Below are 135,664 nucleotides of genomic sequence, written 5' to 3' on the forward strand. Positions count from 1 at the left end.
AAACTGTATTCTAATATGCAACTACATCCTTCTAATTGAAAATTTTTTTTTAAATTGTGGATAACTAACATTATTTTCAGTTATTTTATTTCAGATACCTCTTTAATGACTAATTTTACGAAAAAACGTGATTCTTAATAAAAAGTTCTGCATGGTCTAAAATCTAAAATACAACCATCTTTTGTCAAATTTTATTAATTTTATACGAGGTATCTCAAAAAATATGAATTTCGCTCAAGAGTAAAATACGTTTATTTTTCACAATATCGAAAATTGTTATTATGAAAAGCTATTTAGAATTAAAAACTATGTTTCAGTATGTAATTACATCCTTCTAATTGAAATATTCTGAACTATAAAGGTACTTTACTTTTGATTTAAATTTATCTTTTTGACATACCTACCTTCGTATAAAATTGATAAAATTTGATATAAGATGGTTGTATTTTAAGTTTTAGACCATCCAGAACTTTTGATTAAGAATCACTTTTTTTCGTAAAATTAATAATAAAAGAGTTATCAGAATTGAAATAACTGAAAAAATAATGATAGTTATCCATAATTTCTCAAAAAAAAAAATTTTTTTTTTCAATTAGAAGGATGTAATTGCATACTAGAATATAGTTTTTAATTCCAAACAACTTTTCATAATAGCAATTTCCAATATTACGAAAAATAAAGCTACTCTACTCTTGAGTGAAATTCAAACTTTTTGACATACCTCGTATAATATTCAAAAAATTTGATATTTGATGGTTAATTCTTAGGTTTTGGACCATGCAGAGCTTTTTATAAAGAATAACTTTTTTTCATAAAATTAATAATAAAAAAGTTTTCCATATGGATACAACTTACAGGGACATACTGTATAATAGTTTATAATAGTTTACTACAGAAAAAGCATTTATAAAAATATATTATGTTTTATTGGCGACTTGTATGATAATTTTTAAAACAATTTGTGTCTTTTATAATATTTCTCTGATTCACCACAAAAATTAAAGACTTTTTATGCTCCAAGGATTTGGCTTGCCTCTAATATATCGTTTTAGAGAAAATTATTCCTTGAATGGCATTTATTGTCCCATCTATGCAGTTAGTTTCTTCACGCATTAATTTTTCGCAACGTTTTTAAAGCTGGTAATTATTTTCCTTACTTTCCAAAGCTAATCGTTGGTATTTTTGTTGATGTTGACATCTGAGATATGTAAACTTTCAAATCGATTTCGGGACATACCAGTATCGTTAATCAAACGGAATTGTGTAGGTAGAGCCCAATAAAGTCTTATTCTCGGAAAATAATAATTCGCATTACAATATGTAGGGAAACCGGCTCTTTTGAACTATGTACCACTTTCATCATAACTAAAATTTTTTTCACTTGATTGATCAAAAGTACCATTTGGAGGTACAACTGTGTCATTATTTGTTACTTTTTTAGTCTTTTGAGGAATTTCTTCTTTTTCTAATGCTACTTCATCCTCATCTAATGTTGATAGATTAGCCCCCTCATAATCTGGATATCCATCATCTTGTATATCAGAACAGACGTCATTCAGGGCAGCTAATGCTTCTTCTACTTGGGCAAACGTCGCATCAACTTCAGTTTTCCCTTTTTCGTAAAATACAATTGTAGGAATCTCATCTAAAAAGAATTCATTGTTAAAAATCTTGTCATAAATTATAATCTTTTTAATCGACTTTGTAACTGTTAACACCTACTGGTGGCATTTGCGTACGCCTTTTATAGGACCATACCAAAGATTAGCAAATGCAGTAACAATTACAATTTATGTTTAAATCAACTTTTCATAATGTTAGTTAGTAAATACCAACAGCTACATGAAGATTTTTTCAATGCAATAACAATATTAGAACAAAACAACAAATACTTACCAAGAAAAAAAGGATCTCGTTCGTCCGCAATTACTTCAAGTAGAACAACAAAACCTGTTTACATTCCAAATGCCTTAAATACGTATAAATCATCTTTATATTATATGAACTGTAGACGCCCTCTATTAGATTTACATTAAAATTAAATAAGTCGTATCACAGATATCTGTGCGGAATTATAGGCTTCGCAATTGCCACCATCAGGGCCGAAAGGGTTGGCTTGTTCCTTTCGTATTTTAATTTCTTTTTAGTTCGAAGATTTGGTATTGTCTCATCCATATTCCCACCAAAAAGTGGTCTGAGTCCATATCGCGTTCTCTATACCTATGTTCTCACATTTGTTATGCAGTTTTCTTCGTTTTTCTCAATTAAAACATGGGGTTGACTGTACGGCCGTCCGCAGGTCTCCACGTTCCCTTATAAATGTTTTTTCGTTGGTGGTACGTACTTTTTATTATTATTATTTTTATTAAAGTCCCCTTTCTTTAGCAAAATCTACCAAGAAATATTCATTTTCATTGGTCTCCGTATGTAGACCGTGTTCTCTACTACCTATTTTGGCCTTAGTGACAAGAGACATATTTTAAACAGTTAAAAGGCCGGTATGTGGTGTGTGAATCAGTACATTTGTCGAATCGACCCATCTCTACACCTCTACCTTACATACATATACACGTTCTCTAAATAGGTAGATGTACTTTCAGATAATTTTTTCGATGCCTTAATACACCCATACAACATCACGGTGATATCCATTCATCTACCTACCTGCACCTATAATTATATAGAAACCGTATGTACCCATATCATTTATATCAACATTACTCAGAGTCAGTCGCCTGAGCCCAAGGAAAGGAACTGAATAGACAAAGTATGTAAACGTTGGTCCACTAACCTACTGACAACAACAAATCGGATATTTTTAAGTTCCGATGGATTTTTTGGACGAAGAGGTTCGTTCACCTCGCCAAACAGACAGAGCAGGCTCTCGAGACATTTACATAAATATACACTAAGGAAAACATTAGGTAGCAAAATTCGTGTTTTTATTTATATTATCTAATAACATTCGGTTTCTGTAGATAATTAAAAAAATACACTAAACAAAAAAAAATTAAAAAAAAATGAATATTTATGTAATCTTAGATTCCCCCTATAAGATAAAACGACTATGTACCTGGAAATCTCCAGCTGATCAAGAGGGAAAGATAGTCAGAAATCAAATTGACTACATTATCATTAATAGAAGGTTTAGACACAGTATTACATCTGCAAAAACATACCCAAGTGCAGACGCAGCAACTAACCATAATCTGCTCTGTGCTGGATTCAAACTAAAACTAAAAAGAATAAAAGCCCCCACAAAGCAGAAGAAATCTAATACTCGACTCCTAAGAAATGCCGTAATAGCAAATGAGTTCGGAAATAAGATAAATCGTGAGATTAAAAAACAGTTAGAAAGATCTGAACAAGAAAATATCGGTCAAAATCTAGATATCATGAATTCCGCCATGGTCACCATAGCAAACGAAGTTTTGAAACCAGAAAAAGACCCAATAAAGAAAAAGGATTGGATGACCGATAAAATATTAGACCTTATTCAACAAAGAAGAAATTGGAAAAACAAAGACGAGATTCGGTATAGAGAGATATATCGACAAATAAGATACGAGGTTAAGCGAGCAAAAGAGGACTGGATGGAACAAAGATTTCGTGAAATGGAAGAACTAAAAAGAAAACATGACGAGTTTAATATACATAAAAAGCTTAAAGAAATTACCTACACTCAGAGAAAAAGAACTCCTCACTTTATGAGAAACTCCAAAGGTAACATAGTTCTCGACTTGGATGAAAAAAGGGAATAATGGACTAACTATATAAAAGAGCTCTTCCTGGATACGAGGCCACCACTTAACACCACAAAGTATACGAATACTGGTCCTAGTATTTTAAAAGCGGAAGTAGAGAAAGCCATCAAACAGAGCAAAAATGGGAAATCTCCAGGCCCTGATCAAATACCATCAGACTGGCTCAAACTTCTGGATGACGATAATGTCTCACAATTAACAAACATTTATAACCATATATACGAGACTGGAATGATGCCACATATATGGTTGGAGTCTACATTTATTCCACTCCCAAAAAAACCTAATACATCATCATGTAAAGACTTTAGACTAATTAGTCTCATGAGCCACTCTCTCAAGCTACTTCTTAAGATAATTCTTAATAGAATCAAGCAGAAATGTGAAGAGACAATGGGAAACAAACAATTCGGTTTCAGAGAAGGATTGGGAACAAGGGAAGCTTTGTTCTCAACGTTAACATTACTTCAACGATCATGGGAAGTACAGAAACCAATTTACGTCTGCTTCATAGATTTTGAGAAGGCGTTTGATAGAGTTCAACATGATAGGTTGTTTGAATATCTAGAAATGATTGGAATAGATGATAAAGATCTGAGACTTTTACAACATCTATATTGGAATCAAGAAGCTTCTATTCTGGTAGACGGCAAAGAAACAGACAAAATTTGCATTCAAAGAGGTGTCAGACAGGGTTGTGTGTTATCCCCAACTTTGTTTAACGTATACTCAGAAATAATTTTTAATGAAGCCTTGGAAGGACAATGTGGAGTTCGAATCGGGGGAGAAACTATTAACAACATCAGATATGCAGACGACACCGCGATCATGGCTGAAAATATTGAAGATCTTCAATTCCTTATTGATCGAGTCACTAGAGAATGCTCCAATAACGGACTTAACATAAATGCAACAAAGACAAAGTTACTTGTGGTTAGTAAACAAGACGTCGGCCCTATGCAACTAATTGTCAGTGATGAATCAATAACAAAAGTTAACCATTTTAAATACCTAAGAGGTTGGATAAACGAGAAACTAAATCCGGATGAAGAAATTAAAACTCGTATAGAAATTGCAAGAGGAGCATTTATGAAACTTAGATCTATTCTGAGCAACTCTCAGCTGAATTTACAACTAAGAATCAAGTTCCTAAAATGTTATGTGTATCCTGTATTACTATATGGATGTGAAACCTGGATCATGAAGGTTAACATGATGAACAAATTAGAAGCCTTTGAGATGTGGTCGTATCGTAGAATGTTCAGAATATCTTGGGCTCAACGCATTTCAAACAGAGAAGTCTTAAACAGAGTAGGTTAAGGCGAAGGTGACTTAATGAAGATGATAAAAAAGAGAAAACTTGAATATCTGGGGCATATAATGAGAGGTAGCAGATACAGGATGCTGCAGTTAATACTCAATGGAAAGATCGACGGAAAAAGAGGAATTGGTCGAAATAAATATTCATGGCTCCGAAACCTTCGTCAATGGACTGGCTTATCAGCAGATCAATTGTTACATGCCGCACAAGATCGAGAACGATATCGGCAAATTGTTATGGAAGCTACCCACGCCTAAAAATTTGGGAACGGTACTTAAAGAAGAAGAATATTCCCCCTAGTCTGCTTTACTTATCATTCGTTTGCCTTGAAAATTTTAGAAGGCACGAATTCAGCTGTTACCAGAATCTTGGTTCCAACGGAGTCGACCCCAAAATCTCAACTGTCATCAACACGCCCAACTTTACGCGCAACTTTGATACATCCAAAATGCATAGGCACCAAGTTGGATACGACCCTATCATACATGGTGATTGAGTAGTGGGGTAAAGTTCAATAGATCCACTATAGCAATAGATAGCAATAAAAGTTAATAACAAAAATTGTAGCCAACTTTGATCGTCACATTTTAAAATTAATTAGAATGTTACAGGGTGGTGTTCAATAACATCGTGGCAGACCAAACGTATGTTTTTTTGTTAAATGGAACACCCTATATTTTATCTTAGAGAATAGAATAGAAATATGCTTTATTGCCACTGAAAATTTTTACAATTTTATGTACAAAGCTTACATACAGTCAAAAGAAAAACATAATATAAATAACAAATAACAACTACAATTTACTAAAATTAGATAAATCGTCAATAATGTACAGTATAAAATATAAAAGCCAAGAAAAAACGATTTATTGCAAAATTTATATAAATTGCAAATTGAACATACAACAAATAAAATAAAATAGGTACAACATAAGGAACTGACAAATTTATGCTACTGCGTATGAAACCCAATTTTCTTAGTTATTCATTGAGAAATTCTTCTGTTGAATAATATGGTCTTTTGGATAGATAGGCTTTTGTCATTTTACGGAACTTAGGGAAAGATGTTGCAGATTTAAGTTGTAACGGAAGATGATTGTACAGTTTCTTTGCGGAATATAATATAGATTTCTTTACTAACTCAGTGGATGGAATCGGTAAATAAATATCAAAGATTGGGCCTTGATGGAAAGACATGAAGGTGTTTACGAATTAAACAAACCGTTTCTAGAATATATAAAGATGGAAGTGTTAAAATTTCGTGATCTATGAAGTAACTTCTGCAATATGTAGATCTTCTGAGGCCAAACAGATATCTTATTGCCCTTTTTTTGCAATCTAAAAATGACATCAAATTGAGCTGCTGTACTAGAACCCCAAAAAGGAAGACAATATCGAAGATGTGACTCGAACAACGAAAAATATGTTATTTTAGAAGATGCTAAATTGAGTTCCCTTGAGACAGATCTTATTGCATAGCAAGCTGAGGCGAGTTTCTTACTTAACGAATCGATATGAAGGGACCATTTGAGGTTGCTGTCTAAAAAATACCAAGAAATTTTACAGAATCAACGGTACTGATCTGGCTGTCATTAAGAGGCAAAGGTTGAAGAGCTCCTTTATAGGATAATGCTACTGTTTTATTTACGTTAAAAGAGAGTAAATTAGAGTCAGACCAGGTCTTTATCGTCAGTAGATCCGAAGTTATAGTTTCATGAAGAGATGCAATAGTTGAGTTGCTCCAAGTGATACTGGTATCATCAGCAAAAGGAAAAATTTTCCCATTGATTTTTAAATTAGTGATGTCATTTATAAAGATAAGGAACAGTAGAGGACCCAATACTGAACCTTGTGGTACCCCACATACAACATTTTTGAGACTAGAGTTAGTATCATTTGCTCTAACTAGTTGTTTCCTATTATTCAAGTAGGATTGGAACCAATTCAAAGAAATACCACGAATTCCATAGAAATTTAATTTTGTAATCAAGATGTCGTGATTTACACAATCAAAATCTTTGGCATAGTCGCAGAAAACAGTGGCAGTATAAAGATTATTGTTTAGTGCTTGGTAAACCTCATGTAGTACAGAAAACATGGCATCAGTGGTACATTTATTTGTTAAAAAGTCGAACTGATTTTGTGATAAAATGTTGTTATCAACGATAAAGGACATAAGTCGAGTTTTAATGAGTCTCTCAATAATTTTGGAGAGCACCGGTAGTAAGGCAATAGGTCTATAGTTGCAGGCATCAGATTTTCCGCCACCCTTATGAAGAGGAATAATAATGGCTGTCTTTAGGCACTCTGGAAATTTACCTTTTTCGAAGGAATCATTAATTAGTGAGAGGAGGATTTCCAACACATTTTCTGTGAGATTAGAGAAAATTTTTATAGATAGTCCATCAGTACTACAGGATGATTTGCTTTTGATACTATTGATTATTTGAATCAGTTCAGAGTTATCGACTGGTCGTAAAAAGAATGAATTCGAGACCTTTCTTGAATTAGGAAGATAGGAAATGGGATCTTGTTGCAGCAAAATTGTTGATGTTATATTTTTCCTCACATTAACGAAGTAGTCGTTTAGACTTTCAGGATTTGGAAGGGAAAATGACTCAGCTGTGTGAGTTTTATTTCGAAGATCGTTTATTATAGACCAAGTTTCTTTTGCAACACTTTTAGAGCTTCCCAGACGATTTTGATAATAGGATTTTTTAGCTGACCTGACAAGTTTTAGATATGTTGTCCTGTACTTCAAGATATATTCAGTGACAGCAACATTGGTAGTAAATTTCTTGATGTATAGTAGTGAACGCATATTCTTAGCTGATATGCGAATACCTTTCGTAACCCAAGGTTTCCGATGTTTTGTCTTAATAGGAATTAAAGGAAATGCCTTATTGAAGATGTGGAGAAGCTTATCTAAAAAAACACTGAAATTATAGTCCACGTCCATAGAAGGAAATTGCCACTCAGAAGTTAAGCATAAATTTTGGAATTTACGAAAATTCTGGGCGGAAAAAATCCTACCTAAACGTCGGGTTTTTCAGGAGGATTTGCTGAAGATGTTAAACTTCGTATACACTGCTTCATGATCAGACAGTCCCGCATTAATAACGGTAGAGCAGACATCAAGGGGTGAGAAATCTGAGACAATATAATCGATTATGGTAGATGTAGTTTTTGTAATCCTTGTAGGAGAATTAACGTGCATTGAGAGACCATACGATTCAAATATGTTTGCCAGGGACACTTGGGTAGCACTAGCAGCAGCATAATTAATGTTAAAATCACCGCATAGAATTTTTCTGCTTTTTTGAAGCAGGTCATCTAACAAATTTAGCAGGTTCTGAAAAAATAGTTCCACGATAGAATCAGGTGATCTATAAATGCAAATAATGTAAAGATTAAGATTTTTATTATAAACTAAGGAAAACTCAAAGAAGGATTCACTTAATAAAAAGTCATATTTTGTTACCAGAAAAAAATCATTATTTCTAGAGAGAATCAGGGTGCCATATTTTTCTACAAAAAAGGCTCGTTAACTTCAAGCCAGTGCTCTGTAACCGCAACTATCGGAGGAAATCCTAATTCCTCCAGAAACAAAAATAATTCATCAGTTCTATTTCTTATAGAACGAATATTAATCAGAACCATGACAAAGTTGTCATCACTAAAATAATTAGAGGTTTCTAGTCCCTCAGAACACGTCGTGTTGTTTAAAAATTTCGCTTTGGAGAGCCAGTGGAATAATAACTTCGGTGACATCTCCTTGACTTTTGTAGGTGTATAATTCTTTCCGAAGTGATATAGGACCTATAAGCGGCAAGATCATCTTCCACTTCATCTGGACCAATTCCATAGGCATGGTAAAATTCTAGAAGAACTTTTCGTAGTTCTTCAGTCTTAGTAGGTAGTCCTTCGAAAGCCAAAAAGAGTTTCACGCTGGTGTTGGTATATCCGTCGTAAAATACAGAAGCAGGCTGATCGTGAAGAAAAGCAAGATGTAGTTTAATTGCCTTTAAGATGTCCGGTTCCCTTAATCTTGCAAGAAGATATCGACTGTTCGAGTTATTAGTTAGTCTAACTCTTGGTGGTGTTAAAGGATCCAAATTTATGGATGGTTCCAAAGTATCTTTCTTAACAAAATTGATATGGGAACGGAAAGGCTCTTGAGATTTGCAAATTGTGATGGCCTGCTTGTCTGTAAATATATTGGTGTCTTCAACTTCATTTTTGTTGTTGCTTGGAATGGTAACTGGGTTTTCCAAGCTAACCTGGCTTTTGATGTACTTCGGATGTACTTATATTCCAAATTTTCTTAACTTCCCCGTTACAAAAATATAAAAGTCTTATGTTACACAGGGTATTTACAAAGTTATGACCAATTTTCTATGAAAATCGCAACAAGTTCAGCTCCCTGTATAAATAAAAATAAGCACAACAGCAATAGTTTATTGGTGCCATATTTTTTTGTTGATTGTGAAATTTTTTAAGAATGGTTGATATTGCTAATTTTCTTTATATCGAATACAGGGAGAGTCAAAACGCAAGTACATTATTTTCTCAGTAATTTTAAATAGAACACCCTGTGTTTTATGTATATAGATTCGGATTAGAACGTCCTGCGACGTTGTCCGATGCCCAATTGCCATCGCGTCCTATCATTACAATCGTCCTCTGTCAATCCTCGTTCGCTCATTGATCTTCGAACTCCTTCCATCCACGATTTCTTTGGTCTTCCTCGTTTCCTGTGTTCCGATGGTATCCATTTTGCTACTGTCTTTGGTAGTCTTTCTTCTGGCATTCTTTGAACATGCCCATACCATATAAGCTGTTTTCTATCTATGCAGTCGGTCACAGTTTCTTTTAGACCCATTTCTTCCTTAATTGTGTTGTTTCGAACCCTATCAAGTTTCGTTTTTCTAGCTGCTCTTCTTAGTGCATCCATTTCTGCGGCTTCTATTTTCCTTATTTGATGTTCTTTCAGACGCCAAGTTTCAGATCCGTACAGCAGTGAGCTTTTAATCATTGTGTCATATATTCTCAATTTTCTTTGTTTTCCTATTTCAGTACTCCATAATATTCCATTCAGAAATTTAATTAATTTTCTAGCTTTATTTATTCCACTGTTTATCTCTGCATCATCCGTTCCTTCTTTGTTAAAATGTATTCCCAGGTATTTACAGTTTTCACATCGTTTTACTGTTTTATTGTTTTCCAGTTGCAGGTCAGTAGTTTCCTTTCCTACGCAGAAGTACACCGTCTTTTCCATGTTCATTATCAAACCCCATTTTTCAAATTCCTCATTCAATTTTCGTGTCATGTACTCGAGATCCTCTTTGTCATTTGCACATATTACTTGATCATCAGCAAATTGGAGGGTATACAAACAAGTATCATCGTCCACCTGTATGCCCATTCCTTTCCATTTCGATTTTCACTGGTGGAGAGCTTTATTAGCGTTATTATATGCAGCACCCCTGTCGTAGTCCTTTATTGACTCTGAATGGTTCCGATATTCGGTTGCCTAATTTTCACTATCAAAGTTTATGTCACTATCGAAAAGTACCGTTACCGTACTTTAATTTTTGTATAATATTCCCTATGTCTAAATTTGTTAGTTTTCGAGATATTTTTATTTTCAGAGCAAATTATTAATTAGGGGTCTAAATCTTTCCAAATTTTAAGTGAACCATGACTCAATTTTTTAAAAATGATAATTTAAGATTACTTATTATTATCAATCCGGTAATCAATGTAACAATGTAGCAAATAAATGAAGAAAAATAATTTATTAGTAATAAATTTTACAAAAAAAAACACAACCACAACATGCAACATTTTTGAAACAATTAAAAACTGCTTTTGTATGTAAATGTAACAAATAAAGAAAAGAAAAATAATTTATTAGTTATAATTGTTACAAAAAAAAAAACACAAACATAAAATACAACATTTTGTGAAAACAATTAAAAACTACTTTTGTATGTAAATGTAACAATGTAACAAATAAAGAACGAAAAATAATTTATCAGTAAAAAATTTTGGCAAATAGAAAACATGAACACAAAATACAACATTTTTGAAAAATTGAAAAGCTACTTTTAGTTAAATATTTTATATATTTAATTCAGTCTCGTATCAACATTGTTTCGAGAAGGTAGTGTTTTGGTGCGATCAAGCGATTAGGCTAATTATTTTATAATTGATATCATTTTTAGTAGTTTCTTTGTTTATTTTGTAGAAATTCACAAATAAGGTAAGGTAACTTATTATTATTTAATATGATCAACGATTCGGGCGGTCCAGAAGGACCGCCCGCTTTGGAATCTAAACAAACAACGGATATGGAAACAACAGTTGAAAGGACGTATGATTTGAGTAATAAATTTTCTGCTAGAGATGTAGGGCCTTATTGTGTTTTTTTGGAGAGTACAAATAAAAACATAGGCAAACTTTTTCCGGTTAGAATAGGTTTTTATCTTCAGCAGGTAGATGAATTTAAAAGGGACATTCTTGATATAAAACCGGTCGGTTTAAAACGTGTCAAAGTTATTTTTAAAACCTTTAATATTGCAAATTCGCTAATTAATCATAAAATTATTACTTCTAATGAACTAATTGCATATATTCCTAAATTTTTCAACCATAAAAAAGGCATAATTAGAGAGGTTGATAGCTTTTTTACGGAAGATTTTATTTTAAAGGCCATAGAATCTAATAGTCCAGTGACAGAGGTTAAACGTTTAACACGGAAAGTACAGTAGGAAAAATGAAAGAATACCCATGAATGAACATATAAAACACGCTGTATTTTCCTGTCACCGTGTCACACAAAAAATTGGCCAGCGCAAGTACATGTAATAATTATTGTTACATGTACTTGCACTGGACAATTTTCTTTGTGACACGCTGACAGGAAAATGCAGCGTATTTTATATGTTCGTTCATGGGTATTCTTTCATTTTTCCGACTGTAGTTGATAATAATACAAATAAAATCAAATATGTAAAGAGACAGCTTGTTGTTTTAACTTTTGCAGGTAATAAAATCCCTGATTGTGTTAAAATTAACATGGTAAATTTTCCTGTCGAGCCGTATATACACCCAGTAGTTCAGTGTCTTCAGTGCTTGCGCTTTGGCCACGTTCAGTCGCAGTGCAGGGGTAAACCGCGTTGTAAACAATGTTCTAAAGATCATTCAAAAGATTTAAGTTGTGATACAGATGAGGTATTCTGTGTTCACTGTCAAAACAGTGGGCATCCTTCTATTTCTAGAGAGTGTCCTGTGTATAAAAAGCAGTTTGAGATTAAAAAAATAATAAAATAATAAAAAAATAATGGCCTTCGAAAATAATCCTTCGTACGCTAAAATACCCTAATAACACAAAACATTCCAGGAATGTTCCTAGAATGTACTCACAGGACATTGAAAACATTCCTGGAATGTCCCCAAATGCACACGAATGTCCCTGGAAAGTCCCAGGAAAGTGCTGTGTCAGCATTTTAAATATTCTTAGAATGTTCTGTTGGAACATTCCATGAATGTCTACGAATGTTCTTTGGACATTCACAGTATATGTTTTAGACTGAATGTCTTGTTGGAACATTCCATGAATGTATACGAATGTTCTTTGGACATTCACAGTATATTTTTTAGACTGAATGTCTTGTTGGGACATTCCATGAATGTTGGAACATTCCATGAATGTTCTTTGGACATTCACAGTATACTTTTTAGACTAAATGTCTTGTTGAAACATTCCATGAATGTCTACGAACGTTCTTTGAACATTCACAGTATATTTTTTAAACATTCTCTGAAATATATCGTCAGTGATGTGACAATACCTCCTATATCTTTTTTCATGAGGTTTGCAGGAGACGAAAAACATTTTTTAAGGTCACCTCCTGTTTTCATACGTAAGTTCTGGCTTGTTTTGTAGTAAATAGATAGTTAAATTTACTGCAAAACAAGTCAAAAAATATATGAAAACAGGAGGTGGTCCAAACAAGTTTTTAGTCTATCTTACAAATCTCATGAAAAACAGATAGGAGGTATTGTCACATCACTGACGATATGTGGCCATACCAAATAATACATCCTTGATAAATATAAACATTTTTATTGCAAAAAATCTTTTCATACATTTTTTTAATGTAATTTACTGATATTCCTATAAAAAAATGTGTCACATTTGCTTTGTAAACCTTTCTTTTGCCTTTCATAGCCACATATTCCATTTCCTTCCTGGTTTTTTGTAGACCACTTCTCTCAGCTGATTCTAAAAGAAAATAAAATAAATGGTAATTTTTCTATCCTTTACAATTAACAATCAGAAGAAATATTTACAGGTAATAATATGCATAAATAATAATAATAATAAAATAAATAATAAATTAAATAATATTCAAATAAATAATAAATAATATTTAATAAAGAAAATAATAAAACATTTTGTATTTTGACAACGACGTCCAATGTGGAAGTAGAAACCATAATAAAGTTATTTTTTCAAGTAAATTGTGGCTTATTTCCCCATTAAAATAGTTACAATAATTACAAAAATACCACAAAGAAATAGCTTTTTCACAAACTAATAAGTATTTTGTTTTATTATATTTATTGTTTTTATTATTTACTTTAACTAAAGATTATAACTTAATTCTTGTTTTCTATTTCTGATGTTTTTATTTATTTACATTCAATATTAATCTGTTTTCTTGTATAATATACTTCGCAATAATTGAATAATTGAATAGATAATGAAGAGCAACAGTATCTACAGTTGGAAAAATGAAAGAATAGGGCTTTTCATCGATTGTCATTTGTTTCGAGCTTCTGTCATGTGTCACATAATATTAATATATCTACGTCATATGTCTTTGGTATGTATTATTGTATATACCAATAACGTATGTCGTAGATATATTAATATTATGTGACATATGACAAAAGCTCGAAACAAATGACTGTGAATGAAAAGCCCTATACCCATGAACGATCACATCAATCACTTATTTTGTATTTGCTATCTTTTTCTATTTTAGAACAAATAGAAAATGATATAAAAACCTTAAAAATAAAAAACTGGAGAAAAAAAGCACGAAACAGATCAGAGTGGAGAAGAATCCTGGAACAGGCCAAGACCCAGAAAGGGCTGTCGAGCCAATGATGATGATGATCTTTTTCTATAACAAACGTTTGTGATTTATAGAAAAAGACAGCAAATAGGGCTTTTCATCGACTGTCATTTGTTTCGAGCTTCTGTCATGTGTCACATAATATTAATATATCTACGTCATACGTCTTTGGTTTGTACCATTGGTATATGCCAATAACTTATGACGTAGATGTAGTAATATTGTGTGACACATGACAGAAGCTCGAAACAAATGACTGTGAATGAAAAGCCCTATACAAAATAAGTGATTGATGTGATCGTTCATGGTTATAGGGCTTTTCATTCATAGTCATTTGTTTCGAGCTTCTGTCATGTGTCACATAATATTAATATATCTACGTCATACGTTATTGATATAACCAATGATACAAACCAAAGACGTATGACGTAGATATATTAATATATGTGACACATGACAGAAGCTTGAAACAAATGACAATGAACAAAGCCCTATAGGGCTTTTCATCGATTGTCATTTGTTTCGAGCTTCTGTCATATGTTATATAATCTGTGTATAATATTAATACAACACGGATTATACGACATATGACAGAAGCTCGAAACAAATGACTGTAAATGAAAAGCCCTATTCTTTAATTTTTCCAACTGTATATTGTAATTGTATTATTAATTGGGTTAAGCATATTACCTGTGTGATATAAGCTATTGGAACAGCACAGTCTCTCAAACGAACAGTTGAAAGTGAAGTTCTGTCAATATCTTTTTCTAAAAAATGTTTTGAACATACTGCTCTATTAACAAATCTGATCAATACTTCATGCCTTCTTCGCAGGATCTTCTGGAAAGCTAAAAATACAAAATATATGCATTACTGAGCATTATTAACAAATTTTAGTTTTAAATAAAAAATATGATTAATGAACTCACAAAATATTATAAAAAGCAGCTTAGAAATTGTTTATTAGTATAGTCGTTTCCCTAGCCACAACTGGCTAGTGATTTTAGTAGGTAATTTTTTTGTTTTTGGCCATTTTTGCCAAAATTACTAACTATTTAGTTATTATTTTTTTGCCAATTTTACGAAATTGTCAAAATTATTTACTAAAATCACTAGCCAGTTGTGTCTGAGACTAAGTTTAGCGAACCGACTATACTATTCATACTGTGTATTCATTAGTTGGTACTATTATAGTGTGTGGTCTACCATCCTGTTTATAAACGCATACATTAGCAAAAACGCAAAAAAAAATTTAATTTTACAAATAATCCGTTTGTTATTATCTCTATTTACTATTTTAGGTAGGAATAAGCAAGTTTGTGGCTTATTCGCAATTATTAAAATAATAACTGGATATTTTCTGAAGTAGGGGCATGCCTTTGTTTACATATTTGCATATACTAACCTTTGAAACATTATTCCTGCAGATTTTTTATCTACATTGCTTCTGCTACTCCCAACTAATTTTATGCACTATATTAATAATACTATTAAAGTTATTATAAAAGTATCCGAATTAAAAAAATATTCTTAAAAAGCACAAATAAAAACAAACAACGATCACGCACGGCGTCACGGCAAGGTGGCCAAGGCCAAGATGCATGCCAAGATGGCCGAAGCACCGAAGTCTGAAGTGAGGTCATTGGTCGTTTTTAGTCACGTGATGCCCTCTCTAAGCACCATGCACAAATACATGCGCCGTGAATTTGTAAATGAACATATAGGAACATTGGTAGTATGTTCACAGAATGTCTTATGGTAACATTCCAGGAATAATTTAGTCAGATGTTCACCGAATGTTCCCTAAATGTCCAGGACATTCAAATATTGATAGAACTTTGGTAGTACATTCCTGGAATGTTGTGTGTTGTTAGGGTAGCTACCAACAATAGATTCGCCATATTTAATAACTTAGAAAACTTCCCTGAACTTCCCACTTCTACAAACAATGAATCCAGTTATTTATTATCTAATCCTAAAACTAATCGAACCAGTTCATATGCACAAGATTCCACACAGAGTAAGAAACGACGAAAATACAGTTCTCCTCCAGTTTCTCCAACTTTGACTCCTACCATTTTGCCGGTGCCAAAGCAAAGAATAGATCGTCCTCACACTTCAATTCTACCAAACCCTTACCGTGACGAATTTATGACATTCAAAGAGAAAATAATTAGCCAAATATCTACTTTCGTCATAGACACAATAAAAAATCCAAAATCGGTAAATGATAATAATATTATTAGTTTTATTAATTCAATATTTGATAAAGTGAGCAATAGTGAAGATGTAATATTAGAAAATAGCAATTATAATATAACCCAAAATGACAGAACAAATCAATAAAAACATAGTTCGAATCCTACAATGGAATTGTAGATCTCTTTTGTCGAATCAAGCGAGTTTATTACATTTTTTAAATACGACGTACTGTAATATCTTAGTCTTATCAGAAATATGGCTAAAACCGGGTTACGATTTCCGTCTAAAAGGCTATAACTCTATACAAAAATTGAGGAATGATGGTTATGGAGGTGTTGGCATTTACATCACTAAACAATTTAACTTTACAAAAATACCTATTAATTACAACTTTAATTCTCGTATAGAAGTATGCGCAGTTCATATTCCTAAATTAGAAGTAAATATTGTATCAATTTATAAACCGCCAGACATAAAAGTAAGCAAAGAGGATTGGTCTAATCTGTTTGAACAATTTGCTGTCTCTACCATTTTCTGTGGTGATTTTAATGCTCACCACAGCTCATGGGATCCAATTCTAGATGATAAGAATGGGAAAATTTTAGTAGAAGCCATGGACAATTTTGATTTAGTAACTCTAAATGATGGTACGCCTACCCGAATGTCTCCTAGTGGACTTAACAATCATATATCCTCATCTAGCTGATAAAATATCATGGGAAGTAACATTGGATACTCTGGGTTCAGATCATTTCCCAATTACTATTGAAATTCAGACAAATTATTCGTCAACTCTAATTAATCCCACGACTAAGTGGAATGATTTACGGGCAAATTGGCAACTCTTTCAGAATAATATAGAAGCAAATTTTGCTAAAGCCTCACTAAATAATTTTAAAAACAATACGGAAAAAATAGCATTCCTTTTTAATTCAATTGCATCGGCAGCTTCCGGTTCCATGCCAGAAAAAAAAAACTTTTACACCACGTACCAATCTGCCTTATTGGTGGGATGAGGAATGTAAAGATATGATATCGAAGCGCAAGGAATATTTACAAAAATACAAAAAACTGTCCAATTTTGAAAATTACATAGCTTATCAAAATATAGCTGCTAAAACTAAACAACTCTTTATACAAAAACGCAAGAATAGTTTCATTTCATACGTAAATCAACTGAATAAAAGTACACCAATTAAAAAAATATGGGATGTGGTTAGATCTATTAGCAATAAATCCTTTTCCAAAAAAAACGCTTCCTCTGTCTGAAGACTTAATAAGTAAAATATTAGATAATTTAGCTCCGGCATCTGTTTCTAATTTTCTTTCGGAAAATAAAGATAAAAAACCTTTATATTATGAAAAGTCTGATTACATGTCAAAATCTTTTAATATTTCTGCGCTTGATTTAGCACTTAAAACTTCTCGCAGTACGGCTCCCGGATTAGATGGTTTCACTTACAAAATTTTATGTAGTCTTCCACAGGTAGCAAAGCTATACTTACTAAATATATTTAATGATTGGTGGATGAAGCAAGACTATTCAGATCAAATTAAAGATATTATCATATGTCTCATTCCTAAACCACAAAAAGACTCAAGTTTACCCTCATCTTACCGTCCAATTTCTTTAATGTCATGCTTTACAAAAACGTTTGAACGATTGATCAAACTTAGGTTAGAACATTTTGTTGAAAGTAACACTTTATTACCGAGTGCGCAATATGGATTTCGGAGGGGTCATGGAACTATAGACGCTGTAACAAATTTAGTGACGGATATTCAAATTTGTTTTTCAAAAAATGAATACTTGCTCTGCTTATTTATTGATTTAAAAGGAGCATATGATGTGGTAGATTTGAATATTTTGTTGAAGAAAATGATTCAAATGGGTATTAATGCCAAAGTATCAACCAATATCTTGTATATGTTCAAGGATAGAAAAATATATGTTCGAGACCACAATAACATATTACATGGACCACGCGTTATATACAATGGTCTGCCTCAAGGATCTATTCTAAGTCCTTTACTTTTTAATGTATATACAGCTGATTTGCATGATCTGTTGGATGACAATATTAAAATAATACAGTACGTGGACGATATTTGTCTACATGCTGTGAGTTGTTTAAAGAGGTGGCTTTCCTATTCTGGTTTTAGTATATCGTCTGATAAATCGGTCCAACTGTGCTTTACTAGGCACAGATTACGGACACAAGATTTTATTACTATCGATGATTATACTATACCTTCAGTTACTAGTTATAAGTATTTAGGCATTGTCCTGGATAGTAAATTGCTATGGACCAATCATATTAGCTATATTAAGCAAAGATGTGAGAAAGGTCTAAATTTACTCAAAGTTATATGCAGAAAAAGTTGGGGAGCTCACCCTAATACGTCTCCCATGTTCTATAGAGCTTACATAAGATCGATTGTGGATTATGGGTGTACACTATACGGATCAGCTTCTACCAGTAACTTAAACATTTTGGATCGCATTCAAGCTAAAGCACTTAAGTTATGCTTGGGCGCGATGTTGTCATCACCAAATCATGCAATTCTTGCTGAAGCACAAGAACCTCCTTTATATCTTCGTAAACAGTATTTAGCTGCAAAACATATGGTTAAATATAGGTCATGTAATATGTATTTGTCTAATAAACTTAACTTGGTTAATATTGAAAATCTCACCAATCGTTACTGGTCAAAAAAACGTTCTCCTCCTTTGGCTGATGCTTGTATTGATACCTACCCCTATGAAAAGTGGATTCATAACCACAGTAAATACCCACTTTACGAATGCAAATATGACACCTTAATTGTTAAACCGAGGGTCATATTCCCTGAGTATTCAAATCTATCATCCTTAAATAATGTGATCTTGAAATCCATTTTGGGAGCACAGGATAATGAAGTTGCAGTATACACAGACGGATCAAAGACTAGGGACAGCTCGGGTTTTGCCTTTTATGTACCATCCACTGGTCATACACAGCTGCATCGTGTGGCGGACTTTACTTCTATTATTACAGCCGAGGCATTAGCAATTAAAAGAGCGCTGCAATGGTGCTTAGAAAATCAGGTTCAGAAAATTGCTATTTTGACAGATTCTCAGTCAGTACTATTGGCATTACTTTCTCACCCAAAAAAAAAAACATTATAAGAACATTATAATATATGACATAAGGAAAATTATTCAATATCTAGGAAAGCTTGACAGAAAAGTTCGTTTCATTTGGGTGAAAGGACACGCTGGTATTATTGGCAATGAGCATGTAGATATAGCAGCTAAGGACGCGTGCCATTTAGAAAATATTATCTATGAAACAGACGCAAACGATCTTTTAGCGATTTTCAGAAATAAAATCAGAAGCGATTGGGAATCATTATATACAAGTATTAGTGAAAAATCGCAAAGTCACTATTATAGGATACATAGAGATTTGCCAAAGAACATTCCTCATCTCACCTTCCCTGTATCCAGACGATATTCTTCAATCATTATATATATATATATATATATATATATATATATATATATATATATAGACCGGTCACTCTAGTATAGAGTATAGGTCGCTCAGGTTCATGAGCTCTTTTAATCCATTTCATGCGGTGGATTGGTCCGCATAATTCCTCTTCATTATCCTTTATAGATTTTCGTGTTTTTTTGCTTTTTCTGTAATCTGTTTCCATTCTTTCCTATTCTGTATTTTTTCTCTCCAGCCTGTAATTTCCATATTGGATATATCCTCTCGCAGTTGGTCTTCCCATCTTATTTTCGGTCTTCCTCTAGGTCTGTTTATTACTGGCGTCCAATTTGTTATCTGCCTAATTAGTGCATCTGCTTCTCTTCGTTGGATGTGGCCAAACCATTTTAACCTTTGTGCTTTAATGAATCTCACTATATCTTCTCCTTCCATTAGATTTCTTATTTCGTGATTCATCAGAATTCGTATTTCTCCTTGATCTGTTTTGATTGGGCCATGTATTCTTCTAATAATTTTTCTTTCTATTATTCTCAATTTTTCTTCATCTTTTTTTGTAAGGCACATTGCTTCTGCTCCATAAGTGATGACTGGTCTAATTGCCGCTCTATATATCTTTGTCTTTGTTTTCTTGCTTAGGTTTTTATCTTTAAGTAACTTGTGGTATTTCCAGAATGCCCTATTCCCTGCTTTAACTCTTTCATTTATCTCTATGCTTCTTCTGTTTTGACCATCTACTATCACTCCTAAGTATTTAAAGCAGTCAACCCTTTGGAATACATTATCACTTATTCTTATCTCTTTTATTCTATTTACTTGGTCTTGATTTCTCGTACTTATTAAGTATTTTGTTTTTTTCTGAATAATTATTAACCCCCTGATTTTTGCCTCTCTTGTCAATGTTAGCAGTGCATCTTCTAGACTTCTCTTGTCACGGGCTATCAACCCTAGGTCGTCTGCATACCCTATTATTTGTGTAGAACTTTGGATTATTGTCTTTTTTGTTAGTCCTGTGTTTCTAATTACTCCCTCCAAGGCTATATTAAAGAGCGTTGTCGATAGGCTGTCACCTTGTCTTACCCCGTGTTCTATGTTGATATTCTTCGTTTCACCATCCACTGTTTTGACCTTTGCTGTTGTGTCCATCATTGTCATTCTGGTCAATCTTATTAATTTTGCAGGTATATTCATATTTTTCATTTCTTTTAATAGCTGTTTTCTGTAGATGCTGTCGAAAGCCTGCTGGAAGTCAATAAACAATATCGTGGATTGCATCAATTGTTGATCTCCCTTTTCTAAACCCCTGTTGATATGGTCCTAAGTTTTTTTCTGTGTATCTGGTTAGCCGATTTCTTATAATTGTTGTCATGATCTTATATGTTGTATTTAATAGCGTAATTGCTCTATAATTGCTGCAAAGCGTTGGGTCTCCTTTTTTAAAAACTGGTATAATGAGTCCTTTCTTCCATTCTTCAGGCATGTATTCCTTTTCCCATATACTGACCATTAATTTATATATACGGTTTAGAAGGTCATCTCCTCCATTTGCAATAAGTTCATTGTTAATCTCATCTGGTCCTGGAGTTTTGTCAGATTTTAGTTGTTTTACTACTTCTATAAATTCTTGGTAGGTAGGTGCATCTTCTTCTTCATCTCGGTTATCTGTTATATCTTCTTCTTCTGTGTCGATTGCTTGGTTGCTTGTATTTATATCTTTTTGCTTGGTTGCTTGTATTTATATCTTTAAAGTGATTTTCCCAATCTTTTTTGCTTATTTTGCTGGTCACTTTGTTACCATTGTATTGTTGTTTTATATATTCAAACAATTTTTTGTTGTCTCTATTATTTGTTTCAATCTCTTGCATCTGATCTGAGATCCATGTCTCTTTCTTTCTTTTATAAAGTTTGGCCGCTTCTCTCTTTTCTTTCTGGTATTGTTCTCTTTCCTCTTGTCCGCTATTTTCAAGCCATTTGTTTCGTGCCAGCGTTTTCAGTTGACTTTGGTATCGACATTCTTCGTCAAACCATTCTTTAGTTTTTTTATTTTCTTGAGGTCCTATGGTTTGCTCCGCAGCCTCTATGATGCTCATTTTTATATTTTTCCATTCCTCTTCTACGTTCGTGCCATTGTACCTCTTTAGTTTTTGTACTAATTCCTCTGAATACTCTTGTTTTGTTTGTTGCACTTTTAATTTGGTTAAGTTCCACTTCCTTCTTTTTCCTACTTTATTATTAGCTTTGATAATTTTCATCTTCATTTTGGCTATTAAGAGTATGTGGTCAGTGTCAGCGTTTGCTCCTCTAAAGGATCTCACATCTTGTATTATCTTTGTCCATTTTTTCGAAATCAAAACATGATCTATTTGGTTGCCATCTGATCTCCCTGGTAACATCCAGGTTATCTTGTGTTTCCTTTTATGAATAAATTTCGTACTGACGATGTAGGTATTTGTTGCTGCTGCCAGATTGCAAACTTTTGCCCCGTTATCGTTTGTGACATTGTGGATCGTTTCTTTACCTGCTACATTTTGGTTGTAGCTCTCTTTTCCCACTTGCGCGTTAAAATCTCCCAGTATTATTAAGATATCGTTCCTAGGAATATTTTCGCAGGTTTCTTCTAAAAGTTCATAGAATTCCATTTTATCTTGTTGGTCTGCTTCCTCGGTAGGTGCGTAGCAGTTAACTAAAGATATATTGGCTTGTTTATTTTCGATTCTGATGTAGGAGATTCTTCCATTAATAGCTTTGAAATGTATAACTTTTTCTCTCATTCTTTTGCTCACCATAAAAGCTGTTCCATTTTTCCCCTGTTTGTCTTCTCCTGAGTAATACATAGTAAAGTTTTTCTTCTTAACTGTTCCTTCATTTTTCCATCGTATCTCCTGTAGTGCTAGTATTTCTAGTTCGTATTTTTCCATTTCTAAAGCAATTTCCTGCATTTTCCCTACTTTTAGCATTGTCTGGATATTCCATGATCCAATTTTAATGGGTTTAGCTCTTTTATTCATGTTAATTTTATTCCTCTTTTTCTTGTACATTGTTTTATTATTATCATTATCCATTTCCTTAGCCGGGTCTGTTTCCACTATCCTTCGGTTTGATTCTTTCAGTTTTTTGGATTTTCTCTGTTGTTTCCAGTACACTTCAGCTTTAAGTCTTTTATAATGTTATTCCATTCCCAAAGTTGATCGTCTATCCATAATTTTTTGAAGCCCATCTTCACTTTCTTCCCTGCTTCCTTTTCCACCTCTGCTCTCTTCTTTACTTGCCTGTGTATTCTTCGTTCTTCATAGGTTCTTTGTTCGTCGATAAATATTTTTGTACCTTTGAGGATTTTCTTTTGTTCCATTATTTTCTTTTTATCTTGTATATTTTCCAATTTTGCTATTATGAACGGCTGTGAATTTCTTGGTCTAATTATCTCTGTTTGTTCTATTTTAGCTTCAACGTTGAGTTTTATTTTTAGTAAATTTTCTAGATCTTCTTTTACATTTTCTTCTCCTATTTTAATTCCCCTGACTATTACGTTTTTCTCAATTTTCTTTTTCTCCTCTCTTTCTGTTCTATCCTCTAGGTCGCTTAGTCTTTTTGGCACTGCCTCATTAAATTTTAGTTTGCTTAGCGTTTCCATTTCTTCTCGCACTTCTTTAATTTCAGCTTTCATTTGTTTATTTTCTGCTCTTATTTCACTCATTTCTTGATTTAGTAGCATATTTTCTCTTTTCAGCTCCTGGTTTTGATTTCTTAATTCTTTAAGCTCTTCTTGGATTCCATCCAATTTTTGCTCTATCCTCGTATCTCTTGTTTCCATTCTGTCCAATTTTTCTCGCAAATCTTTTATGAATTCTTCCATGTTGTTACTATTCGATTGTTACTATTTGATATACTAAATATATTTTTTTACACACGTATAATTTGGCTGTCTGCGGTAAGTGCAAAAATCCGATTCAACCTCGCGGAGATTTTTGCCCTTCTTAGACTGGCCTATTTAAAAGGGTATTTATTTCTTTCTTCCCTATTTCTCAGTGCTTTTTTCAGATTTGGCAACACCGCCAAAAATTGTTTAGCAGTTACCTTCTTATGGAATGCAATAATTGATTGTTTTGTTTATTTATAGCTAACCTTGTTTTTTTGACCAGCACTGGCTCTGCAGGTTTTATTTACTTAAAAATGTTTGTTTCACTCCGAATTTTGATCGTACACTTCGCTGTTGTCCTTAGATACGAATTGTTGTGTTGTTTAAATTTTATTTTCACCTCAGTTTTAAGAATTTTCGCGATTTATTCACAGTAAATTTCCGAACTTGTTTATCTAGCCAAGCAACGTTGCCAACTCTCTTCAATCATTACTAGGTTGAAATTACATAATGGTCGTTTCCCGGCACACTTACACAAAATAAATATAATAGATTCGCCTTTATGTTCTTGCAATAATATGTCGATAGGTGACTTAATCCATATATTTTTCGACTGCACTAAATATACACTTGAAACATTGGAACTAATGACGGAATTAATTAATATAAAATTTCCTCTTCCGGTAAATATTTCAGCACTCCTTGCTTCATTTGATAAAAGAGTCTATGACATATTAGTTCATTTTGTGATTAGGACGAAAGTAGACATTTGATCTTTCTTACATTACTTATAGTCTGTGGCAAATAGACTTTGTCTGATGCCAAACACACACACACACACACACACACACACACACACACACACACACACACACACACACACACACACACACACACACACACACACACACACACACACACACACACACACACACACACACACACACACACACACACACACACACACACACACACACACACACACACACACACACACACACACACACACACACACACACACACACACACACACACACACACACACACACACACACACACACACACACACACACACACACACACACACACACACACACACACACACACACACACACACACACACACACACACACACACACACACACACACACACACACACACACACACACACACACACACACACACACACACACACACACACACACACACACACACACACACACACACACACACACACACACACACACACACACACACACACACACACACACACACACACACACACACACACACACACACACACACACACACACACACACACACACACACACACACACACACACACACACACACACACACACACACACACACACACACACACACACACACACACACACACACACACACACACACACACACACACACACACACACACACACACACACACACACACACACACACACACACACACACACACACACACACACACACACACACACACACACACACACACACACACACACACACACACACACACACACACACACACACACACACACACACACACACACACACACACACACACACACACACACACACACACACACACACACACACACACACACACACACACACACACACACACACACACACACACACACACACACACACACACACACACACACACACACACACACACACACACACACCCGCACACACACACACACACACACCCGCACACACACACACACACACACCCGCACACACACACACACACACACCCGCACACACACACACACACACACACACACACACACACACACACACACACACACACACACACACACACACACACACACACACACACACACACACACACACACACACACACACACACACACACACACACACACACACACACACACACACACACACACACACACACACACACACACACACACACACACACACACACACACACACACACACACACACACACACACACACACACACACACACACACACACACACACACACACACACACACACACACACACACACACACACACACACACACACACACACACACACACACACACACACACACACACACACACACACACACACACACACACACACACACACACACACACACACACACACACACACACACACACACACACACACACACACACACACACACACACACACACACACACACACACACACACACACACACACACACACACACACACACACACACACACACACACACACACACACACACACACACACACACACACACACACACACACACACACACACACACACACACACACACACACACACACACACACACACACACACACACACACACACACACACACACACACACACACACACACACACACACACACACACACACACACACACACACACACACACACACACACACACACACACACACACACACACACACACACACACACACACACACACACACACACACACACACACACACACACACACACACACACACACACACACACACACACACACACACACACACACACACACACACACACACACACACACACACACACACACACACACACACACACACACACACACACACACACACACACACACACACACACACACACACACACACACACACACACACACACACACACACACACACACACACACACACACACACACACACACACACACACACACACACACACACACACACACACACACACACACACACACACACACACACACACACACACACACACACACACACACACACACACACACACACACACACACACACACACACACACACACACACACACACACACACACACACACACACACACACACACACACACACACACACACACACACACACACACACACACACACACACACACACACACACACACACACACACACACACACACACACACACACACACACACACACACACACACACACACACACACACACACACACACACACACACACACACACACACACACACACACACACACACACACACACACACACACACACACACACACACACACACACACACACACACACACACACACACACACACACACACACACACACACACACACACACACACACACACACACACACACACACACACACACACACACACACACACACACACACACACACACACACACACACACACACACACACACACACACACACACACACACACACACACACACACACACACACACACACACACACACACACACACACACACACACACACACACACACACACACACACACACACACACACACACACACACACACACACACACACACACACACACACACACACACACACACACACACACACACACACACACACACACACACACACACACACACACACACACACACACACACACACACACACACACACACACACACACACACACACACACACACACACACACACACACACACACACACACACACACACACACACACACACACACACACACACACACACACACACACACACACACACACACACACACACACACACACACACACACACACACACACACACACACACACACACACACACACACACACACACACACACACACACACACACACACACACACACACACACACACACACACACACACACACACACACACACACACACACACACACACACACACACACACACACACACACACACACACACACACACACACACACACACACACACACACACACACACCACACACACACACACACACACACACACACCACACACACACACACACACACACACACACACACACACACACACACACACACTTTGTTGTAAATTAACACTTTGAAATACACTTTGTATTCTATTTTTCATCTCATCCTTGGTTGTTGAAGGCATTTTATAACCTTTCATTTCCCGTAACCCCAAAAAAATCAGTCAAGTTTATTAAATTTTGGTGGTCTGTGTGGCCACGCTATTGGTCCATTGAAATATGAAAATATCTCGAAAACTAATAAATTTAGACATAGGGAATGTTATATCAAAATTAAAGTACGATAATGGTACTTTTCAATAGTGATATAAAATACAGGGTGTTCCATTTAAAATTACTGATAAAATAATGTACTTGCGTTTGGACTCACCCTGTATTCGATATAAAGAAAATTAGCAATGTCAATCATGTTTAAAAATTTTGACAATAAATAAAAAAAATATGGCATCAATAAACAATTGCCTTTGTGCTTATTTTTATTTATACAGGGAACTTGTTACGATCTTCATAGAAAATTGGCTATAACTTTGTAAATACCCTGTATAACATAACAGACCTTTATATTTTTGTAATGCGGAAGTTAAGAACATTTCAAATATAAGATAAAATATAGGGTGCTCCATTAAAAAAAAACATAAGTTTGGTCTGCCACGATGTTATCGAACACCCTGTAACATTCTAATTAATTTTAAAATGTGAAGCTCAAAGTTGGCTACAATTTTTGTTATTAACTTTTATTGGTATCTATTACTATAGCGGATCTATTGAGCTTTACCCCACTAATCAATCACCCTGTATACACAGCAACTCGCATACATAATACGAAAAATGAATATGTATATAGAATATTATATTTAGAAACTGAATTAATGATGCCATGCTATTATATTTTTATTATACGTGACGTTTGACAGTTCAAAGTTGTTGATATTTTGCGCCGCACCCGTTCCAACGGGGTCGCCCCCAAAATCGATACTGTCATTAAAACGCCTAACTTCACGCGCAACTTTGATACGAGAATTGTAAAAAAATATACATTGAAATCCAGATCCCGTAATTTTTTGAGAATTATAAAGTGAGTACAAAGACATACATATTTTTTTTGCAATTCCATCTTCAATTTACCCTGCACTTCTCGTAGACTATTATCGATAAGGTAGAGTTGTCACTATTTTGGGTCGGGCCCTTCCAACGATAGAAGTTTTAGATTTTTGGATCTAAGACTTCTCATTGTTTTAAATAGATGTCGCTTTTGCTTCTAACAGCAAATTATTGCTTATAAAGTTATACTTTTTTAGGCGCGATTGGGAAAAATGTTGAGGGTGATTTTTTATAAAAAATGACAGTATGAAGTACACGCACACCGACAGTATGAAGTTAGTTGCTAAATATTTCAAGTTACGTATGTATCAGTACAAATAAAGTGCGAAAATAATATATTGGTATTTTTATTAAATATATTTATTATAATTTGTGTGTCTTTGGATTTCTCTTCGTCGGGAATAGGATAATAAAATATGACGAAAAGAAGATTAAAAAGCAATCTTAATATTATTTATATAATCTGTCAAAATAATTCATTTTGGTATCAATTTTACGGCCATAGCACACTGACTTACACGGTTGTCACCCGATAACCGTAGTCAAGCAATATTAGCGCGTTTATATTTTGGCTGGGTGGCCGCTTAGGAACACCGTATGTTGTTGCCTTGCCTTACTTTTTGTTAATTTTTTTTTGGAAATTAGTATGTATTAAAATTAGTTTAATATTTAAATAAAATACAAATAAACTGTTTAAAATATATTTATTTCGTTGAAATAATATAATAGAAGTATAACTTCTTACGTGCGTACAAACACATTCTTTTTTTCATATACCTACCTAATTTTGCTTAATAAGACGGTTGGTTTTCGTTACGATTCAGAGCAGTCCACAGGCCTCTCTAAAGATCCCAAAAGGGTGAAAAGTTCGTAAGAGGCTGGTGGTTGCCTCTAAAACGGAATGAATTATTAACTGAAATGAATGTCGACTCGATTCAAGTTCTCTGTTTAACCCAGATATGGCAATATCAAAAGGCACCGTTAGGAAAATATTCCAATATGCGGTTCAGAGAACCTGTATGAAACGAGTCTTTGTACTCTAATACAGAGTACGGCATTAGTAAAATTAGAAAATGTACTGTTTCGTTTTGATTTGATTTAAATCTATCTCCTGCCATCCCCCGATAGTACAGTAAAACCTCGATATAACGGACTAATTGGGGGGACGGGATGTCCGTTAAAGCCGAAAGTCCGTTATATAAAAATATGTTTAAAATCCATCAAATTTTTTGTAAAATGTACTGTATTTACACACAGGGTACAAATCTGTAAGTTAAAAAAGAAATCAAGTTTGGTTTGCTACTTTTTTACTTTTCTACTTCATCTAAAAACTTTCTGCAATATACTCGTTTGGTTATCTAAACTATTCAGTGATCCATGGGTTAAATAAGTGAATTTTTTTGGCATAAACATACAATTAAAGTTGCCGTCTTCTAAATGTCGAATATTTTCAAGAGGGTAAGCAGGAGCGTTGTCTAAAATCAATATACATTTCACCTCTTTCGGCGGTATTTCCAGTTTCTTCTCTTAAAATTTTCTCACTGCAGGTACAAATTCTTTAAAAAACCAATTTTTGAAAATATCTGTGGTGAACCACGCCTTATTTATCGAAACGGGCAGATGATGCATTATATCTTTGACAACTCTAGGTTTACGAGATTTGCCAACAATTATAGCAGACAATCCATGCGATCCATCGGCATTAGCATAAATCAGTGCCGAGATCCTGTACTTACCGACTTTTCTTCCAGAATTCTACTTTTCATTTTTTTATTCAATTTTTTTACATTTTTTATCGGATTTTTTGTCCGTTATATCCAAAGTCCGTTAAATAGAGGTCCGTTCTATCGAGGTTTTACTGTACTATTTCTAATTTCTATTTCTAGATCTACCTGTTGTCAAGAAGCCTCTGCAGAAGACAAATTTACCCCAAAACGTCCGTAGTTCTCGGTACAAAAATAAAACTATTTATACCGTAGTATGATTAGAACGCCCTCTAACGGGGAATAAGTGAAACATTCATTTCAATATATTTCAGTCGATATTCATTTCACTTATTCCCCGTTAGAGGGCGTTCTAAAGTTTTATGTTTGTACCGAGAACTACGGACGTTTTGGTGTAAATTTGTCTTCTGCAGAGCCTACTTGACAACAGGTAGACCTAGAAATAGTACTATCGGGGGATGGCAGGAGACAGATTTAAATCAAAACGAAACCGTAGATTTTCTAATTTTACTAATGCCATACTCTGTATTAGAGTACAAAGACTCGTTTCATACAGGTTCTCTGAACTGCATATTGGAATATTTTCCTAGCGGTGCCTTTTGATATTGTCATATATGGGTTAAACAGAGAACTTGAATCGAGTCGACATTCATTTCACTTATTCCCCGTTAGAGGGCGTTCTAACCATTCTACGGTATAAACAGTTTTATTTTTGTACCGAGAACTAAGGACGTTTTGGTGTAAATTTGTCTTCTGCAGAGCCTCCTTGACAAAAGGTAGACCTAGAAATTGTACTATCGGGGGATGGCACGAGATAGATTTAAATCAAAACGAAACCGTAGATTTTCGAGCTATTAACTGTATTTCATTTTCTCTTAGTTTTACTCCTATCTGAGTACAAGGAATCATGATTCGATGGAAATTTACTTAGATGAATTGACGGTACGTGGAATTGAATCTTAGATTGCCCATAGTCTGCTGTATTCATCATTCGTTTGCCTTGCAAATTTTAGAGAGCACGAATTCAACTGTCACCAGAATCTTAGTTCCAACGATAGAAGTTTTAGATTTTCGGAAATACTAACTCACTATTCACTACCATGATTATAATAATTAAGCTCCCAGTATCATGTATGCAATATACATACTTTACATACCCATCTACGGGAATCCTACACCTACAGCCTCTGCAGAATCCTGTATTTCGATCCTCACCTTTTTCGGTCGGTCCATTCCTTCTCATTTATGGCTTTGCCGGATTTATGTTAGGACGGGGACGTGGCCGACACGGCTGTCTTTCGGGGCACGTTGAAGATCGTCTCATATGAAAAGCATTGGCTAGTTTATGTTACAACGGGACGGAGTGACAACGGAGCTGGGAGGTGCGCTTTCTATTGTTCTACTGCACGTATAGTGCACGCCCCGTTCTAACATAAATCAGCCTTTTGCCTCTCATTGTAGCGTTTTATATTTCTTGAATTCAAAATTTTGGTGAGAACTGTACATATAACATTTCGTAGATTATTTTTATTAATTCTAAGTATGTCGTACTTCAGTTCTCATGTCATTAAATTCATCTGGGTGTGATTATGCTGAAATAACGCATAACTTCCCACGAAAATAAGCTCTGTTTCCCTCAAGTACGTAATAAAAATATCTATACTGCCACTCATATTATTAATTAGTCTGGTTAGGTAAAATAACCAAACATCCCCATTTTATTCCATTCTAAGTTTGACAAACGAAGATGGCACACGACGAGTTTTAGTTAATTAGTGAAAAAACCTGCAGTTCGTGATAAGTTTGAATTGTTCCTATTAATTCAGTTAAATAAAATATGATGTAAAGGAAAGACATTTCCTTCTTTATAGGGTTTCTTTCTATACCCGTTCCGATCCCTGGATATGTCATACCTTCTCTGCATTTTTGTTGATAAGGCCAATGGCTCAATGCCGTTTTCTTATGACATCCCTAACAACACAAAACATTCCAGGAATGTACTATCAAAGTTCTATTAATGTTTAAATGTCCTGGACATTCAAGGAACATTCGGTGAACATCTGATTAAATTATTGGTGGAATGTTACCACAAGACATTCTATGAACATACTATCAATGTCCTATATTTTAGGTGAGGCCATTTACTATTCAATTTGCGTTCTATGTAAGTAGGGTCGCGTGCCGCGTTGTCATCACATTTTCACCTTTCATGATAACTTAAAAATTTATGATTAAATGGAAACTGGAAATTAGAATTATATAGTGGCTATTGGTGGCTTTTTTTGCTGTTCTGTATGTTAGTTTTGCTCTGGCTGGATCTCTTTTGTTTAAACAATTATGTAAGTATTATAAAATACGTTTTCAATTTTCTTTATTCTTTATGAAACGAATTATTTATGCATATTAATACCTGTAAATAGTACCTATTTCTTTTGATGTTTAATTGTAAAGAATAGAAAAATTACCATCCATTTTAATTTTTTTTAGAATCAGCTGAAAGTGGTCTACAAAAAAAAAACAGGAAGGAAACGTATAGCCTTGTGGCTATGAAAGGCAAAAGAAACATATATGTAAAAAGTGTATTGGCTAGTTGGAAGAAACTCCACATTGTCGATGCATAATATAAGTTATTACTTTATAAACAAATATTAAGACCTGTATGGACCTATGGATGCCCACTATGGGGGTGTACTTACTAGACCAAAAGTAATATAAAAATTATACAAAGATTTCAGAACAAAATACTGAGAAATATTTTAGATGCTACTTGGTATGTGACAAAGAGTGATCTCCATAAGGACCTAGAAATGGAACCTGGATATAATCATCAAGAAGATGGCAGGAAGTCGCGAGCAATAACTTCATAAGTACGAAAATATTGAGGAAATCCAGCTCCTCGATACTACTGGGCAAACTAGAAGATTGAAGAGGACAAAGCCTTTGAACTAGTTTGAGTGATAGGTGATAGTGAAAAGCAGAGCATAGTGCTTGTGTGCCTGTGTATGTTAAAATAGTGAACGATCTTGTTAGATTAGATAAGAGATGCTATAGCTCTTCATTTTAAGGAACAGTAGTAATTTAGGTTAAATTAAAATTGATCATTGGTCAGTTATGACTAGACTTAGGCAAATATGCAAATAAAAACGTATGAAATATGCGCATAAATATGCAGTATTTTACCCAAAAATATGCACGTTTATCTAGAAAATATGCATGTAATCAAAAAAAAAAATTACAGTATTTTTTTATTTCAAAATATTTTTATTTACAATATCTCCACATGGTGTATTAATTAACATGTATATATTTTACTAACTAAGCTAATTAATTAAATATTTAATTATTTAAGTATTTTAACAAATAAATAATTGATATTATTTCGAATTGTGGTAAAAATAAATAATTATCAAATGCTATTCAAAATTTTCTAACAAATCCTTATGGCTTCTATCTGATTACATAGAAAAACTTCTTTTGAGATTAACTGATGTAATTGGGGCATTGTTCAAATTTACGATAATATAGTTGGTTCTAAATTAAGTGCTTCGAAAAATGTCCCAGCTAGTACTTGAACCACTTGAGAAAGAATCTGGTATTAACCACTGTTTTTTTCCCATGGTTGCTTTAAATTTTTGAAAAATTTCCTATCCAATATGTATTACTTTTAACGTTTTGAAACAATGATTCAAATTCTTTTATTTAAAATGTACCTACTGTCTAAAAATGATAATTATTTGGAGGATTCTAATTGAGTAATAGTTTTCTGAACAAAACTATAGTTTGATTTTATGAATGACACCACGACACTGAACTGTTTATTTGCGGCATTTTCAAAGCACAATAATTATTCACAATTACGAAGACACGTGTTCACGGCTTATTTTACAACAAAAGCGAAATGGGCCGACAAAATAAAAATTTTTACCTAGAGATTAAACTCTCTAAAGAGAAATATTAAGGTATTTTATTGAAATATTAGTATTTAATTGCACTAATTCCAATCATTAGAAAGTTACGTTTTTTTATTTGAATTAAAGAACATGATTCATTTGATATTTACTAAAAATTGCAGCCTCACAGCACGGACTATAATAAGCATATTTTTCTCAACAACTTAATTAGAATTTTTTATATGAAGAAATTAAAAATTAATCTGTTCAGTTCATACAATTGACTACACCACTGTAATTAGTATGTAAGAAATATTTCCTCAGGGCATATATCGATAGTTGATTTATTTATGGCATATCTTTAGCTATGCATGTTTTTAAGGATAATTTTTTGTTCTTATTGAGTAAGCTGGCGTCAAAAAAAGTCCAAAACCAATTTTATCTGTTTGAATTTTGCAACAATTTTTTATTTATATGCCTACCTAAGTACACTAAATTATTTCGGCGTCCTTAAGGCAGGACTTGTTTTTTATTTTGTGGGTCAATGAAGTCTTGTTTAACAATTTAATGTTTTGAAACCAGACTATCAACTAAAATATGCTTTAGTCCAGTAAAATGAGGACATTTTAAACTTTGGTGAATAGGACTTTTCATTCACAGTCATTTGTTTCGAGCTTCTGTCGTGTGTCACATAATATTAATATATCTACGTCATACGTTATTGGTATTGGCTGTGTGTTTCGACGGTAGCGCTCTCTCGCGGTTTGAAACTTGTACTTTTCTGATAAAATTTATCTAGAAAAACACAAATTATGAACTGAAATATTATTGTAACCTGATTACTGAACGAATACACAGAATTAATAGTAAAAGTAATTATGTTTTTTTTTATTTTATTCATTATAATTTTAATATTTAACATATAAATTAGTGCGACTGGATGACTGCTTACGCAAGAGGCCATTGAGAAAAAGAAGAAGTTTATGTGAAATTTAGAGGTTACCTCTGTTTTTATTAGCCGTGGGTTTCGTTGGTACCGCTCTCTCGCGGTTTGAAACTTGTACTTTTCTGATAAAATTGTTTAAATTCAATACACAAAACTGCCACTAACAGCGCTGGCGAAAACTGTCAAATCCCCTCTACTCATCGGCTCACAGCGAATACATTAAATAACAGTGGTGACACAATTCATCCCTGTCGCAGAATGTCAACAGAATGGCAAAAAACAGTAAATTGTTATTTTGATTTAACAATTTTTACATTAATAATTTGACTTATTTTTGACAGTTGACAGTTATACTGTACCTACTTGTTACTTTTAGTTCTCTAATAAATTTTGTTAGTTACATATTTATATAAATAATTTTAAAATGAAAAAATGACTTGTTATTTGAGGGAGGTGGAAAAACCATATGTATAACGTGGGAGTAAAGTGCCTTTTCCTCCCTTGGATGATTACTGCCCTCCGCTACGCGTCGGGCAGTAAACTTCGTTCTCGGGAAGAAAAATATCACTTTGCTCCCTTGTTATACAAACAGCTATTTCTTACTACTAATTCTCTAACAGGTTTCTCTATAAATATTATTTATCAATATGACTTAAGGGGGTAGGCGCAAAATCTTAGTCCAATGCTATTTAAATGCATTCATTTTTTTTCGAATCCTGAGAAAACTAATAAATATTTTTGAAAAATTTAAACGCAGAATGACAGATTACATTATTACCGGGGGGGCCGAAAGTTCCTTAGAATAAACAAAAAGTTTCTTTTAAATGAACTATTTAACATTAAAAATCACACTAAATTTTGTATTTTTTTTCACCCCTGAACTTATTAAAATAAACATTATACTTAGAAGTTTTCAGGGCTTTTGGACCTCGGTAATATTATAATCTTTCAGTCTGCGTTTAAACCTTTCAAAAATACTTTTAGTTTTCTCAGGATTCGAAAAAAAGTTAATGCATTTAAATAGCATTGCAACCAAGATTTTGCGCCTACCCCCTTTATACTTTTATGGAACATAACATCAGTACAAAAATATTTCATTTTAAACCTTAACCAATATGTAAAATGCTTTTTTTCTACGGCCGTGCTAAAAGAGCCACTTTCACGCACGCATTTTGTTTCCGAAAGTTGCACTTTCCCGCACGGCGTGCGTGAAAGTAAATTTTCCCGCACGGCGTGCAGGAAAGTAAAATACCTTGTAATATGGCATTATAATATATTATAATACATACAATAAACTAATATTTAGATATTATTTACTAATTTATTTCAAATTTATCTTTTTGTGTTCATGTTTTAATGAAATTAGCGCGATAATTCAATGAAATAAAATTATTTTGACATAGTATTTAAAAGTCAGATCAGTAGACAATTACAATGGTTTTGAATCGTAGTCATGGAAACCAATATCGTCGTCGTGGTAATTAACCCATTATATTGAAAGTTTGGTTTTGACAACCTTGTCAAAGAATTAATTTGTGCTCTAAATAAAAATTGATATAACTCTATTTTTTGTGGCTTTTTCCAAACGTACGGCCCTAGAAAAAATATTGTTCCTAACTCATGCGGAAAGTGTCTTCCCCGCACTCGACTGCTCGACTGGACTCGACGCCGCTATCGCGTCGTTCGGGTCAACGGCAGTCTCGTGCGTGAAAGTATCACTTTCCGCACTAGTTAGGGAAATAACTATTCCACCTACCTCTACCGAAAGTATACTTTTCCTGACCTGGTTGTAGGGAGCAAAGTCATACTTTTCCTCCCTAGACAGTAAAAGTAAAAATGCCGTCATGGTATGTCATTGATGAAATAACTTATTGACGCCCTATACAACATTCTATGATCTATTACGTAAGTACCTATACATTTTAACGTGTATTTGTAGAACACCCTGTATTTTGCAGAATGGTAAAAAACAGCAAATTGTTATTTTTATTTAACAATGTTTACATTAATAATTTGACGTATATTTGACAGTTGACAGTTCTACTGTACCTACCTGTTAGTTTTAGTTCTCTAATAAATTTTGTTAGTTAGTTACATAAATAAATTATTCAAAAATGAAAAAATGACTTTTTATTTGAGGAAGGTGGAAAAATCATATGTATAACATGGGAGTAAAGTGTCTTTTCCTCCCTTGAATGATTACTGCCCTACGCTACGCGTCGGGCAGTAAACTTCATTCTCGAGAGGAAAAGTAGCACTTTCCTCCCTTGTTATACAAATAGCTATTTTCTTACTACTAATTCTATTAACAGGTTTCTCTATTGGAGGTCCGTCCATAATTTCCCTCACAGGCCACCTTATTAAATCAAAATGGTTTTTTACGTTCTATGTGATTAAAAATAAGACTTAAGGCCGGTATTTCCAACCTCACTTAAGCCAAAACTTACTTTAAGCCTTTGCTTAAGCTTAGATGCCTGTATTTCCACTTCAATTTGAGGCTTAAGCCTAGGCTTAAACCAAATAATTTTAAGCTCGCGCGGGAGTTGGTTTAAGCCTTTGCTTAAAATTTGTTTTCCGTTTTTTGAGGTTATTTCTATAGATTATTAATTATAGAGTTGTTTTGAAAACCAACTTTTAAGTAATAACGTTATTATTGGATTATTAAATAATAATCTATTAATTTATTAATCGTAATAACGATTATTAAAATTCTTACTACTTTTGGAAGGTGTAGGCACATGAAAATTGTTTATTTCTACAATGTTTGGTAGGTATATTTATTTTACAAAAATAAACTTACATTCCAATTTGACATTTTAAGGAATATATCCAATAAACAAAATTACAAAGACGGATCTATTGCTTATGCAAAATAACAATAAAAATATAACCAGAGAAAATATAGACAATAAACTAAAAACACATGTACCATGTTTACACAAAATTAAGTGAAGTAAAAATAACATTGATACAGACGACAAGATAAAATTAAATGTCAACAGTAGTGGTTTTTACCTCAGAACAGTTAGCTCTCGCACTTTGACGTATTCAGAGGTACCAAACCAATTAACTTTACAGCTGAGCATCAGTTTAGTTAAGAGAATGATGGAAATACGGCACTCAGCTTAAGCTTATCCTTAACTTTTGACACAGGCTTAGCTAAGCAAAAGCTTAAGTAGCTATTGAAATACCGGCCCTTAGCGAAATTCTAACCCTCCACCTCCTTCCCCTTACCGCACAACCAAAAACGTAATTTTTTCGTTTTTATTTTTTTTTGGGTGTGGTGCAATTAATTTAGAAATTTCAAAAAATTCACAGGCATAGTTGAAGCTTTTACAAAACATGTCTATTTTTTACATAATCTCAAAATGCACTTTTAATTTTTTTTTTTTTGGAAAAAAAGGTATAACTTTTTTTTGGAGATGACTGCAGCAGGTCTATTTTTTTTGTATCTTGTGTATTTTGTCAAAAACTATCTTGCTAATTTTGTTTACATTTTTCCGTAAGGTGCGCCACCTTGAAAAATTCGAAAAATTGTTTTTTAGGGCCGGTATTTCCAAACTCACTTAAGCCAAAGCTTACTTTAAGCCTTTGCTTAAGCTTAGATGCCTGTCTTTCCACTTCAATTTGAGGCTTAAGCCTAGGCTTAAACCAAATAATTTTAAGCTCGCGCGGGAGTTGGTTTAAGCCTTTGCTTAAAATTTGTTTTCTGTTTTTTGAGGTTATTTCTATAGATTATTAATTATAGAGTTGTTTTGAAAACCAACTTTTAAGTAATAACGTTATTATTGGATTATTAAATAATAATCTATTAATTTATTAATCGTAATAACGATTATTAAAATTCATACTACTTTTGGAAGGTGTAGGCACATGAAAATTGTTTATTTCTACAATGTGGTAGGTATATTTATTTTACAAAAATAAACTTACATTCCAATTTGACATTTTAAGGAATATATCCAATAAACAAAATTACAAAGACGGATCTATTGCTTATGCAAAATAACAATAAAAATATAACCAGAGAAAATATAGACAATAAACTAAAAACACATGTACCATGTTTACACAAAATTAAGTGAAGTAAAAATAACATTGATACAGATGACAAGATAAAATTAAATGTCAACAGTAGTGGTTTTTACCTCAGAACAGTTAGCTCTGGCACTTTGACGTATTCAGAGGTACCAAACCAATTAACTTTACAGCTGAGCATCAGTTTAGTTAAGAGAATGATGGAAATACGGCACTCAGCTTAAGCTTCTCCTTAACTTTTGACACAGGCTTAGCTAAGCAAAAGCTTAAGTAGCTATTGAAATACCGGCCCTAAGGGGTTTTTTGCGATTTCCGCCATTTTATAGACTTCAAAATAGATCGAATCGAGATTTTTTTATAGGTTATATATAATTTAAAGCGACTTAGTTCTTTGGCACATCCAAAAATGGGAGAAACACGTTAAAACCCCCCAAAAAGGAGGAATGTTTTTTGATGGTTTGAATGTGTTTCTACCATATTTGAATGTCTCAAAGGACAGAGTTACTTTAAATTACATACAGTCTATAGGAGGTGATTTCAATGCACATGTGGGCCAACCCAAGACAGGATATGAAACAATACATGGGGGATTACGCTTTGGAACTAGAAATTAAGCTGGAGATGACATGTTCGAATTAGCAACAGCATTGGATATGGCGATTGTTAACACATTCTTTAAAAAGAGAGAAACTCAATTTATTACCTACAAAAGTGGACAACATCAATCCCAAACAGACTACTTTATGATAAGGAAAGAAGACATACGTGAATGCAACGACTGCAAGGTAATAGTTAGTGAGACAGTAAGCCAACAACATAAGCTGCTTGTTCTAGACATCGAAGTAAAAAGTAAAACTAAACAAAAATATCGGAGAGGACCACAAAAAATCAAGTGGTGGATGCTAAAAGATGAGAAGGAAGGTCTATTCAGGGAAGTAGAAAAAATATGTTGGAACATGAAAGGAAGCCCTAACACAATTTGGAGAAAAATGGCCAATATTATTAGAGAGACGGCTATTGAAATACTTGGGAAAACGTCAGGAAAGAAGTTTGAGGATAAAGAGACTTGGTGGTGGTCAAATGAAGTACAAGGAAAAATAAAAGAGAAGGGAAAATTATATAAAAAGTGGCAAGAAACCAGATCGGACATAGATCTTCAAAACTATATGGTCGCCAAAAAGGAAGCGAAAGTAGCAGTAGCAAAACCTAAAGCAGAAGCGTATTCAAACCTATACGATCAACTTGATACCAGGGAAGGCGAAGCAAAGATATATAAAATAGCCAAACAGAGAGCAAAGAAAGCAAGAGATTTTAATGAGATTAGATGTATCCGAGATGAAAATAATAAAATACTAATTCACGAAAAGGATGTCAAAAAGAGATGGAGAAATTATTTTGATAGTATATTAAATGAAGAATTTGACAGACAGCCTGTGGAGTTAACGGAGACAGTAACAGCAATGGTTACCAGAATAACAAACGAGGAAGTGGCTCAAGCGCTTCAAAAAATAAAGAAAGGAAAAGCAGTCGGACCAGATGATATTCCTGGGGAAGTATGGAGAGCATTGGGAGAGACAGGAACAAGTTGGCTAGCAGGTCTATTTAATAGAATTATGGAAGTTGGACAAATGCCAGACGAATGGAGAAGCAGTATATTAGTACCTGTCTACAAAAACAAGGGAGACATACAACAATGCACAAACTACAGGGCATAAAACTACTTAGCCACTCCATGAAAATATGGGAGAGACTAATTGATAGACGGATACGTAAAGAAACCGAAATATCCGATAATCAATTTGGCTTTATGCAGGGCAGATCAACAACAGATGCAATTTTCATTGTAAGGCAACTGATGGAAAAATACAGGAATAAAGAGACCAACGCTCATATGGTATTCATTGATCTTGAGAAAGCATATGATAGAGTTCCTCGAGAGGTTCTGTGGTGGGCACTTAATAAGCAAGGAGTCCCTGGCGAATATGTAAAGATTGTGAGAGATATGTATGAGGGAGTAACAACTAGTGTTAGGACAGGTGTGGGAGAGACTGATAAATTTCAGGTGAAAGTAGGATTGCACCAAGGCTCGGTGCTTAGTCCTTATTTATTCTCATTAGTTTTAGACCAGATAACAGCGAAACTACAGGGTAGTATTCCATGGTGCCTAATGTATTCTGATGATGTAGTGTTAATTGGAAATAGTGAAAGAGATTTAGAACAAAAACTGGAACAGTGGAGACAAGCTCTGGAGGCAAAAGGTTTAAAACTTAATAGGGCAAAAACAGAGTATTTGGAATGTTTATTTAAAGATGGAGTTACTACAAATAAAATGGTATCTTTGGATGGTGAAATGATTGTGAAAAGTAATAGTTTTAAGTACCTAGGATCGGTATTACAGAATAATGGAGAAATAGATGGAGATGCATGCAGTAGAATTAGGGCTGGATGGATGAAGTGGAAAGAAGCGAGTGGTATGTTGTGTGACAGAAAAATTTCAATGAAGCTGAAGGGAAAATTCTATAAAACAGCCATAAGACCGGCTATGATGCACGGAACTGAATGTTGGGCAGTGAAAAAGAAAGAGGAACAACGAATGCATGTGGCGGAAATGAGAATGCTTAGATGGATGAGTGGAGTGACAAAGAAAGATAAAATTAGAAATTAGTATATTAGGGGAAGTCTAGGTGTGGCACCAATTGATGCCAAAATGAGAGAGCATAGGTTAAGATGGTTTGGTCATGTTCAACGTCGAGACGTTAATCACCCAATACGAAGAATAGCTGAAGTGCAGATTCCTGGAAGGAGTAGGAGAGGAAGACCAAAGAAGACCTGGGGGGAGACGATAAAGCAGGACATGTTGGTAAAGGGGATTAACATTGATATGCCCAAGATAGAATTGTGTGGAGAAATGCAATTAAGGAAGCCGACCCCGCCTAGGGACAAGGCAAAGAGAATGATGATGACAGTCTATAAAAAAACTTGATTTGGTTTATTTTAAAGTCTATAAAATGGAAGAAAATCACCAAAATAACCCCTTAAAATAACAGTTTTTCGGATTTTTGAAGACAGCGCACCTTAAGGCTGCATGCTTAATGCATGACACTATGCATTTTCTTGTATCATTTCTAATATCGTTTCTGATATTAGAAAGCTATATACATTTTCTTGTATCGTTTCTTGTACGTACATTTCGACACCCCCCATCGAACAAGGTTGTAACTCATTTTTAGCGACTTTACAGGAGTTTACTCATTTTTAGGATTTTACAAAACGAAAATATGAATTTTTAAAAATTGGTAGCGAAGTGATTAGACTCTTTTACACTAATGCGATACGATATTTATAACATAATAAGGGATTACTGTGAGATGTATGATTTGTAATTTTATTAACGTAATTATGAAAATCTTGAGTTTGATTGAGGTACAACCTTGAGATTAAACATGATTATTCGTAGAAAAAGGTTGTAACTCGCCTAACAACCATTTTACACTCTTCGTGTTAATTATTTTTCCTGTTTTACTATTAAAAGGTTGTATGTTTTGAGTTACTGGCAATATAGATAGGAAAAAATTAGTTTTTATGGCATATTTAAATAAAATATCAACTCACAGTTTTCACAATTTAAATTGGAAATTATAAATTTTACAATAATAATAATATTCTATCACTATGAAAAAACATGCTCTAAAATATCTCAAATTTTTCGCATTTTTATTGCGTATCTGTAAATTAATCTGGAGCATATACGACTTAATGTTTTCCCGTTTTTCTATAAGGGCATGCATTGAATCACCCTCGTTGTGTGAAGGTGCTATTTCAAAAAATACATGTGTAATTTTAATATTAAACTTTTTCACTACATAGAAGTACGTGGCAAAAATTATTCTATATTTATTTTGTCCACTGCAACTATCAAAAAAGATAAAAAAAGTCCGTAAATTCTTTTTTATTTTCATTTCGATAAATTAGCTTACGAGATGCACCATATGTTTGATTACTTTATAAATTAAACATATGTGCAACAAAGTTGTAATTCATTTAAAAACCTTGTTAATCATCAAGTATAAAGAAAGTAAATATCTAACATAGGGAGTATCCAGTGTTACTGCCTTTTTCACGCTCAAATGGCACACGTAAGTTAAAATACAACTTTTTTCAATGGAGTATTAGCCAAACTATTGAGAATTAAACTGTCGTTTATATTGACGTGTGCGCAATTTTTTGCTGAATTTGTATGTGTTGAAATCTGAAAATAGATCTATCTTGAGTTACAACCTTGTTCGATGAGGGTGTCGATTTGTGCCCTGTATGACGTATGACACTATGCAAGTTCTTATATCGAAAATTGTATGAAATTCGGCACGTGATTGGTCGAAATTTTGTTTGTCACCCTGTGTCACGTTACATTGGTATGGTCACGTATGGTAGTACTGCGTCTACAGCTGATTTTAAGTATTTTATAAAATTTATAAACTTTTAAAAACTTATAAATTTAACATTTTAATGTTAACCAGAATTTTTACGTTGTCTGTTTGAGGTTGATTATTTGTGTTTTTATTTTGTTTTGATATTTGCATTAGAATTATCTCCAGTTTTATCCAAATTAGGAACTATTGTATTTTCCTCTATTAAAAAATTATGCAACATGAAATCCAAAGTTATAGTTTGAACTTTACTAGGAGCTAAATATATGGTTATTAGTAGAACAGTAGTATACGCTGTGAGCTCGTACGTAGAGGGGATATTTACAAATTCGCGAACGCCAGTAGTGACAAGTCTGTAAAGGTTTACTGGAAATTTGACATAAATGTCAAAGTGATTAATTTAAAATTAAAATTAAAAACATTAATTATAAACAATATTAGTTGGTCAAAGCTGTGGTATATATTTTTACCTTAAATATACTTACGTTTTAAATACTGAATTTAAGCTTTTTTAATGTTCCGTAATATCTAATTATAAATAATCTATTATAATCTTAGCGCCATCTACACGATTATTGTCAAAGTATCCAAAGTAAGAAATTGATATTTTATCAATAGAACGTCAAAATGATTAGAAAAATCTTTAAAAAATCGATTACAATTTAATTACTTTTTTGCGTTGTAAATATTAAGCGATAACAATTAAATAATAAATTAAAAAATTACCGGTAAAAGTTGAATTAGTAACCGCTAGGAGCGACACCAGCGAAGCTCAGAGCCAATAGTAGTATCAATAACAGATTTATAAATAATACCTACAAAAACACAAATAAATTCATCAACACATATGATCCCATTTTAAGCCGCCATTATGACATTTAGATGTTTTACCAGCAGGTTTTACGTTTTTGCTCTTTGCGCAGTTCTTGTACAAGAATTTGTGTTTTGACACAAATTCTTGTATCGTTTCTGATATCGTTTTTTGTATCTGTGTAGGACACTATGCATTTTTTTGTCATATCAACGATATCAAAGAAAATGCATAGTGTCATACAGCCTTTACGGAAAAATTTGAAAAAAATTAGGAATATAGTTTTGAATAAATAAACAAAACAAAAAAAAATTAGATTTGCAGCCATCTCCAAAAAAAAAGTTAAGTATATAGGTCTGGATCCCGCGTATGAAAAAAAAGTTGATTAATAGCAAGCTGAAAATTTGTTAATAGCTTAGGGGTGTCTAGTCGGACAAACTTTGATATATGGGAACACTGGAACAGGGGAAGTTTTAATTGTGGTACAAGTTAAAAATTTGGAACGGTCAGACCACGAAAACGGCACATATATTTTGTCCGACAAAACAGACTTAAACTCTTCGAACAGAGATTAAACTCTCATGCAAAAATCGGACTGCTATTTATCACCAAATGGGCGTTTTAATGAGTGGAACATGTAGAATATGTCAAATGCCAGGAATTATGACAGGTGATAAATAGCAGTCTGATTTTTGCATGAGAGTTTAATCTCTGTTCGGAGAGATTAAGTCTGTTCTGTCGGACAAAATAAATGTGCCGTTTTCATGATGTGACCGTTCCAAATTTTTAACCTGTTCCACAATTGAAACTGCCCCTGTTCCAGTGTTCCCATATATCAAAGTTTATCCGACTAGACACCCTTAAGCTATTGACAAATTTTCAGCTTGCTATTAATCAACTTTTTTTTCATACGCGGGATCCAGACCTAATACCCACTTTCGAAAAAAATTAAAAAATGTATTTTGAGGTTATATACACTCAACCTAGGGCTATATAAAAAAATAGACGTGTTTTGTAAAAGCCTCAACTATGCCTGTGAATTTTTGAAATTTTTACATGAACTACATCCCACATAAAAAACTAAAAACGAAAAAATGTAAGCTTTAATGTGTGGGGGAGGGGGAAGGGGGTGTAAGGTTAAAATTCCGCTGAATCTCACTTTTTAATCACATAGAACATAAAAAAATGACAAAAAAATGAATTCAGAGAATGAGGGGATTTTGCCTATAATTATAGACTTAAGCTTAGTGGAAAAAGGACAAAAAACAGAACATTGGATTACTTGAAAAGGTGAATTGTTTGTATTAATTCCTAAATTATGTATATTTCTATGGAAATTTTGTTCTTAAAATATATTTACATCAATATGACTTAATACTTTCATAATAAACATAACATCAGTACAAAAATATCTCATTTTAAACCTTAACCAATATTTAAAATGCTTTTTTCTTACTACTAATTCTCTTAACAGGTTTCTCTATGGGAGGCCCGTCCATAAGTTTTTCTCTCACAGCCCACCTTAGATCCAGGTGGTTGTCCTCTCCTGGAAATTTGATATGTTTCCATTCCTCTTGATACTGGTGATAGAGAGCCACTGGGTCTGTCTTTCGCAGAGGTTTTATGTTGGATTTATTTTTAAGAACTGCAAAAGATATACAAAAACAAATGTTAGTGGTAATATTATCAATTTGGTTTATATATGATGCAAAGTTATATATAATAAAGTGCCATATATCTGTGGTTCAAAGGAAAAGGGGCATAAGTGACCTAGTTAGTCATTTTTAGGATTTGCCAATATTACCAAAAGAGTAAATAGAAGCTATGCGCGAACTAAATATTTCGAAATAACAATATATATAAAGCCTTTCTAACCAGAGTAAGGATGATTTATTAATTAATCTTCTTTTGTGATATTTGTGTAATATTGTACTTTTTGAATTATTATTATTTATTATTAGTTTTGTGACATATGTCTCTTCTCCAAATTATAAAACAGGTAACACATTATTGTTATCCATACTTAAGCCCCTTTGTATTGTCAGTGGGTAAATAAAAGAGAGGTTTTTTTAATTATTTATTTGGAAATTTTGTTTAGGATATTATTGAAACATATCGTCCGAATCACAAACATAATCATCACTGACATTGTTGCCGTCTGGTTAATTTTCATAAAATGCATGGCATTCTGAATCTATTAAATTCAAAATACTTAGTAAATCTTTCTTTTTCTCTCTGCTTATGCTGAAGAGCTCAAGGGTCCGGTGTTGCACCTTTCGGGTTGCAATGGACCCTTCGATTTTTCCCTTTGGCAAAATGAAATGCACTTAAATGGTTCTTCTTGTTTTAGGGATGTTTTGTACTTAACAATGCCTTCATCATTGCCATATGAAATCAATCTAATATCGTGCCACACAAATTTGCTTCCATTTATATCAAAATGTCTTAGTTGAAGTGGCCCTTTTAAAAGTTTGGAAAAGTTCAAAAAGTCACATGTGGTTGTGGTTTTTGAGAAGTGAATTTGGGATTCATTTTTATACTTAAATATTATACAAAGGTATATAAAATTTTGCTGACTTCTAAGGAACTATCAAAAATAATACCTAGTCTACTATTTAAAAAATGAACAATGTGTCCTTCCAAAATAAATTAATATGTAATAAAATACTTTTGGCACTAAAATACTGACAACCACAAAAGTCGCAAAGTAGACTATGAAAACCCTTTACGTAAGCTATCTGTTACATACAAAGAAATTTATTTTAAATTCATTTCTGTAATCAATCGCCGAAAAGATAAGGAACAAAAATATAATACTCAGGTTAAGCAATACAATACCAGTCGTCTGCTTAATCAGCCTGCTTAATCACAAAATAGATTAGGTATGTTACAGCTATCCATTACAAAGAAATTTAAACTCATTTCTTTAGTCAATCGCGGAACAGATAATTAAATCCACACAAATAATACACTATTATAATGTAGTGCTTGAAAGATAAAATTGATGAAAATGTCAAAATCTCAAAAAAGTGCACTTCGTGATAATTACCTCTAATAGGACGATATCAAGAAGATGATTACAGGGTTTTAGAAAAAATATTAACAATAGAGGAAATAAGAACACATACTTAAGCATCTATAAAAAGTGTAATGTAGATATGTGTAGATGAAGTGTGGCAAAGAAGGAACATTTAAAATAGTTAAAATATGTATGTACACCCAGTTACCATCTTCAATACTTTTAGATTTATTAACAGTTGGTATTTGTTCTCCTACAAGAAAGTTACTGCTTGAAGAAGTGCCTGAAAAGAAGTAAACCAAACACTTTAACAGTATAGCTAATAATTAGTTACGCTGGTCCACATTAGAGTCCTTAATTTCCTATACAAAGCATAATACAACTTTTATGATTTCATTTAAGGGGAATAAAGGCGCAAAAAGTCGCCTGAATGTGTTTTAAATATATTCATTTTTTGCATCCTGAGAAAACTAATAAGTATTTTTGAAACATTTAAACGCAGAACGAAAGACTACGTTATTGCCTAGGGCCAAATATGGCAAAAGTTATGATGTATTAACCTGCTTATTGTGATGCATTTTCCAACAACAAAACGTAATATATGTCTGCTTCTATTAGACTGAGACATTTTCAACGATATTATTTATTAAATTTTCACTTAAATAGCTGTATTATTTACACAAAGGTATAAAATAAACACATAAAAACACTTTAAACAACGTTAACCGTAAGAAGCGCCTGTGAGTTCTGAGCCGTTCCGTAGCGCATTACAGAACTAAGTCGACAAGATGCCTTATTCCAAAACTAAAACCCTGCGCTGCGTGCCATTTAATGGGCGTAATTTAAGTCGAGTCCCTGTTCTTTATTGGTGTAGATAAAATATTGACTCATGCCTAATTTTTGAATGGCCCTAATGAATAAATGCATTACATTTTTCAGACATGTGGCCTTTTACCAAATAGAACATTTAAAATAATTTTCGTTAAACCCTTTTGACGATTTCAAGAAAAAATGTGACTCATGCCCCTTTTCCTTGGAACCACAGATATAATAAAGTCGTCCCAGGAAGGCAATTCATAAATATTGGCAATATCATTTTAAAGTCTTCTACTTTAAAATGTATAATATATGTCTGAATTGCCGATATAAATGAGTCAGATTAAATTAAATTATTAGAAATTTTTTTTACTGAGCAACAACATTTTTGTTTAATTTAGTAATATTTTGTATTTTGATAACGACGTCTGAGGTATTTAGAAGTCAAAACGTAAATAAAATCATTTTTCAAGTTAAATTATGGCTTATTTTTAATTTAGAATAATAAATTATATATGATGCATATATCTACAAATTAGGACATATTCCTAATCTGGAAGAAAAGTGTCACAACTCAAAAAACAACTTTTTCAGAAGAGACAATCTATTTTTTAGATCTCAATTTAACTGTAACTTAAAAACGAAGAATATGGATAAGTGAGTGTTTATAATTATGTGGGAAGCAAAACAAAAACAAACAATAATATCTGATTTAACATGTTGACGGACAGAACGGAACGATTCAGAAATAGAACGATACCTCAGTTCAATAGCGTAACAAGTCCAAAAATTCAAATTTTAGTTATTGCAATCATGGCATTCGTAATACATATCTCTACCAATTTCAATACTGAAATAAGTCGAAATTCGTCTTTTAGTTCGTAGAGGGCGTAATCAATTTTTGTAAAAACTCCAAATTTATAAATGTTTTAGTTCAATAGTGTAACAACAACTTGTTACAGTATTGAACAAGAAGGATTATTCTTTCAATGTGACACGCGGTTTCTTAGTTGTTACATCTTTATATAAAAATGAGTAAAGTTAAATTAACTAATATGAACAAAAAGCTTTTTAACTCCCGTGGTGCATACATATTACATTTGGCAAGAACCAGCGTTCAAGAAATCAACGAAAATGCAGTGGTTAAAGTTTCTCACATTCCCAAAAAAGACCAATGCAACTTATGTACTGGTTACACAAATGGAAATGATGAACAGAAAAATGAACTGAGAAGCAAATATGAAGCGTATTTAAGTGAGAAAGATTTAAGCCGACAAAAAGAAGCCGAAAAAAAAAACGTTCAAGTGTTGTATTTCGATCTTCAAGCCGTTCTCTCTACTCCTTGTGGTGAAATTAGTAGTTTCTATTATAAACGGAGACTGTCTAGTTAGAACTTTACCGTGTTTGACATAAAATCAAAAATTGGATACTGCTTTTTCTGACATGAAGGAATTGCAAAGAGGGAGGCCAATGAAATTAGTAGCGGTATCTATAATTTACCCGTGTTGAGCTGGCCCCCCCACTTGCAAAAATTAAAAAACAAATAGCCCTGATTTATGAGCTATTTATGAGCTCTCATATTCCGCAAACTAAAAATTTTGAGCTCGTTCCACTGAGCAGGAATTTAATACCCTAGTCTGAGGGTAGTACCCTAGGGGCTGAGTCAGCCCCCCCACTACTTAAAAATAGGAATATTGAATCGGTTTTTGCGGCAGAATTACGAGCTATTTATGAGCTCTTGAAATTATATACTTTCGATTTTTGAGCTCATCCCCTTCACCTCCAAACAACCCTTTAATTGATTTAACTTAAGAGAAAGATGCTGAGAAAACTTAAAATATATCGTATTGCGGATATAATTCATATAGCTTATATACTCTAAGAATAAACTATTATATCAAGAGAATTTCGATTATTGAGCTACAACCCCTTCGCAAGAAAACCACCCTATCTTCCCGGCTTAAGAGAAAGTTGTACTTAAAATGCATTAAACTAATTATTTGGCGACTACATATCATTTAATAATTTATAACCTTCCAAATTACGCGCATTTAATCAGTAAATTGCAATTTATTTTGTATAGTGCAGTCACTGAAGGTAAAAATCAACGATTACCTTCAATTTCGGTGAACCTTCATCGATTTTCACGAAAATTGGTCAGTAGTTAGAGGATACGTCAAGAAACAAAGGTGACATGGTACCACCTTGCGCCTTTACCCTGAGGGTGGATACCGCCCCTTCTCGGGGGTGAAAATTATTTTATAAAAAATAAATGCACAAATAAATAAAAGAACAAATTAAAAGCAAAATTCATTATATAAAGTTAATAAAATAAGTCAATACTTTTTAAGTTATTAAAGATCAAAAATTTTAATTATTTGTGAAAAAAATTCATGTTTTGGAGAGGTTTTTTGTAAATCACTGAAAAACTTTAAGTTTTTACAAAAAAGTTAATAATAGTTTAGTTCGTATAGCTTATATTCTAAGAATAAACTCTTAAATCACGCGTCTTTCGATTATAGAGCTACAACCCCGTCGCAAGAAAACGACCCCATATTCCCGGCTTAAGAGAGAGTTGTTCTTAAAATAATTTAAATTAATTATTTTTCGACTACATATCGTTTAATAATTTATGAGCTTGCAAAATATACGCATCTCCTTTATTGAATTGCCATTTTCTTTCTATAGTGCAGTCACTGAAGGTAAAAATCAACTATTACCTTCGATTTCGGTAAATCGCCATTTATTTTCACGAACTGACAATAACAACTTGGGGTTTTAGCCTGGGGTATATGTCACCCCTTCTCGGGAGTGAAAATTACTTTATTAAAAATAACCCCACAAATCGAGAGAGGGACAAATTGTAAGCAAAATTTGTTATATAATGTGATTAAAATAAATCAATACTTTTTGAGTTATTAAAGATCAAATATTTTAATTTTTGGAAAGAAAATGCATGCTTTAGAGCGATTTTTCATAAATGACTCAAAAACTGTAAGTTTTTACAAAAAAGTTTTCATCACTAAAATTGAAGCTAATAAAAAATATAATAAATTGCTTACTTGAAAAACCCTTTAATGTTAATTTAAAGTAAGTTATTGGTAATTAAATGTATATTTTTTTCCGCGACTGTTCAAATCTAAGGGTTCAAGCTTAAATAACGGGAAAGAGATGCATTTTATAACACTTACGTACTAAATACTTGTCAAAGTACTTAGAAATACCTATGAAAAATAAGATCCAGAAAAAGTTGATAGTATCAAAATCCGCTCACCAATTTTCGTGAAAATGAATGGAGATTTACCGAAATCGAAGGTCATAGTTGATTTTTACCTTCAGTGACTGCACTATAGAAAGAAAATGGCAATTCAATAATTGAGATGCGTATATTTTGCGAGCTCATAAATTATTAAATAATATATAGTCGACAAATAATTAATTTAAATTATTTTAAGTACAACCCTCTCTTAAGCCGGGAATATGGGATGGTTTTCTTGCGAAGGGGTTGTAGTTCAATAATCGAAAGGCGCGTGATTTTAGAGTTTATTTTTAGAATATAAGCTATACGAATTAAACTACTATTAACTTTTTTGTAAAAACTTACAGTTTTTTAGTGATTTAAAAAAAACCTCTTCAAAACATGCATTTTTTTCACAAATAATTAAAATCTTTGATCTTTAATAACTTAAAAAGTATTTACTTATTTTATTAACTTTATATAATAAATTTTGCTTTTAATTTGTTCTTTTATTGATTTGTGCAGTTATTTTTTATAAAATAATTTTCACCTCCGGGAAGGGGCGGTATCCACCCTCAGGGTAAAGGCGCAATGTGGTACCATGTCACCTTTGTTTCTTGACGTATCCTCTAACCACTGACCAATTTTCGTGAAAATCGATGAAGGTTCACCGAAATTGAAGGTAATCGTTGATTTTTACCTTCAGTGACTGCACTATACAAAATAAATTGCAATTTACTGATCTAAATGCGCGTAATTTGGAAGGTTATAAATTATTAAATGATATGTAGTCGCCAAATAATTAGTTTAACGCATTTTAAGTACAACTTTCTCTTAAGCCGGGAAGATAGGGTGGTTTTCTGGCGAAGGGGTTGTAGCTCAATAATCGAAATGCTCTTGATTTAATAGTTTATTCTTAGAGTATATAAGCTATAGGAATTATATTCGCAATACGATATATTTTAAGTTTTCTCAGCATCTTTCTCTTAAGTTAAATCAATTAAAGGGTTGTTTGGGGGTGAAGGGGATGAGCTCAAAAATCGAAACTATATAATTTTAAGAGCTCATAAATAGCTCGTAATTCTGCCGCAAAAACCGATTCAATATTCCTATTTTTAAGTAGTGGGGGGGGGGCTGACTCAGCCCCCCCCACTAGGGTATTAAATTCCTGCTCAGTGGAACGAGCTCAAAATTTTTAGTTTGCGGAATATGAGAGCTCATAAATCAGGGCTATTTGTTTTTTAATTTTTGCAAGTGGGGGGGGGGCAGCTCAACACGGGTCTATAATTTTTTGAAAAGTGAAGCATGCAAAGGAGAACATGTCATTTTCTACTCTGATAACTACGCAGGGCAAAATAAAAATAAATTTTTGGTTTGAAAGTACATACCTGTTCTGTGTGATGCATGTCAACAAAATCAAGACAATTACACACAAATTTTTAGAGAAAGTTATCACACAAAATGAAGGTGATAACATGCATGCCACCATAGAAAAAACTGGGATTCTCTACAATGTGAATGAAATTTGCACTCAAGATATTTATCATTTATAGTCACTAAGTAGCGAAATGGGTAAAAATTTCAGTAAAAATACGGAAAAATAAAAAAAGTTATTTGGAATGACTTAAAAATTATCAAAATAGAAAAAATACACCGGAATATAATTTTTAATATAGTAGTTTCAAGACTATTGACATTAAACAAAATAATAAAGAACTTAGGAATCAAGGACAAAATAAGAACATCCAGATAAAACCAGTCTTCAAAACATCCCTTCAATCGATAAAAATAAAAAGAAAGATATACTGGACCTTTGTAAGGAAAATGCCATTAGACAGGTTTATTGGCCGTTGTAGGAGGGGCCTGAGTCCGACTCTGAATAATTTGTATTTATTTAATTTTGTTTCAAATTTAAAGTTTAATTTTCTAACAAGTTAATTTTATTTCAAATCCTATAGTCACCAGACAGACCTCTGTTTACAAAAAGTAGCTAATTTATGTCGTAATTCAAGAAAAAAGTTTTGTTCAATAGTGTAACAATGTCACTAAAGTTTAAATTTCAGTTAGTTTAAACAAATAGTATCTAAATATTTTCATGCACTAAAATGTTCTACAGTCCTATAAAACTAAATTACTTATTTTCGTTCATAAAAAATGAAAATTGAAAAAAATATATAGAAAATAAAATAAGAAATTTCTTTTTCTTCGTTTTCTCCAATATTCTAATTTTGGACTTGTTACACTATTGAAGTGAGGTATCGGTTATAGACGTCTAATTTCCATTGATGTAATCTGACACAACGTCTATAGACGTTGCATTATTCTCTATTCTACTTGGCAAGATACATAATGTCACAACACTTGCTTATACATTTGACGCACTGTCCATCAACGTGTTAACAAAGAAATACATCATTGTCAGGGATCCCAGGCCTATTTTCACCATTTACTACCAACAAGCTAATTTTTCGTGAGTAGCTTCATTTTGACGATACGCCCAACTTTTTTCCTTAGAACAATTTCTGTATGTGGTAGATAACAAAGATAGCAGGGATAGTCCAGTCGGGTTAGACGAATAACAGGCCTAACCTTGCATGCCGAACTGCCCCAAATTTTATTTTTCTAATCTCTAGAGAGGATCAATAGTAGTGTAAATTTAAAATCTCGACTGAATTCCGCCATTGCGTTAGCCGTCATTTTGATTTTAAACGGGAACCGTTTTTGCTCCATATCTCAGCTAACTTCAACTTCTCGACAAAAAGTATGAGTACTAAAATTTTTGAAAATGTGATTTTCTATAATTTCTTTCTTTAAAATAATAACTGTCATTATTGGAACTGTGCTAAAAAAGATAAACAAAGGGCCTAGCCGGGTAAGATGATGAAAACTGCCCCCAACTCGATTCGAATTAGATATAGGTCACCGTTTAGCATATATAGTGAAACTAACTTTCTGAAATTTTTAGCCCCCTAGGTGGTCATGTGACCCACCTAGAGCCTAATTAGGGTTTTTATGTTCTTATTTTTTATCTCAGCCGCATCGAGAACTAGCGAAAAACTTTAAATAAAAAAGTTGTAAGCTTTAAAAAGCTCTGTCCGAAATTTTCTTTTAATTTTTGGCGGGAAATTTAAATTTTAGAACGATTTTAAAATTTTAAATGAGTATAAAAAATAACCAAGACATTCGTTTTCACGAAAAAAATATATAACGTGTATTTTTGCATAACATTTCACCCTGAATTTTTCAAATTTTTAAAATTGGTGAAACGCACCTTTAAAAATAAAAAACCGCATTTTTTCGGTTTTTTTTTCGTTTTTTGATATAATTTTATACATGTTTTTCAAAAAAGGCAACACCGTCACTAGAATAGGTAAAAAGTGAAAAACAATTGGGGTTTGCCTAATAAAAAATTTTTGTAATGCCATCCATTTTCAAGATACAAGTTAAAGAAAACAAAATTTTACACATTTTTTACGATTTTGCCGAAACTACTGGTAACATTGTAATAAAATTTGGCGAGTTTTAAGAGATAGTGGTTGTGCATTTTTTGACATACAATTAAGAATTTTATATTTATCATTGGCGCGCATAGGGGTAATAGTCTGAACTTTTTAAAGAAAAAAGATAGCACGTCACTGATATATTTCAAATTAACAATCGTTTTTGAATTCCTCGTTCAATTTGTGACAAAAAATCTATCTTCCTATTTTTTCATACGACGCGCCATTTTTATTCAAAAAATAAAACATCTTAACTCTTACAAAGTATTCGAACTTCTAGTAGTTTCTACATTTATAATAAACTCGTACATCCATTATAAAAACTAATTCGAATAATTTGGAAGCGTTAAAATATTTTATTTTTTGCAGCAAAACGGCGCGTCGTATGAAAAAATGAGAAGATAGTTTTTTATCGCAAATTGAACGAGGAATTCAAAAATGATTGTTCATTTGAAATATGTCAGTGGCGTACTATCATTTTTTCTTTGAAAAGTTTAGACCATTATGCGCGCCAATGATGAATATCAAATCCTTAATTGTATGCCAAAACATGCACTACCTCTTAAAACCCGCCAAGTTTTATTACAATGTTGCCAGTAGTTTCGGCAAAATCGTAAAAATTTTTGTTTTTTCAACGCCCAGTATCTTGAAAATGGATTGGGTTATAAAAAATTTTTATTAAGCAAACCCCAATTATTTTTCAGTTTTTTAGCTATTCTAGTGACGGTGTTACCTTTTTGAAAAATATGTATAAAATTGTATCAAAAAACGAAAGAAAAATCCGAAAAAATGCGGTCTTTTATTTTTAAAGGTGCGTTTCACCAATTTGAAAATTTGAAAATATTCAGGGTGAAACATTATCCAAAAATACACGTTATATATTTTTTTTTTGTGAAAACGAATGTCTTAGTTATTTTTTTATACTCATTTAAAATTTTAAAATCGTTCTAAAACTTTCCCGCCAAAAATAAAAAAAAATTCGGACAGAACTTTTTAAAGCTTACAACTTTTTTATTTAAAGTTTTTCGCTAGTTCTCGATGCGGCTGAGATAAAAAATAAAAACACAAAAACCCTAATTAGGCTCCAGGTGGGTCAGATGACCACCTAGGGGGCTAAAAATTTCAGAAAGTTAGTTTCACTATATATGCTAAACGGTGACCTATATGGAATTCGAATCGAGTTGGGGGCAGTTTTCATCATCTTACCCGGCTAGGCCCTAAAGGAACTTATCTACTACAAATTTTACTGACTGAGGACACCTCACTTTACGAAGCATTGTTTGAGCACCTACTACAAAGTCTAATGACTGAGGACATTCCACTTTACAATACATTGTTTGATAACATGTACTCAAACGATACATTCTGAAGTGAGATATCCCAAATTATTAAAGTTTATAGATTCCTTAAATTTTTATATCTTGTCAATACATTGTTTAGCACACCTACATCAGTACCATACTCATGGTCAGATCATTGTTATGTTTAAACTCTAAACCACTCTAAAAGACCTCCGAGTGTATTACTTATGTGTCCCTATGTATCCATAAATAACAACTGAAAAAAAAAGAAATATAAAACAAAAAAAAAGGAATAGAAAAAGAAATAAAAAATAATGAAAACATGAAAGAAAACCTGCATATTTATGATTCATGGACTTTAAGAAGGCTTTTGACAGTGTCAAATTAATGGACATTACCCATTTATTGCACACAATAGTGATACCTTCAGGCCTAATCAAAAGATAGAAAATATCTACCAGAACAACACAATAAAAGTAAAAGTAGAGGAAGAACTGACTGACTAGAATGGAATGATCACCCAAGCCGAATGGCAACAAATAGAGTAGTACAGACAGCTAGAACCAGTTCGTCAATATGAAGACGATCAGTGGGAGGACCATGAAAATGATAGAACAACAACTTACAGGATTATACTACAGTACAGAAAGAAATTTACAGAAAAAAAGGAATTTTTTAAAACACTTGAAAAGTTTAAATAATAACCACACAAATAATAAAATAATGATAAATGGCAAGAAAGTACAAGAGATAGAAAAGTTCACATATTGGGATTCAGTGATGGAAAGGAACAGGGAGCAAAAAATACCTAGAGACAATAATAATAAAGGCTTAACATGCATTCAACACTTTGGCAAACAAACAAAATATCAGAAACAAGAAAAATTGAAATCTGTAATAGCTGAATGAAAGAGATAGCTGCTCTATGGAACAGAAACATAGAAACAGGACGAAACTATAACTAAAAATCAAACTTTTGTAAACAGAGCTTTATGAAAAATCCAGAAAATATACTGGCACAACAGAATGACTAATTCAAAACTGTGGGAAAGAACAAAGGAAACTAACATCTCTACCAAAGTCAAGAAAAAAGAATGGAAATGGATCAGCCATACTGATCGGAAAGATCAAAGCAACATAGCGAGATAAGCACTTGAATACCAACCAGAGTGAAAGGCCAGGCAACAGCTGGAAAACGAGAGAACATGAAAACATTGGCTTAAGATAAGGTGAAGTCAAAAACAGAGCAAGAAATAGAAGAGAATGGCAGGAACTAGTACACAGTTTATCCAACGAATAAACAAGAAAGAAGATGCACTGACCCGACCCTTCTGATATTGTAAAACTCTTTTCGAAGTAATAAATTATGGTATAGAAACAATTTTTCACAAAAGTATATTTAAAATACATATAAAGATGCATTATATATAAAATTCAACATCATCACTAAGCAAAGAATACTTGATTAAAATCGAATCTTGTTCAGTACCTGTCGTTTTACTTTTTTTCAATTTAGAACTGGGAGCTGACGAACTGTTAACACTTTGCTTTGACGTTGGCCTTAACTGTTTAGTTGTAGACGGTTCACTACTATTAGGTTGGGTATGTATAGTTTCCTTTGACTGTTTTTCAGTACTCTCAGCAACTTTATTGGAACCTACACCCAATGCATCACTGATTGGTGAATTATTTTCTAAGTGAATACAATGTTCGTGATTGATATTCTTATGTGTGATGTGAACAACTTCGATTTGGTGTGCCCGTTTAGTCACCATTTTTGCTTTTGATGCTTCTGTAGGAAGATTGTGCAGTGTTTCAAAAATGTCATTGCTCTGCGTTTTCCTTGGCGGTTGTTTTATTTCTGGGTATATAGGAGTACTATGACTGTAGCTTTCTGTTGGATCAAAATGTGCTTCTACTTTCCGTTTCCTTTGGTCATATTTCATTAGTTTCCTTAGATCTACAAGCATTTTGAGAATAAATAAGTAAATAGAAAAATATTTATTTTAACAATAAAACATTGAAAACTTTTGTTTTCGATACTTCCACAAAATTTATTATAAATTAATGTCACTACAGCTGTTTCAGCAGAATGCATTTCTCAAGTGATTTATTTTACTATGTGTCTGCATTTGAAAGTCTCTAACTGAATACGTTGAGGAGTGGGAAGCTGTTTGTCCTCAAGTCGCTCATTCTGAATTATACACTGTGCGTCATAGAAAACGGGCACCCTAAAAAATGGGGCATTTTTGATGTCGCGTATCTCGTAAACCTGTTTCTTAAACCCTTATTCATTGTCAATATCCCTGTAATAATATTTTTGCTAAACAGGTAAATTTTTATTGTGTACTGGACAGTGGCGTACTGAGCATGGCTCCGCGGGTTCCGCGGAACCAGGGCCCGGGCCCTGCAGGGGCCCGCTCAAACACGCTTTTTGTTTCTTTTTTTTTCTAATTTGATCGGGATATTTTGAACTACACAAGTAAAAACTAGGAAATATAACTGCTTAATAATTTTTTATTTTTGTGTAGTTACTTATAAGCCTGGATTTTTTGTGGGTTTCTTTATACATGCATATGCTATTCATATTTATTTGATTAAGGGTATATTGTGGCACGTTTTGATGTATTGGAAAATATTGCATAAATAAAATAGTTTCCTATATACAGCGTGTCTACTTGAGTTGGAAACATATGGGAAACTTTTTTATTATTAATTTTACGAAAAAAAGTTATTCTTTATAAAAAGTTCTGCATGCCCCAAAACCTAAGATTCAATTATCAGATATCAAATTTTCTCAATATTATACGAGGTATGTCAAAAAATATGAATTTCGGCTAAGGGTAAAGTACCTTTATTTCTCTCAATATCGAAAATTCTTATTATGAAAAGTTGTTTGGAAATAAAAACCAAGCTCAAATATGTAATTACATGCTTCTAATTGGAAAAAAATATTTTCCAAATTTTTCTCAAATTTATTGATACTAACTTCGTTTTTATTCATTACACATACGATAACTCTTTTATTATTACTTTTACGAAAATAAGACCGAAGATTCAACCAACAGATATGACATTTTATTAATTTTATACGAGTTATGTCAAAAAATATGAATTTCACTCAAGAGTAAAGTACCTTTATTTTTCACAATATTGAAAACGGTTATTAAAAAAGTTGTTTAGAATTAAAAACTATGTGTCAATATGCAATTACATCCTTCTAATTGAAATACTGTGAAATATAAAGGTGCTATAATATTGAGCGAATTTCATATTTTTTGACACACCTCGGATAAAATTAATAAAAGTTGATATATCATGGTTGTGTCTTAGATTTTAGACCATGCAAAGTTTTTTATGAAGAATAACTTTTTTTCGTAAAATGAATAATAAACGAGTTATGATATTTGTAATTATTAAAAACGATGTTGGGTATCCATAAATTTGAGAAAAATATTTTTTTTTTCAATAAGAAGCATGTAATTGCATATTTCATCTTAGTTTTTAATTCCAAACAACTTTTTATCATAAGAATTTTCGATATTGAGAGAAATAAAGGTACTTTACCCTTAGCCGAAATTCATATTTTTTGACATACCTCGTATAATATTGAGAAAATTTGATATCTGATAATTGAATCTTAGGTTTTGGGGCATGCAGAACTTTTTATAAAGAATAACTTTTTTTCGTAAAATTAATAATAAAAAAGTTTCCCATATGTTTCCAACTCAAGTAGACACGCTGTATATATATATTTAGATAATACTTTCTTGAAATTATTCATAGCAGTGTATCTACTAAATAACTTTATTACTTTATTCCAAGTATGTATCTACTAAATCGCTTTATTACAAGTTTTATTGTTTGAGAGAACCCATCTGGAACTGTTTATCAGTAGAATAGGGCCAACAGGTAGCTAGGTAAGTAAATTCGTTTTTAAATCCCGGCAAAATGGCCTTTAAATGTTGTTCTGAAGCTATTTCCTTGTGGCATTTTTATAATTAAGTATTTTTTATGGGAAATAAGCCACAATTTTACTGTTTTATAATTTTATAACCACAATTCGAAACGTTAATAAATTCATTTTGTAGTAAAATTGTGGCTTATTTCCCATAAAAAAGTCCTTTAAATGTCAACAAAATTTTAGTGAGAATTATGTTCAGAGTGAACTGTCCTATATAAAATCTAATTTTGGTATAATTGTAAATTCTATTACAAAACTTAAGAGTCAAAGATACAAAGATAGAAGGAGAACCTCAGAGAATAGCATTTGCAAATATGAATATCAAAGATATCAAAGAAAGAATAATAAATCTTGCAGGGACAATTGAAAAAAAAAATAAAGATAAATTTAGTGACGTTTTAAACAGAAATACAGGCTGTCATATGTCAACTTTATTCTTTAACAAGTAAATTTTCATTGTATATCGGGTATACCAATCATATTCCGTTTTCTTCTAAAAGTTCGGAACACCCTGCGGAATATTCTTTTTCTTCTTCTTGCAGTACCGTCTCCTATCGGAGTTTGGCTGCCATCACAGCAATCTTAACTTTGTTGGCTGCAGCTTTGAACAATTGTATTGAACTGCACCCGTACCACTCCCTTAAATTTGGGAACCAGGAAATCCTCCTACGTCTCACATTTTTTCCAGAGTTTTCCTTGGATTATGAGTCTTAACAGGGAATACTTTTCTCCTCTCATTATGTAGCCTAGATATTCCAGTTTTCTCGTTTTTGTTATTTTTGTTTTTCGATTCATTCGCATATGTTCTATAATAAAAGAGATATGTCCTTTTATATTACAAATGAGGTTTGCTAGTTGGTCTTTATTAACAATATCATTCCAAATCTCTAGAGCTACTGTTTCTACCTCTCGTAAGGTTCTAGGAGGTGGCAAACGCTGTCGTAGTCTTCTGCCAATTATGTCCCACAAATGTTTGGTTGGGTTAAGATCTGGACTATGCGGTAGCCAATTAAAAATCCGAAGATTTACCTGTTGTAAATTTTCGGTTACAGTTCGTGCAAAGTCAGGTCTTGCAGTATCGTGCATTAGCAAAAAAGTGTTACCAATATAAGAAGCCGATAGCATGGTAGCTATGTTCTTCGCTATGTAAGGTGACTCCTTGAACGCACTCATTGCGGGTCAAATTCCTTGTAGCGCGTTCCATTTCCACCAAAAACAAAAAAAATTACGGGCATAAATAATAAATCTACTAATTTTTATAACAAACCAGACACTTTGGACTATTGAACAATTTGACATTTATCAAATTGTTAATTTATCATAGCCTACTTTAGGCTCGTTTATTAAACTAAGCAAAAAATAAGGATTTATTGCCGAGAAACATGGCTAGTTGTTAAAATACCTAACTTTTTTATTTTTCAATAAAAGCCAATGAATTAAAAAACAAAATGTTAAGAAAACGTGATTCTATAGTTAGGTTTTAATTTTAGTATTTCATAAATGCTATAATTCTCCACAGGGTGTTGCGAACTTTGAGAAGAAACACCATTTTGATTTGTGCACCCTGTATACAATCACGATTCACCTGTCTAGCAACAATATTATTACAGCGATATTGTTAAAGAATAACGCTATAACATATCAGAAAAATCACTTAAATCGGACAACAAGTTTAAGAAATACGAGACATCAAAAAGTCCCATTTTTAAGGTGGGGCGTTAATTTGGCTACTTAGTGTAGGATGATTTTTTATATTTAATATTTATTAAAAACTTTTGATATACAACGTGTGTTTTCATTGGGCGGGGGGCCCGCATCCCAACTGGAACCAGGGCCCGCGGATCTATCAGTACGCTACTGATACCGGGTGTACGAATCAAAGTGTGTTTTTTTCTCAAAGTTCGCAAAACCCTGTGGAATATTCTAGCATTTATAAAATACTGAAATTAAAACAAAACTATAGCCTCAGGTTTTCTTAACATTCTGTTTTTTGATTCATTCACTTATGTTAGACAAAACAAAAGTTAGGATCAGTCAAGGTAATTAGAAACAGGGGTGATTGGAAACAGTACTCCCTAGCGATAGAAATGAAATATAGCAACAATCTCACGAACACAGAATTAAAATTCCATATTTGCTTATTGTGTGGTATGTTATTCATTTGTTTACATTCATTGTTTTTAAACACATAAATCGATTTAGAACAGTGCCAATATTTTACAAATTTTATCTCTCTGTATTAGGTACTTATAGTGATTATATAATTTATAGCTACTACAAGTATATTGCCTACAATGTTAATTTGAATGTTATTTGCTACAAGAAGTCAGTACAGTAAGTGTTCACAATTACCCCTTTAAATCTTGAGTATGGGGTAAATGAAAACACCTGTTAGGGGTAAATGTAAACAATGTGAGGTAAATGGAAATCAATTTTTTATGTTAAGGTTACAGGTCTTGCCATTTTTAAAATGTTGAGGAAGTACATAGGGAAGAGAGAACCAACGAAATACTCTTTGAATTATTTAAAAATGAGGTGTCAGATGTTAAAATAAAATAAATAACATATAGGGAGGCTGCTGCTTACTACAGTATTCCACATTGCTTTATTTACAACTGCATAAAGGGTAGAAATGTACCAACTGATAAGATGGAACTAGGGTGCCTACTGCATGGTCTGCCAAAATTGAAGACCAAATTGTTACATGTTTAAAAGCCTGAGATTGTTGTTTACTTTTACTCCATTTTTTAGTTTTTTCTTAAAATTTCTGGGATAAATGGAAACTGAATATCTTATTTTTTTGTGACTTTTCTTACTAGTTTTTAAGACATTCTACTGTAGACTTTTCGTATAATAGCCAAAAGCTTTTATTTTATTATGATATAAAACAGTATATTTTAAATAAATTTCAAATGCTTAGATGTCATGATATTTCTAATAGTGTTTCCAATTACCCTGACTGACCCTATGTACTTTAACAACTAGGCATGCTCTTTATCAGTACAGGATGTTTCTAAAGAAATACGACAAACTTTAAGGGTTGTTCTGAAGCTATTTTCTTGTGGCATTTTTGCAACTAGCTACAGTAGAACCCCGTAAATCCGAACCCCGCGAATCCGAACTTTCGGCAAATCCGAACCAACGGAAAGTGAAAAAAATTTAAAAATTCAAGACAAAAACTTAAAAACATGTTTATTATACAGAGTAAAGCGAGAAAATTGGACAATGTAGGATTACTAGGACTTTGACATTTAAAATGTCTTAAAAATAAATATTATACTTTAATATATAGGTTTATAAAGTGTTTATAAAGGTTAAACACAAACTTACTTTGGTTCTCTCCTAGTCAACTTGAGTCCAAAAATATTGTCCACACTCTTGCGAGAACGTTTGGCTACTCAAAATCACAACGAAAGCTTTGAACTACTAGTTAAGGCTAACTTTCGGATAATCCGAACTTTTCGGAATCCGAACAGGCTGTCCCCCAATTAGTTCGGATTTGCGGGGTTCTACTGTAGTTTTATTTATTTATTTATTTATTTATTTATTTATTCAATAAACGGCAGAGCCAATTTACAAAAAATGTATAAAAAAAAATGAAATATTATGGTAAACAGTAAAGATAACCAATTTTAACCTAAAATAACAAATAACAAAAGATAATAAAAATGACAACCATGAACAATAAAAAGCAACAAAATTAAATTAGTAACAATAATAAATAATTAATAAATTATAGGAACTTAGTGCTTTACTTCAGTTCTGAATTATGTATGCTTCTTTTAAATACACGAAGACTGTCCACAAATGGATCAAGACTGTTTTGATTATGATTAATTAGACGCAAGGTGCGTGACAATGGGGAGTAAAAGCAATAGTTCGTATTATGATAAGGTATGCGAAAAATTGGGGAAACCCGTCTTTGGACAGTATTGAGGCTTATAGCTTGTAAGATAGTTGGGCAATGATATAGACCATTTAATATTTTATAAATGATTGTTAAATCTGATTTAGCCCTTCTAACTTCCAAGCTATCCAATTTAAATGTTTGATTAACCAGATCATAATTAATGTTAAAACCCTAACGAATATTGATATGAGCTCGAAATGCCAAAGAACGAAGAAATGTTTTCTGGACGGACTCAATATTTCTAATGTGACAATCATAGTAAGGTGACCATATAATTGAGGCATATTCCAGCAATGAGCGCACAAAAGAAACATATAACCTTAAAAAACAATTCGGTGACAGTTGAGAACTATTACGTGTTATAAATCCAAGATTTCGCATACTCCTATTAATCATGTCTGTAATATGTGGTATAAAAGTTAATTTTTTGTCAAACAAAACACCTAAGTCTTTAATACAGTCCACAGATTCAATAACAGTATTGTTCAATATATACGTTTTTACAATGGTATTGTTAGAGCGACTGAAGGTAATACTAAAGCATTTTTTAACATTTAATTCTAGACCATTATCAGTACACCATACACATAAGTTATTTAGATCCTTTTGTAGCAGTACAGTGTCTAGTTCGGACTCAATAACCTTATAAAATTTGAAATCGTCCGCAAAGGCCAGAAGTGCAGAATGTAATATTATAGTACTCAGGTCTCTAATAAACAAGTTAAACAAGACAGGGCCTGAGTGAGACCCCTGTGGAACACCTGAAAGCACCTGAATCTCGCTAGATAAGTAATTGTTAATCCGAACGAACTGAGTACGCCCAGTTAACAAACTATAAGAAAATCTTACAAGGCTCTCACCCAAACCCATTGCACTTAGTTTGGCAACAATATGTTTATGACTAACTCTATCGAATGCCCTCGAGAAGTCCGTGTAAACACTGTCTACTTGTTTGGAGCTCTCAAAGGCATTCAACAGGTCAAACTGATACGTTAAAAGGTTGGTCACGGTTGATCTACCTTGAGAAAATCCATGCTGCTCGTCATTTAATATTTTGCGACAGTGCCAGGATAGATGGGTGGAAAATAATTTATCAAAGAGCTTAGGAATAGCTGATAGTATGCTAATCCCTCGATAGTTACGAACGTCACTCTTATTGCCACTTTTATGGATAGGTGTAAGAAAGCTGACTTTCCAAAAGTCGGGAAAAATACCAGTGGAAATGGACAAGTTAAACACATGCAGCAAGGGTTGGCTCAACGTACAAACACATTTCTTCAGCAGCACAGAGGGAATACCATCTGGGCCATGTGAATACCTACTCTGCAAACTATTTATACCATCAAAGACCTCTGTTAAAGAAAATTGCACTGTATTAAGATCCAAACTATAATTAAAGTTATAGTCAGGAATCTCCCCATCATTGTTTTTATATGATAAAGCAAAATGTTTTGAGAATAAATTTACAATTTCTTGACCACTGTCGGCAGTCTCATTATCAAGAAACATATTATTAGGATATGCACTTGATCTCCGTAAATTATTCACATGTTTATAGAACAGACTAGGGTTAACGGACAATTCTATATTTATTCTCATTATGTAGTTGTTGTGACATTCATTGCGTAAAATTTTACATCTATCTCTACTTTGTGAAAATAATTGATAGTCCTCATAATTCCCAGTCTGCTTAAATTTACAATGTGCTTTTTTCTTATCAATGATTAGCCTCTGTAATTCCCTGCTAAACCAAGATGGAAAATTAGATGACTTAAAATGTTTAATCGGGACAAAATGATCAATAGCAGAGTACAAAACATTATAAAAATATTCCACACATTTGTTAATGTCACCATGATCAAGTGCATGATCCCAGGATATGCTAGCTAAATAGTTGTTAATAGCATTAAAATCACAGTTCTTAAAATCGTAGTAAAAAACGTCATATTTTAAATCTAAATCACTTTTAAGAGGGATGATAAACTCATATGCTGGGTGATGCTCTGTTATGGTGGACAGGTTTTCAGAAGCATAATTAACTACAACACTACACATATTTGAAAAAATAAGATCTAGAAACACACCAAAACTATTTGATAAGGAATTCACCTGCTTAAGGTTAAGATAGTTGCAACAGGCACACAAAATATTAGCGGATGTTATAGATGCTGCTCCCTCAACCTGCAAACCATCCTCGGAATTAACCCAGATAGCTTGTGGTAAATTAAAATCACCGCAAATCACAAATTCACAATTTGTATAAACACCCACAAGATCTGAGGCTGCCGAGGAAAATTCTTCATATACAGTCACCGGTGACCCTGGAGGGATATAAACTGCACCCAGAACAATATTTTTCCTGCCAGTTGAAATGTGAACAAAAATATTTTCTAGATTTGAGTTACTGGTATGTACTAATTTTGATTTAATATTTCTCCTAACTGCAATTAATGTGCCACCACCTCTGCTCTTTCCCGTATTTAATTGGTTCCTATCCTGCCTAAATACATTAAAATCAACAAAGCCTAATTCTGCTAATAAGTAATTCTCGTTAAGCCAAGACTCCACAAAAACTATGACATCATACACACAGGCACTGACAGTTTTGATGGGAAATAAGCCACAATTTTACTAAAAAAATGATTTTATTAACGGTTCGACGCACAAATTGGGTGTCGTCAAAATACAAAAAATATTAAACTTAAAGGGGTAATTCTGTATGAAAAAATAATTACTGTTTGCTTTATAAACATATGTCCGCAAATGCTTCATTTTCCGACATACAGGATGTTAAATTTTTTCTTACAAACTGACGATTTATTTATTGCCCTAAAACCGGTTGAGATATGCAAATGAAATTTGGTAGGTTTTAAGAAATAGTTATTGCGCATTTTTTGACATGCAATTAAGAATTTTATATTCTCCATTGGCGCGCATACGGGTCATATGCGTGTCAGAGAAAACGGGACAACCACAAAATGGGTCATTTTTGATGTCTCAAATTTCCTAAACCTGTTGTCCGATTTCAGTGATTTTTTTTAATATGTTATAGCCTTGTTCTTTGTCAATATCTCTGTGAGAGCATTGTTGCTAAACAGGTAAACTTTCATTGTATACCATGTGTACGAATCAAACTGTGTTTTTTTCTCAAAGTTCGCAACACCCTGTGGAATATCCTAGCATTTATAAAATACTGAAATTAAAAGCCAACTACAGCCTCAGGTTTTCTTAACATTCTGTTTTTTGATTCATTCGCTATGTTGGATAATAAACTATGCGTCAGAGAAAACGGGCCACACGCAAAATTTAACATAAGTATTATGTATGAATATGATTAAAAACGTATTATCCAATATAAGTGAATGAATAAAAAAACACAATGTTACGAAAACCTGAGGCTATAGTTCGGTTTTAATTTCAGTATTTTAGAAAAGCTAGAATATTCCACAAAGTGTTTATTTTATTTATTTATTTATTCACGTGCAAGCCCTACTCAGATATAAATGTTACAGTCTAAATTATCGTAATATAACATAAATTATCATAATATAACATAACAAAGTGGTTTGAGAAAAAATAATTCTATGAGTAGTACAATTACAAAAAAAGAAAAAAGAATAAGATAACATATAGGTCAGTACAATTACAAACAAAAGATAACATATAAATCAATTCAGAAATGTTCCAAGGTATAACGGTTTTGAGTTATCTAATACATACAGGTCATGTAACACTAATCACAATACAAAAACTCTGGCCGAAAGTATTAAAAAGTTAAAAAGTTAGGGAAGAAATATGATTTTTAAAGCTGGAAACTGATATATTAAAAATTTCGAGGTTATTTAATGAGTTAGCTAATCGAAGAGTTCTAGGAATAAATGTGTTGTAAGAATAATTAAATCTGAGAAAAGAAACATAAAAGGTTTGCACCTGCCTAGTCGAATGGCTGGGGACAAATAGAGATATTTTGAAGAGAAGCTTGGGGCAATTACACAGTCCGTTAACAATTTTAAATAAAATTATTAAGTCTCTTTGTTTTCTGCGTACATCAAGAGGAGGTAAATTCAGTATGCGCTCTAATGCAGAATAGTCATAGTATACATGCATCTTAGTGGCAGTATATCTCAGAAAATTGTGTTGGACAGCCTCAAGTTTCAGTTTATGAGTAAAGTAATAGGGAGACCAAATTGTGGAACAGTAATCAAAATGAGATCTAACCAGGGAGAAATAAAGGGATTTAATAGCTGAAATGATAAGAACTTTGAAGAAAAAAACACAGTTTGATTCATACAAGCGGTATACAATGAAAGTTATACACTTACAGAGATATTGACAAAGAATAAGGCTATAACCATATTAAAATAATCACTTAAATCAGACAACATGTTTAGGAAATTTGAGACATCAAAAATGACCCATTTTGTGGTTGTCCCGTTTTCTCTGACATTTGCATATCTCAACCGGTTTAAGGGCAATAAATAAATCGTCAGTTTGTAAGAAAAAATTCAACATCCAGTATGTCAAAACGAAGCATTTGTGGACATATGTTTATCAACCAAACGGTCATTATTTTTTACGTTGTAGTAACTTCTTTAGACACACGTCATACTTCTTTAGAAACACCCTGTACTGATAAAGAGCATGCCTAGTTGTTAAAGTACATAACTTTTGTATTATCCAACATAAGCAAATGAATTAAAAAACAGAGTGTTAAGAAAACCTGAGGCTATAGTTGGATTTTAATTTCAGTATTTTATAAATGCTAGAATATTCCTCAGGGTGTTGCGAACTTTGACAAAAAAACACAGTTTGATTCATACACCCGGTATACAATGAAAATTTACCTGTTTAGCAAAAATATTATTACAGGGATATTGACAAAGAATCAGGCTATAACATATTCAAAAAATCACTTAAATCGGACAACAGGTTTAGGAGTTATACAACATCAAAAATGACCTATTTTTTAGTGTGCCCGTTTTCTATGACACGCAGTGTATTTGTATTTTTCAATTTATTAACTTCCATAGATTCTAATTAAGATAGCTTAAGGCCTTTATTTTGAATATGAAGAATTTGAAACTGTTCATTAAAAGAATGATTATGATCTAGAATCTAGGTGAAGTGCATATTTATGTAGAATCTGTTTTTATATTGTTGAAAGTCCTTTTGTACTCTGCTATCCGTTTGTCAAAGGTTCTGCCAGTTTTAGTTCTTAATATATTTGCTTAAGTTGTTGTTAGTTCTGAAAGCTGGTGTTATTTCTTTCTTTTTTATGTATTTGCCTATTTTTGTTGATATCTGGCCTGTCTATGTAATAGAGCAGAAGGTACTGAGATCTGTAGTGGCATTAATTAGTAATAAAGTTTGTGGAAGTATTGAAAATAAAAGTTTTCAGTGTTGTATTGATATATAAAATTAACTTCCATCAAGTACTAAGGGTCGAATCCATCAATTAAAAATATTTAACTCACCAATAATAAATTCCTTTAACATTTGGGCACTTATATTTGTATATCCTAATTCGTTAAGATATATTAGGATTTCTTTAGGGTCAATTGATTCGGACATTTTTATATAAAATTTTTTTAATTTCTATTTCTAATTTCTACTGATTTTAAATCTTTTAGCTTTTAACGTCTGTCAATCTGTCATCCACTCTGACATCCTGTCATTTGTCATTGAAGATTGAAGTGAGGAACCGCAAAGTGGGCGACGCCTGGTGGCGAATTTGAAAAGCATCAACTCAAGGAAAACATTGACTTTGCCATTAATTTGTGTACATATTTGCGGTCAGTTTATGTTGTAATTAACAATAATTTCGACTTAAGAAAACTATTGCAGTGTTCCTCAGTATTCATTCCTTTTATACTTTACGTAATGACCTCAATTAACCAATGCCGAATCACACATTTTGTTAATTTAACGTTTGTATTAAACGTAGTATTTTTTAATTTTTAATAAGCGACTGCAAAATTAAATAAATAAATAAAATGTAGTATATATTCTGTACATAGAATGTACATTGTTATGCAAAATATCCCGACCACTTCGTAATTTCCAGAACATTATTATAAAATAAATTCACCTACTTCATTTTAAGTTTTTATTTAATTAAAAATTGTTATCTGTTGGTGTAAAATAAACTGTAGTGCACCTATTAATTAAATTAAAAACAAATTATAAATCCTAAGATGGATTAATAATTTTTAGAACGCTGTGTGATTATCGGGGGGCTAGATTTTTTTATGAAAAAAAAGGTAAAAACAAATCAGTAGGTAGTTAGCATCAAATTTTAATGAATGCATACAGATTAAACATAATTTTGAGTCGTCTTTAACTTATAAGATGTTTTAGTTGCAAAACTTAGTGGTTACTTTGGCCAAACACTCCTGTAAATGATTTTAATTTAACGTTTTAGAACTGTGAATTTAAATGACGAAATGAATTGTTTTCCTAGAGTTGTCGTCCATCTTGGAAATTTTGAGCGCCCTCTGTTGGAATTTAATTTTGCGAGTAGTAAGTAATCTTCTTGTCCAAGATGTTTCTTCGGACAGATTTCATTAAATTTTGTTCAAATTGGTTCAAATGTTCAAAATATATTTTAATCCAGCTGACAACTGTGATATCCTGTTTGGAGATACTACAAAATAGTGTTCCGTAGACATATCCTTTTATACATAAATATTTTAATCCAAATTTGCTAATATGGTAGCTGCATAGCGACAATAACTGAAACCGATTACCGATTTATGATATTTGATATTTGACAATAAGGTTAATGTTGATTCTTTCGGTGGCAGTGAAAGGTGACGGATGTGATTCGCATCAGGAGGCAAATTTGAAACCTGTGGTGAGATCTACTAACCTTTCCTCTGTTAATAAACCTTTTCTTTTTTAATATTATTGGTATATTACATTTATATTCTTAAATTTCATTTGTATTTAACACGCTTAGATAAGAGTATAAAATATTTAAGGTAATTAATAATGACCGAGGATTCCGGGGGGAAAGTCCCTCCTGACCTTGAAGGTTTTGCTGGTTTTAATAGTCAAGATGTTGATATGAACTTAATGGATACGAATAAAAAAACCGAACAAAAAGATACAAATAATAAAACGGAGACTTTTTTAACTAATTTAAGTTATAATAATTCTGCTATAGGGCCATTTATTGTAATTATTGAAGGAATTGAAAAAGGGCATGCTGTAGGTCGCTATAATCATCTAAAAATTGCTAAAGATATTTTTCAATTAAAACTTAAAGATGTTTTAGAGGTTAAAGAAAAAGGTAAAAACAAATTAGGAATAATATTTCAATCTGCATCAGCAGCAAATAACTTTGTTAAAAATAATAAACTAAATGACAAATACAAAATATATATACCAAGAAACTCGGTAACTTGTAAAGCAATAGCTAGGAATATAAACCCAATATTTACAGAAGAAAACATCAAAAATATGGGCGAAAGCCCTTTTAAGATATTAGATGTAAAAAGATTTACCACGAAAAAAGCCAATGAAGACGGAACAATCGAGTACTCTCCAACGGGGACCATCTTAATAACATTTGAAGGGGTAATAATCCCTAGAAATATAAAATTATGTTACTTATCAATTCCGCTAATTCCCTACATACCACGAGTCACCCAATGTTTCAATTGCCTGGCTTTTGGACACACAAAAATGCAGTGTAAAAGCATAAAAAAATGTCACAACTGTGGCAACCCACATGAAACCGAAGAAAATGCACAACAGACATGTAGAATATCTTGTTACTTCTGCAAATCGACAGAACACCAGGCTACCAGCAGAAAATGTCCCGAGTATGAAAGGCAATGCAACATTAAAAAGACCATGGTATACGAAAATATAACACATTATGAGGCCAATTTTTTGCACCCTAAGTCATATGTACCTAATACATCCAATACAGCACAAACATTTAGATTCTTGCAAACAGAATTCCCCAGTCCACAAAACAAGGGGCAACAATCGGACAATCATATACAGATAAATCAAAGAAGATCTTATATCAATAGCAGTAATATTGTCAAGTCAAAAAGAACATACGCAAATGCATCAACGACAAACGCCTCTCCTCCAACAAAGAGAGTCAGTTTTGACAAAACAGCACATAACAGAGTATTATCATACCCCAATGGAAGACAGGAAAGGGCAGAACACAGGCCACAATTTCAAAATTTTCAATCTAGTCCATATAGAAACATAGATAGAGAAGAAGATCCTGCTGGGTCAGGTACACAGTCAATAGAGTCAAATAATCTGAACAGAGTTGAAGAATATTATAAAAAATTTTTAATTACACCAATAGAACATAAATGTCAAATTAGGGATCTAATTAATACATACTTTGAGTTGTCCAAATCTTCGGAAGATTCGGATAGGCCAGAAAAGTAATCAAAATAACAAGTTATATAATCAGATCAACAAAAAATGCAGTTCTCATCTGCAAGTAACTAACACATTAGTATAAAAATGGATAACACAAACCTTAACATTATTCAATGGAACATACGTAGTGTAAACTCTAATTTTAGTAATTTAATATCACTAATCAGAGATGAGGAACCAGATGTCATTTTACTCAATGAAACCTTTCTAAAACCGGTACATAAATTTAACATTAAAACCTATAATATAGTCAGAAATGATATGAATGAAGGTACTAGTATAGCAACACTAATTAAAAAAAATCTAAAGTACGAAATTTTAAAATGTGGAAATAACCTAGAAACCAACAAATTTAGAATAATAATAATTAAAATTCAAAATTATAATATAGTAAATATATACTCTCATCCCACCAATAAAATAACAAAAAACAAACTATCTAACCTAATTAAGGTGCTACAAGGACCGATCATCATTTTGGGAGATTTCAATGCCCATCATGTTGCTTGGGGATGTGAAATATCTGACACAAATGGTAACAATATAGAAGAATTTGTTGATGAATACAATTTTTTTATACATAACGATGGGACTCCAACAAGACTCACCAGACCAGGACAAAGGAGAAGTGCAGTAGACCTGACGATGACCTCCAGTAATCAAGCCCACAAATGTGATTGGACAGTAATAAACGACCTGGGCTTCAGTGACCACTACCCCACAAAACTAGTTATACAAAATTCCATAAACATTAATCCGGAAAACATCAATCGGGGAATGAAAAATTATAAAAGAGCCAACTGGGAAGAGTACCAGGACATATTAAACCGAACAGCAAATATAGAACAGCTGGAATATAGAGAGTTAATTCAAACAATGGAGAGAGCAGCCAATATGACTATTCCAATGAAAAATCGAACAAAGAGAAGAATAGGATGCATCTGGTGGGATCAGGAATGCTCACAAAAAATAAGAGACAGAAAAGAAGCAATTTTAAGGCTCAAGACACAATTCACAGTTGAAAACTATGTCCACGCCAAAAAAATGATAGCAGCAACAAAAAAGTTTCTAAGGGAGAAAAAAAGAGACAGTTTTAGAAAGTTCTGTGCAACGCTAAATAGAAACTCTGATATGAGCTACGTATGGAGTACAGTTAAAAAATTCTATAATTCACAACAGGGGTATAAAAAAAAACTACCCAACACACAAATCAGTGAAAGTATCTTAACAAATCTATCAGTATGCAACATAGATCCAGAATTTACGATAGTGGCAAACAACAGGATCCAGAATCCTTTCTCCATGAGTGAACTGAAACAAGGTATAAACAATAAAAAGGACACAGCAACGGGCATTGATGCAATCACTTATTCAATGATCAAATATTTACCAGAGGCAGCCTTAAAAAGCTTACTTCATATGTACAATAAGGCACTAGAGGGAAAAGAGATTCCTGAGAGCTGGAAAACACAAATAATACTCCCGTTTCTCAAACCTACCAGAAATCCGCAACTCGTAGATAGTTATAGAGCCATAGCCCTCTCATCATGTGTAGGCAAAATAATGGAACACTTTATTAAAAACAGACTGGAATGGATATTGGAAAATAACCATACATTCAACAGCTTCCAATCAGGGTTTAGAAAAGGTATGGGAATTCAGACTAATATTGCTTTTCTTACATCTTATATTCAGGCAGCATTTTCAGAGAATAAAAGTGTGTTGGGAATTTTCCTAGATATAAAAGCCGCCTATGATCATGTAAACATTTATATACTTTATAAAAAAATGTTAGATTTAAATCTCCCAATAGAACTAACTAACCTTACATTCAAGCTTCTTCATAACAGGAAAATATATGTCAAAAATGAGGAAGAAAATCTCATAGGTCCGACCTTTACAACACAAGGTTTAGCACAAGGATCACCACTCAGTCCGTTACTATTTAACATCTATATACATTCGATTTATGAAATAATACCAGAGGAATGCATTTTATTGTCATATGCAGATGATCTAGTACTGCTAAACAAACATCAAAACCCAATCCAAGCAGTAATAGGATCAAATTTAATTCTTGCAGACATAAGTGAATGGCTAGCGAAACACAGCTTCTCTATTTCAGTAAACAAGAGTGAAGTAGTATGGTTTGCAAAAACTAGTAATAGCTACATATATCCAGAAATCGTTATGGATCAGCAGATCATCCCTCGTAAAAAAGAAATTAAATATTTAGGAGTCACCCTCACAGAAAACCTTAACTGGAACCCCCACATAGAAAACATAAGAAGTAAGGCTATTAAAGGTATTAACGTAATGAGGGCAATAGGGAAAGTTTGGTGGGGTGGGGACCCTGCCACTTTACTACTGGTATATTATGGTCTGGTGAGATCCCATTTGGACTTCGGCAGCATATTCATAAAACCATCAAACAAAAACACCTTGCGTAAGCTAGATACAGTACAATTTCAAGCCCTAAGGGTTATCCTCGGATGCATGAAGTCAACTCCTACAACAGCATTGCTGGCAGAAACTGCAGAGATGGCACTAGAATTTCGAAGAAAATGGTTGGCAACGAAATTTATGACAAAAATGTACAGCATTCAAGATAATCCGATATTAAAGGTAATCAAAGATATTAAACAAGCGTGTACTTATAAGATAGGATATTGGAAACAAAGAGAGAGACCATACCTAGTGGAGGCACTTGACCAACTAGAACCATACAAAAGTATAATTCACACAGCAAATGTGATACCCTGCTTCTCGTTCAACATGGACATACAATACACACGACTTCCCACAGTGCAATTAAAAATCAGCAAGTCAGATCATCATCAAAATATGATATTCAAAGCAGCAACAGAGAAATTAAGTGAAAACTACCTATTTATCTATACTGATGCATCAAAAAGTGGGAATGCTAAGGAAGCAGAGACAGGCTACGGTGTATACATTCCCAATATCAACTATTCATACTCATCTAGATTACCATCAGCATTGAATATATGCACAGCAGAAATAGTGGCTATTGGCAAGGGGGTAAAGGAATGTCTGAATCGAGGTATTACTGATTGTATTGTCTTTACTGACTCCAGAAGTGCTATACAGAAACTAACAAAAGTTGGCATAAATGCAAATAATGATCATACCACATTAGAAACGAAACAGCTATTAGTAGAGGCAAACTCAGATAACAAAAAATATAAATTGTGCTGGATCCCCGGTCACTCAGGAATAGAGGGAAACGAATATGCTGATAAGTTGGCAAATATTGGGAGAGTACTTAATGTCCCACAAAGTATGAAAATAAACTACACAGATGTTTGGCCAATATTGAAAAGTAAAATAAGGAGGGAACATGACATATGCTGGAAATCACAGACACAGACTAAAGGGAGATGGTATTCTGGAATTCAACCCTCATTTCCAGATAAACCCTGGTTTAAAAAATTTCCCTATATAGACCGAAGACACCTGACTAATATAATAAGGATGAGGACAGGGCACTGTTGCACAGGATCACATCTATATCGACTAAAAATAAAAGATCATCCATTCTGTGAATGTGGAAGAGAGGAGAATATAGACCATATTCTTTTGCAATGTCCCATAAGAAAAGGTACACAGTTTGATCTTAGAGATGAACTAAAAAAACTAGGGGTCCCAGTTAGTTTTAATATACAAGATATTCTTTGCAATCTAACTTTTGATCAACTAAAATTAATTGTTACTCATTTAAATATTAACAAGGTCAATTTGTGAAATACAAACTCAATTGTCCCATATTTCTTTATCCTATCCTTTCCTGGGTTCTAGTCTAACCGAGGTAACATTTCGGGTTGTGAAAGCTCTGCCGTTACCCCGGAGCGAGAAGAGTTTTATCCCTATGTTGTTCTATTTGTCTAAACTAACATCTCTCATCACAGGGTATATTTCTATACGTATAAATTTGTTAGATATTATGAACGTCTAAAGAAATGATTTTAATATTTAAGAATAAAGAAACAGGAAATAAAATACTAAAATCCGTTAGCCGAAACATAACCTATCATATTAAGTAATTGTCAAAAAAAAGCGTAGAATCTTCTTGTTTGTCTTTAGAGTGCTGCAGTATTGCTAAGAGCAAGACAACTGCAACACGAAAGAAATGTGCTGGCAGATGCACTTGTATGCAAGCCAAAAAAAAGAAGTGGAAGTGGATAAGGTTAATGTTTACTTTTTTGACATAAAGAACAACAAAGGGAATCCAAATAAACAAAAAATGTGATTTGTATTTAGTGAATCTATTGGTATTATATTAGCTTATCCTTTAAATTATAGTAATATTGGAGATTTACTGTTTGAATTCGAGGATAAAATGGATAAATACGAAGTTATTGGAACACTTGGGGAAGGATCTTTTGGTAGAGTTTATAAAGCAAAAGAATTGTCTTCTGGATCTTTTGTTGCTTTAAAAGTAATAAGTAAGGTAAGTAAGTGTGGTGGTCTATCTATCTAACTAGCCTTCTTCGGTCCATCTTTGGACATAGGCCTCATCAATCCTTTTCCATTCTTCTCTGTCTGTCACTACAGTCATCCACCTAGAACCCACATGCTTCTTGATATCATCTGCCCATCTCATTTGCGGCCTTCCTCTGCTTCGTCTACACGGTCTCCAATTTATAAGAATTTTTTTCCATCAGTCTTCTTTTTGTCTTATTTTGTGTCCGGCAAATCTCCATTTCAATTTTGTAACTTCTTGTCTAATATCCCTAACTTTTGTTTTCTCTCTCATTCACTCTTTTCTCTTGTTATCCAATTTTCTATTGCTCTTTGCGTTTTTATGATTTTGTCTATGTGTATGCTTTTTTTAAACATCCACATTTGGGAACCATAAGTGAGAACAGGGAGTACACATTGATTGTATACCTTGGTCTTAAGGTGTTGTGGATATCTTTTGTTTTTAAGGATGTAGCTTAGTGTGCCAAATGCCACCCATGCCAGTCTAACTCGTTTTTTGATCTCTGCTGTCTGGTTTTCCTTGTTAAGTTTTATAATTTGACCCAGATATATATAATTATTAACTTGTTCTATTTCATTTTGTCTGATCCTCATTGTGATGTCCTCATCTGTATTTGTTATTTTTGGTCTTTACCTGTCTAGTTATGCCTTCAGGCCTTCCCAGGTTCATGCATAACAACTTTGATTAATATCATCATATGATCAAATGTATAGTTTATGATTCTATAAGTTACATACAGACAAACATTCATTTTTATTTATTAGAAGATGTTAATATTTAGATAATAATAATAATAATAATAGGATTTATTTAGCTTTTTAGCTATTACATTACAAATAAACATTTACATATATTTAAAGAAATATAACTTAAAAACGAAAAATAAACTAATTCTTAAAATACAATTTTTTTAACCTACTTTTGAAGACTTTAACATTTGGCAAATCTTTTATGCTAGATGGTAGATTGTTATATATTCTTAGTCCTTTAACAAAAAGAGTTTTTTCCATGGCACTTGTATTGAACCTTTCAATATGATAATTATCAAATCTTAAATTATACTGACCTAACAAAAACTGACCTAACAAAAGTGATCTTTTAATGACATAATTATTGAAGTATTGAGGAGCTTGCTTGTTAATAATTTTAAATATTAACACCAAACATGACTCAGTAATAAGCTGATTAACATCTAAAAAATTTAATGTTTCCAGCATAAAGTTTATAGAGGTATACTTGCTACATCCAAGGACAATTCTCATAGCTTTATTTTGAAGCAACTGCAAACGATATACCTGTTCATTTGAACATGAAATAAACAGTGACATACAATAATTAAAATGCAGAAATATTATTGTATTATACACAACCTTCCTAGACCATCGGGAAAGCCCTTTAGATATTCTAGAGAAGTAACCGATTTTTTTACCAATTTTTTTACACAGAAAATTTATATGTTTGGTAAAATTTAACTGTGGATCAAATAAAATTCCAAGATATTTAATTTCATCTACATAACTTATTATATCTTCACCTATTTTAATACTAAAATTTCCTTGATTAAATTTAGAACAATTTATCTTAGTACCCAAAATCATACACTTAGTTTTTTGAGCATTTAGTTTCAATTTATTTGCCATCAACCAATTATTAAGAATATCTAATTCATCATTTATTGTTTGAACTAAATTATTAAAATCTTGTCCAGACATCTGCCTGTCTATTGTTTCAAAAGCCCTTTTTAAATCTACAAAGACACTAATTACTATTTTACTGTCATCTATATCTTTCTTCCATGTGTTACATACTAACTGGTATGCAGTTTCAGTAGAGTGCCTACATCTAAAACCAGATTGATTTACAAACAGCAAATTATATTCATTTAAATAGTTAAATAAGTGATCATAAACTAATAATTCAATGATTTTTTCGATTATCGGAAGTAAATTAATCGGCCTAAAATCTTCAAACGCCTGTGGTTTACTTATTTTTGGTACAGGTATTATGGTACTACATTTTAATACTGACGGCAGAACTCCTGCTTGCAGGCAGGTATTAACTATGTTTAACAATGGGTAACCAACCACTGAAAATATCCCTTTCAACAGTGACATTGTCAGAATATCGTCACCAGTTGCTTTATTTTTTAAACTACTTACCACTTTATGCAATTTACCAAGTGAAATGATGGGAAAAGGATCAATCTTAGAAACAATATCAAGCTGTATTTCAGAAAAATTTGAGGATCTAGGAATATTTTGAGCAATCCCCTCAATACTATCAAAGTAAAACTTATTTAAGTCTTTAGTAACATTTAACCTACATTTAACCTATTACTACTATTTACAATTTCTTTTAAAGTACTCCACATTCTTTTACTGTCATAGCGACATTGATCAATTTTTTGCTCGTAAAATATTTTTTTCTTTCTTCTAATTAAAGTAACAACTTCATTCCTCTTCCGTTTGTACCGTTGAAAATCTAATGGATTATTTGTATACCGAAATGTTGAAAAACAGATGTCTCTTTCTCTTTGTAAATTTCATACTTCTTTATCAATCCAATAACTACTATCAGAACGGAATTTATGTTGGGTTGGTGCTATCTTATCCAAACTGCTTCTGATATTATTTAAAAAGTATTCATACAAAACGTCAACATTGGTAGATGAATAATTCCAATCTTTTCCAATTAAATCAATGTTAAAAATTGCTTCAATTTTCTCAGGCGTAATATATCTTGAAGATGCCATTTTTAAATTCTTTTTTTCACAAATATTAATGGACGTACCACTAATGTCGTGATCAGTAAATTTCGGAAAAGTTCGGTCAGTTTCCTGAAGTTTGCAATTTGTGATAATTAGATCTATTAGAGTTCTGGAGTTTGCAGTAATTCGTGTTGGTATTTTAACGATTTGTTTACATCCAGCTGCTTGAATAATATTTAAGAGTTTAGTCCCAACTACAGAAACATTTAACACATTTACATTAAAATCTCCCAATATTACAATGTCATTTGTACACATTTCTTCTAACTCAAATAATTCTTGAAGAAAATCAAAAAATACAGCACTAGATCCATTTGGTGATCTATATACACCACCAATAATTAAATGCTTTTGACTAATCATTACTTTAAGAAGTGTGCACCAATACTCCATTTGAATTGAAAATTGTTTCAATTCTCGGTAAATAATATGACTACATACATAACAGATTACCCCTCCAGTGTGTCTGCTAGTGGAATAATTTACAGAACAATTGTAACCTTTTATCTGGTATTCAGCTTCAACAATATCATTAGTTATGTGAGTTTCTGTTACAACTACAAGAACCGGTTGAAAATCTGTTAATAACTGTTTTAACTCACAAAAATGGGTTGTTAGACCTTCTATATTAACACATAAGTTTAAACTATTTGGATTTGAATTGTTCTGATGATTTACCGGTAGTTGCTAGATGTATTTTGTTCTGGCTTTTACTTGGTCACATGCTCGCTTGTAAGACACACATGTCTTATCGAAGACTGAATGATTAAATTTTATTCCAGGTATTTTTAAAACTTCGTGCGCATACTTACAGTTTGTACACTTTTTTTCATCTTCCTTACACTCACTGCTCTTGTGTGGACCAGCACGTTCTGCACACACAATATGGGGCACTGTACAGTGTTCGGCTTTATGGTTAAAGCGCCAACACTTAAAACACCGTAACATGTTAATATGTTCGTACACACGACAACTTTCCCAACCAATGAAGATCTTCTGTTTATTAATTAAGTGCTTAAACACATCTGCAGAGGTTTCAACAATAACACTATAATAATTTTTATTTTTAGGGATGTATTTTTTAATAATTTTTATCTCGTTGGTCGACATCGTTTCTAAGAAATTTTGTTTTTTAATATTATTTAAAAACACAGTTTCATCAACCAGTTCATTTTGTTTAACCCCCGTAATTAGAATTTTTGGGTTTATCATTTGCGGCGTTTCAATATCATATTTCTCCGATAATTCATTAACGGCGGCATGTTGAAGTTTTTGCAATGATTCTTTATCTTTACATTCAATTAGTAATCTACCTTGGCTGACTGGTTTAATTTTAGAGACTGCTACAGAAATATCTGCCGGTTTAATTTTTTGTGCCACTTCATTTTTAGTTTCTTTACTGGTTTGATTAATTTTAGGTTTTATTATCAACGATGACTGCCCTCTTGATACTACAGCTGAATAGGATGCTTTTTTCTTCTGGTCACTATCAACTTTTACAGCTTCCATCACTCTTTTGGTATCTTCTATTAATGATTTAGTTTTTGTCTCTACACTTTTTATATAACTTACTATTTTAATTCTTTCTTCCAACATAATGACACAAACATCACAAAACCAGAAAACATTAGGATAGTCATTAACAGCTTTAATTACTGTGTCCTTAACTGTGTTAATTCGTTTTGTATTAACGATAAAATTGTCATCACAATGAGTACATGTACTCGCCATGACGACTAACGACCGATGGCCATTAAAAAATAACAGTTAGTGATAGAAAAGTAAAAAATTTGGAGTTATATTTTTATTTTGGTTCTACATCATATAAAATTAAGAAAAAACAATTTTTTCAAAAAAATAAAAACAAAAATTCAGGGGGACAACTCCTCTTTTCACATAGGTTGATTGTACCAACTCAGAAACCTTTCCAGGTTCATGCACAACAAGTTTGATTAAGATCATCATACGATCAAATGCATAGTTTATGATTCTATAAGGTACAGCTGGTTCCAAAAAAAACTGATACGACTCTTAAAGCGTATTTTGTAGAAAATTGAGCAGTGTGTTTTGAAGGATAAATAATTATTATTTACAAGCTGTCACTGTCACTGCCAAATCTTAAAATTTGTCAGATTATTTCATTCATAGGAGATTCTGACCAATAGAAAGCTACAGACATGCAAATTAAGGTGATAATTTTTGATAATCTCCCGTCGTTAAGCATATTACGTCAGATGCCCTTCGTTGCTACGAAAAAATACATTCAGTGACATTAATGACAAATGTTTTAAAAATTATAAAAGTGATGACTTTCAACCGTCAAATACATATTTATAACAACTGTGTGTTTAATTTCACTAATTGGTACTTACATATATAAATTACAATAAAATTTTGGTTTTGAACAGTTTTATTCATGAAATAATCGCAACAAATTGCACTCGAACTCTAAAATTAATATAGAATTTTTGGCCTCGTGACACTTTGACATAATTTCACTCGCCTTCGGCTCGTGAAATTAAAACTGCCAAAGTGACACTCGGAAAAAATTCAATAATTTTAGAGCTCTTGTACAATTACTACTGATAACTTATTCTATTCAACGTCAAAAAATGGCTGTTTGTTTGTTTATTTTATTATTTGTCTGTCATAATAAATATAATAAATGTCAGATCAATCATACACTGCTCAAAATGATCAAATCTTACTAAGAGTCGTATCAGTTTTTTTAGGAACCAGCTGTACATTCAAACAAACATTCATTTTTTTATATAGAAGAGGTAAATATTAGGTTATAATATAGATAAGATCGCTATTAAAAAATAACGGTTAGTGATAGAAAAGTGAAAATTTATAGTTATATTTATTTTTTGATTCTACATCATATAAAATTACGTAAAAACAGTTTGTCCAAAAAAAATTCGGGGGACAACCCCCCTTTTCACTTACGTTGATCGTACCAACTCAGAAATCTTCCCGGGTTCAAGCACAACTTTGATTAAGGTCATCATACGATCAAATGCATAGCTTACGATTCTATAAGGTACATACAGACAAACATTCATTTTTATTTATAGATTATTTTTTTAAGTTCTCTTTGAATTTATCACATATTTCTCTACTTGTAGAGAGGAAGATCTGCCAGAGAATTGAAGGGCTTCAGAAGAGAATGTGAAATCCAAAGGGATTTGCACCATCCCAATATTATTCAAATGTTAGACTCCTTTGAAACGGAAAATGAGGTATTTGGTATTATCCAGTTTTTAAATAAAAACTATGTATATACTTTCTATTTTAGATTGTTGTCATTACAGAGTTTGCCCATAAAGAACTCACAGCCATCTTAGGAAGAGTAGGTTACCTTCCTGAAGATAAGGTGCAGAAAATTGTGTGGGATTTGGTTTCTGCCTTGTACTATCTTCATTCTAACAGAGTCCTTCATAGGTAGGTAAATATAGTTAAGTTTTGTTAACAAGTTCTAGCTAAAAGTACAAGAATTTAATTCATATAAATAGTACATTCTTTGATGGTTTTTGCTGTAAATTTTAAAGAATTGTTTGAATTGACATGAAATTTGGCATACACATAGCTAACAAGTCAAAGAAAAAAAGTGATATTGTGTTGATGTGTGATTTTGCTCTGGGGGTGTTTCACCCCTTCCTGGGGGGTGAAAAACATGCTTTCAAAATAATTCTGGAATTCGATAAACTGACTAATTCTAAGTAACTTTTATTCTATACAGTTTTTTCACTAAGTCAATACTTTTTCAGTTATTTTCAAGTAAATTTTTCGCAAATAATTCAAAAAGTAAGTATTCTATCGAAAACAATATTCTTAGCAAAAAAGTGAAAACAATGGTGTATGCATGAAGTCTCTAGACCTAGTAGAAGCAGAGTTATAGTTAAAGAAAAATAGGTTTATATTCGCCAAATTCCAAATAGAATATTTCAACGGGAAAAAACTAAAAAATAAAGCACTTTTTGGAAAAAACTAATTACAAATTTTTAAAGAGTTTAAAAAGCTTTGTTTATGTTTTTTTTAAAAGATTCTAGCACCAATGTAAGCAAGTTACGCTCAAAATACAGTTGGTCTGGTATGTTGTGTTTATATGATCTGTAAGTTTCATCTATTCAATGTGCTTATTTTTGAAAAAAATTGATTTTAAAGTAGGTAACATTTTCAAAGTTTTTAATTTTGAAAAAAATGATTTTTTTCAAAATAATTTAAAAATTATTAGAGGTACCAAAAATCTCAAACAATAAAAAAGTCATCTTTGCTTTTCTGAATGTATCTCCTGTGTGGTCCTGTATTTTTTTATTTTTCTGTAAGACAAAGATTTGTTAAGAATTGGTGTTTCTAAATTTGCATACACTCGTGATTAGTGACTCGTTCAAGCCCTTTTAACTACAGCCCTTTTAAAAATAAGGACTTTGAACCGATGAAACTTACAGATGATATCAACAATACATACACGAGTAAAGAAACTTGTGAACTGGTAACGATTAAGTTCATTTGAGATGCTAATTAGTGGGTGATTTTCCCGATATTTTTACCAAAAAAAAATGGACCACCTTTATTTTGAGCGTAACTTGTTTACCTTTGAAGCTAGAAATTTTTTTTAGAAAACAAAAATTACACCTTAAAAAAGTTGTAATGAGTTTTCCGCAAAAAGTGCTTCATTTTTTGGTTATTTCACATTAAATATTCTATTTAGAATTTGACGAATCATCATCATCATCATCTTGGTGCTACAGCCCTTAGAGGGCCTCAACCTTCTCAAGCTTTCTACACCATTCTGTTCTGTCCCTTGTTTGCATTTTCCAGTTGCCGACTCCGATCTTCTTGGCATCTTGTGTTACCCCGTCCATCCACCTCAACTTTGGTCTACCCCGTCTTCTCATTCCCACGGGTTGAGCTGTTAGAATCTTTTTTATCATGTTCCATTCAGGGGTCCGGCTACATGTCCTGTCCACTGCAGGCGGTTTCGCTTAATTACAGTGATTATTTCATTCATAGGAGATTCTGACCAATAGAAAGCTACAGAAATCTAAATTAAACTGATAACTTTTTTGATAATTGCCCGTCGTCAAGCATATTACGTCAGATGCCCTTCGTTGCTACGAAAAAATACATTCAGTGAGATTAATGACAAATGTTTTAAAAATTATAAAAGTGATGACTTTCAACCGTCAAATACATATTTATAACAACTGTGGGTTTAATTGTACTAATTTGTACTTACATAAATAAATTACAATAAAATTTTGGTTTTGAACAAATTTATTCATGAAATAATCGCAACAAATTGCACTCGATCTCTAAAATGAATATAGAATTTTAGAGCTCTTGTGCAATTACTACTGATAATATATTTTTGACTTATATGAACTATTTTGAGAATGAAATATTTTGAGAATTTGACGAATATGAACCTATATTTGATTAAATAGTTGGTTTTTAATTCCTGGGTTTGCTGTCTGTTATAAATAAAACACTTGATTTTGCTTAGACGTTTCGGCTATTTGCCATTTTCAATAAGCACTTTTAATTAAACATTACACTGTTAACAAACTTATTTTATATACATTACACGTAATATTTTAAAAAATTTAAAAAATGCACATCGTGTTTCTCTAAGATGTTATGAGAGAATGCCAGGCATGGGCATATGGTAAAAGCCCTTCAGAACGGTTTTGGGTGGTGGTCGTAAAACCAAAACGATTATACACAGGAGATCAAATTACATAATATACGAAAGAAATAAATTTGGAAATAAATCTAATGTTTAACGTTCAATAATAGGAGAAAGATATTTTGCAATTATGATCTCAGTATGTAGCTCGAAATATGAATACTGAGATGTGTATTTTTTTTGTATTTTATATGGAACAGAGGCTTGAACGCTAAAACAAGGATATACGTAATTAGAGCAGAGTATTTGAGATGTGGACATATAGAATATTTTTAAAAATAACCTTGGTTGAATAGATTATGAAACAAACCACGTTTTGTAACCGAAATGAAATAAAGAAAAATGAGATATTAAATACAGTTAAATTAAAGCTATAACTCTGAGCTTGATTAGCTATAACTCTGCTTCTACTAGGTCTAAATATCTAATACATACACCATTTTTTTCAGTTTATCACAAAATACTGACTTTTTGAGTTATTTGCGAAAAACCGTCTAAAAACATGGTTATTTTGTTGAAAAATGAAAATATTCACTCGCAACTAGCTCGAAAAGTGTTGACTTGGTAAAAAACTCTACAGAACAAAAGTTGCTTAGAACTAGTCAGTTTATCGAATTCCAGACTTATTTTGGACGTGTATTTTTTCACCAAACTCACCTCCAGGGCAAAAGCACACATTGACACAATATCACTTTTTTTCTATGACTTGTTATCTATGTGTATGCCAAATTTCATGTCAATCCAAGCGGTTCTTTAAAATTTAGAGGTTTTGCAATATTTTACCTTGCAAAGAACGTACTAAAACCAAAGCCACAGATATATGGGTCTATATTCATTGGTTATCTTCTTTTTCATCAAGTACCATCTCTGCAATGGATGTCAGCAATCATCATAGATCTTCCGACTTTAGAAACGGCTGCTCTAAAAAGTTCATTTGATGTACATCTGGACCATTCTCTCTGGTTGCCCAGCCATGATATTTTATGTCTCCCTATGCTTCTTTTTCTTGAATCTCTAACTGTATAATTAGTTAAAGTAAGTTGTATGTCTCTCCATAACATGTAATATGCTGAGAAATTCCAATTTTCTTGTTATGGTTGTATTTAAGATTTCCATTTCTTATTCATCTTTCTCAGTGACAGTGATTCTTTGTTTGTGACATGTTCTATCCACATCATCATCATCATCAAGGCTTTTCATTCCGGGTGGAATGTTTGCCGCTCTTACTTAGAACTTTCTGATTGCAGTGAATCACTCCACATTCCTCTCGTGTGTTGTCAAAGTTTGTTGTATGACTTGGTTTTCGTTACAATTTTCTGCTACTCATGACCAGGTTCTCCCATCTCTCTCTGAGTCTTCATCTTGGTCTCTCATTTTATGGCTTCGTAAGTTGTCTATTTAGGTCGTTTTTCCTTCTCTCTATGTATCATAGCCATATCAGTCTGCACTTTAATACTATATCTTCCCAGATGTCTTCTCCGAAATCTTGTGTTCTGGTCACAACATTTTCAGAATTCTTCTATACACCCACAAGTCAAATGATTCCAGTTTTTTTTATTGATGCAGCATTAAGGTTCAAGCTTCCATTCCATAAAAAAAGTAGAGAAAACGTGGCAGCTAGCCAACTTAATTGTTAGCTCCAACTTCAAATCTCTTGTACAAAGCACAAGCATGCGTTGGGTATAGTATTGCTCTAATAGAATATATCTTGTTTTTAGGGACCTGAAACCTCAAAATATTCTTCTTGATATGAACAACACTGCTAAACTATGTGATTTTGGATTTGCAAGAAATATGAGTACTGGGACACATGTTTTAACATCTATTAAAGGTAATTCAGTAAATTTTTATATAAATAATTAGCTTCAACAAGTGCAGAAAGGTACTAATTTCTCACGAGTTTGAAAAGTTACGGTACGAGCACAAGCGAGTGCCGCAATTCAAACGAGTGAGAAATTACCTTTCTGCACGTGTTACACACTATACTTTTTCTGTACGAAGATTTATTATACTACTGTTTCCTAGGTAAACCACAGTTTTTGCTAAAAATAAAAATCACAATTTCCAAACGAAGATTTATTGTAATAATAAATTATAAACTTTAAACTGTATTTAATTAATACTAAACAATTTAAATTCATTATACCTAAACAAATTACACATAAATCAGTTAAAATATTAATGCACTGCCTTAATTTATTTGAATTTAAACTATTTTTTCTACAACCGTGTTAAAAATGCAATTTTTAGCACTTCATAGGAGCGTTAAAAATGCTACTTTAAAGCACTATGGTTTGTTTTTAAACCAGGAGGAGTGACTCAAATTTACCGCGTGCTAATGCTTGTTTGTAATTGGTCCAACTGCAGGCAAATTTACTCCACTGTTATAAAATTTTGACACTAATGCCATTTATCAAATTTTGACACTTTTGGCATTTCATAGGTTAATCCACAGAGAACGGCAGTTCTCACCAGTGGCGCACAACACCCCTACAAGCGACACTATATATACACGAAATTTTCGAGTTTCTAAACCTGACTGAATTTAAAATTGGGCCAAATCCCATATTAAAGTTTAGGAAAATACTCGTCCATCCATATGTTACTTCTCCATTTTGGTCCAAGGGTGTGGATTTTACGGCCCTTCCCATTTAAAGCCTGTTTTTCGTTCTCGTCCCCAAAACTCCCAAAAATTTCAAAAATTTAAGCCCGACCTTTGCGGCTTCTGATAGCATAGATCATTACCTTTCCAACGCATGTTTAATTTTGAAAATCGGTTATACCATTCAAAAGTTATCGAGCTCAGACATATGACTCAATTTTTATTTAAAAAATGGAAAATGTTTGTGGATATGTATGTATGTATGTATGTATGTGTGTGGAAAAGTTAAACCGATCTGAATTTTTTTTTCTGTGTTTCAAGAGGGTGTGAGGGCCGATTCAGAACCGGTCCAATTTTTGACTTCTGGCTACCCGTAAGTTAGCTAGAGGACTAGGTAAATACAAAATAGCATATTTTTTGGGCGTATATATCTTAGGTTTAAGGAAAGACAGGAAAACCGCAAATACACCAAATCAATAGGGTTGAGTTAAGCTTTCAAATGGCGTTCAAGCGATCAAGCTGAGACATACGCAGTGCTCACCATAGCCAAAAAACTGAAAAATTAAACTTTGAAAATTTTGGTTTTTCGACAATTACTCAAAATTTCAACCTACGAATTTCGCCAATAACTGAGCGTTTGTAGAAGGACTCAGGACGCGTCTAACAGTGTATACCTTATATCTGGGAAAATTCGAATTTTTAAGTTATAGGCTTCATAAGTATGATCAAATCTATTTCTTATGGGAAAAACGGTTTTTCAAGCTCAATAATTCCTGTAATACGTTCAGTTATCATACTCGATCTTGGATGCATCAGATACTACTTGTCAATACGTTTCAAATTCATGTTTAGTGATCAACATCAGATAAGCCGTTCAGAAGTTATAGAACTCCAAATGTAGAATTAGTCCAGGAACTGAAATTTTTCACTTCGCAATTTTTACAGAATGGATCGATTTGCTTAAAAATTTGACAATAAGTAGTGGATAGTCCAAGGATCAAAATCTATATGATGCCGAAAGACGCTTTTACCATGGGGTGGTTGCCATCTCATCTCGAGGGTGGAATTTTTTTTTTATATTTTGACCACAAATGCTGGTAAAAATATTAATTATAAGCAAAAAATGTTCATTATACATTTTTTTGATAAAATTAATAGTTTTCGATTTATTAGTTATCGAAGCTGTTAGTTTTATATCGGAAAGATTACCAGGTAACGGTAGTTCTCGCCAGTGGCGCAGAAATACACCCCCCTACACGCGACACTTATATATACGAAATTTTCAATTTTCTAAATCTGACTGAATTGAAAATTTTGCCACCTCCCATCTTCAAGTTTAAAAAAAGACTTACCCATTCATATGTCAACCATCCATTTTGGTCCAAGGGTGTCGATTTTACGGCCCTTCCTATTTAGGGTCTGTTTTTCGTTCTGGTCCCCAAAACTCCCAAAAACTTTGAAACTTTAAGTCCGACTTTTGCGGCTTCTAACAGTACTGATCATTACCTTTCCAACGCATGTCTAATTTTGAACATTACCAGAGAACGGCAGTTCTCGCCAGTGGCGCACACCCACACCACCCTACACGTGACACTATATATACACAAAATTTTCGATTTTCTAAATCTGACTGAATTGAAAATTAGGCCAACTCCCATCTTAAAGTTCAGAAAAGACTCACCCATTTATATGTCAACCATCGATTTTGGTCCAAGGGTGTAGATTTTACGGCCCTTCCTATTTAGGGACTCTTTTTCGTTTTCGTCACCAAAACTCCCAAAAAGTTTAAAAATTTGTCCAACCTTTGCGGCTTCTAATAGAACTGATCATTGCCTTTCCAACGCATGTCTAATTTTGAAAATCGGTTATACCATTCAAAAGTTATAGAGCTTAGAAATGTGACTCAATTTTTATTTAAAAACGGGAAAATGTTTGTGGATATGTATGTATGTGTGTTTGAAAGTTAAACCGATTTGATATTTTTCTCTGTTTAAAGAGGGGGTCAGGGCCGATTTAGAACCGGTGTAGTTTGTTACTTTTGACGACCCATAAGCCAGCTATAGGACTTGGTAAGTACAAAACGGCATATTTTTGGGGGTATATATATTCGGATCACGAAGAGGCAGGAGAACTGCAAATACATCAAATCAATAGTGTTGACTTAAGCTTTCAAATGGTGTCTAAGCCGTCAGGATCAGACATATACACGGCTCAGTATAGCCGAAAAACTGAAAAACTAAACTTTGAAAATTTTGGTTTTTCGACAATTACTTAACATTTCAACGTACGAATTGCTCCAATAACTTAGCGTTTGTAGAAGGACTCAAGACGAATCTAACGATGTATACCTCATATCCGGGAAAATTCGAATTTTTAGGTTATAGGCTTCATAAATATGATAAAATCTATTTCCTGTGGGAACAACGGTTTCGAAAGCTCAATAATTCCTGTAATAGCTTCAGTTATCATACTTGACCTTAGATCCATCAGATACTACTGGTTAATACGTTTCAAACTCATGTTTACTGATCAAAATCGGTTAAGCCGTTTAGAAGTTATTAAGATACAAAAGTATAATCCAATTAACGATTATTCCCCAAATGGTTTATGTAGTTGTAGTGGTTACGACGCTAAATTTGATCTGGCAACGGGCAATCCGACTTCATTTACCGGCCATCTCAATATATTTTTTTTTTCAATCTATTTCGAATAGAAAAAAATCTAGTATACATTCGATGGACACTAGATCATTTGGCAGATAATGCAACAAAGGTGACAATTTATAAAGCTTGACGTGTAATAGAGGAACATTGCATTCAACTTCATACATTTAATTTGTAAATACCTTTGAAAAACTCATGATACAAGAATAAAAAACCGCTAAACGCCGTAAAAATGAGTGGCGCATAAAATATTCCAGCTACAAAATATCTGATATGAATGTTACGTGGCGCGAAAATGGATTTTCATTTGATGCAAAACAAAATTTTAGTTTTAGTTTAAAATATTTTTCCATAATATTTGCTAAATTTGAAGTAAACGCGCCACAAAAGAGTTTCAAAATTCAAACTGTATCAAAGTTACTCTTTTGTGGCGCGTTTACTTCAAATTTAGCAAATATTATGGAAAAATATTTTAAAATAAAACTAAAATTTTGTTTTGCATCAAATGAAAATCCATTTTCGCGCCACGTAACATTCATATCAGATATTTTGTAGCTGGAATATTTTATGCGCCCCTCATTTTTACGGCGTTTAGCGGTTTTTTATTCTTGTTAAGTTATATCGGCGATTTTTTGTGTTTTCTGCGTTATTCGATTAATTTTTAGATTTTTAGTCTGCTTTTATATAAAAAGCAGTTGTTTTTAGAACTCTTTAGCGTCTTATTAATATAATATAATATTTATGAATTACCGTTGAGGGTCGACATGATCAACCAAAAAAGAAGATGTATTTGGTGACTTTTCTAGTGACTTTCTTGGGTGTGAATCTGTCTTTTTAGTTTACTCCTCTTGGTTAAAAAATAAACCATGGTGCTTTAAAATATTTAAGGCACTGCAGTTAAAAGTGAATTGTCAAATTGTGAAACGTCAAAATATTTATATTTCATTTATTAACATTAGATAATATTAATAGTACAACTTGTGCAATCTGAAAAAGGTGATTTAAAAGGTTTTTTAAAATTTAATTTAAACTGTATTATTGCATTTTTAACACGTTTGTAGAAAAAAACTATTAAAATTTGTTAGAATATACAACAATAAAAGTAAGATGTTATTCTATGGGTGTTATGATTTACGTATTGACAGTATAGGCAGTTTTGATGTAATGTCAAGAAAAATATAAAAATGGAATGTCAGTCAAGTTCAAGTAAAAGTTTTTTCCACCTACCTCTACCGAAAGTATACTTTTACGGACCTGATTGTAGGGAGCAAAGTTGTACTTTTCCTCCCTAGGGAGGAAAAGTAAAAGTGACGTCATGGTATTTCATTCATAAAATATAACTTATTGACGCCCCGTACAATATCTATTTTCTATTACGTAAGTATCTACATTTTAACGTTTATTTATAAAACACCCTGTATTTTGCAGAATGGTAAAAAACAGTAAATTGTTATTTTGATTTAACAATGTTTACATTAATAATTTGACTTATATTTGACAGTTGACAGTTATATTGTACCTACTTGTTAGTTTTAATTTTAATAAATTTTGTTGGTTAGTTACATAAATAAATTAAGTAAAAATGAAAAATAACTTGTTATTAATTTGAGGAAGGTGAAAAACCATATGTATAACATGGGAGTAAAGTGCCTTCTTCTCCCGTGAATGATTACTGCCCTCCGCTACGCGTCGGGCAGTAAACTTCATTCTCGGGAGGAAAAGTAGCACTTTCCTCCCTTGTTATACAAATAGCTATTGTAGATATTGTCCTGTAATTGAGAATGAATAAATTATAATTGTTGATATATAAAACGTTTGTAGAAAAAATATTGTATGATATACGTGGTAAAAAGTACATTTTTAAGGCACTCATGTGAATTGCAGAATTGCAAACTTTCACATGCGTGCCTTAAAATTGTACTTTAACACTTATATCATAAATAACTATTAAATAATTATTACAAAATAATGTCACATTTGACGTTATATTTTTATGCAGTCACGGAGTTCCACCAAACCTACTTCATTCAACGTATCTTGTTGAGGTTGCTAAATCCTTATTGGTTAATTGATAATTATAAAATGTTTATTAAGAATAAAATTGTAAAATAAAACAGTTGTAACGTCCATAATTTAATTTCTATTCTATAGTTAAGTATAATCATTGCCTTATAGGTTATATATTTGTCTAAACTTTAACCACGGATGTAAACAGAATATGACATTACTCAGAATGAGGTAGTCAACTGTGCAGAAAAGAACTTTCCGGCACAGAAACGTCAGTTTTCTGCACGTCAAATATCTTACAATGTAAGAATAGTATATTGTGCAACAAGTGCAGAAAGATACTAATTTCTCACGAGTTTGAAAAGTTGCGGTACGAGCGCAAGCGAGTGCCGCAATTCAAACGAGTGAGAAATTATCTTTCTGCACGTGTTTCACACTATACTTTTTCTACAAGCACAGTTTTTCCTAAAAATAAAAATCACAATTTCCAAACGACGATTAATTATAATAGGTACCTATGTGATAAATTTTAAACTGTATTTAATTAATACCTACTAATCAATTTAAATTCCTTATACCTAAATAAATTACACAGAAATCAGTTAAAAAATTAATGCACTGCCTTAATTTGTTTAAATTTAAACAATTATTACACATTAGTGACATTATATTTATGCAGTCACGGATTTACACAAAACCTACTTCATTCGACGTCTCTTGCACAGGTTGCTAAATCCCTTGGTTATTTGATAATTATAAAATGTTTAATAAGAATAAAATTGTAAAATAAAACAGTTGTAACATCCATAATTTAGTTTCTATGCTATCTTCTTCTTCTTTAAGTTCCATCTTCTATCGAAGGTTAGAAATCATCATGGCAATGCGGACCCTGTTGACTGCCGCTCTAATTATCTCTGCACTACTGCATTCGAACCATTCCCGTAAGTTCTTAAGCCAGGATGTTCTTCGTCTTCCCACATTTCGCTTTCCTCGGATTTTGCCTTGCATAATAAGTTGTAATAATGAGTATTTTTGCCCTCTCATCACATTAGTGACATTATATTTATGCAGTCATGGATTTACACAAAACCTACTTCATTCGACGTCTCTTGCACAGGTTGCTAAATCCTTATTGGTTATTTGATAATTATAAAATGTTTAATAAGAATAAAATTGTAAAATAAAACAGTTGTAACATCCATAATTTAGTTTCTATACTATAGTTAAATATAATAATTGTCTTATAGGTTATATATTTGTCTAAAGTTTAACCACGGATGTAAACAGAATATAACGTTACTCAGAATGCGGTAGTCCACGGATGTAAACAGAATATAACGTTACTCAGAATGAGGTAGTCAACTGTGCAGAAAAGAACTTTGCGGCACAGAAACGTCACTTTGCGGCACAGAAACGTCACTTTTCTGCACACTAATGTCAAATATCTTATACTGTGAGAAAATATCAAGTTTGCTAACATAAAACCGTGCAGAAAAGTGCACTTTGAATAGTGGTTGTAGAAAAAATATCAAGTTTGTAACATAAAACTATGCAGAAAAGTGCATTTTGAATAGTGGTTGTAGAAAAATGAATTTGTTTCTACTCTTTTTATGGTGAGATCTGCCTTTGTGCCTATACAGTACAATTTTTTAGGTACACCATTATATATGGCCCCTGAACTGATAGATGAACAACCATACGATTATACAGCAGATCTGTGGTCATTGGGATGCATTATTTATGAACTTCTGATGGGCTCCCCACCATTTTGCACTCCGTCAATTCTACATCTGATAAGGCTTATTAGGCATGAACAAATTCAATGGCCAACATTTTTGTCAGACAGCTGCATCTCTTTCCTAAAGGTAAATATATGTCCGTTATTTATTTCCTTATCTTTATATTACTGCCTATATTAATTTAAATGTACTTATATGTAACATAGGGATTGCTGCAAAAGAATCCTACGAAAAGACTGAAATGGGACGAAATTTTAGATCATCCTTTTGTAAAGGATCACATCAACATAACTGAAAATACGTCACCTGAATCTCTAACAGTACCTCTCTCTCCAAGTGTTTTGCATGCCAAAGAACAACAACGCAGGGAGAGTATGAAAAATAAAGCTACCAGGTATGTCCTCATAATTATCAAATTATTCTCCAAGTTTCTACTTTACTACATAACTCTTGCTCCAATAAAAAGTTGTCACTGTTTATTATATATAATGCATCGTTTTTTATAGAATTCCAGCGAAAAGTAACGAACACAGCTCAGCTAGTAAACCAGTAACATCAAAAACCAGCAAAAATTCTCAAGAAAATTCAGCAGATGCTTTGAAAAAGTCTTCGAACCAGGACTCGCAAAACAACAATGTATTAGAAGACTCAACTAAAAGTCGTACAAGTAATATCAATGTGAAAGACAGTTCATTGGAAAGCAGCTTTCAAAATATAAATCTGAATACCAGTAAGTCGAAAAATGCTGACGGAGAAAGCCAGAGAAGTCAAGAGAAAAGTAAGATTTTTGTGGACTTTTATTCTAATAACCTACAATAATCTGTCTCTCTTAAGCGATCACTCCTAGTGGAGTATTGGGCGCATCTGCGTTTCTTGGCCGGTTGTGTAAGACGGCTGATGGCCAGCTCACCGCATCTTCGTTCTGTGTATTCTCTGGTTCATCTTTGTACAAGTTCCTTCCATTCTCCTCTGTTTCTGGCTTTGTTTTTCACTTCCTTCTATCGTAAGCCGATTCTCTGTTTACTGTTTTGTTCTAGGTATTATCTGGTAGATTATTAGGATCTTTCCGTAACATGTGGCCAATTTATTTCCAATTCTTCTGCTTAATTGTTATTATACTGGTTTGTTTTGATCCTTTCCATAGTTGTACATTCATTATTTTATTAGGTCAGTAAATTTGTAGGATCATTCTTAAGGACCTATTTATAAAAATATGTAGCCTCTTTTTTGTGCTTTCGCCGTGCTTCCAAGTTTCTGCTCCGTAGAGTAATAAGGTTTTGATTCAGGTATTGAATACATTGATTTTTGTTGCTTTGATATTTCGCTTGTTTGCCAGATTTTATTTAAGAGGAAAGGAACATTTTGACGCCTGTCAAAATTTTCAATGTATTTTAAATGTGGTAGTCATTTTTCTTCGAATCCTGCGAAAACTAATAAGTATTTTTGAAAAAATTAAACGCAGAATGAAAGATTACTTTATTACCGAGGGCCGAAAGTCCCTTAGAATGAATAAAAAGTTTCTTTTGAATGAGATATTTGAAATTAAAATCTCACAAGTTCTCAGGGACTTTCGGCCCTCGCTAATAACGTAATCTTTCATTTAAAATACTTATTAGTTTTTTCAGGATTCGAAAAAAATTAATCCCATTTGAATAGCATTGGAGCAGAAACTACGTACCCATCCCCTTAACGCATTGAAGGCGAATTGGGCCTTCTTTATTCTTGCTTGTATGTCTTTCGTGCATCCTCCTTTTCTTTCCATGATTGATCCCGAATAAGTGACTTTCTCTACATACTTCTTCAATTTCTTTACCTTTTATTTTTATTTCGTTAATTTGCGGATTATCGTTTTTTAACATTTTTTTGTTCTCTGCATTTATCTGGAGACCAGTCGTGTCGGAGTAATGTGTTGGTTTATCAATTTTTGTTTGCATGTGAGTTCTGTGTTCTGTTAACAGGCAGACGTCGGTCGTTAGCAAATCCAAGATCTTCAAGCTGATTAAAGAGGCTCCATCTAATGCCAGCCCATACATTCTTTTAATGTTTCTATTACCAGAGAACGGCAGTTCTCGCCAGTGGCGCACACCAACACCCCCCTACACGCGACACTATATATACACGAAATTTTCGATTTTCTAAATCTGACTGATTTGAAAGATGGGCCAAGTCCCATCTTAAAGTTCAGGAAAAGACTCACCCATTCATATGTCAACCATCCATTTTGGTCCAAGGGTGTGGATTTTACGGCCCTTTCTATTTAGGGTCTGTTTTTCGTTCTCGTCTCCAAAACTCCCAAAAACTTCAAACATTTAAGTCCGACCTTTGCGGCTTCTAATAGTACTGATGATTACCTTTCCAACGCATGTCTAATTTTGAAAATCGATTATACCATTAAAAAGTTATCGAGCTCAGAAGTATGACTCAATTTTTATTTAAAAAAGGGAAAATGTTTGTGGATATGTATGTACCTATGTATGTATGTATGTATGTATGTATGTGTGTTTAAAAGTTAAACCGATTTGAATTTTTTTTTCTGTGTTTGAAGAGGGGGTCTGGGCCGATTCAGAACCGGTGTAGTTTGTGACTTTTGACCACCCATAAGCCAGCTAGAGGACTTGGTAGGTACAAAACGGCATATTTTTTGGGGGTATATTCAAGGGGAGAGTTTCAAAATTCAAACTGTATCAAAGTTACTCTTTTGTGGCGCGTTTACTTCAAATTTAGCAAATATTATGGAAAAATATTTTAAAATAAAACTAGAATTTTGTTTCACATCAAAATGAAAATACATTTTCGCGCCACGTAATATTCATATCAGATCTTTTGTAGCCGGAATATTGTATGCGCCACTCATTTTTAAGGCGTTTAGCGGTTTTTTTATTCTTGTATGTTTTACAAGGCCCTATATCTAACCTGGAAGCTTTTTAACACGTTATAAAGTATTCTAGATAAATTACTTTCTAGAAACAGACAATTGGTAAAGTTAGTATCTTTTTGTCTTTTTAGGCCCACTGAAAACGTTCAGTTTCATTGAAGACAACCAACCGATCGAAACCGAAGAATGGATAGTTTTTTTAACGCGAACGATACAGGAGGTGATCAACGGTGAAATGATCTCGCTTACCCAATCTACGCAGACTAACGTTTTGGTGTCGCCATTACGAAATCCGAATGCCAGTCCAAAGGTGTTGAGCTTCGTGGCAAGACTATTGTCTATACCTTTCGTTGTAAAGGGAGTATCTACAGATTGTTTACTGCAGATTAGGAAGGTAAGATTGAAATTTTATTTTGGGTGGTTTAGGATATACCTACACTAATCACAAAAATATCGCATAAATGTATTAAAAGTCTAGAAGTTTTATATGGTGGTTGGCGTAGTTACCCCCTATGATGGGGTTGATTAAGTAGAACACTATTTACCAGACATATATTTATTTGCCAACACTAGATATACCAGTAACGAGTTGGTGGACGAAAGTCTATATTCTAACTATATTGATGGTTAAATAATGAATGATGAATAATGAATTATGCTGCTGCTAGTGCTACCCAAGTGTCCCTGGCAAACATATTTGAATCGTATGGTCTCTCAATGCACGTTGATTCTCCTACAAGGATTATAAAAACTACATCTACCATAATCGATTATATTGTCTCAGATTTCTCACCCCTTGATGTCTGCTCTACAGTTATTAATGCGGGACTATCTGATCATGAAGCAGTGTATACGAAGTTTAACATCTTCAGCAAACCCTCCTCAAAAACCCGACGTTTAGGTAGGATTTTTTCCGCCCAGAATTTTCGTAAATTCCAAAATTTATGCTTAACTTCTGAGTGGCAATTTCCTTCTATAGACGTGGACTATAATTTCCATGTTTTTCTAGATAAGCTTCTCCACATCTTCAATAAGGCATTTCCTTTAATTCCTATTAGGCCAAAACATCGGAAACCTTGGGTTACGAAAGGTATTCGCATATCAGCTAAGAATATGCGTTCACTACTATACATCAAGAAATTTACTACCAATGTTGCTGTCACTGAATATATCATGAAGTACAGGACAACATATCTAAAACTTGTCAGGTCAGCTAAAAAAGCCTATTATCAAAATCGTTTGGGAAGCTCTAAAAGTGTTGCAAAAGAGACTTGGTCTATAATAAACGATCTTCGAAATAAAACTCACACAGCTCAATAATTTTCCCTTCCAAATCCTGAAAGTCTAAACGACTACTTCGTTAATGTGAGTAAAAATATAACATCAACAATTTTGCCGCAACAAGATCCCATTTCCTATCTTCTTAATTCAAGACAGGTCTCGAATTCATTATTTTTACGACCAGTCGATAACTCTGAACTTATCCAAACAATCAATTGTATCAAAAGCAAATCATCCTGTAGTACTGATGGACTATCTATAAAATTTTTCTCTAATCTCACAGAAAATGTGTTGGAAATCCTCCTCTCACTAATTAATGATTCCTTCGAAAACGGTAAATTTCCAGAGTGCCTAAAGACAGCCATTATTATTCCTCTTCATAAGGGTGGCGAAAAATCTGATGCCTGCAACTATAGACCTATTGCCTTACTACCGGTACTCTCCAAAATTATTGAGAGACTCATTAAAACTCGACTTATGTCCTTTATCGTTGATAACAACATTTTATCACAAAATCAGTTCGGCTTTTTAACAAATAAATGTACCACTGATGCCATGTTTTCTGTACTACATGAGGTTTACCAAGCACTAAACAATAATCTTTATACTGCCACTGTTTTCTGCGACTATGCCAAAGCTTTTGATTGTGTAAATCACGACATCTTGATTACAAAACTAAATTTCTATGGAATTCGAGGTATTTCTTTGAATTGGTTCCAATCCTACTTGAATAATCGGAAACAACTAGTTAGAGCAAATGATACTGGCTCTCGTCTCAAAAACATCGTATGTGGAGTACCACAAGGTTTAGTATTGGGTCCTATACTGTTCCTTATCTTTATAAATGACATCACTAATTTAAAAATCAATGGGAAAATTTTTCTTTTTGCTGATGATACCAGTATCACTTGGAGCAACTCAACTATTGCATCTCTTCATGAAACTATAACTTCGGATCTACTGACGATAAAGACCTGGTCTGACTCTAATTTACTCTCTTTTAACGTAAATAAAACAGTAGCATTATCCTATAAAGGAGCTCTTCAACCTTTGCCACTTCATAACAGCCAGATCAGTACCGTTGATTCTGTAAAATTTCTTGGTATTTTTTTTAGACAGCAACCTCAAATGGTCACTTCATATCGATTCGTTAAGTAAGAAACTCGCCTCAGCTTGCTATGCAATACGATCTGTCTCAAGGGAACTCAATTTAGCATCTTCTAAAATAACATATTTTTCGTTGTTCGAGTCTCATCTTCGATATGGTCTTCCTTTTTGGGGTTCTAGTACAGCTGCTCAATTTGATGTCATTTTTAGATTGCAAAAAAGAGCAATAAGATATTTGTTTGGCCTCAGAAGATCTACACATTGCAGAAGTTACTTCAGAGATCACGAAATTTTAACACTTCCATCTTTATATATTCTAGAAACGGTTTGTTTAATTCGTAAACACCTTCATGTCTTTCCATCAAGGCCCAATCATCTTTACTCCACCAGAAATTCAATCTTTGATATTTATTTACCGATTCCATCCACTGAGTTAGTAAAGAAATCTATATTATATTCCGCAAAGAAACTGTACAATCATCTTCCGTTACAACTTAAATCTGCAACATCTTTCCCTAAGTTCCGAAAAATGACAAAAGCCTATCTATCCAAAAGACCATATTATTCAATAGAAGAATTTCTTAATGAATAACTAAGAAAATTGGGTTCCATGCGCAGTAGCATAAACTTGTCAGTTCCTTATGTTGTACATATTTTATTTTATTTGTTGTATGTTCAATTTGCAATTTATATATATTTTGCAATAAATTTTTTTTTGTCTTGGCCTTTATATCTTATACTGTACATTATTGACGATTTATCTAATCTTAGTAAATTGTAGTTGTTATTTGTTATTTATATTATGTTTTTCTTTTGACTGTATGTAAGCTTTGTCCATAAAATTGTAAAAATTTTCAGTGACAATAAGGCATATTTCTATTCTCTATTCTATTCTAATGATCTCCCGTTTATTTTCTCTGTATCTATAAATAAATCGTAATTGTTTTGTTATGGTTTCATACTTAAATGTGGCCATGAAATACTAATAATACCAAATTGCTGACTACGTTGTTTTTCAAAACGAGTGGTGTACATTGCAAAATCAATGTCATCTATTTATTTTACTATAAACAATAATGTTTGTGTAATACCTTTAAAAATTAAATCGATATAGATTAATCTCTTTTGTTTTGATGCTAATGTAAATCCTGTATAATTAGTATCTTCTAAATTTCTTTCGAAATGCCAAGGAATGAACCGTAGGAATACTCAACAGTGATTTGTTCCAGTAAAATGAAAAATCAAAGACAAACAGCGCAAAAAAAATTAAAAATTATTCAACAAAAATGAAAAATACAAATCTATGGAATAAGAAATTTCAAGGGCAAATTGAACATTTTAGTGTCTGGTATTACCACTTCTGGCTCTAATAACGTCACCCATTCTCTGTGGAAGGTTTCTTATCAGACCTACTCCAAATCCAAATTTTCCCATTTGTCCGCTAAAGCATTTTTCAGTTCATCAAGGTTATATGGAGAGACGATACGAGCTCTTATGCGTCTTTCTAGGTAGTCCCGACATTGTTCAATTGTGTTTAGGTCTGGGCTGACTGCTGGCTAATCGAGAACTTGAATACCAACCTCTTAAAGATATTGGATTGTTATTCTAGCAGCGTGCTGGTGAACGTTGTCTTGCATAAGAATGCAATTACAGTCAAACCTGCCATATCCGGATCAATGTGGCGACAGACCGATCCGGATATGACAAAATCCGGATATCAAGACCACTACTTCTTTTATAGTCTCTGAAACGTCTTCTCCTTCATACATTCCAGTAATCAACGCCAAAGCTGTCAATAACTTTCGTCGATAGACACGTTTTATAGATTCTATATATAATACATTATTTCGCCATTTTTAAGTTCTTCTTTTAGTGCGTTGTCCAACAGCAGGACTCCCTTTCTCGGTAGATTTCGGTAGATCCGGACGATGCAGAACCGTCCGGATATGGGGAGGTCCGGATATGACAGGTCCGGATATGGCAGGTTGTACTGTATCTTCAATAATTGGAACAAAAGGCACGACATTTTCTTCAAAAACCTCTCTTATATACCGATCATATGTCAGGGACCCTCTGCGCAACACTGTTAATTCTGTGTGCCTTGCAAAGAAGATGCCTCCCCATATCATAATCAAGCCACCTCCAAAATTTTTGGCTGCTCTTACACTGAGTAAATCGCTCACTGGCGCGTCTGTAAACTCGAATACTAGTGCAGTCACTGAAGGTTTTCACCTCCGATTTCGCTGAACCTCCATCGATTTTCATGAAAATTGGTGAGTAATTAGAGGATACCTCAAGGAACAAAGGTGACATGATGCCAACTTGCGCTTTTACCCTGGGGGTGGATGCCACCCCCTCTCGGGGGTGAAAATTATTTTATTAAAAATAATACCATAAGTCGATAGAGCGACAAATTATAAGCAAAATTTGTTATATAAAGTTATTAAAATAAATCAACACTTTTTTAGTTATTAAAGACCAAAGATTTTATTTTTTTCGTAAAAAAATGCATGTTTTAAATCGGTTTTTCGCGTATAAATCAAACACTGTAGCCTTTTACAAAAAAGTTATTATTACTGAAATTGAAGATAATAAAAAATTTAATACATTCCTCACACAAAGAACTAAACTAATGTTAGTTCAAAGTGAGTTATTGGCAATTGGATGTGTATTTATTTCGACGAGTACTCAAATCTAAGTATTCAAGCTTAAATAACGGGAAAACGATGCAATGTATAAAATATTCCTGCTAAACATTTATCAAAGTACTTCGGAATACCTATCAAATGAGCTTCAGAACAAGGTAATAGCGTCAAAATTAAGCAAGTTATAATGTAAATAAAAGAACAGTTTCGAATTTTTTAGGAAAAAGTGAAAAAGTAAACATACGCCATTTCCACAAAAATTAAAATTTATAGTAATACTTACAAGAACTTCTTTATATTAGCATAATTAATGTTTTTGATAATTTTGACCGGTTTAGAGTGCATATTTTTGAAAAAGAGATATAATTTAAAAAATCATAATTTTTAAAATTATTGTAATTCTCATATTCTTTTGATAACAACTCCAAAAATACTCAATTTACGTAAAAAATTATATATAACCAAATTTTAGTTTTTTCTGTGCCAAATATTTTACCTGTTTTACTATTTCTATAGGGTAAAAAATAACCGAGATAGAAACGTTTAAATCTTAAATTTTGCTGTGGGAACCATGCAACCGGGGTAATTTAACCTTTTATTTTTAAAAAGTAAGGGGTTTAAAAGATTAGGTTTAACGTGCTTAAATATCACTTGGAATTAACTTTCAAACAGTTTTTAGATGAACCTCATATCGTAAACACGAACGGAGTTATTGAAAAAAACAATAACATTTTTTGGAAAAATTTTTAAAAGATAAATTTTGAAAAAAATTTGGAGCAAAAATTTTAACGCTATCAACATGTTCGGGGGCTCATTTGATAGATATTTTTAAGTACTTTGACAAATGTTGGATAAGTTTATGTTACAAAATGCATCAATTTCCCGTTATTTCAGCTTGAATACTTGAGTTTTTTACTCGCCGAAAAAAATATACATTCAATTACCTATAACTCACTTTTAGTTAACATTAAAGGTTTTTCTAGTAAGAGATTTATTTCGTTTTTTATTAGCTTTAATTTTGATAATAATAACTTTACTTTTTGAGTTATTGAAGAAAACTTGGTTAAAAACATGCATTTTTCTGAAGAAAAATTAAAATCTTTGATCTTTAATAACTCAAAAAGTTTTGATTTATTTTAATAACTTTATATAACAAATTTTGCGTGAAATTTGTCCCTCTATCGAATTATGGGGTTAATTTTAATAAAATAATTTTCACCCCCGAGAAGGGGTGGCATCCACCCCCAGCGTAAAAACGCAAGTTGGCACCATGTCACCTTTGTTCCTTGAGATATCCTCGGACCACTCACCAATTTTCATGCAAATCGATGGAGGTTCAACGAAATCGGAGGTAACAGCTCATATCCACCTTCAGTGACTCCACTATACGTCTGTCGGATCCACAAAGTGCAAATGTTGACTCATCGGTAAAAATAATATTAGCCCAGTCGTTAATATCCCAATCGGCATGTTCTCGTGCGAACCTTAAACGTACCATACGGTGTGCAAGAGCGGATCCAGGGAGGGGGCCATGGCCCCCTCCGAGAATTTAGAATATAATAAATTTAAATATTTGCAGTTCAAATGTTTTTAATTTCAAACACATATATATGTACAAAACAGGGGATAAATACGTTTTCTGGACTAGAATTGAAAAAAAGAAGTAACGGAGAAGCTTCAAGAATGACTTTTGGGTTTTTTATAAATCAAAATGTTGATAATTTTACAGAGTGCCATTTGTTAGAACGATCTTGACAGCCATCAAAATCGTATAAATTTCCATATTCTATACACACAAAGAATAAAAAAGAAGTGAAGCGTTACTTGGGTCACTAGCACTTAAAACAAAGGAGTTGGTTGGTATTTTCGCACAGTCAAAAGGAATTGTTTTACAAATATTGCGATTCATTTCTCTAATGAAAAATATGGTCACAATAACGGGATGACAGCGCAAAGCCTTGTCACGAAACCTTTTAACATCTTTCGCCAAACTCATGAGCAAAGACGGAGTCATATAAACCCATGAAAAAACATCATACCACAAGGAGTGCGTTCAGGTTGAGCTGGATTTTCTAAAAAGTTATCGCAACCCTCAAAAGTCAGTCATTAACCAGATAGACTCTCATCTATAGTATTCTTCGGTCGACAAAATATTCCTCTAAGAGACCATCGTGATGATGGCCTTATGCCTCTGGACGAAGATGCTGGACCTAGACATGAGGGGAATTGCTGTGGTACTAAGGCAAAACCCGATATGTCAAAAATTATCGATTTTTCGTTTTTAATGCCAATATGTACATTGAGCGATGAAGAATGTGATGACAAAACCCTACATGGCTGTAACCATCCATGTAACCAGTAGATAATAAAATTGTTTCCGATATGTCCACTATTACAACAACACCGCGAACTTTTAAACTCATCTGCTGCAAAATCACGTTTTTTGACATATCGGGTTTTGCCTTGGCACCACAGTTTAAAATCGCATCAGGAGATAAGACTCTTAAATAACATCTATCCACAGCATCTTCCTGAGCAACATGCATTAGTAGCAGCAGTCAAAATCAATTAATAACATGTTGTGGTGAAAAAATAATTGAACAAATAATATTTGACGAAACGACTGACGTATCCCACGTGGAACAGCTTTCTCTAAATTTGGGATACATACACAATAACAACTTCCGTGAAGACTTTGTCAAATTCATTGACGCTTATGAGAACCTAAAAATAATTAGTGAAAATCAAGAAAGAGGGAAAGAACAAGGCCTGGCAGGAGAAGCATTGGAAAAAATAGTATTTTGTTGAAAGAACTGCACTTGGATCCGAAGAAATGTGCAGGAATCGGTAATATGGCAGTAATGGTGAGTTTTAAGGCACTTCTCAAAGTGTGTGAAAAGTGACTTAAAACTCACCATTGTAACCCTAATTTTTAAAAATTACCTCCCCCCCCCGTACTTCTGGTACTCCTCCCCAAAAAAAGTTTATGGCCCCTCCCGAAAATCGGTCCTGGATCCGCCCCTGACGGTGTGCCCTCGTCAACGGTGTAGCAGCTGCAGAAATTCTGGCTCTAATTCCAAATTCCCGTAATCTGTTTCTAACCGAATTGACACGAACATTACGGGCTGTGGAGAGATCATTTAGCAGTTGTCTAGCTGTAACAGGATGTGTACGCAAAGTCTGTAGACGTAAATAACGGTCATCTGGGGTCTTCATGACCTGGGGCGTCCTAAAACTGGCCTTCTTGTGTAACTTCCAGCTTATCTATACCTTCTTAAAGCTCTTGAAACCATGGATTGGTGGATTTCCAGAACATCAGCAACATATTGCTGCGATCGTTCATTTCCAATTAAAGCTACGATTTGGAGTGTTATTCTTTGGGGTTTGGACTTTTATTTCTTCTTCCTTATTCCTTATTCGACGGATTCGCTCGTGTGTGGGGACCTAATTTTTTTTATTAACTCCATTCAGTACAGCAATCTGCCCATAGGCGTTAAGCATTTGTTTTCTTAAAAAATATAGACAAGTAGAGAGTTACTACTGTGATTAACCTCTTTACAATTCTAAAATTAAAATGTTATTAGTCTGAATATACTTGATTACGTTTAATTGGTCAATCGGACGGCAGTTGCCGTTTTAGTCTAATTAAACCTTCAAAGACGTCACGCACATTTAATTGTCTGACAAACGCAAGGATGCACTAGCACTCGTTCACAGTATTTTACACTAAAATATTGTATGGCTGCTTTCGCGGATTCTAGGTGGATGTCGTGCTGAATCACCTCGTTGGATACATAATATGGCGCATTGACTATTGCACGCAACACGTTATTTTGGAATCTCTGTAAAATGTTTGTATTGGAGGCGCTAGCAGTGCCCCATAGCTGAATCCCATAAGTCCATATGGGCTTTAGGATGGACTTGTAGAGTAAAATTTTGTTATCCAAAGATACTTCTGAATTGCGTCCAATGAGCCAATATATATTTCTCAATTTAAGTCAAAGTTGTTTTGGTTTGTTGAAAATATGTTTTTTCCAAATTAAACAGACGGTGCACAGTGTTCAAAATTGGTCAAAACGTGATCGAAACTAAATTTGTTTAAACTGTAAAAGTGATCCGGCTGAAAACTTGGAATATTTGAGGTATTATACCGTATAACGAGTATATTATAACAGGGGTCGTTTTTTTAGTTTTCATCCCTTCATTAGGGGGTGAATTACTTAAAAAATATCGTTATACAGGGTGTTTCATTAAGAATATCCAATGTGATTTGTAGATTCTAGGCCTCAAAATATTAGGATTTAACCCAAATCACTTAAATAAAATGTGGCTCGTTACAGAGTTACAGGGTGTTTAATTTAAAAATTTAAAAAATATTTTGCTCATTGGTTTAAAACTATTTGACGTATCCTTTTCATACTTGGCAAAAAGTGTGGGTACTGTACACCCTATAAAATTATGTTAAACAATCGTTTCTGCCTATTACCAGAGGCGTACGACAGGGGACAGTGAATGGTTGAGCCTTCCCAAATTCTACGCTACTCGCGGAAATGCTATTTTAGCACAATTTTTCGATTCTACAATACTATCTATGTAAATAACATATACTTCATTCGCAACGATAAAGTCATCAGTTTTCGAGATATTTGAAGTTAAACATGTAACGGCACAGATATTTAATTAATGTACGCTTAATTAATTGTGCCGCTTAATTTTAAACTTCAAGTATCTCTATTATCAATTATTTTATCTTTAAGGCTGAAGAGTATATTATTCATTATTAATGATAAAATCATAAGTTTTCTCGAGATATTTTAAAATTAAGCGACACAATACATTATTCAAAATATCTGTGCCGTTACTTGTTTAAGTTCAAATATCTCGAAAACGAATAATTTTATCGTTAGGTGTGAGGAGTATGCCATTTACATAGCGAGTATTGGAGAATCGAAAAATTGCGCTAAAATGGAAATTCCGCCAGTGGAGTAGGAATTGGAAAGGGTCAACCCCTCACTGTCCCCTATGTCGTACGCCTCTGGGACTAACTAGAAACGGATATTTAACATAATTTCATAGGGTGTATAGTACCTACACTGTCTGTCAAGTATGAGAAGGATACGTAGAATAGTTTTAAAATACTGAGCATAGTTTTTAAATTTTTAAATAACACACTCTGTAACTCTGTAAGGAGCCATATTTTATTTAAGTGATTTTGGTTAAATCTTAATATTTCGAGGTCTAGAATCTACAACTCAGAGATTGGACAGAGACTAAGAAATACTCAATACTTTTAGAAAAAAAAAACACAGTATTATTGGTACACCCGGTATACAATGACATCTTACCCGTCTAGCAACAATATTATTACGGAGATATTGTTAAAGAATAAGGCTATAACATATTAAATAACTTAAATCGGACAAGAGGTTTAGGAAATTCGAGACATCAAAAATGTCCCATTTTACAGGTGGTGCGTTAATTTTGCTGCTTAGTGTATTAATATACACGGATTATGCGACAGATTATGACGGAAGCTCGAAACAAATGAGAAGCGTTAAAAAACCCTATAACGAATCTGCGCGTAGAGCTAACAATTTTTGATGAATTCACGCACATTTACATTTACTCCAAATCCCAACATTTTCCCCAATCGCGCCTAAAGAAATATAACTTCAATAAATTGTTAATATAGATGTTTATAAAACTATTGTACAATATATTCTCTATTAAGGTGATACAGTAGCAATCAACAGGTAGCCAAAACGCGTTCCAAGATTGCGGCTGTAATTTTGAATATTTTTTCGAGATATTTGGCACACGTATTCGTAATATAATAAAGAATGGCGGCACAGAGCCCAATTTGAAAAATATATTAATATGTAGAAATTACTCTGTAATTAAATACAATATTAAAAAAACGAGCCTGTACCGCCATTAAGAAGAACAAAAAAATACACTTTCTTCAAATAAACTTTTTTATCCGATGCCTAGATTGTGTGTCATTTTGGAACTACTAATGAAATAAAAAAATTTAGTAGTTCCAAAATGACACAACATCTAGGCATCGGATAAAAAAGTTTATTTGAAGGAAGTGTATTTTTTGTTCTTCTTAATGGCGGTACAGGCTCGTTTTTTTAATATTGTATTTAATTAGAGAGTAATTTCCACATATTAATATATTTTTCAAATTGGGCTCTGTACCGCCATTATTTATTATATTACGAATACGTGTGCCAAATATCTCGAAAAAATATTCAAAATTACAGCCGCAATCTTGGAACGCGTTTTCGCTACCTGTTGATAGCTACTGTTTCCTCTTAAGCAAAAACATTACTTCATCAAAACTAAAATCTCTTTTCGCAACCCCAACAAATATCATGTGTTTGACATACATGTAAGCGAGCTCGCATACCGAAAGCAATATCCTACATCGCATGCGGCATGCATTGCGAAAAGATACGCATTGAGTGTCACATCTGGTTTTCGGTGAATCTTCGGTGACTTTCGTTGGAATTTCGTTCACCGAAAACCAGATGTGACACTAAGTGCGTATCTTTCCGCAATGTATGTTATGCGATGTAGGGATATTGCTTTGGTTTGCGAACTCCCTAAACAATACGTACGAATGCAATTAATTCAGACTAAACGCGCGCAGCGCTCGATGCAATGCGCCATGTACTCAGTTGCGCAGTTTTCCGCAGTTTGTGATATATATTTTTTTATTCCTTACATTGTAATCTTTCATCTAGTGAAGGATTTAACGTGGCCCAAGATGGCACAATAAACGTAATACGCTGTCAAACATTAATTTTATCAAAAATTGTATAGGTTTTTAGACAGCCGATTATATCAAAATTATAATCACCTTTCCCTGAAACTAACTATATCATTTTAATCTTTAAAGTATTTATTTTTATCTCCAATAATTACTTTTACATTAGCTATCCACATAAATGAAGTAATAATCAAAGTAAAAGGCATATTCTGAGGATTTAAATTTGATGTATAAAATTATATTGAATTTTGTACTTTTGATCATTAATACATCTGGCCCTAACAAACTTAAAAAATCAATTTTTGCTGAAAAGTTGCATCATGAGTAGTACAAACAAACCACTTAATTTCGGCATTCTCAGATTTATTTTTTTTTTTTTTGACTTTCGATCACGTTTCCTTCAATTTTGAACACTGTGGTGGTACAAGTGCATACCGAGATATTTAGCGTCCTCGGATTCAGGAATTAGATAATTATCAATATGTACAGGGGCATGTTTCTCTACGTAGCGTGAATGTTACATGTAATGGTTTAGTTCCATTAGGTTTGATTGCAACTGTAGTTGTACTAGATGTTGGAATGTCCGCTGTGTATAAGAGATATAGAATTGGGCCGAGGGCGCTGCCTTGCGGGATGTCTGAGTGAATAGGATATATCTTAGTCTGCTCGGTATGAAGCTCGGTGTGAAGCACGACAAGGAAGTGTCTTTTTCTATGTAGTATTTTAAGAGCTGGAACTATGGGGTCTATCTATGGGAACCTAATGGACAATTTTCATTTTTAGGTATACCTGGAAGTAAAACTCGTTCCAAACTTGGTATACGCCACCAAGCTTCTCTTACGCGAATGCCGAACCGATTTATCCTCAGACACCGCCTCTCCCATCAATTCTCCTTCGCCATTATCAGCCGAAGTATACAAGAGAAGTGCAGATTTGACAGAAGAAGATTTCCAAACGCTGGAGTACATATTTATACTTGTTGACCATCTCATTCATCTCGACGACGACTTTTTGATCCAATTCTGTGATGCAGTTGTTATTTTGTCGATTTACTTGTTGATGAAGCTCTTCGTTTCTTTCACCTGTAAGTGTTAATTATTTTTATGAGAAGAAAAAAATATAAAAAGGTACCCTCCGTTAAGATACGCAAAATAGTCTCATTCCCAGAATTAAGTTTTTTCATTAAAAAAAATGACGTTTTTGGGGTAGAAAGAGATGGTGGCCTAAAATTGCGCTGATTATTTCATTCATAGGAGATTCTGACCAATAGAAAGCTACAGACATGCAAATTAAGGTGATAATTTTTGATAATCTCCCGTCGTTAAGCATATTACGTCAGATACCCTTCGTTGCTACGAAAAAATACATTCAGTGACATTAATGACAAATGTTTTAAAAATTATAAAAGTAATGACTTTCAACCGTCAAATACATATTTATAACAACTGTGTGTTTAATTTCACTAATTGGTACTTACATATATAAATTACAATAAAATTTTGGTTTTGAACAGTTTTATTCATGAAATAATCGCAACAAATTGCACTCGAACTCTAAAATTAATATAGAATTTTTGCCCTCGTGACACTTTGACATAATTTCACTCGCCTTCGGCTCGTGAAATTAAAACTGCCAAAGTGCCACTCGGGAAAAATTCAATAATTTTAGAGCTCTTGTGCAGTTACTACTGAGCATTTTTTTAATCAAATAAATCGTAAAAAAATGAAAAAAAAAATGAATTCTGTGTTTGAGGGCATTTTAACTATCTTTTTGCTTTTCCTTTCAATGTTTTTTGTATAGGTAAGTTTGCCCTGTTTTAAAAGCGTTATAATCCATATATTTTTTAAAAGTTTCATTTTTTGCGTTTTTATATTGTCCACATAACGTGAGTTATCACGTCCATGGACAGTACATAATACACATGTGAACCTACATAATACACTTAAAAATTTGCGCATATATTAAATTACCACAAATGTTTACCAGATGGCGAGGCAAGCATAAAATCAAACAAATTGTTAAGCGCACCAGTGAAGTTATTTCAACAGGCATGTTGCGTATAAAGAGTGATTTGTTTGGTGAAATCTGTTTCATTAAGACTTTTTGTCACATCTGTGGACCCTTAAAAAAGTAAGTGTAATTGTAGATTTAGATTTGAGGACCACACTATAATTAAAATAATACAAAATTGATTATATACCACAGTAAAAACATTTTTTAATTTCAAAAATGTGATTAGTAACGTCTTTTCCTCACGTCCATGGACGTCACCTCCGTGGATTCTTATTTGCCACGGGCCGGGCGTGGCAGAATATCCACGGGCGTAATTTATTTTACAAGAGAGACATTATATTTCGGGACCTAGGAGGTAAACTTCTCTATGTCTTTTTTAATAAGTTTTTTTAATTTACTTATTTTATTAGTTGCATTATACACATTGGTTATACATTGAGGACGTTTAAGTTGGAGTAAATTCATTTTCTCGAGAATGAGCGACTCTGGAGATAAATCCCGAAACAGGTCGATTTTTATTTTTAAATTATAAATTTTTGACATATTATGTCGTACTAATTATGGTGCAATAACCCCAGAGGTCAGCGATCGCAATCAGCAGTTTTACCTTTTATATTCAGCATTTTGATTTTATATAAAAGTAATATCATTGTAATTAATTTCAGTTATTTTCGATCAATTAAAAGTGAAGTATATTTGTAAAAGTTAATAAAGGGTCTTTTTAAAAAGTACCTTAGTGAGTTTAAACCTTTAAGTGGCACAGTGCAGTAAGATAAGTGGGAGAGTCCTTTAGTGATCCTCGTCGTTTTTAAACGTTTACCCGCTACGAACCAACTTCCAGGGAAAACCACAGCCGTTCAACACCAGAAGTCTACGGAAGACCAGTGTCAAAGTGTAAAAATCCATTTATATGCCGAAAGACGATAAGAAGAAAGCAGAAAAGAAGCCAGTTCCTTCGAGAAGAAATGCACCAAAGCATAATCTTCTATCTGTAAGCAAATTTAATATTTTTTCTAATCCTAATTTAATTGCTTCACAAATTTCATCGCTTAAAATTAGTAATTCTCTTGCAACTATCAGTGAATCGATTGTCGAACCTGGTGCTGCTTCTACTTCGCAAAATAACTCAGTTGCTCAATTTAGTTTAAAAGCTAACGATAATTCTTCAAATAATATTCCAATAAGCTTAGATATACCGTCTATAATTATTACTCCTGCTCCCGCTAGTCAATTAGATATTATGGCCGTGGCACCCGCTCCCGCTCTTGTTTTTGATGTCAATAAACATCTATCTGTCGTACCTTATTACGATGGAAACCCTAACGAACTGCATAACTTCATTGAAGTTACTACAATGGTTCTTGATCATTTCTGGGATCGTGCTAATTCCGAAAGCTTTCAAAATCACATGTTGACTCGAGGCGTAATGAATAAAATTAAAGGACGTGCTCGAGAAGTCATTTCTGTATATGGGTGTAAAGACTGGAACACAATAAGGACCACGCTAATACAAAATTTTGCCGACCAACGCAATGAAAATTCGCTCACACGAGATATGGTAAACTTGAAGCAAGGCCCCAATGAGTCTCCCCAACAATTTCATGAAAAAGTAATGACACTTTTAAACACAATTTCAAATCATATCGAACTCCATAACGATAATGAAGCTGTAAAAGCAAGCAAAAAGACATTCTTTCAACAACAAGCCCTAACTACGTTCCTAGCAGGATTAAGGGAACCAATAGGATCAACCATACGATCAATGAGGCCTACAAGCCTCGCTGTCGCTCTCCGATTTATCCAAGAAGAGAACAATATCAGATACTTACAAAGAACCAATTTCTCATTGCCAAATAAAACTACTCACATACAACCCCAGAGACAGCCGCAGTTCGTAACAGCACCACAATGGCAACAACCTATGCCCAGGCCCCAGTTACATCAACCATTTTTTGGAAATAATCCAGGACCGTCACGACCACAACAGTCTACATTTAATCCAAGATGGCCAATACAACCCGCTCGATTCCAACCACAGAAACAACAAACCATAACAAATACACAACCTCCAAGACCTAACCCATGGGCAAGCAAACCACCGCAACAATACAAGCCAACACCGATGTCTGTAAGCACACGCCAAATAGGATTTAACAGAGGACAAAGCTTCAGAAATTTTAGACCACAGCCACAGCAACAATACGCTCCAAATATCATCGTAGAAGAGCTGTTTAATATTGAACAGCAAGACGAAAACGACTCCAATGCCTACTATGGAGAACAGGCATATTACTACCCAAATCAGGAAACATATTCGGAGGACTACCACGTAGAAGACTACCAGAATACCCAATACGAGGAGGAAGAAGATGTAAATTTTCCAAAACCCCAAGAAGAAAACGAAGAAACGTAGTCGAACTCAATTCTTATTCAGACAAAAAAGAACTTCCGTATATCAAAATCCAAAATCCCCCACTCAAACTTCTTCTTGATACAGGGGCAACCAAATAATTTCTTAACCCCGAAATTGCTTCCAAATTTTATAAAAATTTCATCAAGCACGAACCGTTTGTAGTCAGTTTAATATTTCAAAACCATTCACAAGAATATTGTGCCGAAATTCCCATCTTCCCTGAATTTAATTCTAATATTAATCTAAAATTTTACCTTTTTAAATTTCATAAAACATTTGATGGTCTTATAGGCCTTGATAACTTAAAACTTCTACAAGCACATCTTAATTTCCCAGCATCCACACTAACTACGGCACATTCAGTTCTCCCTATCTTTTATTATGAAACCAATAAGACACAGTTTTATACAATTCAATTAGAACCCAGAACAATCACACAAGTACGACTTCCAGTGAAACAAACAAAAGGCACCATACTTATACCAAAACAAGAAATACAGGGGGCGATTTTAAGAGAAACTCTCAGCGAAGCCTGCAATCAACTAGCCTGGACCGAAATGATCAACAACACCGATGAACCTATTCAAGTAGCACTCACCGATCCTGTTAAAAGCAATCCAATAGATCTTCATGAATATCATCTGTACACTTCGGACATCATTCCTATGGAAACAGAAACACTAATAGACATTGATCCCCTCATCAGAACAGATCATCTAAATCCAGAAGAGGAGATGCATATCAGACGTTTATGCAGAAAATTTGCAGACATATTCCATAATCCTGATGAGACTTTAACATTTACAAATCAAATAAAACACCATATAAGAACAACAGATGAAGTCCCAGTTTTCACAAAATCATATCGATATCCACATGTTCATCGAGAAGAAGTTAACAAGCAGATAACATCAATGCTGGACCAAGGCATCATCAGACCAAGTCAGTCGCCCTGGTCGTCGCCAATCTGGGTCGTGGCGAAGAAACCAGACGCCTCAGGAAAAATCAAATGGAGAATCGTAGTCGATTACAGGAAATTGAATGAGAAGACTATAGACGATAGATACCCAATCCCGAATATCACGGACATCCTCGATAAACTAGGACGCTGTCAATATTTTTCCACGCTTGATCTAGCCAGTGGATTTCACCAGATAGAAATGGCAGAGGAAGATATACAGAAAACAGCATTTAACGTTGAAAATGGCCACTACGAATATCTCAGAATGCCTTTTGGATTGAAGAATGCACCAGCTACATTCCAGAGGATAATGGACAACGTGCTTAAAGGATTTGTAGGAGACATCTGCTTAGTATACATGGATGACATTATCGTATACTCAACCTCACTCCAGGAACACATGGTCAACCTTAAGAAAATCTTCGAGAGACTACTAGAAACAAAATTCAAGATACAGATAGATAAATGCGAATTTCTGAAAAAGGAAGTAGAATTTTTGGGTCATGTCGTAACTCCTGAAGGAGTAAAGCCAAATCCAAGCAAAATTAAAGCCATCATAGACTATCCCGTACCAAGGACAGCAAAAGAGATTAGAGGATTTCTCGGACTACTTGGCTATTACAGGAAGTTCATCAAGGATTTCCCAAAAATAACAAAGCCTCTCACCTCATGTTTGAAGAAAGATGCCAAGATAGAACACACTGAACAATTCCTCAACTGTATCAAAATCTGCAAGAACCTGCTAACCAACGAACCACTTTTACAATACCCGGATTTTACGCAGCTTTTCAACCTCACCACAGATGCAAACAACTTTGCTATAGGTGCTATCCTGTCACAGGGTCCTGTAGGACAAGATAAACCCATCGCATATGCATTACGAACACTGAACGAAACAGAGCTCAAATATTCCACTATTGAAAAGGAAATGCTTGCAATCGTATGGGCTACTAAATATTTTCGACCTTATTTATTTGGAAGAAAGTTCAAAATCCTCTCCGATCATCGACCACTTCAATGGCTATTTTCTCTAAAAGATCCGAACTCAAAACTTGTTAGATGGAGGTTAAAACTTGAAGAATTTGACTACGAAGTCATATACAAAAAAGGAAAATTCAACACCAACGCTGATGCATTATCCCGTATTGAAATCCACACTAAAGAAATGAACACCGTTGATGAGCACATGGAAGAAATAATCAGCCTATTATCCAGAAAAGAAGATGACGACATATCCATGGTCAACCACCCAAGTTCAGTATGCGATCCAGACGAAGTAATTCCTATGGATGACTTAGAAGAAATTATTAAAGAAAAACAAACATCCGGCCTAACTGCAGAAGAAATGAAAGTAATAGATGAAATTCTTCAGGAACAAAATAAAAAAATCGAAAGTAGGCCAAGTTCTCTATATCAACAAGGCAACAATACAGATGGTACCCAGCATTCTACAGAAGAAAACCCAATACTCGGAATTCCAATCAGCGAAAGACCATTGAACTGTTACAACAATCAAATCATATTCAAATTGGTACACTACAATCCTGCAAAACCCATAACAGAACAGTGCTTCGTAACAAAGAAAAGAATGCACGTCCAACTAGACAAAAGCGGCCTGAAAAATGATATTTTCAACTTCGTCAAAAATTACGTTGACACAAAAAAGAAATACGCCATCCTATTCGAAACTGATGAACTCTACCAGACTGTCTGCAACATACTTCGTGAAACATTCAAGAATTCTGCATTTGATCTTGTCAAATGCAACAACCTTTTAGAAGATATAAACAGTACAGAGAGACAGAAAACCATCGTACAAGACTATCATCAAGGAAAAACAAACCATAGAGGAATTAACGAAACAGAAATTCAAATCAGAAAACACTATTATTGGCCAACGTTGAAAAAGGACATAGAAGAATATATTAATCTCTGCGATACTTGTCAAACAAACAAATACGACAGAAATCCCGAAAAACCGAAGTTTATGTTAACCCCAACACCAACGAAACCACTGGAAATTGTTCACGTAGACACATTCCAAGCAGCAGGACAAAAATTCCTTACCATCATCGACGCATTTTCAAAATATGGACAAGCATACCCAATAGAAGGATCAAACGCTATCAACATTTTAAACGCATTCCTGTTATTCATCACACATCATGGACTACCACATATGATAATTTCGGACAGTGGAACCGAATTTAAAAATGGACTCGTTCAAGAATTCGTGGACACTCACAAGATTCTAATCCACTACACAACACCTGATAACCCGCAATCCAATGGAATGGTCGAGCGCTTTCACTCCACAATCATAGAGCATCTTCGAATATTAAAAGAAAAAAAGAAAACACTTAACATAAAAGACCAGATGCTGTACGCCATTATGGCATACAGCAACTCTATCCACTCAGCTACCAAACAGAAGCCCATCAACGTTCTCAATGGTCACATAGATGCCCAAGATCCATTCGACATTGACATTAACAGAACACTTATAAATAATTACACACAGGAGCACAGATTGAAAACAAAAGAGATGTATAAAGAAATAAATAAGAAATTGCAAGAGAGCAAACAGAAAAATATTGAAAAATTGAACGAAAAACGACACTCACCTATAACATATAAACCAAGCACGAAAATCTCAACTCGAAAAACAGTAAAACGAAACAAATTGCTCCCCAGATTTTCATCTAAACTAGTCAAAAATAACAATCCTGTTACTATTGATACCCAAGATACTACGGTGCACAAGAAGAACATTAAACATCAACCACCAATGAAAACTAACCCCAAAAATACTTTACAGATGTATCTCAGTAACAGCCCACGAAGTGAAGATCCAGGACCTTCGAGACAATCCAGGGATCCTTCCTGTTAAGATCGGAGAAGCCAGAATCCAAACTAGCACTCACGATTTTATCCACTATTTCCAATTAGAACCAATAGCACAAGAAATCGAAACATTAGAATCTCAATATCAAACTACAACCATAGCTATAGAAAATGGACTCAGCCAACCGTACTTCGACAGTCTACAGAACTTCGACCAAACATTGCAATATCTCCTCAAAACAGCCCAAGAGAAACTCGACTCAATCTATCCAGCAACCAGAAATAAAAGAGGTCTTATCAATGGCTTAGGAAGTATTATAAAATCCATATCAGGAAACTTAGATCAAGAAGATGCAGTAAGATATGATGCTGCAATTCAGACACTTGAACTTAATCAACAGAATATTATTAACAACATCAACAACCAATTAAGCCTTAATAAGAAAATAATGAACAACTATAATGAGACAGTAACGTTGCTAACCCACAATCAAGAGATAATAGCAGTAGAAACCAACAGAATCAGAACGGATTTAAACCAATTCGAAACGTTCTAGACCAGATGAATTTAGCCTTACAAACTATCATACAAATATTAGATGACTTACAGACAGCTATTACGTTTCCAAAAATCAAAACTCTTCACAATGGACTTATAAAACCAGACGAAATCAGATGGACCATCCAGAAGATGCTAGAACATCACCCAGCTTCTCAGCTACCATACCTCCAAGAAGAAGATCTGATGAAATACTACGAGATAGTAGAAGTAGATGGTTACTATTCCAACCATTCTCTAGTCTTTATCTTACATTTCCCCATTCTTCATTCCAAAGTATTTACATATTTTCATTTATATTCACTTCCCACCATCAACAATACAATAATTATCCCACCTGGGCCATCTTTAGTTTCTAATTCGGAACTTTTCCAATACATGGACCTACCATGCAGAAAAAGCGAACCGAAGAAATTCATCTGTCCAGAGAAGTTCCCACAAGAAAATACAGAAACCGATGACTGCATAAATCAAATCCTAAAATTATCCAACGACGCCGCTCAATGTCAAAACGTGCCGATCACAATTAGCACAACAATTATCCAAAAATTATCTGAAGCCCACTATATTGCTGTTTTTCCAAAAGCTACTAAAATTTCCACCCACTGTTCTACTTCCAAAATTGAAGTACTAGAAGGAACATTCCTGATAGAACTACCCCCAGGATGCGAGTTCAGAACCAACAACGAAGTTTACATCAACTCCAAAGCAGCAGTAAAAGAAGAACCTTTAACCCTGCCAAAGATCAAAATTAAATTCCAAGACGAAGATCCAACAGTGAAGCCTCTAAAGTTAGACAGAATCCAATTAGATGAACTGCATAAACTCTCAACCGAAGAAGAAAGACTCCAACCCGTGTCCCTAACAACAATGGACCTTTCTCATCTGTGGACACCACCAATATATTTCTTGGTAATTGCCCTTATCATTCTCCTGGTTTACAAATTACGAGAGTTATGGAAAAAGAAGAAAATGGAAGAAGACGAAGAAGAAGAGGATGCAGCCGATCCGGAACCAACGCCTTCAGTTTTGTTCATCCCTCACAAAACTTCTCAAGGGGATGGAGAAATTATGGTGCAATAACCCCAGAGGTCAGCGATCGCAATCAGCAGTTTTACCTTTTATATTCAGCATTTTGATTTTATATAAAAGTAATATCATTGTAATTAATTTCAGTTATTTTCGATCAATTAAAAGTGAAGTATATTTGTAAAAGTTAATAAAGGGTCTTTTTAAAAAGTACCTTAGTGAGTTTAAACCTTTAAGTTACTAGTGACGTCATCCATCTAGACGTGATGACGTAATCGATTTTTTTTTAATGAGAATAGGGTCTTGTGTGATAGCTCATTCGAAAGGCTATTCAATTGACTATTCACTAATATAAACATTAATAAAATTATTTATACAGGGTGCCCAAAAATTTTTTTGAGTTAAATGAATTGAGACAAAAAGAAGAATGTATGTAATTTATTTAATGCAAAATGCATTTTACTGCTGTCAGAAAACAGAAAAAAATGTTAATTTGAAAAATAAACATTGCTTTTCTCTTAAATTGAATGTTATACCGGTAAGAGGCAGGTGTGTGGCAGCTTTAATATTGAATTTAAGCGGAAAACAATATTTATTTATCAAATTATTTATTTATCAAATAAACATTTTTTCCTCTTTTTCGACAACAGTTAAAAATATTTCGAATTAAATAAATTATATATATTCTTCTTTTTATCTCAATTAATTTAATTAAAAAAAATTGGGTCCTTTCTATAAATAATTATGTTAATGTTTATATTAGTGAACAGAGTATCGAATAACCTTTCGAGTGAGTTATCACACGACCCTTATTTTAATCATTTAAAAAAATCATCGATTACGTCATCATGCCCAGATGGATGTCGTCACTAGTATGATATATATGCCAAAAAATTATAATTTAAAAATAAAAATCGGCCTATTTTGGGATCTATCTCTAGGGTTACCCATTCTCGAGAAAATGAATTTATTCCAAATCAAACGTCAGCACTGTATATTATCATTAAAATATGGTCATACTGTCTCTCAAAATTACGGGATATATCAGATTTTAATAACATTCTACGTGCTCTAAACTTTGTTGCAAACATATGCCAAACACAGTTGCTCGAAATAACATAGTGTAGTTTACCTACGAGGTCCAGATTTTATTTTAAAACGGACAAAGCTGGTTATATTCCACAGTCAAAACATTTTCTAACCTCAAAAATGTGATGGGTAGGTTGTTAGTAACGTGTTTTTCGTCACGTCAGTGGATTCTTGTTTTCCACGGACGTAGCAGAATATCCACGGACGTGATTTATTTTACAAGTAACATTATATTTTATTAAAACAAAATAAAAAAAGAAACGGTTTAACTTAGTTTATTGCCAACTTAATATAAGATTAAATAATGCACATTATATTTTACGTACCCTACGTACATAGACATCAGAAATAAAAATACTTTGTCAAGTCAGTGATCACGTCATGTCCGTGGACTATACAATTTATTGGGAAAAATACTTTATATTTAGCTTGACCTCTAGCATTTCTTTAACGAGTTGCTATATCTCAATCAAGTAACGAAAGAAAACATGTTTAATGAATCTGAATTATTTTAAAACTTAGTGGTAAAATCTGCCAATTTATTAAGAATGACCCATAGATGTTAAATGAATATTTTTACAGATAAAACCAAAATCCGCGTCGTAACAGATATCCTCGCTATTTTAACTCGTTTGATGAGCCGACTACCTGAAAACAGTGATGTCGTAGAAAGAACATTGTTGGCTCAATCTGAAGATCAGGACGTCAACCAGATCAACTTCATAGACTTGCTGCGACATTCAGATGCTCTCGTAAGAGAAAGAACCTGTTACTTTTTGTTGTGGTTTGGTAAGACACAGCAGATGAAGACTATTAAGATGTTTTGGAATTTTGAGGTTAAGGACACTCTGGAAGCTTTGGTGTACGATTCTATGGAAGCGGTTAGAAATGTGAGTCACTTTTGTTACACTCAAAGTATAATTTTATAGGCCTCATGTATATACAGTAAGCGCCACGCTAGTAGACACATGGGTACCTAATTTCTAGGCGTGGGATAATCCGGCCCGTTCTCACTTGTGACTTTTATGTCTGTCATGTCATGTAACTGTCATAAAACGATTCAAAGTAATTGTTTTCTCATACAAAAAAAAGAATGTGTGTGTACTTTGTACGCACGTAAGCAGTTATACTTCTATTAGTAGTAGATACGATATAAGGTTGAACTGCACCGATCTGTTTAATGGATAAAAATTATTTGATATGTAAATTAGTATGTTAAACATTATAAAAAACAAGGGGTGCCTGATATAATCCTGTTCTGACTATAATTAATTAATAATTAAAAAACGACTTTTTTTTTATAAATTTGACTGGCGTGTTTAACAAAAAAATTTAACACTATCATTTAGTGCAAAGCCTATAGGATATGTAAACATAGGGGTGCCTATTTTATCCTGTCAAAACAATTGGGTTGCCAGGTGTAAACAGGTATCTTGTTCATAGGTATTTGCACCTACTTGTTTAATCTATCAACCAAACATAAAAATAAGCACTGTTTAATTGCAAATACGATGATATTATAGGGTTGCCCGTAAAAAGACAGTTCTGAATGAGGGTTGCCTAATTTTTAAAATTTTACAGCGTGTCTACTTATGGATAATTGAACATATGTAATACTTTTTTATTACTAATTTTACGAAAAAAAGTTATTCTTTATAAAAAGTTCTGAATGATGTAAGTCCTATGATTCAACCATCAGATGTCAAATTTTGTCATCTTACATGAGTTATGTCAAAAAATGTTAATTTCGGCCAACAGTGGCTTCGGCCTTATTTTTTTTCACAATATCGAAAATTATTATTATTAAAAGGCATTAATAATCAAAAAAATTATATTAGTGCGCAATTACAACATCCTAAAAAAAATTTGCAAATTTTTCTGAAATTACATTCCAAACTTCATTTTTATTTCTTACAAGTAGGATAAATTTTGTATTATTAATTTTGCGAAAAAGTGATTTTTCATAAAAAGCTTTGAATTGTTTAAAACCCAAGGTACAGCCATCATCAATTTTATAAATTTTATACGAGCTATTTAAAAAATATGAATTTTGCTGCGGAGAAAAGTTATTCAGCATTAAAAAATATGTTGCAATATAGAATGATATCCTTATAATTGAAATATTCTGAAATATAAAGGTATAAAAAAACTCTTGAGCAAAATTCATTGGCAAAATCGGCAAAATTGTCAAAATTGGCAAAAAAGGAAAATCACTGGCAAAAACTCACAATATATGTATATATAATTACAAGTACTATGAAATATTCAATAATTTGGAAATTTATTTATATTAGATTAATTTAAAAAACTGTAAATATTAAATATTTAAATATATATTATTTATTATAAATGCAGCATTTAAATGTCGTTATAAATTGCAACCAGAAAGCAACACATTTTTACTTGAAACTTTTATCTTTTTCCAAGAATGTCAATAAAAATGAACAAAGTGAGTCTTCGAAAATTTTGAATTAAAAAATAAAAAAAACCATTAGGTACTAAGGTATTTTTCCGAAAATCGGTCAGGAATTTAAACATTTTTGACAACTTTTTTGAAAGAAACGTGATATTTCCTTATAGTTAGAATTTGCCTGGAAATGAAAAATATCTGTATGGAAATGTTATTTCCTTACTGTAAGGAATAGTATATTGCACAACAAGTGAGAAAAAAGACATATTTCTCACGAGCGCAGAAGTTTGTTGCGAGAATCAAGCGAGGTAGAAATATGTCATTTTCTCATGTGTTGCAAACTGTACTTTTTCTATGGATGCGGTTTTGTCAAGAGTTCAAACTTAAAAATTAAATAATTTAGTTGCTTTTAGGTATATTATATGCATAAAATGAAATAAAATACATATACTTTAACGATATGATACCTCGACAAGCGATGAGCTGCCTTACCAGAGACGACCGGAGGAGTGTCAGCGTTGGCGCATAGCACCACTGGGGGAAACCGAAGGAGAGGGCATCGAGAGCATATTTAAGGCGAGCTAGGAGAATGAGAAAAGCAGTCATGGCTAGAGAATTGAACTAACCATGGCTCAACAGCTGCTGCTCGCGTATTGAACGAGAATTTGCTGGCTTGGCAATAGATGCACCGTATGTGAGGTGGGACTATGCCTAGGCGGACGCCACAGTAGTGACGTGGAGTCTTGCCATGACCGTTATCGCAGTGTGCGGTAGTAGCGAGGAATGATCTCCGGATCGGAATATAGGGCTATGTTGATTTAACGTAGAGAGATTGTTATTGTATATAAATAAACTGTTTATCGTATTATTTTAATGTTGCTATTATGATCGGATAACTGTCAGAAAGTTTAATATTGTTTTTCCTTTGCAGAAGACGGAATTATATTTTATTTTATTTGTTTTAAACTGTATATAATTATATTTAATATATTTACTTTATTTTTAACTTGTGTTTTACTGAGTCTGTCGTCTTGAAAGGACTACCCGTTACAATACATGTAGGTGTTTAATATTCTTAAAATTTATATACCTTATTTTTTTTAAATTCTAATTAACAGTTATTTTTGAACAGTTTTAAAAGGTCCTGGTAGGTTTTGCTTTAACACATTTATTTGACAACATTAATTGTGTTTGTATTGTGCACGTTACCATGGAAACGCCGATCATAGTATGGAAGATCGTAGGAGAACCCGTGAGAAAAATATTTCTCACTGCAATGGCGGACTTTTCTCACTGCATGAGGAATTGTTCTTTTTGAATGTATGTAAGTAGTGAGAGAAGTTGCATACTGTATAGCATCCATAGAAAAATATTTTTTTATTACAGCAGATTCAAAATACTGCCAAAAATAAGCAAATGCGTCAAATTTGACCATTCAATATTTTTGTTTCTATAGTTACAAAATCTTTATTTGGTGGCATCACGAATATTTGAGTCAAAATAATATGTCTATTTTAAAATTTTAACATATTTATTTTAATATAATTTAAATGTTCGATTTTGGGAAAAATAGTATTTATACCTTGTAGGAAACGCCACATTCCCGGACTCTGTATTGCCTTGTCTCGGCTTTCGCCTCGACGGCAATATTTACATCGTCCGGGAATGTTAAGCTTTTCCTACTAGGTACACAATGTACTATTATTCAGTACAAATATTTTATTATTCTAAACCATAAGTATAAATATTACATTTGTAAAACATTGGTTCCAGTGATTTTTATTCTACATCAGATTCGTCGGAACTAACATTTTCATTATTGCCTTCGCTACATTCACCATTATCTTCCGTCATTTTCAGAATGTCCTGCACTTTCAAAGGCGTTTGGTCCCCCATAAATCCTGTTGGTTTTAAATAATCATCTAGATGCCAACCACAGTTTTCATTCTGGAGTTTGTACATTCCGACTCAGTTGCATTAAACCACATGGAATTAACAAAAATCGTTTGTAAAATTTTTTGTTGTAAAGATTTCCAGCAAGGTGGTATGAAGTTGTTGTCAAAACTTTTAACTTTTTTCAAAAACTGTTCGTTTTCTTCTTTCGCGGCGTAAGTTTTCATAAAAATACGATTTCTTGCATCATTTACTCTGTTGCAGTTATTCACGTCATACATTTTAGCGGTAAACTCTTGAACATCATTCATTTTTTCGTCAGTGAATATGATGGCTTCATCAGTTAACGTTGCAAAAACGGTTTGATACCTTTCATTCTGAAAAAATAGTTTGAATGGTCTAATTTTTCCTTTATTATAAAATGATGCTGTATACGCGTGGAAAGCCGGTAAACTTTGACATAATTTTGAACCCAACTTCTGCGCCAAATCGATGCAGTTGATGCAATCAAGGTGTTGGTTGTGTAACTTTTTAGTTGCTGAAGAAGCTAGCCAAATTGCGGATTGTGACATTTTATGCATATTTCCCAACAAAATCACCAAAACATCAGTATCCGAAGCTCTAATTAAAATCCTTGATCCAGGTAAAATTTTATGAGCGTGAAAAACAATCTGCGTATCCGCTTTAAAATTTTGCCAATTTTGCCGATTTTGCCAATGAATTTCGCTCAAGAGTTTTTTTATACCTTTATATTTCAGAATATTCCAATTATAAGGATATAATTCTATATTGCAACATATTTTTTAATGCTGAATAACTTTTTTTCTCCGGAGCAAAATTCATATTTTTTTATATACCTCGTATAAAATTTATAAAATTGATGATAGCTGCTCCTTAGGTTTTAGACAATTCAAAGCTTTTTATGAAGAATTTTTTGTTAAATCAATAATAAAAGATTTAGCCTACTTGTAGGGCCGGTTGTTCGAACGCTAATCAACAATGATCATTATCAAATAATTAATTACTGTCAATGTCAACTTTAAAAACATAATTAATTACAATTCTGAGACTATAATCAATTAATATAACAATAATTATTAACATAATTAATAATAAATCTCATAATTGTAATTAATTATGTTTTCAGCAACCCAAACAAAGTTGACATTGACAGTTTTGGTGACAGTAATTAAATATTTGATAATGATCATTGTTGATTAGCGTTCGAACAACCGGCCCGTAAGAAATAAAAATGAAGTTTGGAATCTAATTTCAGAAAAATTTGTAATTTTTTTCAATTAGAATGATGCAATTGCGCACTAAAACATATTTTTTGATTATTAATACCTTTTCATAATAACAATTTTCGATATTGTGAAAAAAGAAGGCCGAAGTCACTATTGACCGAATTTAACATTTTTCGACATAACTCGTATAAGATTAACAAAATTTGACATCTGATGGTTGAATCATAGGACTTACATCATGCGGAACTTTTTATAAAGAATAACTTTTTTTCGTAAAATTAGTAATAAAAAAGTTTTACATGTTCAATTATCCTTAAGTAAACACGCTGTAAAATTTTAAAAATTAGGCAACCCTCATTCAGAACAGGCTTTTTACGGGCAACCCTATATCATCGTATTTGCAATTAAACAGTGCTTATTTTTATGTTTGGTTGATAGATTAAACAAGTAGGTGCAAATACCTATGAACAAGATACATGTTTACACCTGGCAACCCAATCGTTTTGACAGGACAAAAATAGTCACCCCTATGTTTACATATTCTATAGGCTTTGCACTAACCGATAGTGTTAAAATTTTTTTGTTGAAACACGTCAGTCAAATTTATAAAAAAAGTCATTTTTTAATTATTAATTAATTATAGTCAAAACAGGATTATATCAGGCACCCCTTGTTTTTTATAATGTTTAACATACTAATTTACATATCAAATAATTTTTATCCATTAAACAGATCGGTGCAGTTCGACCTTATATCGGATCTTAGACTATATTATAATATAATCTAACTTCATATTATGATTTCAACGAAATCAATATATCTACTTTAAACAATTTTTTTGTATTGTATTTAAATATTAAACTAATTTTAGAAAGAACTAAAAGAATACCAAAAATTAAAAAAAAGAAAAAAGATATGACTTTGTCCGGATTTGAACGGGGGACCTCTCGATCCGTAGGCGAATGCTCTACCGATGAGCTACCACCGTTATGTATACATACGATCATTTCTCGGACATAATTACAATCACGGTGCCAGATAGATTAATTGAAAATAAACATTTTCAATAATACTTATTACGAGGAAGACAAATCCACAATCACAAAAATTATAAAAATATATTTACTAAAAACACTAATATACTCTTTTCACGCACACCTTATATGCGCTACATAACTTAAAAGATGTAGCGACTAATACCATACTGTCGGTGTGCGCATGCCCCCAGAAAAATAAAAATTCACCCTCGTGCCTAAGGAAGTATAACTTCAAAAATACATTAATTAATACGATTGTTACTCTGCTTTACATAAAAACTTTATTCAAACACCAAAAATATTATAATACTTTATAACTTTAACAACTTTATACTATGACTATAAACTTCAAATACAGCTGTTCTATAATCTGTCAACTTTTTACGTTTATATTGGTTTCTATACATTTTCTGACGTTCTAGACGTCACTAGACTTAAAAGTAAACAGTGCAACAAGTGAAGGGTCCAGGACGGTATTACTTCAATGTACCCGTGTGTCTAGTTTTGTGGCGGTTACTGTATATCGCAACGTAAGTACTTAGATGGTAAGGTACTTTAGGCGAATTTTGACCTCACGCTCATTGACTTGCCATGTCTATAAGACGGAAAGGCACTCCGAATCTCTCCAATAGATGGTTTTCTCTTTTTTCTCGCCGTTTTCCAATGCTTTGTCGTATTCCCATCGCTTTTTAATTTTCTTATTTTAATTTAAATTTATTTACGCATTTTGGAAGCTTTTGACGCTTTTTCTACGTTGTTTCTTTCTTTTCTACGACTTTTCTTTTTTTGATGCATTTGCAGTTCTCCGACGTTTACACTAAGATACACTTCGAAATATTTTAATCAAAATGAAGGTTTGTCCATTATAACAAAGTATTTGGCAGAGGAATCATGCAAAAAATCATTTGGATTTATTTGCAAAGCATCTTCTTGAAGTGATTCAGGCAGAGAGTCTATGTTGACATGGAATGGATCAGTTGACATACTGTAAATAAAATTGTCACAAGTGTTTGGGAAGTGTTTCTGGAACTCTTCAATTAGGCTCTCCAAATGGTTTGATATTTGGATTTTCAAACTTGATCCTTCATAAATGTCCTTGAAGCGTGTTTCTTCTGAGATTGGCTCTACTTTAGAGAAATTTGAATCATTTCAAGGGTTTGCTGATATTTTACGCCTTCAAAGTTGAGTAACTAAGCCTCCATCACAATGAGTAACTACTATATTTGAGTCTCCACCCTGAAGTTTTAGGTTAAGGCTTTTCAACGAGTCAAAGATGTCCGACCAATATGCCAATATTACTTGGGTACAATGTTTTTTGAAGGCCATGCTAAGCTCATTTTGCTTTTGATGTTCCAAGGTGATAACTGTATCTCAAAGGTCAAATAATCTTGCCACCATGTTTCCTTTTGAGAGCCATCGTACTTCTGTATGAAGTAGCAATCACTTTCTAAATCTTCACAAAGAGTTTTAAACAGTCGAGTATTCAACGCACTGTTTTTTTTTGTATGCATCCCAATCACATCAGCATTTTTCTCTATTACTAATTGCAAATAGCCTGAGCGAAAATCAAGCATTGAAGGTGCGCCATCTATACATACACTGATCAGTTTTTGTCAAGAGAGTTCATGTTTGTCAAAAAACTCGCACACTGCTTTCATAACATTAATAGCTTTTGTCGTGGTCTCCAGTCTAAAACTCTGTAGAAAAGAGTAGCTCGTCTTTCATTCTTTCGTTTTGAATATACCGAACATAAAAAATTAACTGATAACATTGTGCTATGTCAGTACTCTCGTCTAGCTGAATAGCAAAAAATGGCGATTATTTTACTGCATCAACTACCTGGTTTTGTATGTCTTTGGTTATATCATCAATGCGGCGTTTCACAGTGTTGTCAAAAAGAGGTATTTGAGATAATTTTTGCTTACTCTGCGTTACCAGACACAGTTTAACAAGCGGTTAATTTTGAATTTTAGAAAAATAACTAAATTTAATTTAATGTTCAACTTGTCTCGCGCCCCACTGATATGTTCTCACGCCCCCCAGGTGGGGTGCGCCCCCCAGTTTGAGAACCCCTGTTGTATAGGAACATTTTTGTCGTAAAACTAACAATAAACGAGATAATTCAGTAATTATGCTCTATTTATATATAACTGACTATTTTCCGCTATAACTCGGAAAATATCGATATCACGAAAAAATTGTAAAAATAGAAATGACAGAAAATTACATTTTCAACAATTTTGGTTTATAATTTTTGTCGAAAAGTTGAAAATGGCGGAGATATTGAGCAAAAACGGTTCTCGTTTAAAATCAAGATAGCGGCTAACGCAATGACGGAATTCAGTCGAGATTTTAAATTTACACTACTATTGACCCCCCTAAAGATTAAAAAAATAAAATTTGGGGCAGCTCCTAATGCAAGGTTAGGCCTGTTATTCGTCTAACCCGACTGGACTAAATACCTACATATTCTACACTTCAAGAATTATTTTCGCGTTTTCAACGCTTTTGACACTTCTTCGACACTTTGACTCATTTTTGATAATTTCTAAATTTCACGGTTTTCCTTCTACATTTAACTATTTGTGTTGTTTTACAGACGTTTTTATTCAACGCTTTTATTCAACGCTTTCGATGTCTATTCGACGATTTTGTATTTTTCCAACTTTTTGCGGCATAATCGTATTCGTATTGTCTCGTTTTCAACGTTTCTATTCTTTTCCACACTTTTCACGCTTTGAAGTCCAGTTTGACAATTTACTTTTGACCCTCTATCGCTGCTTTATCGATGCTTTTCTATTTCCTTTTTTATCCCTTTCTTATCGCCTTTTGATTTTGACGATTTTCATGGTTTTTCGATATTTTTGCTCTGTCAAAACTATCTTCCAGTTGCATCCAGTGCTTACCACAACATTTTGGGCGCTTGACTGACGCTTTTTCAAGGTTTTTGATGCATTCGTCACATTTTAAAACTTTTGCTTTAAAGATATTTTTCATTCCCCGACCTGGCCAATGAGCAATCTTACACTTTTGGCCAAGAAACGCATAAGTGCCAATACTCCACAACTAGAGAAAGAAAGATCGAGAGAGAGAAAAAGAGACAGACAGAGAGAGAGAGAGAGAGAGAGAGAGAGAGAGAGAGAGAGAGACAGAGAGACACACACAGAGAGAGAGAGAGAGAGAGAGAGAGAGAGAGAGAGAGAGAGAGAGAGAGAGAGAGAGAGAGAGAGAGAGAGAGAGAATAGAAATTTAAAGCACCCATGGGAGTGCCGACAGAAGTGAAAACTTCTTATAGTATCTAAATTACGAGCTCAATGCTTTTTCCCCATCCAAAAAGAAGTGCTATACCTATAATATATACGCGTTGCGTACGTTCTATGCTATTTATGTATACATATATGTACATAATATATATACGTACGAAATTTAGTTCGGCAAAGTGATGACGGTCGCAAACACAATACTTTTTCAATATCTAAAAAGTGCAAAACGTCCCTAAAAAAGTTTTCATTTCACAAATTTATTTCGTCGAATCAATGACGGTCGCTAATTCAATACTTTTTCTCCATCTAAAAAGAGCACGACGTCTCTAAAGAAGTTTTTACTTCAAAAATTTATTTCGTTAAAGCAATGACGGTCGCTAATTTAATACTTTTTCCCCACCGAAAAAGTGCAAAACGTCCCTAAAGCAGTTTTCACTTCAAAAATTAGTTCGTCGAAGCAATGACGGTCGCGATGACGGTCGCTAATTCAACAGTTTTTCCCCATCTAAAAAGGGCACAATGTCCCTAAAGAAGTTTTCACTTCAAAAATTTATTTCGTCGAAGCAATGACGGTCGCGAGGATGGTCGCTAACTCAATACTTTTTCTCCATCAAAAAAGAGCACGACGTCTCTAAAGAAGTTTTCACTTCAAAAATTTATTTCGTTAAAGCAATGACGGTCGCTAATTTAATATTTTTCCCCATCGAAAAAGTGCAAAACGTCCCTAAAGCAGTTTTCACTTCAAGAATTAGTTCGTCGAAGCAATGACGGTCGCTAATTCAATACTTTTTCCCCATCTAAAAAGGGCACAACGTCCCTAAAGAAGTTTTCACTTCAAAAATTTATTTTTGTCGAAGCAATGACGGTCGCTAATTCAATACTTTTTCCCCATTTAAAAAGGGCAAAACGTCCCTAAGAAAGTTTTCACTTCAAAACATTATTTCGTCGAAGCAATGACGGTCGCGATGACGGTCGCTAATTCAATATTTTTCCCCATCTAAAAAGTGCACAACCTCCCTAAAGAAGTTTTCACTTCAAAAATGTATTTCGTCGAAGCAATGACGATCGGGATGACAGTCGCTGATTCAATACTTTTTCCCCATCTAAAAAGTGCACAACGTTTCTACAGAAGTTTTCACTTCAAAAATTGATTTCGCCGAAGCGATGACGGTCGCTAATTCAACACTTTTTCCGCATTTAAAAAGGGCAAAACGTCCCTAAGAAAGTTTCCACTTCAAAACATTATTTCGTCGAAGTAATGACGGTCGCGATGACGGTCACTAATTCAATACTTCTTCCCCATCTAAAAAGTGCACAAGGTTCCTAAAGAAGTGTTCACTTCAAAATTTATTTCGTAGAAGCAATGACGGTCGCGATGACGGTCGCTAATTCAATACTTTTTCCCCTTCTGAAAAGTGCACAACGTTCCTAAAGAAGTTTTCACTTCAATAATATTACTATTGTTGTTCTGAAGCTATTTTCTTGTGGCATTTTTATAATCAAGTATATTCAAATGGTAAATAAGCCACAATTTTATCTAAAAATGATTTTATTAACGTTTCGACGCCAAAGTCGGGTGTCGTTGTCAAAATACAAAATAATACTAAATAAACAAAAATGTTGTTGCTTAGTAAAAAATTCTTCTAATAATTTATTTAATCTGACTCATTTATATCGGCAATTCAGACACGTAAATGATTTATTATTATCCCAGATTTAGCCATACGGCTCACACTCCCTCTAAGGGGAAAATTGACTCATCCCAGATACCTACGGTATCAAAAGGATTGAGCTCTGGTGGGACTCTTTCCGTGTTATCGAGCCCTAGGTGACTTGGAATGCAGGTGTATCTCCCAGAAATTTTCGTACGCATCTGGCCGTCGCGAGTAGTACAGCTTTCTGCATGGTCTTATAAAGATGTTCATTCAGACCCAGCTTTTTTATGCTTTCGAGGAGGGTCTTCGGAATGACTCCAGTAGTAGACATAATAATCGGTATCGTCTGGGTACTTTCCATTCTCCATTGCCTTCGTATTTGAATTTCTAGATCTCTGTACTTGGCGATCTTTTCAGTAAATTTACTACGTAGATTATTGTTGTTAGGTATCGCCACATCAATTAGTGTTGTTTGTCTTGTTAATTTATTAACTAGTACGAGATCTGGTCTATTATGTGCCACTGTTTGGTCTGTGAGCACAGTGCGGTCCCAGTATAGCTTGTAGTTGCCATCCTCAAGCATACTCTCAGGGACGTATTGATAATACGGGAGATGGTCTGTTTGGAGAAGTCCCAGCTTGATAGCTATCTCTTGATGAAGGATTTTTCCCACTGCGTCATGCCGTTCCTTGTATTCAGTTGCAGCAAATGCCTGGCAGCCCCCTGTAAGATGTTGGATGGTTTCTTGGGCTTGACATCCATATCGGCATCTGTCGTTTTGAACCTGAGGGTCTTTGATGATATATTTCAGGTAATTTCTTGTTGGTATAACCTGATCCTGAATGGCCAGTAATGAACCCTCCGTCTCAGGGAACATCTTTCCTGATGTCAACCAGTAGTTCGACGCTATATTGTCGACATAATCTTGGCTGACCTCATTGGGATGTCGCCCGTGCAGAGGTTTACCCATCCAGGCGCGCACTTTTTCGTCCTTAGTAAGGTGGTTTATGCGTATTTCTGGTTCCCTCAGTTTGATCGGTGTTGTGTCATCTACTGCGCAGATAGCGCGATGTAGAGTAGATGTCTCAGCCTGCATCTGAAAATAAGTTCTTAAATTAGCAATTTGTTTATCTAATTGCTCACCTATATCCATAAGTCCTCTTCCTCCTAGATTCCGTGGTAATGTTGTTCTTTCTACTGCACTTTTCGGATGGTGTTTTTGTGCCTTTGTGAGGTGTGTTCGTACTTTTCGCTGAAGAGCTTCTATATCTGTTTTTGTCCACTTAACAATACCAAATGAGTAGCTAAGCGCGGAATATGCGTAGGTGTTTAGTGCCTTAAACAAATTTCTACTGTTAAGGTGTGAGCGAAGCAGCTGTTTTACCCTTCGTATAAACTCAGTAGTTATCTCTGTTTTCATTTGTTTATGGTCAATTTTCCGCGCTTGCTTTACTCCAAGATATTTATACATATCGTTTTCACCCATGGCGTCGATGTTCTGGCCATTTTGCATATCGAATCCTCCGGGCTGTACTTTTCCTCTGACTATATTTAAAATACGGCACTTATCTAGTCCGAAGTGCATACTAATATCATTAGAAAAAGTTTCTACAGTTTTTAGCATCTCGTCGAGTTGGTTTCGAGTGGAAGCCATTAATTTCAAATCATCCATGTACAATAAATGATTAAGCTTCGCCACCACATTGTTGTTATTTTTGATGCTAAAACCTGCATCTGTGGAGTTCAATAGCTGAGATAGTGGGTTCATAGCTAGACAGAACCACAGAGGACTTAACGAATCTCCTTGAAACAGGCCCCGGCTGATTACGATATTTTCAGTTTCGATGTTACTTTCACCAGGGATTTGAAGATGAATTCTAGTTTTCCACTCTGTCATTATATGTTGTAAAAAGGTCACTATATTATCATCGACTTTATATATTCTCAGTATATCTATAAGCCATTCATGCGGGACTGAATCAAAGGCCTTCTTGTAATCAATAAAAGCAGTAAATAGATTCCTCTTTTTGGAATATGCTTGATTAGAAATGACTGAGTCGATGATAAGTTGTTCTTTGCAACCCATGGAACCCTTAGCGCATCCTTTCTGTTGAGGCTCTATGATATTGTTCAGAGCACAGTGTTGGTAGATACGCCGGGCTACACAGGATGTGACCAATTTATACAAAGTTGGAAGACAAGTAATTGGGCGGTATTTTGCTGGATCTTGGGTGTTATTTTGATCCTTCGGTATTAAATAAGTGGTTCCCTGAGTTAGGAATGATGGTATATCCTGCGGATTAGAAATAACATGATTAATTAGTGCTGATAAGCATTCATGAGCACTCCAAAACTTCTTGAGCCAAAAGTTTTGAACTCCGTCTGGTCCAGGAGATTTCCAGTTATGAAGCTCTTTGATGATAGTTGAGACTTCTTCAGTGGTGAAGGGTTCGTAGAGAGTAGTAGTGTAGTGTTGGCAGTTCTGTGCCGTATCTTCTATCCATCCAGCATTGTTGTTAAGAGCAGCTGGTGTGGAAAGTTGATTTCCCCAAAACTCATGAATTTCTTCTTGGCTTGGGTAAGACTTATCGAGATTTTCTACGGTGGAATTGAGTTTTCGATAGAACGCCTTCTCAGCAGTCTCAAAAAGGGCATTGTCGGATTTTCGGTTGTTACTCACTTTGTACCTTCTTAGTCGTCCTGAATAAACTGAGAGTCTTTGTTTTAATGTATCCAGGCACTGTTGGGCTGTGTTGTTTTCTGGATCGTATCTTGAGTGTCTTGCAGTATTCCGTATTATTTCTTCAGCTCTCCTGATGACTCTTGTACTTCTTACACCTCGTATATATTCTGTGACTTGACCAATATCCCTACGCAGCAATTCAATCTTTCCGAGCAGTCTTTTTTCCCAGGGTGCAGTTCTGCTACAAGTCCTTCTATTATTAGTACCCCGTCGTGTTCTGATCTTAATGCCCATTACATTAGCAATTGCTGTTGCTGCACAGTAGATTAGCATGTGCAGATACTCTAATGTGTGGGCTTCTACGACATAATTGGGTAGGACTTCAGTGTTCACAATTTGTAACAGCACACCTAGTCTCTTACAAGAGTTTATTCGTGGTAGCGGTGGTCTGCTAAGTGGGTTTGTTCCATTAAACTCCTGTACAGCACGTGCCATTACGCTTACTAGGTTATCATATAGCTCGTTGTTTTCCTGCTCTGTATTGTCAGGTTGAGTTTCTTGTATGGCAAGCTCAGGAATCTGCTCATGAACTTCATTGGGGACTTGATCTTCAATTACAATATCGTTATGAATCTCCCGTTCGACTTCGCTTCTGATGATATTGCGTCTAGTCTCTGGGATAAGGTTGTTTCTTATAATTACCCGGTATTGGTCTGATACTCGTTGCTCCGATACTTGAATATCTGGGTACGTCCTGCAAAATTCGGCATACATCTGTTGTCGGTAGCCGATTGTTTCTTGACCGAGGTTTGTCACCTTGTAGTAGAAGCGCAAAATGTTTTCATTAATGGACACAGTCCATTTCATGCGCTGCCTCGGTCGTCCCGCTTGAGTGAGCGCCGGCTGATGATCCAGCGCAGCACCTTCGGCGGGTGGAGCTCTTGTTGTTGTTTGGCTCGCTTGTGGTTGTGGTTGTGGTTGGGCTGTAGCTGATTGTATGACAGGGGCCCGCCTCCTCAACACCCTGCCACCGACGTCCCGCATGCTGTCACGTCCAGCGCCGGCTCCAGACGTGCCCTGGCGATCCCCAGGCAGCGATCCTAAACATAAATTATTATTCTCCATTCTCATGGGTGTGCATTTTATACCTACTGCCAGGTGTCAGTTTTTGTTCCACGGCAAGTATCCCGGCTACT

At 33.6% G+C, this 135,664-nt stretch overlaps 2 protein-coding genes and 1 long non-coding RNA gene across 8 annotated transcripts; 1 reads left to right on the plus strand and 2 right to left on the minus strand.

The window, feature by feature from the left end:
- Positions 1 to 13,200: 13,200 nt before the first annotated feature.
- LOC126883880 (uncharacterized) lies at positions 13,201 to 16,482 on the minus strand. Of its 2 annotated transcripts, XR_007697732.1 has the most exons (3): positions 15,640 to 16,482; positions 14,925 to 15,082; positions 13,201 to 13,375 (listed from the first exon to the last, which is right to left on the minus strand). It is a non-coding gene; the product is annotated as an uncharacterized LOC126883880 (long non-coding RNA). The 2 variants fall into 2 exon arrangements; XR_007697731.1 differs by lacking the exon at positions 15,640 to 16,482 and having other exon boundaries at positions 14,925 to 15,623.
- Positions 16,483 to 45,847: 29,365 nt separating this feature from the next.
- On the minus strand, positions 45,848 to 69,965 carry LOC114328150 (centriolar and ciliogenesis-associated protein HYLS1). The gene is made up of 3 exons (XM_028276931.2): positions 69,775 to 69,965; positions 57,916 to 58,386; positions 45,848 to 46,197 (listed from the first exon to the last, which is right to left on the minus strand). The coding sequence occupies exons 1-3, from the start codon at positions 69,869 to 69,871 to the stop codon at positions 45,989 to 45,991; spliced, it is 777 nt and encodes a 258-aa protein (XP_028132732.2). The 5' UTR covers positions 69,872 to 69,965; the 3' UTR covers positions 45,848 to 45,988.
- A 1,071-nt stretch (positions 69,966 to 71,036) lies between these two features.
- On the plus strand, positions 71,037 to 121,224 carry LOC114328149 (serine/threonine-protein kinase fused). Of its 5 annotated transcripts, none has more exons than XM_050649573.1 (11): positions 71,037 to 71,077; positions 76,923 to 77,186; positions 83,115 to 83,228; positions 83,285 to 83,430; positions 87,397 to 87,509; positions 94,604 to 94,815; positions 94,896 to 95,083; positions 95,196 to 95,467; positions 97,696 to 97,958; positions 110,156 to 110,456; positions 120,863 to 121,224. In XM_050649573.1, exons 2-11 carry the CDS (start codon positions 77,076 to 77,078, stop codon positions 121,207 to 121,209), a joined length of 2,067 nt encoding a protein of 688 aa, XP_050505530.1. In that variant the 5' UTR covers positions 71,037 to 71,077; positions 76,923 to 77,075; the 3' UTR covers positions 121,210 to 121,224. The 5 variants fall into 5 exon arrangements, with proteins under 5 accessions (XP_050505530.1, XP_028132730.2, XP_050505529.1 ...); XM_050649572.1 differs by lacking the exon at positions 71,037 to 71,077 and adding an exon at positions 71,088 to 71,153 and having other exon boundaries at positions 76,820 to 77,186; XM_050649571.1 differs by lacking the exon at positions 71,037 to 71,077 and adding an exon at positions 71,103 to 71,153 and having other exon boundaries at positions 76,675 to 77,186.
- Positions 121,225 to 135,664: the final 14,440 nt, after the last annotated feature.

This window comes from Diabrotica virgifera, chromosome 4 (assembly GCF_917563875.1).
Source record: "Diabrotica virgifera virgifera chromosome 4, PGI_DIABVI_V3a".
Lineage (NCBI taxonomy): Eukaryota > Metazoa > Arthropoda > Insecta > Coleoptera > Chrysomelidae > Diabrotica > Diabrotica virgifera.

What these genes read in the sequence shown, in the direction of transcription:
- LOC114328149 (XM_050649573.1), top strand. Translation starts at nt 77,076, where the DNA reads ATGGATAAATACGAAGTTATTGGAACACTTGGGGAAGGATCTTTTGGT. An exon ending in CTTTAAAAGTAATAAGTAAG is followed by an intron (nt 77,187 to 83,114) that starts GTAAGTAAGTGT and finishes CTCTACTTGTAG; the next exon opens with AGAGGAAGATCTGCCAGAGA. An exon ending in CCTTTGAAACGGAAAATGAG is followed by an intron (nt 83,229 to 83,284) that starts GTATTTGGTATT and finishes TTTCTATTTTAG; the next exon opens with ATTGTTGTCATTACAGAGTT.
- LOC114328150 (XM_028276931.2), bottom strand. Translation starts at nt 69,871, where the DNA reads ATGTCCGAATCAATTGACCCTAAAGAAATCCTAATATATCTTAACGAA. An exon ending in GTTAAAGGAATTTATTATTG is followed by an intron (nt 58,387 to 69,774) that starts GTGAGTTAAATA and finishes AAATGCTTGTAG; the next exon opens with ATCTAAGGAAACTAATGAAA. An exon ending in GAAAAAAAGTAAAACGACAG is followed by an intron (nt 46,198 to 57,915) that starts GTACTGAACAAG and finishes TATCTTTTGCAG; the next exon opens with TTCTTAAAAATAAATCCAAC.